Genomic DNA, 143,563 nt, shown 5'->3' with positions numbered 1-143,563 from the left:
CAGATAGCTGCCACGTCAGGGCCCGGCAGGTGGTACTATCAGGGGGCCATGCACCGAGGAGGAGACAGGGACACACACACCAAGTTTCCAAAAGTCGGGGTGACGACAGACGTGATGGGGGGACTTTCCCAGCTGAGCCCGGCTGGTGTTCACTGGGACATCACAGATCAGGGGCCTCTCTCCAGGCCGGGCGCGAGGCAGGAACTAACGAGGTGCACATGTGAGCATGGACAGGCTCTGGGCCTTCACCTGAGTCCTCCCTCGCTGCTGACGGGAGGCTGGGCCTTTAACCAAAGGGCTGTTCACAAATTCTAATGTTACAGCAAATTTCAAAATCTCAGGATACGCCGGGGCCCCACATCCCCCTGCAGGAGCCCCCACTCTCACCTGTAAGAGACCCTGTGAAAGCTTGTGCACATGGGTGAACGAGAGCCAGGGGGCTCAGAGGGAGTAACATTTCAGAGGGAAAGACTTTGGTCACAAGCGGCAGGAGCTGGAATATAAAGCATTTGAGAAGCCAAGGAGATGAGCAGAAACCAGGAAAAATAGAGAGACAGAGAGAGAGAGACAGAGAGAGAGAGAGACAGAGAGAGAGAAACTTTGCAGGGAGGCAGGTAAGGGACACTGTCCTAACCTTCTTTCCACAAACTAAAGGGTCTAATGAAACTCAACTAAATACAGGCCAGTCACAATTCCCACATCAGCACAGTCCCCAGCTTGCACACGGCGGCATGCCAGAGTTCACTAGGACTTGGTTGTCTGTGTCAGGAACTCTGAACGCATTTTTCACAGAAATAAAGTGACACCTATGGTTAGCGTATCGGGCCCTGTGTCACCATGGCCTGTGTTCTTGGCGACAAGGCCCATGCTTTACTCTTCTTGGATTCCCAAGCCCACCACAGGGAACCTGACGAAGGGCGAGACCTCACGGCTTCGTGCGGTGAGTGAAAGACTGCGGAGGCCAGGCCCGATCTCACATCTCCCTTCCTGTAAGCGCCTAGAGACCCGCGGGCTGACGGCCTCTGCCTTTACAGGTACCTGGAACTGGGGACAGAGCTGCCCCTCTTTAGCCTGGACCTGACGTCTGTACTAGAATAGCCCAAGGAACGGAAGCATCCCGGATAACCCTGCAGAACAGAACGGGAGCAAAAGGTGGGCTCTGCTCACGCACTGCAGGCAGGTCTCCGGCTGCGAGTTTCGTTCAGCCGAGCATGGATGGAATGTGCGCGAAGGCGTCCTCCACAAGGGCCACCTGGAGGCCCGGGCAGCCTCTGGATGCTGAGCCTTCCTTTATAAAGAGAAGGGCAAACTCATCCGAACACTGGACCTTTACTATTACAGCCTCTGAGCTTAACTATTGTGCCCCCTCCCATTGCCCCCGGCCGCCTTCACTTTGGATCTGTTCTCAGACTTGACAGCCTTCCGGCCACCTACCCCCGTCCCTGCTTACTTCATCTCCATGCTCAGTGATCAAAGCGCATTTTTCGTACACCAGCATTCGCCAAGGTTGCTTGCTGCTTCGTTTATTTATGGCATTTTGCCACCGGACAGCATTTCTGATGATCTGTGCTCCGTGAGGTCTGAAAATGATTCCCACCCACCTCCGTCAGAAGCACTGTCCCTTTGTGAAGTGGAGGAATGGGGGCGCAGAGTGAGTGCTGGGGGATGCCAGAGCTGAGGGCGACGAGGCTGCAGCGGGAGCAGGGCCTCCCCTCACCCTCACACAGGGCCTCTGAAGGCTTAAGAATAAAGAACAGCCCCAGCTGGTTTGGCTCGGTGGAGAGAGCATCAGCCCATGGACTGCAGGTCCCAGGTTCGATTCCAGCCAAGGGCAGGTATCTCTCTGTTGCAGGCCGGATCCCCGGCCTGAATCGGGGCACATTCAGGAGGCAACCAATTGATGCATCTCTTTCACATCAATGTTTCTCTCTGTGTGTCTCTCCCCCTCCCTTCCACTCTCTAAAAATCAATGGAAAAGTATCCTCAGGTGAGGATTAACAAAACAAAAAAAAAGATTAAAGAAGAGTCAAATAAACAAATGGTGGTTTTTACATGAAGGGTCCTTTCTGTGGGCAGAGCTTTAGAAAGTACTTATACTCTGAAGTCCAAAGACCAGAGCACAAATTCTTCTGACACGGGGTAAGGTACTTAATAACCTCCTGATAGTCCGGCTAAGGAGGAGGCCAGGGAATTCTCTGCCAGGAAGCAATCTCATTTCCAAGTATTTATCCTGGAAAAATGAAAACTTATGTTCACACAAAATCTGCACACAAATGGGGATGGCAGAAAAGGGTATGACATAGTGGCTAAGAGACGCAGCCTCCAGATCCAATGTTTGCAGCAGCTTTATTTGTAATCACCCAAAACCAGAAACAACACAAAGGCCCATGAAGGAGTGGATGGATCGATGGATTGGTACATCCATAGAATGGATTACCACTCAGCATTTAAAAGGAATGAACCACTGATGCACGCAACAGCTTCGATGGATCTCAAGGGCATTATTCAGAGTAAAAGAAGCCAGTCTCTAAAGATTGCATACTGCATGATTCTATTTATATGGCATTCTAGAAAAAACAAAACTCTAAGGAGAGAGAACAGATTCCCGGTTGCCAGGGAATGTCCGACTACAAAGGGGTACCCTGGGGAATCCTTTAGGATGCTGGAATTGCTCTGTATCCTGTGGTACAGCGGTCAGCGAATAATGTCATTTCATTCAACGTCCTTTTGTTATAAGGTTGATGAGAAGAAAAAAAAAATCAATTCCCGGCTGGGACCACTGTCTATGCGGAGTTTGCGCATTTTCTCCATGTCTGCGTGGGTTTTCTCCGGAGACTCCGGTTTCCTCCCACATCCCAAAAATGTGCAGGTTCATTCAACTGGCACGTCTGCATTGTCGCAGTCTGACAATGCAGACATGGGGTCTGACTGGGGGTGAGGGGGTGCTCCCTGCCATGGAAGGGAGTCCTGTCCAAAGTGGGCTCCTGCCTTGAACCCTGAGTGGCTGGGATCGGCTGTAACCACACACAACCCTGAACTGATGGAATAAGTGGGTTGGAAAAGAATTCTCTTGTTGTTATTAATCTCTCTTAAATGTATACATAGGCTCACATTTATTTCAATGCTTACTATTCAAAGTGTTTGGCGTCTTTATTTAGAAGTTTGGTGATGTTTCTGTGACCAGAAATAGCCCATAGGAACGTAACTCTTGTCAATATCCGTTAGCCTGTGGTAACACTGGTTCACTGTATGCAGTTCCACTTAAAGCTGCCGTTTCCAAGAACCTATCGACAACATTAAGCGAGGTCTTACTGTAGTTATGAGAACCTATCATGTGTTAAAACTCAAAGGTTTGTGCACCAAAAAGTGAATTTTACTGTATATAAATTTCTCTTTTAAAGGTTCATAAATTCTTTGACACTCCTTTCAAGAAACAAGGGTGTTGCCCTAACTGGTTTGGCTCAGTGGATAGAGCGTCGGCCTGTGGACTGAAGGGTCCCAGGTTTGATTCCGGTCAAGGGCATGTACCTTGGTTGCAGGCACATAACCAGTAGGGAGTGTGCAGGAGGCAGCTGATCAATGTTTCTCTCTCATCGATGTTTCTAACTCTCTATCCCTCTCCCTCTCTGTAAAAAAATCAATAAAATATTATTTTTTAAAAAAAGAAAAGAAAAGAAACAAGGGTGTCTAATCCCCCTGCCCTTGAATATGGGCCAGCCTTGGTGACCTGCTTCTCACGGGCAGCGAGAGTGGTGGTCAGGAAAGGGGATACAGCACCCCTTGGCCCTCTCTCTGGATCCCTGAGCTACAACATCAGGGGTCCATCTACCCGAAGCCACCTGCTAGAGACACGTTGTGGAGAGACCACAGAGGGATAAAGAGACATCCGAGGAACACCCAGCTATTTGCATCTTCCAAGCCCACACACCGGACTTGTGACTGAAGAAACCTGTGAGATGGTCGGGCCCGGCCATGGTCTGGCTGCGACTTCATAAGAAACTCTGGGCCAGCACCACCTCGAGCTGCTCCCAGATTCCTGGTCCGAGGAAACCGTGAGAAGTCATTCAAAATGTCTTATACGACGACGCTTTAGAGTGATGTGCTCCCAGCCCTGGTAACTAATATAGGTATGTTTTTGAGCAACTGCCATGTGACAGGCACTTTCTCATATGTTACCTTGTTTATTTTTCATTCATTTCATCATTTACTGAGCACTTTCTATAGGCCAAGGACTATACATGGAGTGGGGAGGAAAGTGCTACGAGGCGACAGAATCACCAGAATGTGAGGGGGAGAAATGGCCGGAGGCAGGGAGGGGTCCTTGGTTTGGGCAGCCAGCTGGATGGTGAGTTCTCACTGAGGCAGCAGGTGTCTGCAGGAAGATAAGATCCAATCTAGACACAGTATGTGTTCATCATCTGTGGACACACAAGAGAAACTGACCAGGGGGCATCCGAAAGCTCTCAAAGCCACCCAGGAAAGGAGGTCAACTGTGAGAAGAAGGCTTGGTCTCGGGACAGGGCCTGAGGAAGGGCAGGAGGGAGCAGAAAGACCGAGAAGGAATAGAAAGGGAAGGTGAATCTCTCATCATCCAACTCGGAGCAGCACGCATTCCTCAGAGGGACGGCCAAAACGGCAGGTGCTGCTAAGAGATTAAATAAGATCAAGATGGGAAAGTATCGCCCGGCCAGTGTGGCTCAGTGGTTGAGCGTCAACCTATGAACCAGGAGGTCACAGTTCGATTCCTGGTCAGAGCACATGCCCTGGCAGCAGACTCGATCCCCCCGCCCCCCCCCCCCCCCCCCGTGTGAGCGTGCAGGAGTGTGATTGTCTCTCATCAGTGATGTTTCTACCTCTCTCTCCCTCTCCCTTCCTCTCTGAAATCAATAAAAATATTTTTTTAAAGATGCTGGAACAATATCTACTGCATTAAAGACAAGAACCTTAACACGAGAGCAGCTTCGCTGTGGGAACTGGAGCCAGGATGGAACAGGAGGGAAAGAGGGAAGACAGTAGGGCTTAGACAAGGTCTAAGACACTTGAGGATGGAGGAGGATGGCCGGACCTGGGGGCCAGGGAGGAGGAGTTTTCTTGATGAAGGAGGTTTTAGCCCATCTCAATGCTAAAGGACCCATTCCAGAGGGAAATAGATGTTGGAGGTACAGTAGAAAGAGACCTGCCACGGCCAGGAGACAGGACACAGCTGCACCTGTCACACAGGTAGACAGGCAGGTGGGGGCGGGGCTGCATCTGAAGGTCCTGCTTTGGCCCTGCAGTCGCAGGGGTGGCAGGGGAGGGAGGTGTGGGGAACAGAAGCTCAGCCTGCTGACGGCCATCAGGTAGCTGGGCTGGAGGCCACAGAAGTCAACTGGCAGATCTCTGTGACATGTAACCGCGTGGGTTTTTTCAAAGATTTTTAAAACTGATTTTGAGAGAGAGAGAAGCATCGATGTGAGAGTGAAACATCGATCGGCTGCCTCCTGTACGCCCCGCTCCTGGGGATTGAGCCCATAACGCGGGGATGTGCCCTGACCGGGAAACGAACCAGCAATCTCGGGGTGCACAGGACAATGCCCAACCCACTGGGCCACACCCGCCAGGGCTGGGATCCTTTCGTATTTTTGTCCACAACCGCCCCACAAGGGAGATGCTACTGTTCAAAGGTTGCAGGAGAGGGAACGTGGAGTGCACAGGCTGGGCCCGAGCTGGAACCCACGCCACCCTGGTGGCCCTTGGTTTCCTTTATTTGGGTTACTGTGCTGGCCCTAGCAGAGGCCGGTGCCCAGCAGACACCCCATAAACACTGTGAAGGGGAGGGACGAGGGAGAGTCCCTGGGAAGGGTCACATCTTAAGCCTCTTCCCCTGAGACCTCAACTCACCAGGAGGCAGCGGTGACCGGGCATGGACAGCAGAGACCCTGCGCTCTCTCCCGGCACAGTCAGGCCCACCCGCAGCCGGTCCCTGGCGCCCCTCCTCGGCACACATTCTTCACAGGTGACTTCTCAGTGACTGCCTTGCCTGCCTCTCTTCTCCTTTTCCCCGTTTCTCTTTCCCACGCCTCTCTGGGTAAGTATTTCCTTCCCATATTCCTGTTTTTCTCTCCTCTTCCCTCCCTTTTCCCTTATGTTTGGAAATTACTTTGTGCACTGAGGACAGCCCAGTGTTCCAGCCCCCAGCCCAGTGTGTGAGTCACCACCTTCCCTTCGGACACTCTCACCTGCCCTGAGCCTTCCGAGCTGAGCCTGCCTCAGGGTCCCTGCTCACCTGCGCCGGAGGCCCTTCACCTCCTCACACCCACCCGCTCCCTCCATGCAGTTCACTGAGATTTTCCCACGTCTGCCATTTCTGTGGCCCACATCACACTTAGACAGGAGTCATACGCTGCCTCCGTGGTTACGTCACTTCTACGTTTATGACTTACTTCCCCAATGCATCCTGACATGATACTTTTCATGTCCTGGGACCAGTGGCACAGATAGAAATAAAGCTTCCCCCTTAGCCAAGCTCTGCTGCCCAGCCCCACAAAAATCCTCACCACGTGCTGACATCTGATATCCACGAACTCAGCCAAAATCTTCCCCCACTGTGTTCCCTCCACGAACTTCCCTGGGTGTCAGGGACTGTTCCTCATGCTTATCTCCGACAGACTGCCACAGGGAGACTCGCTGGAGGGGGCTGGGCCAGAGGCCGGAGGTCAGAGGTCGTGTGCCTGAGTTCTCACCGCCACCCTTTGAGGGCGGTTACTGCGCAGCAGTCATGAAACCAACCGCTTTTCGTTTTCTCCCCTTGGCTACGGGGCCCACATGCCCCATCGCACCCGCTCTCGGGGTTGTGAGAGGACCAGCCAGGGAACCTGTGTCCCAGGGCCTCGTAAACTGCACAGACATGCCGTGGCTCTGTTACTGGCGCAGTCTCTGATGAATCACTGTCCACAAAAATGCACCCTGTTCTGGGAACAGAAAACCACTCATACCCTTGACTATTGTTCTAGACAGGGGACCCAACAGCTCTCCTTCCCTGCCCCCAGATGCAGGGCGCTGGTGAACCTGAACGGAGGACCCCCAGAGAGACAACCTCTCCCAACTCTGGGGACTGGCCTCTCAGGACGGGTCCTGCCGGGCCTGCAGGAGCCAGAGGTGTGGTGATTTATGGGAACTGTGACCAGGAGCCAGCCTGAGGCTGGGATCTGACATGGTGACGCGGTGATACATCCCTCAAGTGAACGCCATCCCTGAAATAAAATCTACCTGAGCCTCTGAGGCTGGCAAAGGGCTGCATGTCCCCATGGAGACAAAAGGGCCCTGGGACTCTGCAGGCGCCACCACAGTCTCCCAGATCCACCTTCTCTTGGAATTTCCCACTCATAACAGATGCTGCTGCCACCCCAGCCTCAGGGATCCGCCTCAAACAAGCTCACAGCTGTCCTCGGCCTCCTTGTGGCTCAGCATGAGCAGGACCAGTAAACAAGGCTGAGCGGAAGGCTCAGGAACAACTGGGCAAGTGGGGACAGGTGTGCACCAGGGGATGCTTCCCCATCTCACGCTACAGACCTCAAGTCTGGCCCACGAAGGACCCCTCACTACCTCCACCCAGCAGAGCCCCAGGGCATTTGCATGTCCCTCAAGCTCAACAGGAAATGGCATTGACAGGACGGTGGGCCTTCTCCTGCCAAACAGAGGCTTCCTGTCCGAGGACCCAGCATGGACCCAGCACAGAAAAGGCAGAAAGGTTTTAACACATTGAAGAGTTGGCTCTGCCTCACTCACCTTCAGTTTGTGGGGAAAATTATAACATCCAAATACATCTACAGACTAGGGATCTGACAAAGGTTTGAGGATATCAGCTTTTGAAGGTTAGGGGTTTGCAAACATCATTTATATAAATACTAGAGGCCCAGTGCATAAAATTTGTGCACGGGTAGGGTCCCTAGGCCTGGCCGGCAATCAGGGCCAATTGGAGCCTTCCAGCTGCCGGCCGGGGCCTCCCTTCCCTGGCTGCTGGCTGCCAGCCGGGGCCTCCCTTCATTCCACACCACCCCCTGGTGGTCAGCGCACATCATAGTGAGCGACAGAACTCCTGGTCGAACTCCCGCAGGGACACTTTGCATATTAGCCTTTTATATATAGAGATCTACTACAATTAACATTCTTGACAGTAAAGCATCAAACAGACTGTCAAATTACAAGGGGAAGGTTAGGGAGAGGTGGGGGAGATAAGAGATCAACCGAAGGACTTGTATGCATGCATATAAGCATAACCAATGGATGCAAAACTCTGGGGGGTGGGGGCATATATGGGAGTGGGGTGTGGGGAGGGCAATGGTAAGATATGTACACATATAATACCTTAATAAAAAAAATTATAGAAAAACATTCTTGCAAATATTTGTAAGTCACTTATTAGGGCTTATTATATATCTGGCACTGTCCTAGGAACTCAGAACCAAAAGGTGAGTTAAAGTACACTTCCTGCTACTGGTTCACACCTGGTTGGGGAATGTGATATGGAAAGCAATAAGAACTTAGTGTCATAGGTGAGAGGTGTACAGAGGGTGTACCACGTGAATGTGGAGGAGACCAAGAAGCCCAGCAGAGGTGACCCTGAGATGCAGCCTTGGGTTTTAATACTCTTCTCAGGACACCACCTGGTGGTATTCCCAAAATTCAAATGTCACTCTCAGCTGGGACACCAGCTGCACGTGAAAGGAGGAGGTCAGACTGTGCTTCACAGCTTGGCCCTACATTGATTTAGGGACCATCTTTCCAACCATCTCCAACGCTCAAAATGGGGGAGACCACTCTCATCCAAGGTGAATTCTTTGCCCTTCTAAGCAGCAATCAAACATCTAGGAATTCATCTTAAAGAAATAATCAGATATGAACACAAAGGTTATTTTCTGCGAGTATATGTATTGAAGCATCGCCGGTATTTTTTTATTGGCAGTCACCTAAATATCGAATGGCTCATTCATGCATGCATTCAATTTTGAATTCTTTCCCTCATGGGGCATGGCACATGCACAGACTAGGTCACCATGCTGTCCTTACAGATGATACGCTCCAGGAATATTTAATGACTTGGGAATGTATTCAGATATAATGTTATATTTTAATATACATAAATATTAAAATTCTGGCAAGACGCAAAAGTGCTAAGAGTGGTTCCTCTGGGTGGTAAAGAAAGCTATTTCCATTTCTCCTGAGCGCTTTTCAGAGCTTCCAAATGCGCTCGCATCTCATTCGCAATGGGAGCAGATGCTCTGTCATATAAGGTTAGACTCCTTGCCTCCTGGCTTCCTCTCATTGGATCTAGCTTTGTTGGTGGGACCGTCTCCCAGCAACGTCATCCTGATTCCACACACACAATTTAAGTTCCCAGCTAAATGGAACTGCAAGTGGTGAAGATGCCTTAGGGTACCAGACACATACATATCAATGCACACATGTTACTCAACTTGAACAGGACAAGAACACAGCTTTTTACTTCTGACTCCACAGGCAAAATCCAGTGTGACCCAGCAATCCCCTCTAGGCACCATCTACAGGTCACAGGTCACTCCACTACCACACCCGGGGGTCAAGGTTCCTCTGGCTTACCCATCCTGTCCCATTCCTTCGGGCACAGTCAAGTAATTAGTTGTCCAGACTGACCTCCCTCCCCATCTGTGGGGATTTGAGGATCCACCTCTCCAAGCGAAAACTGGGGACAAATAAAGAATAAATTCTAACATGGAAAAGTTTAAACATGGAAAAGGCCAGACTTCAAGAGAGGAGGCCACTGCTCACTGTCATACATGAAGAAGCAACTAGAACGCCCTTGGCCAGAAGCCTTACAAAAGGGCCTTCTGTGTGGACATGGCTTGGATGAGGAGACCACTTGTCCTCCCTCCAACGCTAAAGCTTATGATCACCCACTTACTCAAATACTATTTACTGTACACACACTATGAGCCAGGCACTGTTCTAGGCTCTAAAGCTACATCAGCAAACCAAACAATCCATAAAACCAACCATCCCTGCCCTCCCTAAGCAGTTAAGGCAGTTGACCCTGAGCCTTGGAGGGCTGAGGGCGGTTTGGACAGAGGAGTCACGTGATCGGACTCTCCCTTTCCTCCTTATACTCGAGAATACAGGCTTATTCCTTCAGTCCACTGGATGGCCTCTCTGGTCCTTGCTTCCCTTTTTCTTTTTTCCTATGTCAGTGGTCGGCAAACTGTGGCTCGCGAGCCACATGCAGCTCATGAGCCGCGGTTTGCCGCTCTGTTGACTAATGAGTTTGCTGACCACGGCTAGACTAAATGTTACCGTGTAGTTGGAAGCTGTGAGGATTAGGCAATTGTGGCATATTGTGTGCAAAGAGGTAAAGGGTAGTATATGACAGTGGTTGGCAAACTCATTAGTCAACAGAACGGCAAACGGTGGCTTGCAAGCTGCATGTGGCTCGCGAGCCAGTTTGCCGACCACCGTCCTCTGTTAATGGCTACGTTCCAGGCCAAGGAGGGCAGGTCCGCCTCCCCAGACATCAAGACGTACTGTAAACTACAATCAGTGAGACAGTGGGGTGTTAGCACAAGAACGTGTTGCTCAATAACGCAGCGGAGGGCCCCAAAACACACCCCGGAGGCTGCAGACACGATGTGGGTCAGGGGGGAACTGGAGACTGTGCTCCAAGCCCTCCTTACTCCCCCGCAACTTGGATGTTCCCACCCTCTGGTCCTCAGTCGGCGCTTTCCCTCAAGCTGAATGCAGCCTGTGTGATAAAATCGGAGGACCAGACACAAGTCTCCCCATGATTGCTTACAAGGGTTGAAAGCCAGGTTTGCATACTTAACATTAAATTTTGTTTTCGTCTAATAAAACTAGAGGGCAGGGGGCACTGTTTCAACCAGTTGTCTCAACCCCAGTACCAGGACACACTCATGTCTTCATAGGTTGTAAGCGATGTTACCATCAACTCTAAATGAATGATTATAATGAGGGAAGGGTTAGAGAAGGTGAGCTCAAATCACAGATAAAACAAAACTTGTGCCCAGCCGTGGTGGCTCAGTGGTTGAGCGTCGACCTATGAACCAGGAGGTCACGGTTCTATTCCCAGTCAGGGCACATGCCGGGGCTTCGGACTCAATCACTGACCATGCAGGAGGCAACTGATCAATGATCCTCTCTCATCATTGTTTCTATCTCGCTCTCCTCCTCCCTTCTGATTTCTTTGAAATCAATAAAGGTATATTTAAACAAAACAAAACTTGTGCTACAGCAGTATAAAATGTAATTAGAATAAACTTCTTTAGTCAAATGATGGCCACACTAGGCAGCCACAGTGAACGGCTCAGTGCTGTTTGCGACGGTGGCACAGTGAATGGCAGCAGCCCTGTGTGACCCTGGTGTAGCCAGAGGACCCTCCTCCTTTTCTCCTCCAAGTGCCCGCTGCTCAGCCTCCAACCTGCCGTAAGCACATCAATGCCGAGCCTCTCGGGAGCATCTGCCCATCAACTCATTTGCTATGAACCCCAAGCCACTCTTGGGAGCTGATGAGCCAGAGATGCATCGTTTTTTCTCCTATTATTTTGAGAACTTCAAAATAATCTTTGGCTGGTCCCGTGACCTCTGATTAAGACCCTGGCCTTTCATTCGCTGCCATTACACCAGTGCAGGGAGAGTCAACGTCGCCAAATCAATAACAAAGAAGTCTTCTTCTGGGTTTTCTTCTTTCCCAGAATGCTAAAAATAGCTGATGAGGTGATCAACATACCAGTTTTACTGTGTCCCCTTTGGCAAATCTAGGAGCATTGTTCTACATCTAACGGCAAGATGTTTATTTCCCTTTTTTTTCAACATGTTCAACAACTTCGAAATTTTTTCCCCCTAACATGAAGTTCCAAACATTTCCCCTTCGGTCCGACTTTTTTTTTTTTTCCAGTCCGACATTTTAATTTTTAGTTTGCAAATCTAAGTGGGGAGGAAGAGGTATTTTTTCAGGTTGTATATAGACACAATGTAGATTCTATTTGTCACTATGTGGCTCTAAAAATAGGTATCGTGGTGTCTGTCCCTTCAGCTCTCTCCCCGGAGCCACGAACCCCAGTCTCTCCTCATGCTACCCTAATCCTACCCACTATCCACCCTCCCTCCACCAAAGCCCAGGGTAAGTGGCTGCAAATGAGGATTGTGCCTTGGCCCTTTAGGAGGGTGCCTGTGTCCCTAGCCAACTTCCATTTCTCCCTGGGGGACGAAATCCATCTGATTTCCACAGCCAGGTGTTATGTGGCGCCTCTTCCCGATCTGGTGCTCTGGGTTGGAGAGCCTGGCGTGTGGTGGCGATCTCAGGCTTCCCGGGGGGACCTCTGCAGCCGAGACATCCCTTTGGAAGCTCAGCCACTGCTCGTGGGAGCTGGGCCAGCCCTTTTCGTGTCTCACCGTTCCTACCAGGCTTGATGCGGCTTCTTCTGTAAATCCGTGGTTATAAGACTTCGGTTCAGCTAGTCTTCAGTTGGTTATTCAGGTTGATTGCTCTTCATTTTGGTTGTAATTCCGGTTTGGTTCTGGGAGGTGGTGAGTGCCACATCCACTTACTCTGCTGCCACCTTGGATCTCCTTCGTAACCAATTTACATTTTTGAATGCGTTACAACACCACTGCGTTCGGAGATGCTCTCCTGGGCCCCCTGAAGAGGGAGGCAGAGCAGCTGAGTGGGAATCAGCAAGATCCTAGTGTGGCCTTGGGAGCATGTCAGAGGCTCCAACAGCCACTGGGAAACTGAGTGCCATTATGTCAGTATCACAAATTACAGTCCTAGCAACATCTCAGGCTAGTGAAGCTCCATGTATAATACTCCTACCTTAACACTTTCTTTACCACACTAACAGTTTATGTAACTGCCGATTGCTGACTTCATCATCGGAACTGACTGAGCCTAGGAAGATACCCTGGGCATTCAAAAACTGATGTCCTGTGCTTGTTTTTCAAAGATCCTAAGGAGAACGTGACCATCAGGGTTGGGAGAAAAATATCAGTGGGGACACAACAAAAAATGTGCTGATGATTGGCCATCGCACCTGCAGGAAACACGCTCTGGACAAACAGTGACACTCAGTGAAAGGACTGTGATCCCAAAGGGAACATTGGGACACGTAATCCAGTTTTTAAGCATTTATTCAAGAAATGTTCAACATATGCAGAAGTATAGAAAATAGTATAATGACCTCCCTCCCATATACCAATAACCCAGCTTTAACTCATGCTCTATCTTATTCTATCTACACACTCACCCGCCCACTTGCCTCTTATCCAGCACTATTTTGAAAGAAATTCCAGACACCACATAATTTCATCTGCAAATATTTCAATATGTATATCTGCCAGATACAAACTTTTCTTTAAATATCCCAATACTATTATCATACTTCCATAAGTTTATTATCAAATACCTTGGTTTTATCTTATTAATTTAACTTTAATAATCTTTACTATCCAAGAGTCACTATTCAATCTTCCCCTATGATCTCAAATATCTATTTATGGTATGTTTGTTTGAATCAGTATCCAATTAGAGCCACACATTGCAATTGGTTGATAGATCTCTTAAGTTTCTGTTAAAGTTTCCTTCCATTTCTTTTTTCTTTGCAATTTATTTGTTTAAAAAAAACACCTATAATGTCCCACAATCTGGATTTTGCTGATTACATCTCTGTGGTGAGGCTTAACATTCATTGTAACTTAATTTCCCCCATTCTTTCTTTCTTGGTTCAGAACAAGGCACAGAAACAGTTCCCAATAAAATAGCTTTTAAAAAAAAGAAAAGAAAAGAAAAACAAAAAGCAGTCTGGTTGTCTCTGTAAAAGAGCAGATGCTGACAAACCCAGGATTCTGAAAGTGGAACCAGCTACACCGATCAGAAAGCCAAATTTATTTATTTCTTTATAGTTTACATTCAATATAGAAAGCCAGATTTCAATCAGGGACATTCCTGAGCCAGCCACAGCCAGCAGAGGCATCATCCGGAGATGAGGTGTGTAGGCTGCCAAGAGCAGTGACTGTCTTCCCTCTGAGGACAGAGAAGTTCCCACGTGTTCCCGGTTCATCTTCAGAGAGAAATGAACCCCGGAGGACCGAGGAGGCTGGGGGAGGGGTGTTCCTGAGTTGGCCTGGGCATGTTAATCAGTTTCAAATCTGCCACCATTAAGAACTAACATTTCAGAGTCTGGAGGGGGAGGGCGAAGGCAGTCCTGTTGTTTTCCAGGACGCAGGTTGGACTGTGAGGACAAAAGGCACAGCCTCGCAGAGCCTCAACGCTGGAAAGACTTACCAGAGCGGACCATTGAAGTCACAGCCCTGTGACAGGCAGCCTCGTGGAAGGGAAACACAGCCCCGCCCCCTCCACACCCCTCCTGCACAGAGAGCTTGGGCTCTGCTGGTTTTCTAATAATGGGACACAGTTGGCTACAGGCTTTGGAGTAAAAAAAGACTCGACCTTAAATCCCAGCTCCTTCACTTAAAAGCAGTGTGGCCTCAGAAAACCTGCCGAGCCTCCCTATGTCTCGGTTTCCTCATCGGATAACTGGGGATACCATTGTCTGTCTGCTAGAGTTGTTGTGAGAATAAATGAAGTTATGCATGCAGGCCTACAGCACAAACTCATTATATGTTAGCCCTTTCCCCCCAAAGGCTTCTACCAGTCCATTCCAACACAAATCCTTTTGGGGAGCCACGACGGCTGGACGGCTGCCGGGGTTCCTGATGCGGTCTGTGGCCGCCCGTGAAGCAAAGCCAACTGACCCATAAAGGGTTCAATCCCATGATCCTGATCGCAACAGCACAGCTCCAACCAACTAAGCTAATTACAGTCGAGTCAGAGTCATCCCAGCTTGCACAGAGATGCCCTAAGGCAGCAGTCCATACAACATTCTTAAGCACTTGTGTCCTAAGATACTATGTGACACACCACACTTGCCAACTTTACTACTGATCTCATCTTTTAAAAATCTTAATGTAATGTAGCAAACAGATGTGTCACTTAAGAGGATTAGGATGGAAATTCATTAGAGCCAGTGGATTTGTGTTCTAAAACTAACCCTGATCAATCAACTTAGTGCACGCTCCACCTCAGCACTCCCCAGGAACACGTTGGAGATCTGGACAGCCCGTCTTCACCCTCAAGGAAGTTATCTGAGAACAGGGGAGACGGTGAGAACCCCAACGTGCAAGAGCCTGACCTAAATGACCTCTAATTCACACTGCTCAGACGGCAGTGTGCACAGGAATCACCAAGGCATCTTGGGAAAACGCACGTTCTGATTCAGCAGGGGAGGAGGGAGGCCTGAGAACATTTTTTTTTTCTGTTAATATATTTTATTGATATAAATATATCAATATAATTGATATAATATATTTTATTGATATTGAGAGGAAGGGAGAGGGATAGAGAGTTAGAAACATCTATGAGAGAAAAACATCGATCAGTTGCTTCCTGCACACCCCCTACTGGGAATGTGCCTGCAACCAAGGCACATGCCCTTGGCCAGAATCGAACCTGGGACCCTTCAGTCCGCAGGCTGACGCTCTATCCACTGAGCCAAACCGGTTAGGGCCTGAGAGCATTTCTGTTAAGAGCCCAGGTGATGCCCAGACTAGGATCGCCAAGGCTCTAATCCTCACTGTGATCAGCTGTGTTCCAGTGGGACCCACCAGGCAGCAAGGTAACCAAGGAGACCAAGAAACGAACAGGGTATGTCACAGCGAATCCAATCAGAGGATGGAACTCTGGACCGTGGACAGGCTGCTTGGACGGAGAACATTCAAGATACAAATGTGGAGTCATTAAGAGCTCAGACCTGGTGTCAAATTCCAACTCTGGAACTTCCCACTCCTGTGATCAGGTGACTTGCTTCTGCTCTGGTCTCTTCAGCTGTGAGATGTAACAGTACCAGCACCTGACCCCCAGGGAAGGCCGTGGGCTTGGGGAGACAAAGCGAGTCTAGACAAAATAGTTACTATTACTCCACTTTCTAGTCCACAGCAGACACCACAACACTTCCTGAACTAAATTACTAAGTCATACTTGCCATTTTGACACGAGCTAATTATCATTTTCTTTGTAAAAATATTCTACACTTGCAGTTTCGTCTGTCAAAAAGAAACATGAATCCTTACAGCCTTAACCTTCAGCGTCAATCAATCCAAACACATTTAAGCTTTGAAGGGTCTATGATTCTATTAGTTCTACTACATAGCTTTTTCTACATTAGAAGTCCTATAATTACAATTTTTTTTCTTTTAAAACACTACACCAAAAATAAACACCAGTTTATACAGCATTTGAAAACAACAGGCCACACACCTAGTCCAGTCAAAACATATAACTACCAAAATGAACATCTCCCCGGTGAGAGTACAGCACCAGTTTTGACCTTTTCATCAAACTAATTATTTATTTAATCATCTCCCCTAGAACTACTATAAAAAGCTGGGGGTTCTTTTTTTCCAAAATAGCAGTTTGAAAAAAGAAAAGATACAGCATAATAAGTGTGATATATTGTGTTTGTCTGAGACGGTGGTTCAGTTAAGTGAACAATTCACTTCTAGTGGAGTCGGCCGACGTGAGCTAAATAAATATGTCATCAGGTTAAGAAAAGATGCCTGGACTCGAGTTTTGGCTGGGAAGGACCTGAGAGGTCACCCAGCTCAAAGGTTCCCAGCACAGGAGAATCCCAAGGGAACGTTGCAAATGAGGACCCTCTGCTGGGCCTGACAGGAGCGGGTCACACAGGTGTGTTCATTTAGTGAAAACCCCTCCAGCTGCTCATTTATGCCCAGCACACTTGCCTGTATGTTCACACGGGATGAACATACGGGATGGCTGAGAACACTGAGAGCGTCCGCATGTTCCACAGTCATGCTCCTCCCCCTCTCCACCACCCAGAATGCCCCCCAAGGATCTCCTCCTCTTGCCAGGCTGGGCTCCCTGGGAAGCCCTATCCATGTTGTCTGGAGTGGCAGCTTGTCTACTCTCTAACTAATTTACGGGAGGAAGGCTCAATAACTGTTTACTCCCACCTCTGACTGTGAACTCAGACCAGGCCAGGAATTCTGCCTCAGGGCTCTTACTCATGCTTGTAACATTCATCTACCCCAGGCCAAAAAAACACCTAGCCCAAGAAGGTGCTTTGGTGATCTCCCCAAGTTAATGGAACAAAGGCCCCAGGCACGGTGCGGGTTCTGCCCACAGCCACCCAGCTGGTCCAGGGAGCAGAACCGCACTGGGGCTGGAAGTCACACAGGCCTGAATCTCTCAGCTCCCCACTCCTAAAGGAGAAACCAGATTACTTCATACTCTCTGCCTCAGTTTCCTCATCTGTAAAATGGGGATATAAAAGCCTCCACATTCACAGGGTTGTGTGGTATGAAATGAGATCATGCACTGGTAGAGCACGCACCTACATGCCAGTGCACAAAATGTGTTAGGTCTTTTTATCACAGGGGGGGGTCATCCAATTTTAAGACTCCCTGTTGGAAATGAACCACCATTTTAAAAGATGGAAGTGCACCTAGGCATATAAATGCCCTGAATTCTGCTTGACAGAACTCTGGCTAACAGCATCAGCCACTCACTCAGCTCAAGATGCAAAAAAAAAAAACAAGTGCCAAACATCAGAATACACTGCAGCCGTCTTGGGGCAAAAGACTCTGAGACTAAAGCTGGCTGGCCCCCAAGACAGGGAGTCAAGGGTCTCTGTGGAATATCTTCTGGTTTGTTTACTCCACGAGGGTCACCTCAGAAAGTTCTGAGAGCCAGTCAATGGCTGTGCTGTGGCTTCTATGGGGTGGGGGCGAGGGGAGGGCAACGCGGGATTCCTCCTACCACAGCAGCAACTCTGAGTCAAGACTCCAGGGCTCTTCCATGCAACCATAAAAAGGTATTTCAGCTTCCCACTTGAAAGGTCAACCATGTATGTAGGGTTTGAAATCCAAGGAAACCACTTCAAGGTCATTGGGCCACAATTATGTCTCCTGCGGTTTCAACAAAAGATCACTGTAATCAGAGACCATAATGAATGGCATCTCATAATGCTGAAGAAGCCCTTCGAAAACTTTTAGCTGAATCCACTGACTGAGAAGAACCAAATAATTTACACGAGTGACTCTGATAAGCTGAATCCACAATACGTCATTCTGCCGTCCATCTCCCCATCCAACCTGCTTTTAGGGCCAGAGGGGTTCCCAGGAATGGTGACTGGACCCATCCTGCACCCATGCGGGGAGAAGGAGCTAGAACTGCCCTTTTCCTCACACCTGAGGATGGGTTACGGGTGACGTGGTAGAGGGAAGCACTGTTACGCTACCAACAGAGGGAGAAAAACGCCACTGCTACGGGTCACCGGTTTCCACGCACAACCGCCCCCCCTGCTTCCAAGGCAGGTGAACATCATACAGAAATCTAAAGAATTTTTTTAAACCAATTTTGTTCTTTTTTTTTTTTTTTTTTGTATCACGGGTATATCTCTTCCAAATATTTATCAATGTTGATCCTCAAAGAATAAATCATCTCCAAGCTTTGATATGGATTCTAAGCACACACACAAAAATAAGTACCGGGGAGGTAATTCCTCAAGCTGCAGTCACGCTGTTTAAGTGGGAGGAAGCGTTCTCCTGGCTAACTAAATGGTTAGCTTCCACTGCTCAGCTCGTGGCAACACACACTTTGCAAGACGCCTGTCCTCCTGCAAAGGGTTAAAAAGAAAACTCCATCGGGTGGACTGGGAAGCCATTCTTCCCAGGGGACACTCACTTCGGCTGCGGCTGCGAGGCTCCGGCTTTGTGCGCGCGCCGCCCCTGCGCGCCCCCGCCCCTCGCCCCGCAGCCACGGCTCCTCCAAGGTTCCCAGGGCCACCTGCGTCTCCTAAGAAAAGGGGGCTCTCCGTGCGCTACTGCAGCGCGGTCTGCATCCTACCGGGGTGTGGAGGGCGGGGAGAGGAGGGGGCGGCGGTGTCCCCGGGAAGAGTGCTTTGTCGCGAGGGTCGGGTGACCGCCTGCAGTTGCCCCAGAGGCCCTAGAGGTTTGGTCCCCGGCGTCGCTCGGGGCTCTCCTCCGAGGGACCCGAGTCCTCCAGGGCCCAGGCTCCGTCCGCGCCCGGCCAGGCGCCGCCCGGGCACGGAGGCGTTTGCTGGGGTCCGAGCCCCACCCCGCCCACCCGGCAGAGCTAACGGCGCGGCGCCCGGGAACCTTCCTCACGCCGCCTCGGGCCGGCGCGGCACCTGCTCAGCCCCGCCCGCCCCCGAGTGCTGGGCTGTCCTCCTCGCCCGCCCGCCCGCCCGGGAGATCCCGCGCCAGCCGCCCGGTGCCCGAGGCCACGCTGCCTAACGGGGATGGGGGAGGTCTGCGCTCGGGCGCTAGTCGCCCGGGACAGCGCCCCGCCCAGCCGGCCCGCGGCTCTCCCACCCCCGCTCTCCCCGGGGCAGGGGCAGCATCCAGGGGGCCCAGCCCGGCCCGCCGGCCGTACCTTGTGCGGCGCCCGCAGCAGCCGGTGGACCCCGGCCAGCTGGGTGCCGAGCGCGAGGTCCTCGCGGAACGTGAACAGCGGCGGCCGGCTGGGCTCGGGGAAGTTGGTGCTGTTGAAAGGGTCCGTGTCGTCCAAGAACTGCACCCGGCAAGCCAGCGTGGCCATGATGCATCCCTGCTCCGGAGGGCGCGGGCCCCGGGATCAGCGGGGCGCAGGCCGGGACGCGGGGTCACGGGGAGCCGGGAGGCCGCGGCCAGTGCTGGCTGGCTGGCTGGCTGGCTCGCGGGCTCCGCGTTCCCGGCTGCAGCCCGGGCTCCGGCCGCGGGGGGGCGGGACGGGGGCGGGGCCGGCGGGCCCCCTCGTGCCCCTCGTGCCCCTCCCGCTCCGGCTCCTCCCCCCTCCGTCCCCTGAACGCCAGGCTGGGTTGCCACCACCGACCCGACCCGCCCGCCGAGAGCGGGAAGGCGAGACTAGCTCGCGCGGCGCCCGCAGCCCTGCGCCAAGCCCGCTGGCGGTGGTGGCGGGTGGGGAACCCCCTCGGCTGCAAACTGGGGCAGCGGGGACGCCACTTGCTCCGTCTGCACGTGCGCCCTGTGGCCCGGGGAGTCCCGGCCGAGCTGCAACGCGAAGAGCTCCAGGAATCGGATAGGGGGCGGGGGGACGTGGCTGTCCTCTGGCTTCTCACCCATCTAGGAGAGGGCTTAACCCTTTCCAGGTCCAGGCAGCGGCGGCCGCCTCCTGCTGCCCGAATTCAGAAAACCCCAGCCGGGCACCGGGGAGTGAGGGAGCCGGCCTCGGCAGCAGGCGGACGGCGGCAGCACCGGAGCCCAGCCGGGGTTTTCCCTGGGGGGAAGGAAACTAAGAAGGAGGAGGGTGAGCCGGGAACCCGAGCAGCTCCTCTTAAGAGACACGCGCAGGGGGGCGCCAGGAGAGAGGCCTGTGGGGTGCGAGGCTCCGCTCCGGGACCCCAGCGCCAGGCCGGGCACGGGGCTGCCTGGTGGATGCGGGTGGACCTCTGCATCCCCGCGGCCTCTCGTTCGGTGAGGTCGCCGAAAGCCCTAACGGGACCGTGCGGGACCGCGGGGGGCACTTCCACGAGGTCACCGAATCGCTGCGGGTCGGCGGAGAGCTGGGGACCCGCCGAAACGGGGAGGGAAGGCGTGCAGCCGGCCCTCCTCGGCCCAGCGCGAACCGCGAGATTCCTCTCCGCCTCCCGCCGCTCTCCTCGCTGCTCGCGGGCGACCCCCTGCGTTTCCATTGAGAATTCGCGGTTCTCTCCATTCCCGGAGACCCAGGTTCGCAGTTCATCTTACCTCCTGTAGGTCACAGGATAATACCAATGGCCCTTAGCATCCGCCCCTGCACAAGGCGGCTCTATAACGTGCCTCTCTCCCTGTCTTCTGCCCCTTTAACCGCCCCTCTCTATGGACTCTCCTTGTCACACACGCACACCTGTGCCTGGTCTTAAACTAACAATGATCCATAACACTGCTGCTCATTCCAGACCTTCTAGCTCTCCTGGCTTTTGCTGCTTAACTCTTTGAACAAGTCCCCTAGACCAGGCCACACCAACTTCACCATCAGCGCCTGCCCAGAATACAAACCCCACAAATTCTACTCCTTTGATCCAGGCCTCCTACCCTCCCACTTTCATCTCCAACTACCTCCTCACTGAGCAAGCCCGCCAGTCTTTCTGGACACCCCATTTCCCATCCATGTCCCAACATGAATTCCCCATCATCTCCAGGGCATGCTTGCCACAAGTCTCTCTCAGCCTCTCTTGCTCCTGCCCCATCTGCCACCTGCAATGACTTTTCCCCCCACCCCCACCCCCCAATCAGGCTCCTCAGTGCTGCTCAGGGTGGCCTCCCCCTGCCCTCTGGCTGCCACAAAATTGTCGCTTTTCTCTACCTACAGATTATTCAGTGAAGAAAACCCTCTCTCCAGCATGAAGTCCTTGGCTTCCGGCGCCCCTCCCTCTGTGTTCCGTCTCCCCATCTCAGGAGATGACCAAAGTCCTGTTTTTCCTTTTGCTCTCCCTCCACCTGGACCCTCCCTTCCCGGCTGCAGTGGGGCCAGACTCTGTCGTGGACCCTCCTCCCCAGGCCTTGCACTTAGAAGAGCCCCACACTGGTTTCATGCTCTGCTGTTACTGTTTTAAATTCTTAATCATTTCACAAGAGGCCCCAGATTTTCATTGTGCCCTGGGTTCCAACACAAGTTCTATAGCTGGTCCAGGTGAGAGTAAGTACTCACATGTTTCTCATCTTGAAAGCAACATCTTTATGAAGCCTGCCCCTCACTGGCTTGTCTCTTCTTCACTTCCTGACCAGTCTCTAAAAATAGAGCTGTATTCATTTCTCCGCATCCTCACCACCTTTCTGCTCCACACCCCACGGGTATCTGGTGGGCAATCCGCCCTGCTGTTCTGAGATCATCAATGCCACCTGGGAAACTCCTCATCCCTGCTGCCCACTTTCTTGGCAGCATCTGTCTCCACGGACCACTCCTTTCCCGAACTCTTCCCCTCAGCTTCGTAGCTCAACCACCCTGGTTCGCCTTCTCCCTCTTTGACATCTTCTCAGGCCCCTCGGGGCTCTGTTCTCTGGAGAATGGAGCATCGCAGCTACAGTGACTTGTTAATTTATTATCTGTGTTTCCGCTAAATTGAAAGCTCCTCTAGGGCAGGAACCATGCTGTATTTACCCTATTACTCCCCTCTCCCCCACCCCCACCACCCCAGCACCTGGCAGAGTGCCTAGCAAAGGCACACAAAAAATGTCTGATGGATGAGTGAACCTCAGAGTCACCCATGAATCCTCTATCTTGTGTTTGGTGACTATGACCTGTCACTGAATCAGCCTCTGAAATGTTTCAACTCTTCCCTCCTGTCTAGCCCTCACTTCCTAGGCTGGTCTCCTAACGAGTCTCCCTTCCCCAGTCCGGAATCCTGCATTTGATCTTCCACTGGCTTCTCCAGTGCCAGTGGTCATTCTAAGTTGTGCATTTGACGTGTCACGCCTTAGGGTAAAATCCTGACACGCTAACCCCCTTCGCATGACCAAGACCCTCTCTGGCCTGCCCCAGTCTGCCAGTCGGGGCTCATCTCTGGCCATTCGCCACTTCACATCCTGTTTCAGGCCACCTGAACTTGTTACCCTTTCCTAAACGGGCTGATGACTTTCATGGTGAACTCAAACTGGACTGTCCTTTCCCATCTAATTAACCAGCTGAACCCACTTCTCCTTCAACACTCACATCTAGTGAGCCATCCCCAACTGAACCCCAAACAAGATCGGCTCTCTTTCCTCCCTGTCTCAATTATTTTCTACATGTCCTTATTCATGTAGCACTTTTTTTATTATTATTTATTTTTTACAGAGAGGAAGAAAGAGGGATAGAGAGCCAGAAACATCGATCAGCTGCCTCTTGCACACCCCCTACTGGGGATGTGCCCGCAACCAAGGTACATGCCCTTGACCGGAATCGAACCTGGGACCTTGCAGTACGCAGGCCGACGCTCTATCCACTGAGCCAAACCGGTTTCGGCCACGTAGCACTTTTCATGTTGCATTGTAAGTACCTGCTTACCCACATGCCCACCCCGCTGAACTAGAAGACTTCTGGGACTGGGATTTTCCTTACTCGGTTTTAGTCTTAAAACTTCACATGGTGACTGGCATTTAAATTAAAATTAATCCTTTACATGTGGGTTTTTTTTTCCCCTACCCTCACCCGAGAATATTTTCCCATTGATTTTTAGAGAGAGTGGAAGTGAGAGGGAAAGACAGAAACATCGATGTGAGAGAGGCACATGGATTGGTTGCCTCCTGCACGCACCCTGACCAGGGCCCGGGCCAGGGAGGAGCCTGCAACCAAGGCACACGCCTTTGGCACACGCCCTTGACCGGGAATCAAACCCAACCCCTTTGGTCCACAGGCCGACGCTCTAGCCACTGAGCCAAACCGGCTAGGGCACCTTTAAGTGTTTTAATCATATATGTTATTCTTGATTTTTTTATGGATTTTTGCTCTGACAACTCCCTTGAAACTGTTCTTAGCAATAATGTGTCCTCTAATAGCCAAAGTTTATTTTTCTCAACCTATTTTTTGAAATCATTATTTTTTAGTAGTGTAATGCTTTCTCTTGGTTTAAAAAGTCAAGAGTAATAAAAAGTTGTAACAAAAATATTAGCTCCCTATTTTACAACCCACTCCCATCCCACCGCACTTCTTAGAGGCACTCACTTCTAAATAAAGCAAGTACACTGCTGTACTTTGATCTAGGAGCTTAATACTCTGACTTTCTATCATGCTACATGTGGATTTTACCTTCATTACAGACCACTTCCCTCTCTCGATCTTCCCAATATAGTTTTATCCCAATTTTAGTTACATTCTTGCCCAGCGATTTTTAAAATGATGGTTGTGTTACTTTTGTTCACTTTTGTGCCAAGTGTGCACATGATTACATGACCGTTTGTGTACAACTTTTTGTTTTTCTGAAGTTAATATTTGCCTCCATTTTTTTCTGTTGCTTATTTTTTTCTTGAAGAGCTGGTTGTATCTTCTCACATCCCTGAAAATGCCTCTTTCAATACCGTCAACTACTTTCTCCGTGCTCTTTCCCCAAAGACGCCCCTCTCAGAGGCCTCCTCCGGGAGTCCCGCCTCCCTGCTCCGGTTGGGAGTGTGGCTCTCTCAGCTGCATCCTCCTGGAAATTTCCTTGGCTTCTCTCGTGTGGGAGCCCCTGGTTTCTAGATCACTTGGCTTCATCTTTGTTTGTTTGTTTATACTCTCAATTTTTGTAAATACATGGCCTAGTCACTTCCTGAAAGGAGATACGTTTCTGAGAACTTCAATGCCTGAGAGGCTGTTTATTTTCTATCCTCACACTCACTTTGGTGTAGCGGTGTTATTGGTAAAGATGGCCACAGTAACGCTCCCGACCCCTCTTATTCCCACCACTTCGTAATTCGGCTTTGCCACTTGTCCCATCCAAAGGCAGCCTGTGCCCCGACTCCTGGCCAGCTTGGTGACTTGCTTTGACAAGTAGAATATGTTGGAAGTGGCAGGTGTGGCTCCTGAAACTGGAAGCCTTACAACATCTGCTCTCCCCCCTCAGCATGTGGGCCGGAGGCTGCCACGTGAAGAAGCCAAGTCTCGCCTAGAAAAGGGGTGCGGAAATGATTACTGAACACCAGGGGTGTAGTCCCCTGTGTTCTGTAGCAATGGAACAACGGGGGAAACAATTGCCTACGGTAATTTGGAAGGTAGAAAATGTATGTGATGAACTTGTGGTCTTGACGAAGGAGACCTCTAAACAGTATGTAGAAAATATCTGTTAGGTGTTTCTAGAAGCATATAGTAAGGCATCCTGTTGGCAATTAGATAAATATAGACGGCTTAAACCTTGCTGGGTTGTAAAATAAAAGGATCTCTCATCCCCAGACTGTCCAGCTAGCAAATGACCTTGGTAAAGATCAATTTTTAAACGTGGCTGTAAGACCCTTTGTTAAGGTCTCAGGGGGGGCCTAGCAGATCCTCGCATTTAGGCTAAGAGGCTTCTTAGAATCTTAAGTGTGTTGTTCCACAGCAGTCTGGCAGGCCCAAATGAAAAAGAATTATGGATGTAGTATTTGGAACGTGGAATAAACCCCAACAAGATTCATAGAAAAGCCACAAAGGGTTTAATTTGGTTGTGCTGATGAAATAACAGCAAGCTTGGAGCAAAGGGGCAGAGATTATTCAAAACACAAAGAGAACTCTGGACTCCAACTTGCAGTGGGTAAGAAGCAGGACTCAGAAAGCCATTCAGCTGTAAGACATAGTAGCTTAAAACAACAACTATTTTATCTGCTCTCAATTCTGGAGGTCAGCAATTCAGACAGGGCTCAGCTGGGGTCACGCATGCAATTGCAGGCATCTGGAAGCTTGACTGCTGCTGGTTGGACTAAAATAGCCTCGCTCAGCCCGCCTGGCTCAGTGGTTGAGCGTTGACCTGTGAACCAGGATATCACGGTTCGATTCCCGGTTGGGGCATATGCCCAGGTTGCAGGCTTAATCCCCAGTGTGGGACGTGCAGGAGGCAGCCGATCGATGATTCTCTCTCATCATTCATGTTTCTATCTCTCTCTCTCTCCCTCTCCCTTCCTCTCTGAAATCAATAAAAAAATATATAAAGATTTAAAAAGTAGCCTCTGTCCATGTGTAATTATGGATGCCAGCGGGTCTAGGGAGTTTCCGGTGGGATGGCTCATCTCTCCTCCTTGTGGCTTTTCAATCCAGGAAGGAAGACCTGGCTTCTTCCCATCGGCAGTCTTAGGGTAGCACTCTGAGAGTCGAGAGCAAAAGCTTCAGGGTCCCTTGAGCCCTGGGCTCCGTTTATGCTGTCACTTTGCCACTTTTGTTTTAGTCAAAGTAAGTCAAGGCCAAACTAGAATCAAGGAGCAGGGAAATAAGTTCCACTTCCCGATGGAAGGGGAAGCAAAGTCACATTGCAAAGAGGCATGAGTACCCAGAGGTGAGGAACTGATGCCGTCATCTTTGCATTCGTGTAACACACATTATAGATCCTTCTAGGTGGGACGTTATTTTCACTCAGAATTTTGAGGCATTGCTTCACTGTTGGCACAGAGAAGGCCTGTGGTATGGTGACTGTTTACGTTGTGTAACTTTTCTTTTCCCTCTCTCTGCAGGATTTGGAACCTTCTGGTTACTTGCAATACACTGACATTTCCTGCTGACGTGCCCTGGTGTGAGTTCTTTTTCCTTCATCATGTTGATATTCCATTGGTGTTTTTGACCCAGCGATCCCGTTCTTTGATTTGTGGGGATGTCCTGGGATCATATCTTGGATCATTTCCTCTCCACATTTTTCTCTACTTGCTGGAACTCCTGTTATTTGGATGTTGGACCACTACACAGATCCTCCAACTTTCTTAACTTTTTCACTCTGCTAAGTTCTTATGTTGTTGTTATACTTACTGAGAAATTTCTTCAACTACATGTTCCACCTCTTTTACTGAATTTTTAATTTCAGCATTCATGTTTTTCATTTTCAATAGCTTTTTCTTGGTCTCTGATTTATTAAAAGGCATCTTATTCTTGCTTCCAGCATTTTCCTGATATTAATTACATTTTCCTTTACGTTTTCATTTTATTGCACTGTTTCTGTAGTCTTTGAGATGGTTTTCTTTCCCTCTTTCTTTCAGTTTTGTTCTTTTATAGGAGAGGTTATCCTCAAATTTTCTGTGGCTCTTGGCCGTTCATTTACATTAAAAACTGATAGAAAGCTCTAGGGTGTAACCGGCACATTGCCTGGTGGGCTTTACTGTAGATGAAGCCAGCAGGCAAATGGCTTTTTCCTTGAGCATCTCTAGGTCTTCTCTCCGTGGTAGTTCCCTTTACCCAGAAAAGTTCTTACCAATGTTGTTCCTGGTCAGAGCAAGAGGGCCCTGCCTTCCGCTTCCTGCTATCAGGGCCTCGCTCTGCCCACCCTTCTAAAGGGCAAGGAGCCCGTAGGACCAAGAGTTCATGCCCACCTGGGACCCACCCTGCTCTCCCTTTAGAGTGTTCTCCAAGCCCCTGGGACCACAGAACCCCCTGCCCAAATGACCTCTCTTTCCAAGGCCTATGTGTGCCTTCCCTGGATGATCCTCCTAAGAGCGGACCCTGATGCACCCCAGGCCTGAGAAGAGGCTAAAGAGTGGCTGTTTTCAGGGGCGTATAGATGGGGTGGAAACAATTCGTTTCCAGCCATAGTGGGAGATAAAAGAGCAGGACAGGTCTTCGCGTGGCTGTTTATTTTAGAAAGTGAACAAAATGTGGCTTATTCTGAAAACTGCAAAAAAAGCAGGAATAAGAAAGGAGAGCAACAAGAAAACCTGGCAAAAGTGGATTCGTTGCAAAAAGAACAAAGCTTAGGGTCAGGGCCTCTCACTTGCATAAGCTTCACAGCCACAGAACCTGGATCTGCAGCTGAGACCAGGAACTATAGTTTAAGACTTTATATAGAGGAAGAGAGATAATGAGACAGAGATACATACCTGTCAAAACAGCTGATTCAAAGCAGCATAGGTTTCTTGAAAATCCTAAGAAAAAATAGGGGCCCCAAAAAGAATGGTTGATGCAATGTAAATTGAAAATTAATCTGACCAAGAAGTGACTCAGGAAGTAACTTTTAAAGGACACCAGCATCAGTAATGACAATTGCTCAGAGTTGGTCTGTTAGGGAAGCCAGGCAAGAGATGGGCCCTAATGCCTGCCACCGGTTCGATTTGCTGACCAATCTGAACTAGTTTTCAGCCTCTTGAAGTAACAAAAGCTGCACTTACCTAAGGCTGCCACCAGGTGGCAGACGTGGCTTACTCAAGCATGATTTTGCCAAACTGCTAAAACTCAAAATGTCTTTTAATTCTCAAGTAATTTTATGAGGTAAGTGCCGTGGTTTTCAGCACTTTTCAAATGAGGCTAAGAGATGCTCAATAACTTGCTCATATAGGATGATGTTCACTTGGGGATTTGCAAGATGAGATACATAAAAGCTAATTTTGCCAGCACAGGACAAGGGAATTGGGAAAAGGCACACCAGAAAGTGTCTGTCAGCTTTTCTTGTTTCCAGTTGTTCCCAGAACGCTCCCCAAACTACAAACGCAGACATCGGAGGAGAGCCATGTCTTAGACACACTGTGTTTCACACCTGCTTGTTGGTCTCTTTTCCCTCTTGTGTCATCCCTACGGTGACATCTTTCCTTTCCGTAGCCCTGCATCCTGTTTGGCACATCTTGAAAAGAAAGCAAACGCATGGACATCATTCAACAGGAGGAAGGACTCGCCGCCTGCCTTCCCCATCCCACAAGGCTAAGGAGGGGGTGAGGTTGCGTCTTCCTGGGGAAAAGTCAGCACCACCTCCCTCCTCAAAGGCGTCTTGGCATTTACCCTAAGACAAACCTCTCCCCGGCTTCAATGACCATGGAGGGTGATGTTGCCTGTACCCGGGACTGGTAAACACACACACACACACACACACACACGCACGCACGCACGCACGCGCGCACACGCACGCACACACACAATCTGACTCTCAGTGGCACTGAGATTCGGTGTTAGACGTAGTTCCAAGGGACATTGCCCTTGATTTTCATATTTTTAGAAGCACATCGGGCCGAACTTCAGGAAGTGGGAACCAAGGAAGGGACATAGGATTATAAATTCACTAGAGTCTGCATAGGAAGCCACCCCACAGAATGCAGAAAATACATTTCTAGCTGAAATCTCGATGAGAAGCATTGTTCTTCAGTCCGCTTACTGGTGAGGACAGGCCCATATACAGGAGGCAGTAGCCCTGGGTCTTGAAAGAGGTTGAGTTTTTAATAAAGTTTGAAATCATGAAATCCCCACCTAACCTCAAGTGCCTCCTCTCACTGACCTCAAAACCCCTGAGTCAGAGGCCTTACACGGAGTCCTGCAGGCCAACGACAGTGCGAGCACAAGGCTGCAGCCCAGCACCCAGAGAACAGAGCCACACCCCATCTTCCAAAGCTCCAAATGCCGGGAACAGCATCGCTCCTACAAATAAGATAACGAACAAAAAAACTCCTAATTCCCGGGGCTCTGATTAGATCAGACACAGCAGCCTGAGCAAGACTGACGGCAGAGAAATGCGGGGACACTGGCCTTAGGAAGAGGCTGTGGGCGTTGGGGGCAGGTGGAAAGGGCTGAAGTCCTGGCCAATGACATGGGGTTCTCTCAGGGACTCCCTGCCTCCAGCAGGACTCCAGCAGAGTGGATGTGGGTGTATACAGTCTCACTCGATGTTGCTCCAGACGACAGGGAAGACCCATGGCCCGAAGTCACCGGGAGGCAGATACAAGCTCAATATAGGGAGGACGTTGTGAGCAGCTCAATGGGACAGGTAACCTCATTACCTGTTCAGCTGGAGAGCGCAAGAGCGCTGGTCACAGTGGTACAGACAGACTCCCTCAACCTCCAGAGTTCCTCTTGACTGGGGTCTGAAGACTCTGGGGTCAATGGACCAACACTGTCCAGTGGCTTGTGGAGGGGAACACAATTGCTCAAATAACACCGCCCTCAATGAGTGTGACTTCAGACTCGAGGAGTCCTTGGTGCATCAACTCACAGTGGGAGAGGAACGGTGAACAGGGATAGGAAGCAAGAGGCAGGGGTCAATGGCCTGTACCTTTGCTCAACACATGGATATCCAGGCCGAACCTCTGCTAAGAAACAGGGCCACAAGTCACACTCGGGAGCCCTGAGCATAGACCCACGTCCTCTGTGCACATGGAAGGGCGGGGGGCATATTCTCACTCCCTCAAAATTAGACTACCTTCCTCCACACAAGGGGGCTGAAGAGCACCTAAAGATTCTTTTTAAAGACAAAGTAACAGTGTGGGGAAATGGCAAAACGGAAGAGGTTAAATATTCCCAGTGAGCATCTCATGAACGAAGCTCAGCTCATTAAAACGCATACTTCCACTACATGGGTGTGGGTGCAGCATTTCTGCCAAATTTGCCCTGTGGAAAGCACAGAGGCCTCGAAACTGCCCTCCTGAGCGGGGCCAGTGCACAGGGGGAGAGTGAAGAGTGAGAGGAAGGGGGAAGCCAGAGAGAGTGCTATCCACCTCATTGAAAAGACCAGGTTCTACTGAGCCACGTGATGATCTTAGTAAAAGTAGAGATCATTGTAAAAGAGAAATTTTAATTTAAGCTGGGGAAAAAAAAGAATCTTAGAAGACAACATTCTGATGTTTCTCAGAAGCAGGTAAATCATGGCATTCTACGTTTTCTTTCAACACAGGGAGCACCTGAGATCCTACGGACAGGAAACATGGAGAAGAAAAATCCAAAGACAAGTGCATCAGGTACACTCCGAAGTTTACCTGTGGACAAAGCAGCAGCAACAAGATTATTTTAGCAGCTGAAAACATTTGGTAAATAATGTGCAACTGAAATTAAGTCACATAATTAAAGACATGTCCTGGGAAACAAGGGGAATCCTCATTGCAGACACCAAAGACCCTCTTTCTAAAGTGTCCTTTCCCAAGTCACCCCATATTCTTTATGGCTGGGCCCATTCTTTTTCCTCCTTCCTGTCTACCCTGCGTTTCCCATGAGAACATGTGATGCCAGTTAAATTCTCCGACTTCTCCAGAATAAAGATGGAAGGTCCGAAATGCAGTCTGATCGAGGTTGGCCATCAACGCCGGCGAGCCAGTAAGAGCCCTTTGGCGTAGGCGGCGTGCTCCCAGGCCTGTTCATTCCTGTGATAACATCAGTTGGCCACCTGCTCCCCAGGTTCCAGGCCCCAGACTAGGGGCTGGGGCAAATGAATTTCTTAAGGTTCGTGCACATGTGGGCGAAGAGTACACAGGAACTCTCTGCGTTATCTTTGTAATTTTTCTGTAAATCTAAAAATATTCCAAATTTTAAAAAAATAAAAGATTTGTGCACATGAGAATTCTAAGATGCCCTGATGTGTCATAGAGTTTGTGCCCACCCATCTCCTGGCAACACGGGGCAGGCTCAAGGCCCCTATGCCCCTCGTTGAGACAGCAGCCTCTGATGAGCAGACAGACGTGTTGGTATAACGCTCACGTGCAACATCTCTGAAGACCATTTCTACCCCGTATCTGTAGGGAGATCCTGTCAATCAAATACGGTGAAACAAAACCCTGGTCTTGGAGAAACACAGGAAGCAGTGCAGAACATTTTACCCTGATTTAACCTGCCAATGTGTTACTGGAGGGGGATTAAACATTTGCATTATTTCAGTTAATTTTCAAGAATTGCTCTGCACAGCCTCACTGCTGACTTGACTTCCTGGAATTCTTTGCAAACAAAAGGTTCTAATAGACAGTGGAAATAAATAAGTTTAGCTTTTATCATCTGGACCCCACATCAACAGCACTCAGTCATTTTAACCCTCAAGAAGATGACTTACGAGCTTAGTACAGTGAAATGTATTGACTGTTTCTACGCAGCTACTCTGTACACCATAAGGCACTTTACTCTGCATAAGAACTCTACAGTGAAGAAAAGAATAATTCAAAAATAGAATTACTCCACTTATTCACTTTTACTTACACTCCATATCTCTTCAACATGATTTGAGGGTATTAAAAATACACATAATAAGAGCCCCATAAAAGGGAAGATACAGACAGAAAGGAAAGATAAGATGGTGCCACAGATGAAGTCAGAACCTTAATGGTAGCCCAACAGCCTTTGAATGTTTCCTGCTTCTAAGAATTACTCAGCGCTACGAGGGATATAGTTCTGGAGTAGATAAACACGCCAGGATCTTAAAATGGGGTGCCATACTTTGCAATCATTCTTACCTTTCTCTCTCGACTCTCTGAAAGCTTTTGGAAAACATCTTGGTTTCGTTGCCCAGTTTGCTGGTCAATGCAAATCATCTGGCATCTGTGACAAGGCCCCAAAACCTGGGAGGCGAGGACAGAAAAGACAGCATTGCCATGAAAGTGACCAGACCCCCCAACTCTGCAGGGATGACTCTGGATCCAGAGGATTTGGGTTGTAAAAGGCCATCCCCGGGCCAATGTCAGACTTACAGAGAGATGCTTGGTATTCTACTCTTAACTGTAAGGAGCCAGAAAGTGGCACCCCTTCGCAATGCCACTGGGGAGTCAATCCGTAGTTGTTTCTCAGCTGAAAGGTTGCTGCTTTGGGGCTTTGCAGAGAAACAAGAGTGGTTGCGAATCTAGGTGGTTATCGGGGAAAGCTGGAGACACCTCAGGCAGAAGTGAACTAACTGATGGGAGGACTAACCGGGGGAAATTAACAGCCACAGACACGGCCCTGAGTCTCTGTGAGGAAGTCATCAGAAAGAACCTGAGTGTGTCCATGTCCTCAGACCCAGCAATTTCACTACCAGAAATTCAACACAAGAAAGGAATCAGAAGTACAAGCACAGATTCATGTACAAGGATATTTCTCACATTGTTTATACTAGGGGAAATATGGCAGTAGAGAAGAATGGTTACGCCAACCACACTACAAATATGACATATATCATGCAGGGTTTTTTGGTGTATGTGTGTGTTTTAAATATGTTGTTATTGATTTTTTTAAGAGAGAGAGGAAGGCAGAGGGAGAGTTAGAAACATAGATCAGCTGCCTCCTGCACGCCCCCTACTGGGAATTGAGCCCGCAACCCAGGCCTGACCAGGAATCAAATCAGTGACCTCTTGGTGCATGGGACAGTGCTCAATCCAAATTACATGTGTATTCTTGTATCTGTGTGTACTTTATATATGTACATATGTACACATACACACACTACATAAAACACAGTACACAGCTTCTTAACAGGGGTCATACTTCAATTCTGGATGGTCCACCATGAGCACGAATTGCTTTTATAGAAAGAAAAATTCCCCATAAATGTTAACGTTAAAAAAAGAAAGAATGCAGGTTAGCAGTGACAAGATGCTCTTTCACTGCACACAGGAAAGGTACAAAGGTGCCTGGCTGGTATGATTCAGTTGGTTGAACATCGTCCCATGAACCAGGAGGTTGCTGGTTTGATTCCCAGTCAGGGCACATGCCTGGGATGCAGGCTTGATCCCCAGTAGGGGGGCGAGCAGAAGGCAGCCGATTGCTATTTCTCTCTCATTGATGTTCCTCTCTCTCTCTCCCTCTCACTTCCTCTCTCTGAAATCAATGAAAAAGAAAAGGAAAGGTATGTGGGCACTTGATTATCTCATAACCACTTTCTCCTCTGCTCGCACGTGGGCAAGCACAAAGTGAGTACTGAAATAGAAACACTCAGCTAAATCTGGGTGTGCTTTGGCCTCTCTCTATCACTCCTATTCTGGCTGTTGGGCATTAAGCCAGAGGAAACACCACCTCACTGTGGTACCAAAGTCAAGATCCAGGCCTCACAAGCAGCAGGCGCGCCATGAAGGAGTTCTGCCCGGTATTTACCTTGGGGCGCTCGGCAGACCGTGACCTCGCCAGGCCTCATTTCCCACCCAGCTCCTTAGCTGGACTGGATAAGGAGTCCAAATACTATTTCCAAGAAGCCGAGCACAGGCCTGGCACTCCGTCGTCCTCAGACGTGGAAACTGTCATGACGATAGCATGAGAAGCCCCGAGATACTTTATACAACTGGCTGCTAACACTGCTATTATTAACGGGGTCTCAGGCCCCACTGAAGAACTGGCACATGCAGGGCAGATGACCCATCCCTCTGCCCCTAGCTATTCCTTACCTTTCCTGTCCATTCAGTACCTCGACAATTATTGAGCACTGACTCAGGCCAGGGCTGTTCTAGGCCCTAGAGATATGGTAGGGAACAAAACAGACTTGGTCCCAGCCTTGTATGCTCTGAAGGAATGAGCGGGCGCTGTGCAGAGCTTGCCACGTGGTGGGTCAGGAACATCCTTTCCAGGAGGGGGCATCTGAGCTGAGACCCTGCAGTAGCTGCTGAAAGAACGTGCGAGGCAGAGGGACAGCATGGGCGAAGGCCCTGAAGCAGGAAGCTTGCTTGTTAGGGAATGGAGAGAAGGTGGGTATGACAGGCAGTGGGGCGGGCTGATGAGCTTGGAGAGGCTGGCGAGTTAGGAGAGAATGGCTCAGGTCTGGGGGATTGTAGGAAGCGGTTATAGGGTTAAGCCTCGGACTGACCTGCTGGCAAAGTCACAAACAAGTCCCAAGCTTGGAAGGGCACAGTCCTCTAAGCATAATTAAGCTTGATCCTGTAACTGATCCCTAGATCTTTCCTGGGTAGCTAGTGGGCTGTGGGGGGGGGGGGGGGGGGGGCAGGAAGTGCTGCCAAAACAAGTGAAACTTACAAGAACATTGTCAATTGCCTTGTTTGTCCCTGATTATAAATAAAGCCTCAGCTTTGCAGTCTGGATCAGTTCTGTGGCCTCAGCCAGGCACAGAAAGATCCACCCAGGCTCCCAGCTCCATGAATCTATTTCTGTGTCTTGTTTTCTTAATTTCTAATATTTCTCAATCCCTGGCCGCCTCCATTTAGAACTGGTTTGTTCATCTCTCTTGCCGTGCGGGACACGGAAAAGGGAGATCCCCGCCGCATCAGGCCCCCGCAGGGGATGGTGGGGGCGGGGGGTGCCTTATGCTCCCGAAGCCTAGGGAGAGGGGGCATCCGGTAGCTTTGCCTCTGACTGCAAGGTCCTCCCAGCAAGGCAAGAAGCTGGAGCGCGGAGAGAAGGCGCAGCAGCCATTGCGCTGATGGACCACTAGCCATCTGAGGTCCTCCTCCACAAGCTTCAGACGGCCAAAAGCCCACTAAGTTCAGCAGGACGAACTTCTCAGAGACACAGTATTCCAAGAAAACAGAATTTAAGCCTAGACATAATGACGGGGCGGGCGGGGGGGGGAGAGAGGGGCGGGGAGGCCTGCACTGAGCTCTCCATCACCTGCATGGGGCACATTCTCTCTCACGCTGGTGGGGAGAAAGGGTGGGTTGTTCCAAGGGGCAGTGCAGAACACAGATGTCACACACCCTCCTGCTGAGGGCTTCCCACCTGCCACCATCCTGGCCTCGGATTCGGTCTCCCTTAGCAGCCCTTAAGGAGGGATGACAGAACTTCCCAGAACTCACCTGGAAATGCAAGGAACCAATTGAAATCTCCTCCCATTTCTCCTCTTCAAAAGCACTTGCTCCACTGGTAATAATATTGGCCCGGAAACGTGAGATGAGATCTCTCATTGGGAATAATTCCTCCCTTCCGTTCTCATCACTGTGGAAGACAGACCAAAAAGGGAGAGAGGTGGGGGTGTGGATATTGACGCCGTTGTAGCAATTCAATGATTCTACCACTCAAAACCTGACTTCATCGAATGTGCTCTGGCCTGAGGCCTGGATGGCCAGAACACGCTTTTACAGGCCAAGCGGCACCGACGTGTTAGATCTCAGTGGTCTCCGTTGGGATATGGTCCCACGTCGGGGAGAGGCCCACAAGATGTGGTGCAAAGGGTGAGTAGGTCTTTGTGTCAGACGTGGAGGATTTTGGAAACCAGGTGAACAGAGGTTGAGTAAACGAACTGAGAAAATACCAGTTCTGCAAGGTGAGTCAGGATACGGCATTGAAAGAGTGTCAAGCTTACTTACCAAGACATCACACTCTCTGGCAATATCAAAACATCGTAAAGCAACGTGGTTGGTATTTATTTCCTAACTTCCATTCTGTTTGCAATTAACTAGCATAGGCTATTTTCCTAATTCTTGTGTAAAGGCTTTGTGTACTGCCAGGAGGCCCTGTAAAATGGCTCTCTGCACCTCCCTGCACCCCTCCCCCAAGGGAGAAAGCACTAAAACAGCATCTGAAAGCTTGACAAACAAGCACACTGCTTTATGCCATCACGCTGAGTTTAAGAACAGGGAACTGACTATGCTGGAAGCCCGGACACTGGTGACCTTCAGTGGGGTTGGCCAAGAGGGGTAGAGGCAGCTCTCTGAGGTACTAGAAATGTTCTCCACTTGACCTCGGGTACTTATATGGCATGTCCCACCAGTAAAGTTCACTGAGCTGTGGACTTAGGATTTCGCACTTTGTTGTACTTCACCAAAAATATTTTTTAAAATTAAGTTGGGAGAAATCCTTGGGTATGACGGGAGTTTTCCCTGGAGACAGGACAGAAAGGCTCTGGGGGAGGGAGGGGTCCACGGCTGTGTCCCAGGCCCCTTCCAACAGTGAGTGGCGGGCGGAATGTTGGGAGCAGTGGGCAAGTCTAGCTTTGCTTCTAACCAAACAACTCCCATGACCTATGAGGACCACAGTTTTCTCATCCAAAATGAGAGGGTTAGCACTTGCCAATCCTAAAATCCTTTTATTGTGGATTTGCCCTCCTGGTTATAAACCTTCCTTCTGTGCTTTATAAAAGGGAAAGTGTTATGTCCAAAAGCTGCCCTGTCAACATGTACATGGCAGCGGCCAGAGATACACCAACCAGGGTCCCAGGGAGCGTCCCAGGTATTAGCCCTGGGACTGTTCCTCTTACCTTTGCTCACCTGTCTCACCCATCCCCGTGCACTAAACCAACTGGTTGGAAGCGTGGGTCCCTCCTGGTAGGAACCAGGGTTGCAGCAAGCCTGTCTCCCCTCCTATCTTTCTATACCAAGAACCCCAGGAAATCGCAGACCTGCTTCCTCCAGCGCTCTGGGTACCTGGAAAGGAGGGTCACTTAGTGCAGCTAAAACTCGGTGAACACCGAGTACCAGCCGTGTCACACTTCTACTCCCATGAGGGTGACGTAGGCCATGGCAAGGGAACAGTGTTGTATGATTTTGCCAATGACTATCCTTCAAACAGTCTAGCTTTGCCGCAGTTATTACGCTGGACTTGTGTATTTCTGCAAGTGTGCACACAGATGCACGGGGGCATGTGGCACGTGAGAGGCACAGGAGCCCTGGCTCAGGTGCTGACAGGCGTGTGCACACCTCTCTCTGTCCGGTGGACTAGGAATGAGCAGTCCAGCTCTCTCATAACAGTGATTTCCCCCCTAATTGTCTGATGACCTAGAGGAAATTAGAGCAACTTCCTCTAAACAACGAGGGAGGTTGGACCAACCAAGACCCCTTGTAGAGCTGCTGACCTCTCACTACTGCCAGGGCCCTTGGGAGAGCACTGGGCGGGAGTGGACAGGCAGGGGTGCCGGTTCTGTCTGGTGGTATCAACAAGTCACATCTACAATCACAACTGTAAACGCTTTCTAGCCACTCTTCTTTTCCCTCACGAGGACTGCGGAAGTAGAGCAAGGATCCTCAGGGACAGAAGACAGTGGGAGGGTGGGCAATGAAATTAGATCAAGTTGGTAGAAATTCCATTATAGCAAATGATAAGAAATGGAGTGACTAAAAAATGAGAATTGGGGTTCTCTACTAAGCATCTTGAGGGCATCAAGAAGGACATTGGAAGACCAAAGAGAACCCTCAGAAAGATTCATGGGGACTTCCCTAAAGGGCCTTGTGATTTCTCTGGTCTCATGAAGAGTCTGGACTCCAGGACTCCGGGAACTCTCTCCCCAGGTAGGTGCCAGGCTACTTGCAGGGCAAGTGGTTACACCTCTATGTTATTCCCGAGGTAAACAGCAAATAGTAAAAGGATCTTTCTTACCTGGCGTGTAATTGCTGCTGAAGTTCCAAAACACTGGATGTGTTTATCAGTAGATACTGGGCCTCGTTCACCAGAGAAAGAGTGGCTTGAGCACCAGCAGACTGCCCTGGAGGGAGGGAGTGAGTATTTAAAAGAAGAGATCTGGAAACAACCTAAGAGTTCACAGGTGGACGACTGGGTAAAGAAGATGTGGTACATGTATATACAATGGAATATGATTCAGCCATAAATAGAAGGAAATCTTGCCGCTTATGATGCGTGGGTGGACCTAGAGGGCATTATATTAAGTGAACTAAGTGAGACTGAGAAAGACAAATACCATAAGATCTCACTTATATGTGGAATCTAAAGAACAAAAGCTTGCCCTGACTGGTTTGGCTCAGTGGATAGAGCGTCAACCTACGGACTGAAACAATCTCCCAGATACAGAAAACAAATTGGTGGTTGCCCGAGGCAAAGAGTGGAGGTAAGCAAAATTTCTGAGGGGGGTAGGGGGGTCAAAAGAGACAAACATTCAGTGATAAAATAAATAAATCCTGGGATGTAATGTACAGCATGGTGACTAGAGTTAATAATACTGTATCGCATAGTTGAAATTGCTAGAAGAATAAATCTTTAAAATTCTCATTACAAGAAAAAACATTTTGTAACTGGGTGTGGTGATGGATGTTAACTAGGCTTATTGTGGTGATAACTTCACGATATATACAAATATTGAATCCAGATAAGTAGTGGAGTACACCTGAAACTACTATGTTATATGGCAATTAACCTCAATTAAAAATTTTTAATGAAATTAAATTTTAAATTTTTTAAAGTAAAATAAAAGAAGAGCTGCTTTCTTGGACTGCAAATGAATTGTGCTCCATTGACCGTCATGTTTTAAAAATAGAGACTATATCTACAAGTGAAAAAGTGGTGCCCTTGAAATAGTGCAAACTGTCTTAAATTGGCTCAAACCTCTCAAAAACAAAAAGAAAATGAGCTCATAGAATACTCCACTACTTCTCTGAAAAGTAATAATAATAAAATGCTGCAGTGAAACTTCCAGCACAGACTTGGAGGCGACATTCAGAGGAGGAGGGATGGGCAGCAGGTGGGGCAGGGCCTCAATGAGTCCACAGGCCCAAGAAGCTCTTCTGAATTAGGGAAAAGCTGGTTTTTGCCCTTGGGAAAGTGGGAAATAATTGACTTCAGAAATAAATAATACAAGTTTAAAACTACTGAAAGGGAAAGTAAAAGAGTGAAAGGAAGTGTGAAATGTGCCCAGCACTGCTGGCAGCCTGTGGCCCAGCTTCCACCTCCGTGCGGGGCACACCATGGCTGTCTTTATCCAAGATGTTGATGGAAAGGGTTGGCTGGGCCAAAGCCTAGTGAGCTCCCTGCAAACCGGGTCTGAGGACCCCGGAATACACAAGAAAGGATACTTCTAAGAGAATCACCTTCCAGACCCTCCACTTCCAAATGCCCTCTTTGCTACAAAGGCTCTGTCAGAGAAGGGGGCGCACCCCAGCCCCTCCACAAAAGGCCTTTCTCCCGCTTTGCAGAGGGAAGGTTGCACCTCTTGTGGGCACCCTGCCCCTGGGGGCTAACAGTCTCCATGGCGGCAAACAAAAGCCCATTCAAAACTCGCCTGTAGGTCAGATGGGTTCCCATTCTTTGCTCTCCACAAAGCTGTCACACCTGATTAAGTTGTCAAGTGACATGATTAAAGTGATCTTAATGTGAGATCCCTGTGTCTCAGAAAAAGGTTTGAGTGACAGCAGGTCAACCAAACGCCTTTCATCCCCAGCTCTTTATTCACTCAGATAAGACTTTTCAGAAGAGAACCAAGGCTGAGCACCAGCTAAGCTGGTCATAGGTGGCAGTTATTCATTAATATGGGAATTAATGGCGGGCAGCCCAGCCATCTCATGAAGAGGTTTGTTTTCAACAGTGTTTTCACTATCGTTGGAAATTTATAATATGTAGTTGTTGCTTTGATCAACTGTATACTATTAAAAATTGTGATAATTCAACCTATAAGAAATTTCCTAACACGGACTCTTATGATCACAGTAAACTCTACAAATGTTTATACGTTCCAATTTATATAGCATCTTCATTTTAGTAAATATGATAGGGTGATCAAGGAAAGATTTTCAAGCATAAAATATATAACACTGAGATACAACCCCATTAAAGAAGTAGAATGGAAATATAAGTTGAAGAAGAAAAAAGAAAGATAGAAAATTTCTGACCATTAAAAGACAGTTTGTGTGTGTGTGTATATATAATGAATATTCATGGAATCAAATCACTATGGTATTGAGAGTCCACTCACTAATGTTTAAAAGGATGATCTACGAGTTTTCATTTAAATGATCACATTTATAATTTGCTAGAAATAGCTCAGACCTCTACACCCTGGCCCAGGCAGCTGACTCCTCAGCCCCGTGAGAGCCCAGCAGGGTGGGGGGGAACAGGGAGTTCAGAAGGTGGGGCTGCTGCATTCCCCCAGGCTGACTTCAAGGAGGGGAATGCTCCACCCAAGGAAGATGACATCTGTGGTGTCGGAGCAAGTCTCAGCACAGGGATCCTGGTGGCTGTCCCTTCGGCTCTCTCCCGGAGCCACCAACACCATCTCTTCTCACAGGACTCTGCTCTGCTCTGCACTCCCTCTGCCAGAGCCCAGGGTGAGTGGCTGCGACCCAGATTTTTGAGTGCTGGCTCTTTAAGAGGGCACCTGTGTCTCTAGCAGACTTCTGTCTTTCCTTAGAGGGCAGAATCCCAGCTGCTTGTCATAGCCAGATGTCACATGGTGCCTCTTCCTGGCGCTGGTGCTCTGGGCTAGGAAGCCCAACATGTGGTTGAGACCCCAGGCTTCTCGGGGGAACCTCTGCAGCTGAGACATCCCTCCGGAATCTCAGCCACCAACCCTGGTGCTCACGGGGCCAGCCCTTTCCGTGTCTCCATCCTTCCTACCAGTCTCCTTGTGGCTTCTTCTGTAAATCCTTGGTTATAAGACTTCTGTTCAGCTAGTCTTCAGTTGCTTATCCAGGTTGATGGTTTTATAATTTAGTTGCAATTCCAGTTTGGTCCTGGGAGGAGGTGAGTGTACCTTCCACCTATTCTGCAGCCAGCTTGAATTCTCCTTTTAACTCGTTTTTAAAATTTAGATGACAATGGAAAAATGTAGGAGGAGGTCATGTAGCTTTAAAAAAATTCTTCTAAGGTGTACCAATGCAAATATGTTTGAAGACCTGAGACCTGGACCGTCAGAGATTTCGCCTCCATAAATGGCATCCTTGAGCGGAAATAGTCACAAGCTGACACTCCCTGGTCCTGTCTGTCCAGTGCAGGAGACAGCGTTCTCCCTGTGCCCACCTTTGCCTCAGCCAGGCTCCATGTCCCACTAGGACAGTCATAGCCATCTCCTGCCTACCCCCTTCCCCCCTCTCCCTCTCCAATGCCGCCTCCATACCTTGCCAGGAGTGTCTTTCTAATACACACAGCATCACGAAACTCCAGAGCTTCGAATTCTTCAGGGAGTTCCCACAACCACAAGCTAGCACTTCCTGACTCCTCAGCTGCACATCCATCCCTTCAGCCCAGCTCTGCCCCATTTATCCCTGAGCCACATCCAACCTTCCTAAACCCTTCTCTGAGCCCATGAAATTCCACGCCCTGCCATGCTGCTCCCAGGTAACCTTCCCACCTCTCTCTGCCTAGAAAACGCCTACTCTCCTGTTAAGATGCAGCTCCAAACTCACCTCTTCCCTGAAGCCCTCCGTGACTCACTGCAGGTGAGTCACAGACCTTTACTGTAGTGTCGCCGTCTGCTGGTGAGTCGGTGCCTCTAAACTGAAGGCCCACGACCATTGCTTAATAATCTCAGCCAGCCTCCTGAGGACCCAGCTAGGCCCCAAGTAAACAGAAAGCGTTATGAGTAACTGGAACGTATTAAATAAGATCATGTATAAGGGTGGCACAGGTCCTGACGAATCCCACTCCTTGTGTGTCTCATGAAAATGCCCATTTCTCTCCCGTTTAATCATGTCTCTGAGCTAACCCATGCCCAGACACCACCAGCTCACCTCCTCGAAAAATGAGCATACATCTATTCCCCTTCTCCATCACATAGCAACTCAAATTCTTGAATAGCTCATGACATGAAAAATTGTCAGAACTTGTAAAGGTCTGAGTAGATTACATCCTTTGGCTCTTCTCTCCATCATACATTTTCAGGGGTTGATAGGTTCACCTGTGCAGGTCCCAAGACCCCAGTACTGGTCCCCATATGATCAAAATGCTATTTGGGTTTACAAGCCAGTCTCTCTGAGAGCGAATCACTAGGGCAGATCATCCCTGCACAAACCAGAAATGCATCAATGACCCATGCCTTCCTTCATCTAGTATTTACTGAGCAACTACTATTTGCCAGGTGCTGTTCTAAGCATGGGGGATGCAGCACTGAACAAAGCAGACGAAAGTCCCCGCCCTCACAGAGCTTATGGTCCAGTAGAGAGAAGGCCGGACATATACAGCATCAGCCAAAGGCATGGCCTAGAGGAGGTGGACAGTGCCACAGAGAAAAATAAAACAGCGAAGGGAGCTGGGGAAGCTCAGGCGAGGGCTTAGGTCCTATGGAGAGAAGTCAGGCAAGGCTCCCCTGAGAAGACAAAATTAAACGGACGCCTGAAAATGGTCCGTTCCTCCCCTATGATGCTGTTAACACTCAAAGCACTTTCTTCTCTGCTGTCTCACTTCATCCTAATGGCAGCTTTTGGCAGGAAAACTGTCAAAAGTGTTCAAGACTAAGTAGCTGAGGTCAACAGAAGTTGAGGCACCAAGGATTTGCCAAGGTCTCACGCCATGTGGAGATGGAGCCAAGACTAGAAACCCGGGTCTTCTGAGGGCTTCTCAAGCTACCAATGTTTTCATTTAACAAAATGGAAGTGTGCTTCTAAATACGCGTGGCTGAGGCAAAGGCCTGAGAAGAGGCAAAGCGGTGGTCTGGGAGCCCACCCCGGCTTCTCAGGGTTCTCAGGAGGCAACACCTGGGTCCTGCTGACCTGGGGCCACAGGTTCCTTTCTGCCGAAGGCGGGCCACTCCACTTTCTGTGCGTGAGCAAGGTGCCCTGTGACTCCACGTCACGGGCTGACCTGGGCACATGCAAAGGTAAGCCCGAGTTCCTGTGCCCTGAGAACAATCCCGAACGCCATACCTTTGCCACGGCTCTTCTTCGCGTTTCTTTGAAAGTCCGAACTTTGTTTGATCAAATGACACGGACGGCCCAAAAATCTTGACAACCAACTTGAAATTTTTTCTCCACAATCATAAGTATTTACCCTGACCAAAAAAAAAAAAAAAAAAAGGAAAGGTGAATGTTGTATCATATTATTTAATAACAATCTAAATGGCAAAAAGTAATATAATATCCTATATAATAAAAGGCTAATATGCAAATGGACCGAATGGCAGAATGACCGGTCGTTATGATGCGCACTGACCACCAGGGGGCAGACGCTCAATGCAGGAGCTGCCCCCTGGTGATCAGTGAGCTCCCACAGGGGGAGCACTGCTCAGCCAGAAGCTGGGCTCATGGTTGGCACGTACAGTGGCGGTGGCTCCTAAACAGGCTGGGCTGAGGGGGACCCTGCCAAGTGCACGAATTTTGTGCACCGGGCCTCTAGTTTTATAATAATCATTGAGCCCCAGCCAGAAGGAAGCCTAGAGTGGCAGGCGTGCTTAGGAAGCTGCAGGGAGCTTTCCAAGGCACAGCAAGACCTGAGACCTGGGCTTGTGCAAAGCTTTAAGATCAGATAAAAGAGTTTAGAAGTTCCTCTTGAAAAACCTTCTTTAAGTTGTAGCCACTGAGAAAACAACCTTGGAATCTGGGACTTTCCAGAGCTTCTTGCTCTAAGAAGCCCTCGCACCCAGACATATGTCTTGGTGTTTTCCTATGGGCCTGCCTATAGTCTTTCCTCTCGCAGCCATCCCTCATGGGCTGACATGTTTGGTTTGTGAAAGAACACCACTGTGCCTATAAATCACCAATGTAAGTACATTTATTGATTTAAAAAAAAAAAACAACTCTGCAATCTTCTAGAATTTTTAAATAGAATTCCAAATTTTAAAGTTTTTTAATCTGTACATCATCAGAATTAATAAGGAAAAATTGCTAGTATGTTACCCTGGGATTATAAGACCGCTATTATTGAAAACCTATCTTATCTTTAATTTTTACTTGGAAAAATAGTTGCCTTTCTTTTCTAGAAAGGGAAGAGAAGAAGGAAACCTCACTTTGCAGCACATTCTCTCTGGTGCTTTGAGAGATTGCACTGATTCCATTTTCATTCTATTAAGTCCTCACAGTTCCTACCTACCTGAAAGCTTTATTACCCAGAAAAAGGGCATCCCCCTCAGATGCAGCTAAATGAAAGGCACAACCAGGGACGAGCCGGGGAAGTGACTGCAGGTGCTCCTAAATGGCTCTGTTTCTCTGAGATTTACAGCGGTGACGGGCAAAAATGCTTACCCGAGACTCGATGCCCTCAGTTGTGTGTTCCGGTGAACATTTCCTGGCACGAGCGCGGTGGAAGGATGCCCACTGTGCTCGCTCTCGGCTCCAGGATGGCCCGGTGCCCACGGCGCTGAGCCACGCCCAGCAGGATCATCACACTACACCGGCATACCTTTTCTGAGGTGCAGCCCTTCATCACCCAGTGAGACCCAGGGGCCCTACACATGTGAGCCCAATTTAGATACAGCTTTATTACTTCACATGTCATTTCGCGATTTACACAATGAGGCAGTGCAGAAGTAAATGCAGTCAATGCCATACTGTGCAGTATCACCATCACCATCGACTGAGCACAAACACCCACTAATGAGCTTATTGTGTCAACTAATAGACAATTAGCAGTTTAAAAGCCTTCTCTATATAAATCCTAGTGCACTGTTACAGTTAACTGTTTTAGTATTGGGGAGTAAATTGGTTGGGGTATCAGATGGGCTAGGTAGGTTTCCACAATCAGAAAATTTGCTCCTGCACATGTTTTGGGGCCCATATTAGACTTAGATAGTCAATATATTCAATAAATAGATTTATAAACATTCATAAAAAAAATAGAAATGCTCTTATTGCATTCCATCTCATTATCCACATTTCCTAGAATTTAGCCAATGATTTTTCATCAGTAACTCAGATGAGGCAATAATCCACAACTATATGAAATATAATTTATGGGTTATCACCTGAAAGTTATACAACCTGAGGGACATGACATCCCCTTACCCTCAGGCTCCACATCCCATCCATCAACTGGTTCAGGTGGTCTACCTCCAGGATATATATTTGACACCCACCTGGTTTCCCCTTGTCTTGTCTCAGCTGGCCTTCTCACTTGCACCCTCACCAGCTTCCAACTATTCTACACCCATAGCCAGTCTTTTCAAAATACGAATCAGGTCCCTACCCTCACCACTCTACAGCAGCCACCCCACCCCAGCCCCTCCATGCCTCCTCTGAACGGTTCCTCGCTCACCATGCCGCCCCCACAGCCTGTTTCAGGCTCTGCAGGAAGCAGCACAGACTGAGCCCTGCTCTCCCCAGTCGGCATCAGCGGGAGGGACTAAAGATAAAGGTTGGGTAACAGTCCATGCTAAGGAGAAGAATGCAGCCAGGCAAGCAGTGAGGGAGGGCTGATTCTGTGGGAGGCCAGGTGCCCCTCTGAGAAAGGTGCTTTTCAGCAGAGACCAGGTGGCAGTGAGACCGATGGAGGTGAGGGAGCGAGCCCCCTGGAGGTATAAACAGGAGAAGAGCATTCCAAGCAGAGGAAACAGGAGTGCAAAGCCCTGAGAGGGAGCCAGGGTGGTGAGTGGAGTGCGCCATGGGGAGTGGCAGCGGGTGAGATGGAGGACTCAGCAGAGGACTCGTCCCCTCCTGCCCCCTGCAGGTGGACCTGAGGTTTTCCCCTGCTGCAGTCTCACCTGTCCGCACAGACCTTGCTCTGGCAAATCTGAGCCCATTCACCGTTTTCCTCAAGAGGCACCTCTATGGGCTCCATTCCTGATGAGCAAAGGTTAGAGACAAACGTATTACCAAGCAAAAAGAACAACTATGTAAGTTGAAGTCCCTTATTATGAAATTTACAAGAATCTTAATGACCCTGGAAACTGGTTGAATCAAGTAAGTGTCTGGGTCTTGGAAATCTTCTAACACAGATTCTCTTCAGCCTGATCAGTGCCCAACGGCTGTGCACTGAGCGTATTTAGCAGGGGATCCTGCAGTGGGCAGCCACATCCACAGTCCCTGGAACACTGTAAATTCCTTTGGAAGTTTTCTCTACCTCTGGATGACTCCACATCCCAAGGTCATTGTTCGCTAAGCTACCTAAAATTCTTTAAAAATAGGCAGGCAGGCGTGAAGACTCATTCTGCAAAGATATCAGCATAGAGTGTCAGCTATCAGTAGCACCTCAGAGTCAGCATCAAATTAGATTCCTGCACCAATCATCATTACTTCAAAGAGTCTGTTATGTCAATGGGGTTGAGAAGCTATTTTTTAATTGTTATAAATACATCATACATATAAAGGAGTATATAACACCTGTATGTAACAGGTTAAAGAATAACATTAATTAACACTGATGTATACACTACTCAGAGAGTAGAAAGTGAAATAATCCACTCAAGTCTTTTTGTGTATTATTATCCTGGGTACCTGAACTTGAACAAGAAAAGTACAATAAAAGAAGTAATATATCAATTTCACTAATAAAAATAGGTATAAAGATACTAAAAAAAAACATCAGCAATCCAAATGTATCAACAAATCATTGCCAACTAGTGTTTTCTCTCCCCCAAGAATGCAAGAATACTTCAGTACTGGACAGTCTGCTAATGTAAGACATCACACTCATAGAATATAGGAGAAAAATATAACCAACAGATGCAAAAAAAGCATTCAATAAGAAATGACTATTACTCACGACAAAATTTTTGGCTAAATAAGAAAAGAACTACTTAACCTGGTAAATCAAATCAGTAAGCATCATTTTTATTTTTGAGACCTTAGAACTATTCTATTCAAATCAGTAATAAAGAAGGATATCTTCCATCACTGTCCCAACATTACACAAGAAGGCCTAACCAAGAAGTAAGATTTTTTTAAAAAAAAAAAAAGAAAGAAAGAAAAAAAAGGAGCCTGCCAGCAGTGGCTCAGTGGTTGAGCATCGACCTATGAACCAGGAGGTCATGGCTCAATTCCCGGTCAGGGCACATGCCCAGGCTGTGGGCTCCATCCCCAGTGTGGGGCATGCAGGAGGCACACAATCAATGATTCTCTCTCATCATTGATGTCTCTTCCTCCCTCTCTCTCTCTCTCTCTCTCTCTCTCTCTCTCTCTCTCCATTCCTCTCTGAAATCAATAAAAAAATTTTTAAAAGGAAAAACAGAAATAAAAATTAGAAAGAAAGGCATGAAACTATCATTTTAGAAGACAATATGCCAATTTACATAGAACATGTGACAAAATCTTCAGATCAACTAACAGAAATTCAGAAAAAATTCTGGGTAAAACATTGATATACAAAAATCAGTAGTGTTTCTATATGGCATTCATAACCAATTTAATAGAAAAAAATAATATTCAAAATACTCCAACTATTATATATACAAAAATGTGCAGAAATTTTCTGGAAAATATTATTAAATTTTTGGAGTAAGTAAAGAAGTCTTAAATGAAGATAAATACTATCTATAATAATAAAAGCATAATATGTTAATTAGACCAGACAGCTGAATGACCTTCTGGATGTCCTTCCAGACGACCTTCCGGACGAAGCCGTGGCAGTGGGGGCCGAGGCATAAGCAGTTAAGGGCGATCAGGCAGGCAGGTGAGCAGTTAGGGGTGATCAGGCAGGCAGGCAGAGGGGTTAGGGGTAATCAGGCAGGCAGGCAGAGGGGTTAGGGGTGATCAGGCAGGCAAGCAGGCAAGCGGTTAGGAGCTAGCTGTCCCGGATTACAAGAGGGATATCCGACTGATGGTTTAGGCCTAATCCCACAAGTGGTTGAAGTCAAACCTACTTTTGTCTCTACCCTCCTCCACCCTGCCCTCCCCCGCCCCCCCCCCCCCCCATATGCACTGCGTGCTTTCATTCTCTCTGCTGGCTTTTATTATAGACAAGTAGCATACAAAAAATTACAGATCAGCTCTGTCCAATGGAACTTTCTGTGATGGTGGAATATTCATTCTCTGCGGGATCAGGCCTAAACCGTCAGTCGGACATCCCCTGAGGGGTCCGGGATTGCAAGAGGGTGCAGGCTGGACTGAGGGACGCCCCCCCTCCCGTGCACAAATTTCATGCACCAGGCCTCTAGTTTATATATAAAAGACAATATTATATTACATAAATTCTCCTGAACTGAATATAAGGCATTACAATCAAAATATAATTACAAATATATAATTGCAAAATACATGTGCTATTCAACACTGTAGCCACTAGAAGCAATTTAAATTAATCAAAATTAAATAAAATTTAGAATTTAGTTCTCTGGTCTGGCTGGCCACATTTCAAGTGTTCAGTAGCCACATGTGACTGGTGGCTACCACATGGACAATATAGAGAATGAATATTCCACCATCACAGAAAGTTCCACTGGACAGAGCTGATCTGTAATTTTATGTATGCTACTAATCTATAATAAAAGCCAGCAGAGAGAATGGAAGCATGCAGTGCATATGGGGCAGGGTGGAGGAGGGTAGAGACAAAAGTAGGTTTGACTTCAACCACCTCAGGAGGCAGTGGGGCTGACCCAACAGGTCACTGAAATTCGGGTTTCTTTACTGACTTCCAAAGACTGCAAGGATGTGTAAAGAATGAAGGCCAGCAATTGAGCACTTATGAGATTGTACCTAAGTGCATGGTGCCACTGTGACATTCTTTTGAGTTAATAAAGCTGTTGTAATAACCATATCCTGCCTGTCTTTTTCCATACAAACTATTATAAGCCTACTTTTACCCACCCTGTCTTATGATGACTGAAGGGTATAAAAGGAGGGTAAGTGAAAAGCACATCACGTAATTCCAGAAGTTATGCCTCTTTAGTTTCTGATTGGACCCTCAGGTCTTCACCTTTCCCCCAGAAAAATTCCCACAACACGAGAGGAACACGCTTTCTGTTGTCTCTTCTAGGCATCATTTCATTTTCGGATGACTTCAATATTTGGTGCAGGAAAAGCCTTATCTTCCTTTCACGTGAGTATATAGGCCACTCTGACAGCTGCGTAGTGAAGAGGAACCCATTTTCGCACCTTTGGCTCTAATGACCATGATCCTCTGCTGCAGGTCAATGCGGGGCTGGACCAGGCACAGGCGCGGCTCCTGCTTCTGACTCAGGCAAATGCCGTTGTGGTTCACAACCATCCAGCTCCGGTCGTACAGCAGCCCTTGGTGTCCCACAGGCCACTGCGTCACCTAAACAAAAAGGGAAGCACATTGTAGGCCAGGGCTCCTCAACAATGACCTTCACGTTACTGCGCAGTGGCTGCACACATACGGCTAGACTTCAGGGATTCAGCACAGACTCCTGAAGGAAGAACAGGAGGAAGAGAAGAAAGTCGAACAAAGAGGACAGTGCAAAGGACCTAGACACCTCCCACTCACCCTGCACACCCGCCCTTCTCCATTTCAACCCGTTCCTTCAGTAGGTGAGGCATGTGCGCGGTACAACACCCAAGTCCCTCCTCACCACCCCCCACTCTTTGGCCTCATGTCTTTCCTTCCATTCCTCCAATGGGCCAGGCTCTTTCTCACCTCAGGGTCTCCTCACATGCTGTTCCCTCTGCCGGGAATGCTCTTCCCCCTCTCTCTGTATGCCTGATTCCCAGGTCTCAGGTTAAATGTCCCCTCTTCAAGAAGCCTTTCCTGCCGCCTCCAAATATAATCTAAGTATCCCACTGCAGTGAACTAAATGTCTGTGTCCCCCCCAGAATTCATGTTAAGAGTCTAACTCCCAATGTAAAGTTGTTGGGAGGTGGAGCCTGTGGGAGGTGACTCAGTCACAAGGGTGGAGCTCTCATGAATGGGATTAGCGCCCTTTTCAAAGAGGCCCAGAGAGCTCCCTCACCCCCGTGTTAGGACACAGCAGGAAGGCAGCTGTCTGTGAAACAGGAAGTGGGTGCTCACCGGGCACCAAATCTGCCTGTGCCTTCACGTTGGACGTCAGGCCTCCAGACTGTGAGAAACATCAATGTCTGTTGTTCATGAGCCACCTAGTTGACAGGTTTGCTATAGCCGCCTGAATGGACTAAGTCACCCACCCACTGGGATTCTCTCTGGCATCCCCACCTTCGCCGTCTTGGCCTTCATCAGCAGTGTCATTCCACTCCTTGGGTGGTGTTTGTTCTCTGTCTGTTTCCCTTCTGAGACAGTGCCCCCGCTGCCGCGCCCCCCCGCTCCCACCAGGGAAGGAACCGTTTCTATTTTGCTCATCACTGTCCACCAGGTTCTGCCCCACAGCCTGGCAGGTAGCAGGTGTTCAGGTGTTCAGATTTTGAAGGAGCAGAGGATGGAAGACCTTGAGCAATGTACAAAACCCTACTGAGACTCAGTGTCCTCATCTGTGAGATGGAACACTAATTGCTGCCCGTGCTGCTGTGCGATGTAGCTGTCCCGCGGAACAGGACCCATCTCTGAAGACAGTCCTGGTGCGCAAGGGCACATGGAGTCCCACCTGCCTCTGTTTTGAAGTGGAGGTGAACTTGCTTGTTTATGGCTCAGCCTGGAGGGCAGGCTTTGTGGGGCACCCCGAAAAGCAGGTGACAAACAGCCCTGACCCCCGTATGTCTGACCAAGAGCCAGGGAGCCTGTCACCCCAGAGGCTCAGGATGCTGGGACCTGGGCCTGGGACGTGGACGCACATAGATGACAAAGGCAGCCTCACTTTGGCCACAGCCGGGGGGTGCCAAGGCAGGCGCTCCCGTCTACCAGCTCGGGTGACCCCAGGCCTGCTGCTTGTAGACAGCATAGTTCACTTCCACGGGGAGGGCGGAGGGGGACACGTCGCATAAGGAGTCGCAGACCTGAATTCAAGTCCCTGCTCTGCCCTGTTAGCAGGTGACCTGGGTAAAGCGCTTCACCTCAGTGGCCTTCGGGCTCCATCTCTACAAAATGGGGATGGTACTACCATGCGCCTCATATTGTTGTTTTAAAAATCGAATGGAACCAGGCACATAAAATGCCTCACTAAGGAGGCAGCCCATGCATTCGCTGAAAGTTGTATCCATAATTATTAACAGTAAGCAGGCAGGCCCTAGCCCGTTTGGCTCAGTGGATAGAGCATCTGCCTGCGGAGTAAAGGGTCCCGGTTCAATTCCAGTCAAGGGCACATGCCCAGGTTGTGGGCTCGATCCCCAGTAGGGGGCGTGCAGGAGGCAGCCAATCGATGATTCTCTCATCATTGATGTCTCTCTCTCTCTCTCTCTCTCTCTCTCTCACTCTCCCTTCCTCTCTGACACCAATAAAGAAATATATTATTTAAAAAAACAAAACAGTAAGCAGGCGTTCACCACTCAGGGTCCCCTCAAGGGTCCCCGCAAGCAGGCAGAGGCATGTTCAAAAGTCAGCCCAAACCAAGAAAGGCAGACAGAATGGCTCTTAATACATCACAATACTCCAACCTTGAGTGGAATTTTCTGCATGTTTTTTCATATTCTGTACTTTTTTCTGCACTTTGCCCCAAAAAAACCCACATTATAAACAAAAAAAGAAGCACTCTCCGTTCTGCCATTGTAACTCTTACCTCAAACGCAGCACAGGATTTGATGGGGTAGAGGAAAAGGTTGGTGATGACATGTGGCCCAAGGCCCCCACCCGGGGCTGCTGCCGCTTTTTCTGGGAGGGCCTGCAGGGGCCTGGTGGCCTCCAGCGGTGGATGCAAACGCACAGCACCCACAGCAGGGGGCCAGCCATTCCCGGCCCTGCAGGCTGTGGGGGTGTCTTCCCGAGGAGAGGGATTAGGTCTGTGCCCAGTGGCAGGCATGGTGGACACGGTGATATGCCCAGTGGTGGGCTCGGTGGTGGGCACTGTGGCAGGCACAGTGCTCTGAGCCTCGGTCTCTGCTGGTGCGGTGCCAGCCTCCCCAGGGGCGGCCTGAGGAACAGGCTGGCTACTTTGCGGGCGCAGTCGGGTGGCTATGATGAACTTGAGAAAGGCTTGGGCATCCTCAAGAGTAGACATGTATCCAAATGAAATCCTCACAGACCCTGTCGGCTGCCCATCTACGAGGTCCACGTCGTCTCCACAGACGTGCCCAGCCTGGAAGAGAAGGGAACGAAGTCAGCTGCTCCTCAGATAAATTTTGTTCATCTTGTAAAATAAATGGACCCAGAAAAAGGAATCGCGCCTCTAACCTGTGCTGCGTGCCTGCGACTAGTCCCGCAGCAGGGACTCACTGTCTAGATCGCCCTTTGCTCAAGTGCAAATCGGGGTCAACACTGATCTCAGGGGCCAGTAAGAGCTTAAAGGAAACACTTCACGGAAAGCATCTGCCCAGAGCTGCGCACAGAGCCAAAGCTTCCGCAGCGCCCAGGGCTGAGGCCACTACGAACGAAGGAAGCTCGAGGGTCCCTGTGGGGCGCAGGGAAGAAAGGCGAGAGGTCCCCATGCCTCTCCAAACTCAGCTCCCCGGTGTTGGTCACTGCCTAGGACGCCCCCCTCCCCAGCCCTAATCCGGGTCAGTCCTCCAGGGAGGTGGGGCCCGGCATTCATTCCACAGGATCAAACATCACACCTGGACTTCCTTGTTTGTGTTCTGAGCTTCCCTCTCTCTCTTTTCAAATAAAACCTGGCCGTGGTTGGTCGGGATCGAATATATGCGATATTTACTGGCAACCAAACAACTCAAGTTGAAACTATTCCTAAATAAATAAGAGCTCTCTGCCACTCAAACTGTTATGAAAGGGTTCCAAACAGCTCTCCCTTGAAATGAAATCCTCAGCGCTGGAGGAGGGAGGAGGGAGGAGGGAGGAGGGAGGAGGGAGGAGGGAGGAGCGAGGAGCGAGGAGCGAGGAGCGAGGAGCGAGGAGCGAGGAGCGAGGAGCGAGGAGCGAGGAGCGAGGAGCTCTGATGGACGCGGAATGCCCCTGGGAGGGTCCCCTCCTCACCCAGCCCAGGACAGGGGACTCCAGCTGGAGATTTTTACCCTGATCGGGCCGGGCTAATTAAGGGCCCTCTGCATGTAAGAGCATATTCCCACGCATGCTTGCCCCCTGTCCAAACCCCTCTTCAGCCTCTACATTTTGCCTTCAAAGTAAAAAATGACTTTCATGGCGATACCATCCTGAAGCATTTCCCATGCTTGTTGATCCGTTTCCTTTGCACATCCACAGGGCGGGCTCAGAAAGTGAATCAGCGCCCACCCCGACACCAGGCCAGCCTCCAGGATTCTTGGGGGCGCCACCCTGGGGTTTGGGCCGCAGGGCCTGGCACCCACCTGAAGGTGCTTCTTGACCATCTCGTCGCTGATCCCCAGGTGCCGCTGGCAGGCCCCGGTGTTGCAGAAGCAGCCGGTGCGCACCTGGATGTTGAAAAGACTGGCCATCTTCTCCACCTGCGGGTTGAATGTGACACGGAACCAGGTGAGGAATGACTGGCATTACTATTTGGTCACTATTTGGACCTCCCTTTCCTAACAATAAAATGAAAATAGGAGCCTGCAAGTTTGCTATAAAGTGCCATGATCTTCACACATTTACTAAACACATTGTATAAGATGTTACTGATCATTAAGGTTTATCCAGTGGGATATAGATGTATGCCTGAGAAAGAGAAAGTATCGCCCTGGCCAGGTAGCTTGATTGGTTAGAGTGTCATCCTGATACACCAAGGTTGGGGGTTCAGTCCGCAGTGAGGACACATACAAGAATCAACCAATGAATGCATAAATAAGTGGAACAACAAATATCTCTCTCTCTCTCTCTCTCTCTCTCTCTCTCTCTCTCTCTCTCCCTTTCAAAAAAAAAAATACTTTTTAAAAAAAATTAGGCCAAAATTCCAAGTTAGGACCCACGCATTTCAAACGAGATGAATATAAGCACAGAACCCGAGTGCGGCTGCGACGTGGCTGCGACGTGGCAGCCCTTGGCACCCTCCGCCACGGGGTTGATCCCTGAGCAGGCCAAGCTGAGCTACCTCTCAGAGCAGCCCGGCCTGGGCCACAGCCGTACTGAAGACATGACTGTGTTGACCCTGTGTGTTGTCGATTTGCTTTTCATAATGCCCTAACTTGGGGCTGAATCCCAGAAGTGCTGTTCAATCCAGAAGTTCCAAGGCGTTTTCCTGTCCCCTGGCAGTGCTGGGAGGTGATTCCCATTCACTCAAGACACAGGCAGGGTTAGCATGGGGGACCTTTGTCCCAGCTCTTCTGCTGTGGGCCAAGGGCTCCATTCCTCCCAGGGCCCGGAGGCCCAGGGAGGGGCCTCAGCCCCGGTGACTCGGGTTAAACTCAGGGGCGTCACCTAACTGCGTTCAGGGAAACAAATACATCTTGTCCAGTGGGGTAAGCCCTGGAAACTTTCCTCCCTGGGAAGTCACGCGTTGGTTCGCCAGAGCAGCCACGAGGATAAGGCGCCCTCTGCAGACCACAGGTCACCTGGGCCAGCCTGGGCCCTGGCTGGGAGTGCTGGCAATGGTACCTCTCTTGTCAAGACCATGGCTGTCTCCCCTGGACTATCAGAATGAGAAGAAGCTATTCTCTGGGCTGAACCAAGAGGCCTCCGAAAACAACTCCACTCCTTTGGCCCTGAGGAACAGCTCAATGATGTGGAAATCCAATCATGACATCTCAGGAATCTGAGATGAGACCTGGAGCACCTCTGGGTCTGGCCAAACCCATTCCCAGGGTCGGAGGAAGGGATTCATTGCAATAGCGCCCTCTAGTGTAAATTCTGAGAACAGCGCTCTAGTAAGGGATTAGTAGCAATGGTGTCCCTAGGGAAGCTCCTCACTCCCCTACCCCAACTCCCACCAGGCTCAATCAGAAGTCAACTATAGCTGCCTTCTCCCCACCCACTCCTAGTTATCACTGCTGCGCAGCAAGCCACCCAAACTTGGTGGAATAAAACAACCATTTTATTGTGCTCTCAGCTACGGTGGGTCAGGAATTGAGAAAGGGCACCGAGGAGGTGACCTGACTCTGATTCTTAATTTCTCAAGTCTCGGTTGGGAGGACTCAAAAGCTGGGAGTGAGGTGGCATTGGAGGTTGGAATCGCCTGGAGACTGACTTACTCATGTGTGTATCTGACCTCCCCTGCTAAGCGGGCTCAAAATAGCACTGCCCCCATATAGTGCCTACCCTTGGCCTCTCCCCGAGCGTGGCTTCCTCACAGCAGGACAGCCTCCGGGTAGAACTTCTTACATGGTCACTCAGGGCTCCAAAAGTGAGTGACCCAGGGAACAAGGCCAACGTGGCTTCATTTTTTCTGACCTAGCTTCCAAAGGCATGCAATATCACCTGGGACATTCTATTGGTTATGAGCAAGTCGTAAACCCACCAAAATTCAAGGGGAAGAGACAGGAACCCCGCCTAGAAGAGGATGTAGTAGAAGATGCTGTTTGGGCCATACTTCCCTTCATCCAAATTTCCCATCATGGCGGAGTTTTCTCTCACTCTCAACCCTGCTGAATCCCACACAGGCCTGTCCTGGCCCAGCGAGGTGAAGGTTGCTGTGGCTGGATGAGCCCTGCATCCAGGGAGGGTGAGGAACAGGCCTGACCACCAGGTAGCACCCGAGACTCCCCACCCAGAAGCCTTGGTGCTCAATGTTTATTGAGCATTTGCTTCATCGCAGGCCTGTACTAAGGGCCTGTCTGTGTATCCCATTTAATCCTCATGACAACACTATCAGCAAGGTGCATTGTTATCCCCACTTCATATAGACATGGAGAGTTTGAATTAACTTGCTCATGCTCCCAGAGCCAGCAAGAGGCAGTCAGAATCTGAATCCTGAATGAAAATAGGAGGCCTATGCCAAAACCGGTTTGGCTCAGTGGATAGAGCATCGGCCTGCAGACTGAAAGGTCCCAGGTTCGAGTCCGGTCAAGGGCATGTACCTTGGTTGCGGGACATCCCCAGTGGGAGGTGTGCAGGAGGCAGCTGATCGATGTTTCTCTCTCATCGATGTTTCTAACTCTCTATCCCTCTCCCTTCCTCTCTGTAAAAAAATCAATAAAATATACTTTCAAGAAAAGAAAAGAAAAGAAAATAGGAGGCCTGGATGTCTAAAACAAGAACCCAAAGGCTTCTCAGAGAAGGCCACGTTTTTTTTACACATCCTGGAAAGAGACAGCCAAACCCAACCAGGACACCATCTGGTTCCCACACTCAGCCCAGGAAGAACACAGCTGGGCTTCCTGCACCAGCACAGCTGGCCTGGCCTCAGCCCCGGAATCTACTCATAGGACCAGCTTCCTCTACAAACGCACAGAGGGAGACACTTGGCTGTGGGAACGGCATTCCTGGTGAAGTCAGTGAGGTGCCTGGACAGGCAGCTCCCTCTCCCTGCCGGTCCCTCTTCTTTGAAGCATCTCTGAGCAAATGGGAATTCTTTCCCCGCTCTACCTGCCACAGCACACTTCACACCATCTTCCTCTAACCCTCAGGAAACATAAACTGATTTTAGGTTTAACCCTTTGCACTCGCTTGCTTTTTTCTCGATTCCTTTATTCTACTCGGGATTTAATTTTTTAAATACCCCAGATTTTACAAAGCGCGGCAGTAGAATAAAAAACTGGAGTTTCTTTTCATACAAACTTATTTATTTGGATTTTTTTTATATTTCAAATTATTGATACATTCAATACAATTTGACATACGAGCTGCTACCGATGCTAACCGTGTCGAGTCACACTCGACATCCAAGTGCAAAAGGTTAAGAAGAAAACTTATTTGCCCGGCCGGCGTGGCTCAGTGGTTGAATGTCGACCTATGAATCAGGAGGTCATGGTTCGATTCCCATTCAGAGCACATGCCTGGGTTGTGGGCTTGACCCCCAGTGAGGGGCATGCAGGAGACAGCTGATCAATTATTCTCTCTCATCATTGATGTTTCTATCTTTCTCTCCCTCCCCCTTCCTCTCTGAAATCAATACAAATATATTTTTTTTAAAGAAGAATAAGCCCTAACTGGTTTGGCTCAGTGGATAGAGCATCGGCCTGCAGACTCAAGGGTCCTAGGTTCAATTCCGGTCAAGGGCATGTACCTTGGTTGTGGGCACATACCAAGTAGGGAGTGTGCAGGAGGCAGCTGATCGATGTTTCTAACTCTCTATCCCTCTCCCTTCCTCTCTGTAAAAAGTCAATAAAATGTATTTTTTTAAAAAGAAAACTTATTTTACCAATGACCTAGAATAGCATATCTAAGAAGGCAAACCTTTTGTCTCCATGCATTTTTCACATACACACACACACACACACACACACACACATACACACACATACACACACACACAATTTAAATTACATGCTTCTGAGTAGTTTTGGGGCTGCTTCTTCAGGTGTATAGCTAAGGGGCTCTCGGGGGCCTGCAGTCAACCTACCCAAGAGACTCTCGATGGTTGTGTCCCCAACACCAGTGAAAACCCAGAAGAATATTTCTCAAGTTTATTCCTCAGAAAGTTTGTGGCTCTTCAGAAGAGGAAAAAATTATTCCTTGAGAAATGGATTTTGTTTTGAGAAATTCTGGGTTTGACAAAGTGTGTGGGGATAGCAGCTTTCCAGGGAAGAAGACAACCGTCCTGCAAATGTATCTGATGACCACATTGGCTCCTCACAGAGCAGCTGCAGGAACCCCGGCTCCGGGAAGGACCTGGACTCCCCACGCCCAGTCTGTAACACTCCATCTGGTGACCACCAACCGCCATGTCTGAGTCTTTGGTGTGACTTTGGACTTTTTAAAAGACTGGCCAGTGACCAGCTTACTCAACTGTGGCAAGAATGCAAGCCATTCCTGGCCTACAGACCCCTACTAGCACTATTTTCATGAGAAAATAGATACAAAGGATATACCTGCAGAAGCGCCTTTATAACCAACCCACCAAAGCCTTTGAACTCATGCTATGAGTGGCACAAGCAAGGGCTTCTGTGGTACTAAGGACATTGTTTCCACTTGTCTTTAAAAAAAAAAGAGTTCTGGGTTGCAAGCAACATACAAACAGATAGTGAGAACGGGCCTGTGATTTTGCATGACACTGTGATGTGCTCTCGAGTGTCACCGGGGCTACCAAGCTGTCTGTACATCAGTGACCTCGGACATGGTGCTTGGTCTCCACTGCTTTCCTGCCGACACGACTTTGGGCGTCCTCTTTGCTAGCACCTCTGTCCCTTTGCACTGCTGTCAGAGACTCGCCTCTCCCTTCCCACTTGCACTTGACTACTGGCTGGATAAAGAGGATGGAGGACTAACCAGACATGCTTGCAAAGAGCTTCCTCGGAAGGGGCCTGGCCTCCGCAGCCGAGCCTGGGCTTCGTCACAGCTCCTGCAAAGGCCCAGAGGCCTTGACTGCACATTTTGGGATTGGGGAGGCTGCCGAGTTTAGACAAGAGCCATCCTGCTGTGAACAGGTAGGTGCGATGGAAAGAAAAGAAAACCCACCTGGGAGTAACCGACGACGCGCCCGTTGGCGTCGAGCACGTTAAAATTGATGACTGGACCCTGCACCTCCGGGCTGCAGAACGCAGAGTCGCTGTAGATCCGCACGACCGGGGCCCCGCTGGGGTACCGGAGGGAGCGCAGGGCGGTGTAGGTGTACTGCGCCAAGGTGAAGGTGTGCTGCTGCACATTCTCCATGCCGCCTCAGAAACAGGAGAAAACGCCAGAGAGAATCATTAGCTTTATAGAAAATTCACTCTCTCATTTTTAAGAAAACAAGATCCTTATAACTGGCAAACTTGGACCTGATGTTAATGACTTTAAATACTTGTAAATGTTTGGTACTGCCCATACGATAAATGTTTAGGTCTTTGGTACTAGACAAGTTTACCATTGCTGAATTTTCCCATGGGAACACCTGCCATTCATATATATAATCTTACGCACTTACTACAATCTTTAAAAAAAACAACACAACAATTAAGTTGGAAAAATCGGGGTTTGCTCTATTGGAAAACTGGCATTGTCGATCTACTTTCAAAGGTGCCCTGGCCCTGTCAGACCCTGCCCCTTGCGTTTGGGTGCCATGTTGATATCTTTCCTGGGGAAAGCGCTCATTTTTAGTGCCTGTCCTGATTACCTCCTCTCTGTCCTGGATGATGCCCACCCACCTCCCTGCAGGCACCTCTCTCCTCCCATGAGGCCCGTCCGCCTCCCGTGTTGGGCTAAGGCTAAGGACCTGTGGGGCCCCATGGTTGTGACAAAAGAGACAGAGAAAGGGCTGCCTAACCGTGAAGCCACGCCCCTGGTTCACCCCAGGGCCCTCTCCGCGTGGTGGTACAAGCGGTGCCGCCAGCTCTAGGAGCTCAGCCTCTAGAAGGGCCACGGCAGGATGGCGGATGCCCGGCTCACCGGCCAGAGGTTCCTCCAGGCCTGTACCTTCGTGTCAAGCCCCAGGTGATGGGAAGTGGCATCTGTCTGTGTCAGCCTACAGCGAGCGCCCCAATCTGCCCACACCCCTAAGCTCATCAGAAGGGAAATGTGCAAAGGCCAGGGGCAGACACGGTGGCTGGGGGCTCGGGGTCAGGCCTTCGTTGTCCTGGGTGTAAATCCACGCCTCCCACTTGCCAGCTCCCCGGCCCTGGAGAAGGCACGTGGCCTCTCTGAGCACAGGCTCCTCTGTGGATGCAGCAGGCTAGCCATGTACCCCGGGTGGGGCTGCAGGGGGCACTCAGCAAAGTAAGAGCGGAGGAGGCCTCGGGACCTGTAACCGGTCCCAGTGCCGGAGCCGGGATGTCTCCTCTGCTTCTGTGAGGCGATTCATGTCCTGCCTCGGGCTGTCTCTTACCTGCAAAAATGCTCTGTAACTGACAAAAAGCCCCAGTCCCTTGATCTTGCCTCAGGGGTCACTTAGATGTTCTTCAGCGCCGGCTCTAAAGGTGGTCACTGTACAGCTGCCGCGTGCCAGTCACGCACCCACTCTCCTTCCTCTGAATCGCCCCGGGCTGGGCTCCCCGGGGGACACGGGCTACGGGAGCAAATTCCACGGGATAACAATGTCCCCTTACCTGTGAGGCGCTCCAGGGCATCAAATCCGTGTTTGAGCGCTATCACGTCAAGGAACGGGATGGTGCCATCCTCAAACCTGTAACCAGGGTGAGAGAAGGAGGTCAAGCAGGGGCCGCGTCTCCACATGCATGTTGTGGCATGTAATGACTCCGGCTCAGCCACATCTGTGAACACCTTCTCTCTGCCGCCTCATCAGCATCACTCTCCTCCTCGGGGCAGAGGGCTCCGCACACCAGACCCACCGCAGCTTCCTCAGGACGGGCTGGCAGCAGTGACCAAAGGCCCTAAAGACAGTCGCCATCTGAGGCATGAGCAAACAGTGAGATGCCTGGCTGCCCCAAGAAGACTTCGGATTTGACAGAACCTCAAGGGCTGTGGGCTCTTGAAAGGCTGTACTTGACCCCAAGAGGGCCCCACTGGCAGGGCACCGTCAGTGTGATCAGCGGTGCCCGGGGGAGCGAGGGGGGGGGGCATCTTTGCAAGAGCCTGAGATTCCCAAGTCTACAGAGCCACAGGCGTTTCTAAAAAACGATGAGGTTGCCCTAACTGGTTTGGCTCAGTGGATAGAGCGTCTGACTGAAAGGTCCCAGGTTCGATTCCGGTCAAGGGCATGTACCTTGGTTGCGGGCACATCCCCAGTAGCGGGTGTGCAAGAGGCAGCTGATCGATGATTCTCTCTCATTGATGTTTCTAGCTCTCTATCTCTCTCCCTTCCTCTCTGTGAAAAATCAATAAAATATATATTTAATAAATAAATAAATAAAAACGATGAGGCTCTCCACACAGCAGACGCACCTCTTCCTGATTATCCAGGGGTTCGTGCGCTGGCATTTTATAATCATTCACCAGATCTTTGTCGTGCTGGATGCTAGGCACGGTTCTAGGTGCCCAGGATGCCGCAGTGAACGTGACAGGTAAAACCCCTGCCCTCACGCGCTTCCATCCTCCTGAGGCCCAGAAACAAGGCGCAACAAGCAACACCCAGGCAGAGAAGCCAAATAAGCAACACGCCGGTGGTGACAAGTGCGATGAAGGTGCATAAAGCCGAGGGCTGGCGGCCGCGCTAGAGAGGGGGTCAGGGAGGTCCTCTCCGAGGGAGACCATTTGAGCAAAGAGGCCTGGATGTGAGGGAGCGGGGAGGCCGCTCATTTTGAAACAGCTGAGTCCACAGTGTCAGAGAGAACAGCGTCCTGGGGAGAAGGGGCAGCACACACCCTGAGCACAGGGAGCCTGGCACACACACACACACACACACACACCCCAGCAGCAAAGAGGCCCCGGGGGCCGGGCGGGAGCGGGCCAGGCGGGGGAGGAGGAGATACAGTCAGAGGACTTCCACCCCGATGAGCTAGCAGGGGCCTGAGGGCCCTGAGCAGAGAGGAGTGACAGGATGGGACCTAGACTTCCACAAGACACCTCTGGCTGCTGCAGAAGCGATGGGACAGCGGGGGACACTGGGAGGTCCGCGAGCATCGGGATGAAGGGTGGTGGCAACCAGCAGCCTGGTGCAAGCTGAAGCTTTCAGTGAGAACACTGTGTTCTGTATGTTAAGACTGCAGGGGTAAGGTTTGCTCAAAATATTGTTGCTGCAATATTAGTTTCCTTATAAAATGAATGGTAATTAAGGGACATACAGAATCAGTGGATCAATAATAAACTACTAGTTGATTAACCACTAATGAATTAGTACCTAATTAATCTTTAATAAATTTAACATTATTTGCCAATAATGACTTGTTATTAATTGACCAATAATAAATAACTACTTATTAATCCATAATTAATAGGCTCTTAGGGGGAAAGGGAGGTTGCTTGTTTTCATCAAAGACTGAGTTATCAAATAGAAAAGATGAACAACATGGTCTAGGTCAGTGGTCGGCAAACTCATTAGTCAACAAAGCCAAATATCAACAGTACAACGATTGAAATTTCTTTTGAGAGACAAATTTTTTAAACTTAAACTTCTTCTAACACCACTTCTTCAAAATAGACTCGCCCAGGCCATGGTATTTTATGGAAGAGCCACACTCAAGGGGCCAAAGAGCCGCATGTGGCTTGTGAGCCGCAGTTTGCCGACCACTGGTCTAGGTCACATGTTCAAGAAACATGTAGGTTGTGTATTAAATTTCTTGAGTTCTATCCCTAAGTTCACAAGAAAAACATTCAGCTTGCTGGGCATCTCGGTGTGGCACCTGCCAGTGTGACAACCCACCCAAACGGGAGGAAAGTGCTCTGGGCCAGCCCAGCCCCCCCACACCTGCCTGGAACGAGTTGCCCACCTCTCCCTGCCTTCACATGCCCTATTGGCTCAATAAAGTTTGGGTTGTCATGTTGTTCTGCCTTTAATTCATATGTTATGGCTGTCTTTCTTTTCTCACTTAACTATGTTACACATTAACTTATCACACTTATATTCAAAAGGTTTTACATTAGTGTTTGTTTTAGAGTCCCCCAACTACGGGACGTTCTAAATAAAAAAGACATCAAATAGCCTCACAATGTATTGATGCCAACTCCATCTTGGTGCTTCACCTATTAGTGCTAAAGAATTGTATCCTTTAGAGAGCCACTTTTTTTTATTTTTAATCCTCACCAGAAGTTACTCTGAGTGGGATAACAGAGGACATGCTTGTTGATTTAAGAGAGAGGGGAAGAGAGAGAAAAAAAAATCAATGTGAGAGAGAAACATCAATTAGTGCCTTCCCGTATGTGCCCCAACCGGGGATGGAACCCACAACCTAGGTATGTGCCCTGACCAGGAATCGAACCTGCAACCTTTCGGTGTATGGGATGACACTGAGCCACACCGGCCAAGGCTAGAGACCCACTTTATAGGAAAAACAGGAGGTGCCGAGATCAAGCCACATGCCCCTGTCCCCACGGCTGGGGTGTGTTGGAGTTGGGACTCACTCCCCAGCGAAACCAGCTCTGGGGCCTACACACATGACCAATAACTCTACTGCCAAAGCCATGCCCCTCTCTGCAGGACCCTTAAGTCTGCACCTGGGTCTGTGGAGGATCTGACCCCCTTCCCATCCAGGCCCCAGGCCTTCTCAGACCCAACCTGCCCCAACCCCGTGGCACCCCCTCCTGTTGGAACCAGCGGAACCCTGAGTTCTCAGCTACCAGTTTCGGCCTCTCACCTATTAGACCTTATGGGTCCCATCGCCATCTGGGAAATTCCTGAGCATGAGCCACGTCGCCTGCCCTGCAGCCTGGGAAAACCCCAGCAGAGGCCTGTGCCGTTGGATGCCAAGTAGCTGCCTGCCCTCCAATGTCCTTTGTACCGCACAGCGGGGCTCACAGAGGCAGCTGTTAACAGTGCCCCACAAGCCCGGTGGCCTCTCGTTCAATTGATTCCTCCTATTAACCCGGGCCAAGCTGAGCTGATTCTAGCTGCTAAAAGCCAGCTATGCTGTCACGTGTGTGCATGCTGGTTCAAAATCGTTCAAATCGCTGCTTTCATGGACACCCCTCACCAGCACTCTGTGCAAAGGCCTGGGGCCCCCTCCTTCCTCTGTGAGGACTTCTCACCTCTTCTGCGTGCAGCCCTCACCTGCAGCCCTCCTGCTCCCCCCGCCCCCAGCCCCTCGCTAAAGGGGCCCGCCAACAGGAGCAGAGTTCACTGAGCCATGGCCTCTGCCCCCCACATCTGAGCCTTGCCGCCAGCCTCCGTCCCTGCCAGGAATGGCCAACCCCTGACTCCCCTGCACAACCCTGTAGGCTGCACAGCCAGACCCCAGCCTCGCTGGACGCTGCCCCCACCACTCTCAGGAGAGGTGACCTTTCTGCCACCGACGGCCTGGGGATGTAGAAGTCCTCTCCTGCCAGGTACGCAGCGGCCGTGCCTCCTCCAAAGTAGGTTTTCCTCAGCAGGGGAGCCGCCCGGTGATGCACCAGCAGCGCCCCCAGGCCGGTGGGGAAGCCGAAGATCTTGTAGAAGGAGAGGGAGACGAAGTCCGCCCGGTGAGCCGACAGGTCCAGCGGGGAGGTGCTCGCATAGGAGGCCGCGTCCAGCAGCACGAACCACCGCCCCGGTGCGGGCGCGCTCACCGGGCACAGGCGCCCCGACGTGACCTCTCCTACCCAGGACAGCGGGTATCTGGTGCCAGAGAAGTTGCTCTGCGCCGGGTAACAGAAGAGATGCGGAAGCTGGCAGTCGGGGTCTCTGGCGGCAGCACCCCGTTTCTCGGCCGACTGCATGTCCTCCGGCCTCACGGGGATGGAAGTGGCATTCCTGGCTGTGGCGACCGTCCGCATGCCCACCACGGAGGTGTGGCTGTCGGTGAGGTAACAGAACAGGCTCCCGCTGCTCTCGGGGCCCCGGGACGCCCACGGGAAGGCTTCCGCCACCAGCTTAAGGGCAGCCGTGCTCCCGGCGGTGAAAATCACGCTGTAGTCCTCCGGGGAGGTGCGGAAGTGCGCCAGGACCCTGGAAAACACAGCATCGCGCTCGGCGCTCAGTGTGTGCCATCAGCTGCATTTCCACTACACGTGGCATCTCTCTGCCCGAATAGCTAGAACCAAACCCAGGTAGGCTCTGCCATCCCCGTGAAGTCAGAGCAGGTGTGGGGAGAGTTGACCAATGGATTCAAACTGGCAAAATCCCCTTGCTTCCCAAGTTCCAGCCCCCACCCAGCTGCCTTGCCTTAGTTGAAAACACCCTCCCCTCTTGGTCTATTCTGGCTCTACCATAAGTTTTAAGTCCCCAGTTTGTTTCACGTTGCTTTTAAGATCGGCAACCCAGTATCCCTTTCAAGTTGGAAATAATTTGAAACTGTATCAATTCAAGTAACTATAGGTACCACTTGGAAATTATTTACCGAACGCTAATTACTACATGTGGGAAAATATAAAGAGCTGTTTCACGTGCAAATACTAGTAAAAAGGGGGGATGAATAAAACAAGATGCCTAATGAAACATGAAAAGAAAAACCAGAGAAACTGTATTTATTCTCTCTAAAAACAAGACCTAGGACCTGGGTCACTCCTTATTACTCTGGTCCCCCAAGAACTAGGGCACCAGCCCAGAGCCACACACACAGCGGTGCGCACCTCAGCTGCCTCCCTGTGCTTCCGGTCGGACCCCTTTGGCACCTGCTCTCTCTCACCTTCCCAACCTCGGACCCTGATCTTTCTTTCTCATTGTGTGTGTGGCCGTTTAACTGAACGTGATCTTCCTGAAACCAGTTCAGAACCTGGGATGTGGGCAGGTGTAGGAAGCAGGTCCATACACCTCGGAGAGCCTGCTCCGGGGGCCGTCCCTGCCGCTCACCTGTAGCGCACCTGCTCCACGGTGTCCTGGGTGAGCTTGCTGCTGATGTTCTGGCTGTGAGGGTTACCTGAGGGGTTACAAAGACAAAGCCATCAAGTCACTCACTACTTATGGTCTCTCCTTTTCTATTCATCCAAAACCCTCTCCCTTGGTTTCTCAAAAAAGTTAAGCATAAAACTATTATATGATTCCACTCCAATATACTCAATAGAAATGGAAACATGTCCACACAAAAATTCATGCACAAGAATGTTCATAGCAGCTCCATTTGTAAAGCTAAATTCTTGGAACATAAACGTCGATCAACTGGTGAACAGATAGATAAAATGTAACATATCCGTACAATGAAAAATTATTTGGTGCCCTAACCAGTTTGGCTCAGTGGATAGAGGGTCGGCCTGTGGACTGAAGGGTTCCAGGTTCAATTCCGGTCAAGGGCATGTACCTTGGTTGCAGGCACATCCCTAGTAGGGGGTGTGCAGAAAGCAGCTGATCAATGTTTCTCTCTCATCGATGTTTCTAACTCTCTATCCCTCTCCCTTCCTCTCTGTAAAAAAAATCAATAAAATATATATTTTTTAAATTTTATTTGGCAATAAAGAGGAACAAACTACTAGCTATGTCATGCATGAACCTCAAAAGCATGCTAAGTGAAAGATGCCATGGGGTGGGGTGTCGGGGCGGGCTAGAAGGGGTCAATGGGGGGGAAAGGGGCGCATATGTAATACTTTCAACAATAAAGATTTTGTTTTAAAAAAAGACGCCAGACACAGAGATCACATTTTGCATGATTCCACTTATATAAAACTAGAGGCCTGGTGCACAAAATCCGTGCATGGGTAGGGTCCCTAGCCTGGCCAGTAATCAGGGCCAATTGGGGCCTTCAGGCCGCCAGCTGCTGACTGGGGCCTTCCTTCATTCTGCGCTGCCCCCTGGTGGTCAGCACACATCATAGCGAGTGATCAAACTCCCCGTCTCCCAATCGAACTCCCGAGGGGACACTTTGCATATTAGCCTTTATATATAGAGATGTCCAGCAAAGGCGACTGTATAGAGATACAGAAAGTAGTAGATCAGTGGTGGCTTGGGGTGAGAGTGAGGGGACAGAGTGGCAGGTTGAGGGGTTGGAGAAGCAACAGAGATCAACTGTGAATGGGCATCAGAAATTTTATTGGGAGAATGAAAATATTCCAAATGATTTATAGTGAGACTAAAAATCATTGAATTGTACACTTGAAATATGTGAATTTTGTGGATATAAAATATAACTCAAGAAATCTGGCCCAGTCGGCATGGCTCAGTGGATGAGCGTAGACCTATGAACTAGGAGGTCATAGTCCAATTCTCAGTCAGGGCACAGGCCCAAGTTGTGGGCTGGATCCCCATTGTGAGGCGTGCAGGAGGCAGGCAATCAATGATTCTCTCTCATCATTGATGTTTCTATCTCTCTCTTCCTCTCCCTTCCTCTCTGAAATCAATTAAAAAAAATTTTTTAAAAAACCTGCTAAACCAACAAAGCAAGTAAAACAAACAAGACAGGATCTAGGAAGAGCCTTTGGAACTGGAAGTCAGCCAATACGAGAACCTCTTCTACAAGTTTCCCAACAGGTGGCCAGCCCAGTTCTGTTCATTAACTCCAGGGAGCCAAGCTGCCTGGAGACTCAGCTCCCCTGACTGCACCCAGCCCCAGCGCTTCCTGACAATGTGGCCTCGGAGTAATGACCTGCCTCCCCGGGCAGTTTCTTCGCTTGGACAGCAGGAGAGATAACAGAACCTGTACCTGAGCTTGCCCTGAGGATGGAGAGAGAATACAGATGAAGCATTTGGAACAGTACCTGCAGCACAATGAGTGCTCCGTACAGGTTACTGTTATCACTTATTGCTATTATCATTACCATGGTTACACCTGCTACTACGGGTTATTTCAAAGTCGCTTTCCAAAGTTATCTCCTGATCACATTATGCTGCTGATTAATGCTTTCAGTGACTGGCCATCCTTTCTAGAATAAAGTTCAAACTCTACAGAGCACCCATAAGGTACCTACCTACCTTTCCATTCATGCCTTCCTCTGAGTTCCTGGGCTGGTTCCTGAAACCACAGCAGGGTCCTGGCTCATGTTGTTCCCTTTGCCCTTCTCCTGACACTTTTCTGAGTGAATTCCTGCTCATCCTCCAGCATCGAGCCCACTCCTCAAAAACTTCCCTGACGCTCACACTGCCTGTTGTGGAGTGGATGCGAGTGAATGACCACTGGAGCCCAGACCAAATTAAAATTTAGGGAGCCTTTATTAGCCGGCCAGCCGGGCCAAGCGACTACCCGGACGACTGCTCTGCCATTCTCCACGCAGGGAGACCAGAGAGCAGCAGCGACCCTTTGTGTAGGACCACTTTTAAGCACATTAACCACATCTGGTTTTTGCAGAACAAGTAACCCAAGACAAAACAGTTTTTCCCAGGCAATGTCAGGATCATGCCAATGACAACCATGTTATTCACAGGGTCATCCTGTTCTTCAGAAAGCTGACAGTGTTCTATGAAAAAAGGCCTATGTGCTGGGAAGGGGCCATGAGACCATATCTCAAGGCCTGGCCTGGTGTCAGCACTGACATCTCTATCTGGGGCATAGTCCACGGCCTCTCTGGAAGCATGCTCAAAAATTCCCACTCTCTAACATGCCCACCTGCTGTCATTCTGCAGATCCAGACGCCATGGCCTTTGGTTCACAGCCCTTCACACAGTTGGTAATTTACATTTTCTTGGAGATCACTGACTTGAGGTCTTGCCCCGACTAGACCAGAGTCCATGAAGGCAGGGACTGGTTACTTTGTGCCCATTTGCACCATGCCCCCGACACCAGAGTGGCTGGCAAATATTTATGGAGTGAATAAATGAACACTTGCCTGCTCCCCCTGTTGTCCCACTCTGTGTATAGTGCCAGTCCCAGAGGCCCTCCCACCACCAAATACAGCACCTGTGCCTCTGTGCCTTTCCTGACGCCGACCCTTTCTTCTGGAAGTAACACACGTGCCCCTGAGCCAATTGCCCCATCCCCAGTAGGTACAGGTTCTGTTATCTCTTATCGTTGATGTTTCTATCTCTCTCTCCCTCTCCCTTCCTCCCTGAAATCAATAAAAATATATTTTAAAAAAAAAGAAGTTGTACCAATTTGCCTTCCTACCAGCCTTGTACCAGCAGGCCTATTTTCCCACACCTTTACCCATGCAGTGAGTTATCCAACTTTTGGATGCATGCATGTTGTAAGGAATGACATGTGTTTGAGAGGCATGCATGTTGTAAGGAATGACATGTGTTTGCCTGATCCCCTCATCATCGTGCTTATTCAGCTTTGGGTCCCGGCTCGGTCCCGTCTATTAACCCAACATTTATTAAGCAGAGACAGATCCACTGAAGGTAGTTGGCTAACGCCCACTGCAAAAACCAGTGATGGTGTGTTCTTCTTTACCGTAAACGTTTTCCAGGAGGTCGCGAGTGAAGCTCCTGAGCTGGCTCTGGGGGAACAGCGTGGCTCCTGCATGGTCAAGGTAGACAGTTCCTGAGAGAAAGCACAGAATAAAGCTGTGGTTATTTTTCAGAGGTTTCCCACTCCTTGCACCTAGATCTGGTTTATGTGAGCGTGAGCCGTGCCCATGGGATGCGTTTGGGCATAACCTCAGGCCACTCCTATCTCCCAGCCTCTCGATGTGCTTCTTAATCCAAGTGCAGACGTGGGCAATGGAAGAACTGCACTTTCAATAGTTAATGAGCCTGAGAGTCTTCCTGACTAACCAGCTCTCTTAGGAACCTGGGGGAGTTTCTCACACAGAGGAGGAGCCCAACAGAGGGCTCTGGTTAATGACCCTAAAGCTGGGTCACCTTCTGACTCACACCCTCTTCCGGGTTCTGTGCAGCCTCCCTGGCCTGGAGACCTGATTCTGCTTCCCGTGGTGAATGCTACATCTCTCTGAAGCTTCAGCGCTTCAGAGAATACTAGTAACTTACATGATCTTTCCGGCCTCGGTCACAAACCAGAAAGGCAAATTTAGATGAGAGTAAGAGGTTTACCATCGGAGGGTCAAGATCAAAAGTTGGATAACTCACTGCATGGGTGAAGGTGTGGGAAAACAGGCCCGCTGGTACATGGCTGGTAGGAAGGCAAATTGGTACAACTTCTTTTCTTTTTTTAATATATTTTTATTGATTTCAGGGAGGAAGGGAGAGGGAGAGAGAGATAGAAACATCAACGATAAGAGATAACAGAACCTGTACCTACTGGGGATCGAGCCCACAACCCAGGCATGTGCCCTTGACCAGAATCGAACCCAGGTCCCTTCAGTCCACAGGCCAACAGCTCTATCCACTGAGCAAAACTTCTTTATGGACAGCAATTTGGCAATATTGGTAATACTTTAAAATGCAATCTCTCTTTGACCTATCAATTATTCTATCTTATAAATAACCGTGCTCTTACGAAATGGGCTGTCTATGAGGATATTCCTTTCTGATCTTTGTCAATGCAGTATTGTCTGCTATAGACAAAAATCAGAAATGACTTAAGTGTTCATCACCATGTATTTAAAATAAAGGATTATTGTATACCCATCTGGTACTTTAAAAATACTGATAGGGAACAAACTCTGAAACACATTTTCAAGAATATACAATGTAAATAGATCCATTCATTTGCTTGCCTAACTATCCTGGCTAGAACCTCTGGTGCAATGTTGAATACCAGTGGTAAGAACAGACATCCTTGTCTTGTTCCTGATCTTAGGGGGTAAAGCTTTCAGTTTTTCACCATTAAGTATGATGTTAGCTCTGCTTATTTGTTTATAGATGGCCTTCATCGGGTTGATTAAATTTCCTTTTATTCCTAGTTTATTGCATGTTGTTATCATGTAAATGTATTATCTGGTCCAGAAAATTATTGTAAAAATAATGTTCTCTTTAAGTGAAGATTCAGTTATACAAAATTACATACCAAAAGAAAGGCTTTCTTCCCCCCAGGCCCTGGGGAAGATGCTCGTGTGAAGCCCAGGACACACGTAAAACCTGAGGGGGTGCTGAGGCAGCAGCACTTTGCCCACAGACTTGTGCGGGGCCAGGAAGCCATTTGGGGGAAGGCTGCACTGGCCTTTGGTCCAGAACCTCATGTTGCAAAACTAACTAGAGATCTAAATCAGCTAGAGATCTGCTCTTAGGAGGTCACCCCGCACAGCGGTTAACAGCGCAGAATCCAAGTCAACCAACCTTCATCGAATCCTGCTAGCCATTCTGGGTCCCTGCTAGCCATTCTGGGTCCCTAATCCTTCATCTGCAAATGGGATGAAAGTTAAATGAGTTGGTGTATGACAGGGCCCAGTCCAGTGCCTGGCACACATGTCACAGGGTTCAGCTGTTCTTAGAAGAAGGCGAATTTACCCCAAACCAACTGGCATTAGGTCTTCAAGAAAGGAAATTCCAGTGTCTCTTCTGGGTCATGCTCCTTCAGCTCTCAGTTCCATCAATAGTGGCCATCAGGACCCTGAAGCTTCAAGAAGCACTTGAACCACGTCTGTATATTGAATACGCTCCCTTCACCAAGACAAAGAAGTTCCCATCCAATTGATTAGGCAAAATATTTCAGACTTGAAGGTTAAGCATTTAAATATCAAGAACTACCACTTAACCAGACAAATTCTCAAGCCTGCAGAAAATCTGTGGGGTGATGGGGAAGGAAGAGGAAGTACAAGTTATATTATTTTGGCTTGTTTTGTTTGTTTGATTTTCCTCTGTCCTATGAGGGGGTGAAGAGGAGTAGAAATGTTCCAACACTCCTAGTGGTGGGAGGGGTGAGTTTAGTCCACAAAAGCCTACTTCAATCATAATGTAGAGAAAATGCTGGGAACCTGCACTAAGTAGATGAATAGACAAATAAATAAGGATGCACACAACACTACCACAAGTGCACACAGTCCCCAACTTGTGATGATTTGACTTAACAATTTTTTTTTACTTTATGATGACATGAAAGCGATACACATTCAGCAGAAACCATACTTTGAATTTTGAATTTTGATCTTCTCCTGGTCTATGAATATGCAGTACGATCTTCTCTTGTGATACTCAACAGCGGTAGCGAGCCATGGCTCCCAGACAGCCATGCTATCGCGAGGGTGAACAACTGATGCCCAACTGTGGGTTAATGCAAGTGTTCTGAGCACGTTCAAGGTAGGCTAGGCTAAGCCATGGCGTTCAGTAGGTGTATTCAATGCATTTTCCACTTACGATATTTTCAAGTTATGATGGGTTTATCCAGAGGTAACCCCACAGTAAGGGTAGGCGCATGTGTACAGTAGACGTTAAGGGGGCTCTGAAGCCCAGCCTGAAATCCTGGCTGTCACATCCAAATTATGAATTTGAAGGGGAAGGTGCTATTCCTTAAAGGACAAGAGTGAAACAAGGAGGTGCCCAGAGAACACAGCTCTACTTTTTTTTTTTTTTTGGAGCGGTGGGGGGTTGGGTCAGAGCTGGAGGAGATTAAGGTGCTGAAATAATTACTGACTGAATGACTACAGCCTCTGGGACTTGCTTCAAAAGGAAGGGAAACCTCCCTCCCTCCCTCCCTCTCTCCCTCCCTCCCTCCGCACCTGTGGGTGTTCAGTGCACCAGTCTATTTCGGTGGGTAGGAGATTTCTATAATAAAAAGAAGATTTCTTCTTCTCAGGGACAGAAGGTGGAAGCAGAGGGACAAGGGCTGTCTGTCTCCCGCAGGTGAATGTGCCGCTCTCAACGGGGAGGGAGTGGAGCAGGCCGGCCAGAAGGCCCGCCTTCCGCCCGAGCCTCCCCCTTAACTACAGACTGGGACACGCAAAAAGCAGGCCACACCCCTCAAAGGCCCCAACAGGGGGGGGGGGGGGGGAAGAGTCACTAACTGAAACCTCAGGAAATAACCCAAAGAGCTGGAATCAGCTACCCGATTAATGAAATGTAGGTGGTTGGTGCCCTGCCACAGGGAGGCGCAGCCACCAAATGTTCACCAAAACAATAAATACACCTCATCCGGGTGCCGGCACCCGACCTGCCACTGAACCTGAGGACCAGCCCTGCTCCGGGGCTCCAGGAAGCCCCTCACAAGGTCTCTAGCAAAAGGGTCAGTCCTACCCTGCAGGGCGGGGCGGGGCCGTGTGGGGCGGGGCGGGGCGGGGGCGCCCGCTTTGCAGTAACGCGCTGGGAACCGCCACAGGCCAGATCGGGGCTGATTTCACACTTAGCCAGCCTGTCCCACCTTTCAGAACTCAAGGGCACCCCGACCTCGTGCCCAATTTCCAGGCTCGCCTTGTACCCAGCGCTCAAAGTTTACACTTTGCTAATTCTTCCAGTCCCCACCCCCTGGCAAGCTGGGGGCAGAGGCATTGTTCTAAAATGAGAAAAAGGAGGTTTCGAAAATAAAAGCTGCCTGTGAGCTATCTCAGCGGACTGGAACGCAGCTTTGGGGCGGGGGACCCTGCCCAGCGGCCTCAGCCCCCGTCTTACAGGCGCGCTGACCGCCCACGCGGCGCTCCGCCGCCCGGAGGAGCATCCGACAGCCAGGGCCCCTGGACACTCCAGCGTTTGGCAGCCCCGCTTCCCGTTGGACCTTTAGAGTCGGCGGCCTCGACGGCAGAATCCTAAGCCCTGTTCGCGGAGGGTGGGGACGGTGAAACGGGTCTAGGTTGGCCCGATACCCCGGAAAGTCTACGGAGCAAGAGTAGCAAGAAGTCCCGGGGTTTGCCGGTGGGACCTCAGGGAGCCGTGTCCACGCAGCAGACGCGAGGGCAAGTCCCTCCAAATCTTTCCGTTCAAAATGCGCCCCAAACTAGGTAACGCGCTGCCACCTGGAGCAGGAAACTCCTTAGAAGCCGCGTGCCCACCACCCCCACCACCCCCCAGCCCCCGCCGCCCGCCAGCCCCGCGCAGGTGCCCCGCGCCTCACCTGCCAGGCGCCCGAACTCTCGCGCCCGCAGCTCCCGCAGGCCGCGCTGGCCGTGGCCGTAGCCGTAGGCGAGGGGCTGCGCGCTCGCCTCCCGGAATCGCTCGAAGGCCAGCAGCTCGGCCCCCGGCTGCGCCGCCCCATCGGCCATGGCCCAGGCCTGCCCGCCGCGCTGTCCGGGCGGCCGGGCCCGGGGAGAGCCGGCCCACGAGGACTCCGCCCGTCGCGCCCGGGCCGCGCCTCCACGCCTCCGCCCCGCACTGGCCCCGAGTCCCGGCGGTGGGCGGCGCGTCTGGGACGGGCCGGGCTGGCCTGGGCCGCGCTGACTCGCGAAGTTTCACTTCTTTCCTGCCTTTTCCCACCTGGGGCTGGGGGGCGGGGGGGGGGGGGGAGAATGCCCGTTTCTGTTGTCGCTTAGAACAGCGTCCCCACGGAGCTCACGGAGCTGCCCGGACACGGAGTGCTAAGTTCTCCTTATCGGTGTCCCACGGGGAGGCCGGCGAAAGAAGGAGCAGATTGCACTTTCTGCTCGGCATCCTCGTAACCCTCCCCGCGGACTCTCCCGGGTCCGAGCTCCTCACAGCGCCGGGGACCGTCGCTCTCCGCGGCGGGATCCGGTGTGCGGGGCAGGGCGTTTGCAGGGACTTCCCCGGGGGCGCTCCCCGGAGGAGCGTGTGCTCGCAGGTCCTGAGAATGCGGCTGAGCAAAGGGGGGCGGGGGGTAAGATTGGAGAGGCACGAGGTTTGTTACTCAAGTCCGAACCCGGTAGCCAGGAGGAGACCTGGGCGAGAGCGCCTGTCCCTTTCCGGCCTCGCGCCTGCATCCGGGATGCCGGGGAACTGAGCGGCTGGTCCCGGGACACTGTTGCGGCCAGTGTGGAGGGCAGGCAGAGTCCCGTTCAGGAAGTGTGGGGCCGGGCTCGGGGCGGGCGGTCAGGTGCCCGAAATAGGGCCCAGGTGTGAAGTAGTGAAAGGGGCCCGAGTCCGGGGGCCCTGGTGAGGTGCACGGTGTGGAACCACGTGGGGGTTGGGGGGAGCGGGGCAACGTGCCGGAGTCCTAAGTAAGGGATTCAGAAGTGGGCCGGGTCGGGAACCCGATGTGGGGGCCCAGGAGTGGACCACTGACTCTGAAACACCGCGGAGGGACAAGATGGGAAGGGGGCCCGTGTCCAAAACAAATGGTGTGCGCTGCAGCCAGGCCCCGGGGGCCCAGCCTCTGCCTGTACAAAAGCGCAGGGATGCCCTGGCCCGTGGGGCTCAGGCGGTTGAGCGTCGCCTCTGGCACAGAAGGGTCGCCGGTGCCATTCCCAATCAAGGCATATACTGGGTTGCGGGTTCAATCCCCGGTTGGGGTACGTGTGATGCCCATCCCACCCTTTTCTGATACCTTCTGGTGATACTTCCAGCAAGAACTTTGGGTTCTGATGCCATCTTGGCCCCTATCCACTGCACTTCCTCCTGTAAATGACTTCCGGCGACGATAATGAAAGCTGTTATGGAGCTGTCCCTGTGTACCAGGAAGGGCACTCTCACCTGTACTAATGATTCAACCATTAAATAAGCAGGTATATGAGACAGAGTAACTCGCTCAATGGCACACAGAAGAAAATGGAGACTGGGGGCGGGGAAGCTCCTCCCAGCAGCGTCACTGTGTGTGGTGGAGGAAGAAGTGGGGCAGGTTTGGGGGCAGGTTTTGAAAGGCTTTAAGCCAGGCTAAGGGACTGAAATTTTATTCTGAAGATTTTTAAGATGATTTGTCAGATCTGTTTAATGGCGATGACCAGGGTGGATGGGGTGGGGAGAAGTGGGCGCAGGGAAACCAGCTACAACTTCTGGCAACTGTCCAGCCTTGAATCACTGAAGACGACACAGGCTTTGTCAGGGGCATTCACTCGGCATTCCCTGGGTAGCTGCTCCCTGCTAGGAACACCGCAGGTGCTAGGAAGACAGAGTCCACAACGCAGCCTCTGGGCCTGAAAAGGACATGAAGGAGATGGGTCCGCAGTCAGATCACCCCTCCACGCTGCAGAGTGCTGGAGAAGGGCCTTCAGCAAAGGTGGGGCTGAGGTGGTGAAAGCCTCCCCACCTGGGACTCCAGAGGGTCCTGGAAGAGGAGGTGGGGGACGGAGGGCAGCACTCATGTGCAAAGGTCTGGAGGTAGAAAAGGCTCCGAAAATTCCAGAAGCAGGAAGTTCAATGCAGCTGAAGCGCAGACTGTGGTTGTGTGGGAATGAGGCGTGAGGACAAGGAGTGAGTCAGATTGAGTGCAGGAAGACACCAGGAGTCCTTCAGGTCAGCGGCTGCGACAGTCTTGTCTGACCCCCTGGCAGCATGCGCAGGAGCGTGGGTGTGGGAGGATGCAGGCGGCACTGTCCTGCAGACTGGGCAGAAGTCTTGGTGAGGAAGTCTTGGTCCTCAGGTTCAGTGGCAATGAGGGCCTGATCAGAGGCCCAGAGGGTGCAGAAGTGATGGAATTCAGAGACAAAAGGGGATGGAGGGAAGACTGGCTCAGGGTGACTGGGTGGATGCAGGGAGCGGGGGCTCAGGCATATAGACAATGTGAACCTCAGTCTAGGATGTCTAAGTGGAGATTCAGGCCCAGAGCTCAGGAAGGGCAGTGTCCAGGGTTGGAGACACAACTTATGGGAGAGGTCATCCCAGGAATCGGGGAGTGTTCAGGGAGAGGGCAGAGCCCTGGGGAGTTTTAAGGGGTCCTGGCCTCCAGCCACTGGTTGGTGAGAAGGTACGGGGTGGGAGGAGCCACAGGAAAGTGCCTTGGCAGCAACTAAGGCTGAAGTTAGGTGGTCTGAAGGGTTATTTCGGTGGGGAAGGCAGTCCATTATAATTGCCAAGTCTCGTGAGGTGAGGAATGGTAGTTTTCCCACTGGCTTACACCCCCAGGCCTCGTGACCATGGAGGTAGCTGGGGGCCGCAATTATGATGGATCAAGTTTCCTGCCAAGTAATTGGGATGGGGGTGGGGTGAGGGGTCAGAGGAGGCTGAATTTGGCTTGGATAATGAAATTAATCTAGTACTTCCTGCTAGAGTGAAATGCATCCCTCCCTCTCAGTGAGAACCGGCTGACTGCATATTTGGGTACCTGAGGAATCAGAAGCAGGCTGCACAGCTGGGACCAGTGAGAGGAAGCAACAGAGCAGGCTTCTCCTCAAAGCCTGCAGAGTCAAAGCTCTGGTGCAACGACTGGAGAGCAGTGGAGAGAAAAATCGGAAGCCCAGGAAACTCCTCCCCAAGTGACAGGCATTTCCTGTGGATAGAAGCTAAAAGGGCAGCTTGGAACCACGACATGGTTGGGAACAAGGCTCCATTATATCTAAGCCCATCATGTTCAAAACAACAAAACCCCACCGTAGGAGGCAGACCACAGGAGAGGTGGGTGGACCCGGAGCAGGGATCTTCCTGATGCAGTTTTTCTGGGGATCAGCTCCTCCCTGTGTTCATTCAGGGGAAGGCCACCCCCCTTCCTGGTCCCTTTTGTGTTGACTCCTTCCTCCTGCTCTTTGCCCTCTAGCTCTTTATACCACCAAGATAGGGAAAGGATCTGACAATACGCTATTTACTGACTGGCGGATTACACTGGACAATGCTTCCTCCGCCAGCCAGCCATCTATGTTGTCAAACTTTCCCTTGAATTCACCAAATATTTGACAACGCACCGTGCTAGATGCTGTGGAGAACAGGAAAGCAAATCTGATGCCCAGGGGTTTAGGCTTTAGTGGGCTTGGATAGTGGGCTTTCGTGGGGTGCCTGCCGGGTTTTGCTTTGGAAAAACACCCATGTAGAGCTGCCATGTGGTCCTAATGGAACCCACCCCACCTCCAGCTCCACAACAGTAATCTCATGACTCTTGCTACATCAGATGGGCCCTCAATGTGTGGGTTTCTCCTGCCCACTATGATTAGTTCAGGATGTTCAGGTCCAAGTAAAGCAAGGGACTTTAATGTTTAAAGGTTTATCAGTAGGATCTTTGATATGAGCAAGGAAATCTGCCACTTCAGGGGCTGCTTTTCATCCATGAAGGAAGGCAGCCTTCGAAGAAAGCTGACACATGGAGAAGACAGAGCTGAGAGAGTTAGAGAAAGGGAAAGCGTGCCTTAGCCAAGCTATACCTGAACTTTGCCCTACCACTGGAATTTTTCAGTTATATGAGCCAATTATTCCCTACATCATTTTGAGAAAAACTTTCTTACCACAAAAAGCATCTAATCGACACAGCTTAAGACATAGATAAATAAAAGATAGGAATGGCAAATGTCATAAAAGAAAATGAGAATACAATACTATGGAATTCAGAGAAAAGAAAGAATACTTGAAAGGGAGATTAATAAAAGCCCTATGAAGGCAACATGGGCTGAGCTTTATTGTAATAGCAACAGTTACCAGTTATTGCTATCTTATCTATCCAGGTCCTGGGCTAGTGTTTTTCATGCACAGGCTCATTTAATCCTCAAAACAATCCTACAAGGTAGTTATTTTTTACAAAATGACACTAACATTTGTGCTTTCTTCACGAATAAAGTAACTTAATTCTCCACTGTGCACGTGACCACCTGCAATTAAGATTTCATTTCCCAGCTTCTCTTGAGATATGGCCACAAGACTGAATTTTGGCCACAGAGATTAAGCAGAGCTGTGTGGACTTCCAAGAAGTTGTTACAGTCAGGGGCAAGCCTTCTCTTACGCCTTCCTCCTTTCTGCTGGCTAGAATACAAAGATCACGGCAGGAGGCCAAGCAGCCATTCTGGATCGTGAGGAAGCCACACACTGACACTGGAGACGGCAAAGAAAAGAGCCTGAATCCCCTGGTCACTGGAAGTCTCCCTGCCCATCCTTGTCTGCCTACCTTGATTTTTTTTTAATATATTTTTATTGATTTCAGGAAAGGAGAGGGCGGGTGAGACAGAAACATCAATAATGAGAGAGAATCCTTGACTGGCTGCCTCCTGCACAACCCCTATTGGGCATGTTTCCTGACGCAGAATTTAACCATGACCTCGTGGTTCACAGGTCAACCATTGAGCCACATCAGCCAGGTTACCTTGATTCCCTTTGAGAGAGAAAACAACCATCATACACCAGAAAGAATATTTTGCATTTTACTGGGCTTACCCTCAGTTACAGCCAGTGAGAGCCAGGATTCCAACACATTTCTGATTCCTTAAACCCAGGTTCCAGCCCTCACACCGAGGTTGCCTTGAAAAAACACATAGATTTGTGCAAAAGTGGGTAGAAGGCTGTGCATTCCTCTTAGACAACCCAGGATTTTCTATGATGGGTAGGATTTCCAATTTTAAAGAGAGAGGGATTCTGCCCTTTTATTTCACTCCTAAACTTGCTGTCTCCCTCTAATTCCCACATCTTGCCTTTGGAATCAATAACCAACTCTGCTTCCCTGAGGCTACTGGGAAGTGACTTGGCCCCTTGCTGTCCAGGGTAAGCATGTACTTGGAACAGCGAGTCACCTCTCCTGCGTCTAGGAAAGATGTATAGGTTCGGAGACCGCAAATGCTTAGGCTGACGCTTGGCATCAACCTGAACTTTGTTCTGTGCACCAAGCCGTGAAATGAGATAGCAGGGCAACAGGGAAGGGCAGGCTGGAGATTCTGAAATAGTCCTCGGCTTCTCCGGAGCAAATTTCCAAGACTACCTTTTTGCTTTAACATTACAAATGACTACCACAGTTCAAAGGGTGCTCCTTCGGCAGATTACAGCCTGTGTGTGTTAAATTACAATGCAGGCTGCCCACCTGTGCAGCAAGTCCTCTGAATGCTTACTGAACTGATTACCCAGAGCGGTGGTCGCCAACCGGTGGTCCGAAAGGTTGGTGACCGCTGACACAGAGGATTGCTGAGGAAGATGCTTCAAGACAACTTGGGAAAACTGTCAAGCTCAACTAACAAAACAATAACCAGCCATGGGTTCAGTTCTCCAAGACTAGGCCTGCTCTCAGGGAAATTTCAGGGATTGAATTCTATGCTGGAAAGGGCTCTGAAGGACTAAATCTGCTCTGGAATCCAGCAGCATGGGAACTGAACAACTCCCCGAGTGCCAGTGGGGTGAGAGGCTCAGGTCCTTCAGCTGGTAAGCAGGCAAACAGCAGTTCAGGGAGTCCTGCCTTCTGAGGTTGGGAAGCTCAGATGCTCACTGCGCGCGCACACACACACACACACACACACAAGAAACAAGTAAATACAGTCCTAATTGTCTAGAACTGCAATATGGGTGCCCATTAGCCACATGTGGCCACTGAGCATTTGAAATGTGGCTAGTCAGAATTGAGATGGACCCTAAGTGTAAGATGCACTTTATATTGTACAAAATATAATCAATAATCTTTTATATTGATATGTTGAAATGATACTATTTTGGATACATTGGGTTAAATGTGTCATTAAAATAAATTTTACCTGCCCTAGCCGGTTTGGCTCAATGGACAGTGTCGGCCAGAGGCCTGAATGTTCGCAGGTTCAATTCGTCAAGGGCATGTACCTCAGGTGCAGGCTAGATCCTCGGCCCCGGTTGGGGTGTGTACAGGCAACAACCAATAGATGTATCTCTCTCACATCAATGTTTCTCTGATGTTGTTATCTCTGTGTCTCTCTCCCTCCCTTTGACTCTCTCTCAAAATCAATGGGAAAATATTTTAATACTAGAGACCCAGTGCACACATTCATGCACCAGTGGGGTCCTTCAGCCTGGCCTGTGCCTTCTCACAATCCGGGACCCCTCGGGGGATGTCGGACAGCCTGGGAGAATCGGCCGAAATCCGCAGTCTCACATCCCCCCAGGGATGTAGTAGTGCATGAAGTGGCAGGAGGTTGGGGAGGAGCCCGTGCTGCTCCACTCATCCCAGCCCTGCTGCGCCTGCCGCCACCGCCCGGTAAGCTCACTGATGCACAATGACCACCAGGGGACAGCTCCTGCATTAAATGTCTGCCCCTGGTGGTCAGTGTGCATCATAGCGATCGATCGACAGGTTGTTCAGTCACTTTGGCTTTTATCCTAGCTAATAAAAGAGTAATATGCAAATTAACCATACCTCTGCTACACCCACAAGCCACGCCCACCAGCCAATCAGGAGCAAGTATGCAAATTAACCCAACCAATATGGCTGCAACCATGGAGAGAGCAGGAGGCTTGGGTTTCCCTGGCAATGGAGGAAGCCAAGCTCCTGCACCCCTGGCCTCTGCTCAAGGTTACAAAGTTTCAATTATAGAAGATAAATAAATCACAACAAAAATGGCAGCAGCCACAGAGCTGGAGAGAGCAGGAGGCTTGAGTTGCCCCCGGCGATAGAAGAAGCCAAGCTCCCGCAGCCCTTGCCTCCGCTCAAGGCTACCAAGTTTCAATTATAGAAGATAAATAAATCCCAGATACCAGGGCCTCAGCTTGGGTCGCCGGGGGGCGTGGTCGGCCTGCAAACCACCACAGGCCCCTCGCCCAGGCCGCCCCATACCCCAAGGGAACCCCCACCCTGATCAGGGACACCCTTCAGTACAAACCAGCTGGCCCCCACTTGTGCACCAGGCCTCTATCCTATTTAATAAAAGAGTAATATGCAGATTGACCATCACTCCAACACACAAGGTGGCTGCCCCCATGTGGACACAAGATGGCCGCCACAAGATAGCCTGGGAGGGACCAGGTCTGCAAGGGAGGGCAGTTGTGGGCGATCAGGCCAGCAGGGGAGGGCAGTTGGGAGGAACCAGGTCTGCAAGGGAGGGCAGTTGGGGCCATCAGGCCAGCAGGGGAGGGCAGTTGGGAGGGACCAGGCCTGCAAAGCAGTTGGGGGCGATCAAGCCTGCAGGGGAGGGCAGTTGAGGGTGATCAAGCCTGCAGGGGAGGGCAGTTAGGGGCGACCGGCCCGGCAGAGGAGGGAAGTTGGGAGGGACCCAGGCCTGCAGGGGAGAGCAGTTGGGGGGTACCAGGCCTGCAGGGGAGGGCAGTTAGGGGCAAACAGGCTGGCAGGGGAGCAGTTAGGCATCAATCAAGCTGTCAGGGGAATGGTTAGGAGGTGATCAGGCTGGCAGGTAGAAGCGGTTAGGGGCAATCAGGAAGGCAGGCAGGTGAGCAGTTGGGAGCCAGCAGTCCTGGATTGTGAGAGGGATGTCCGACTGCCCGTTTAGGCCCGGCCTAAAAGGGCAGTCGGACATCCCTTGAGGGGTCGCAGATTGGAGAGGGTGCAGGCTGGGCTGAGGGACACCCCCACCCCATGCACGAATTTCGTGCACTGGGCCTCTAGTATATATATATATAGATTAAAATTAAAATATTTTAATATTCCCTTCAAAATATCCAATGTAATAAAACATCCTTGATTCCATGTCCCAAGAGGATCAAGGCAAACCTCCACTCTCACCTGAGTCTTCCTACTACCTCTCATACTCCCTCTTTTTTTTAAACCCTCATCTGAGGATATTTTTTCCATTGATTTTTAGACAGAGTGGAAGGAGCGAGGGAGGGACGAAGGAGGGAGGGAGGGAGGGGGAGGGAGGGAGGGAGGGAGGGGAGAGGGAGGGAGGAGGGAGAGAGAGGGAGGGAGGGAGGGAGGGAGGAAGGGAGGGAGGGAGGGAGAAACATCTACATGAAATAGACACATTGACTGGTCACCTATGCGCCCCTATCAGGGCTGAGGAACCTGCAACCAAGGTATGTTCCCTTGATCGGGAATCAAACCCGAGACCCTTCGTGCGCAGGCCAAGGCTTTAACACTGAGTCACACTGGCCAGGGATCATACCCCCTCTTAACATTCTCACCCCAACTTCCAATTCCTATACCCACCTCCCAAACCTCAGCTGGCACACCCAACATTCTGTTTCTCTCACCTTCTTCCCTCTGCTCCCACTACTCATTCTTCCTGGGGACATCCTTTACTCTCATGACTCATTTGTAACTTCACATAAAATCAAATGACTCAGAACTTGACTTTTTAGCCCCTTCATCTATCAGATTAAATGTTCAGATATTCTGCTTTAAGTCAAACCCTAAAAGAAGAACCCATCTACTTTTAAAGAATGAAAGAAATGGCTGGCTACACTTCAAACTCCCAATGGCCTGCCAAATTCCTAGAATGGTTGGTGTGTACTGGGAAAAAGGGGTCAAGACAACACTTTGTGTGGTCTATTTACAAAAACTGTTTAAAAAAAAATTGAGTAATCTGGCTTTCATCTCTTTTTTATTTTCTATGTCCTCCCTCTGAAGAAGATAATTAATGATACGTCCCAAAGAGAAGCATATGAAAAGAGAAAGGCAAGTTCAGTCATGAAGAAAGAACAGAGTTCTCATCTGAAATATATGGATGCAGGTCTGCATCCCGGATGGTATGGGCAAGGTCCTGAGGGTGTCTGTATATATAACAATTTTGAATAGAGTCTGAAGCTTTCATCAGATTTCAAAGGGTCTGTGATACAAATTAATATACTCCTATAGGACTTACAAATGAAACTCAATGAAATTATGAAGACAGATCCATTTATATGATTTAAAGATTTTAAAACACTAATGATTATATGCTTGTAGTTATTAAGTCCATTACAGTGCACCTCTGTTTACTTTGTATATCTTCACAGTATGATCTTCACCACAACTTGCAAAATGTAACCACTCAGGGTCTTCTGCTTCCTTCTGCTCAGTTTTTCCATTACAATTCTTCCAGCATAATTTTTTGATAGCAAGTGTATGGCTTTGGCTAAAACAAAGACAGAGAAAGCATTAAATGAATGTATTCTATGACTAAAAAATATTTTACTGGGTGCTTACCTACATGTAATTTAACTAGTATACTCTTACTATTAATATTAACATAAATGAAATCAAAACCTGAAAATCACAATGTACAGGTTTTAAAATACCATCACTAATTTTTTAGTAATTTTATTCTAATCTTGAAAACATCTTTTACTTAATTACTGATTAAGGATACCACCAAAAGTGCAAGAAATAGAGAATGACTTTCCATCAAATTTTGTTTTAATGATCAGTGGAATTCATGACATGGCTATTAAGATCAGCCTTTCAGATAACTTTACTGAATGTGTTTCTTTAAGAATTCCAACTTTGCAACATATTTCTAGATTGTTTTATTCTTCTGACTCCCCTATGACATGGATGGACTCTAACTCACATATTTACTGCTGGGTAAGGAAGGACAGTAAATGATTTAATAAACTACCCAGTGAAAACCTTGGTCTTTAATGTGATCTTCAAGTGCATGACCTCGAGCAAGATGCTCATATTAATGCCCATCCCCACCCCCAAGGCAGACATACAATGCTCCCAAACATAGATTATTAATAAATATCTATGAAAATATATCCTCTGTAAATTTAACCTACAAATTAGGCATCCAAACCAAGAAGGAATAAAGTGAAAGACTTATATTTTAAAGCAGTAAACGTGAAAATGACAGAGCACACAAACTAGACTTTCAAATACTGAGAGTCCCTGTCACCTGATGCACTCTCAGAGGACTACAGGTTAATCTTAAAGTCTGAGACATTTAAAATCAGCACACCAGAAGTTATGCCACCATATGACTGAGCCCTTGTGAGTGGCCCCTCTGGGAGGTCACACACATCTCCACAGTGCTGCTGTGCCTCAACGCTTCCTGAAATCCTTCTAAAGGAAATGCTTCCACAGTTCCATATTATACAGGCTATGACTTAAGTACAATCAGTGATAGCTCATCTTTGCGTGAGGATGGATTTGATTACTAAAAACAGTTAAGTCATTTGGAGATGAGCTTTAAATGTGTAATATGTAAAGATAATGTGCAAACAAGCAATTTGGTCAAGCGAATTCTTAAAAATAGAGTTAACAGCCCTGGCCAGTTTGGCTCAGTGGATAGAGTGTCGGCCTGCAGACTCAAGGGTCCCAGGTTCGATTCTGGTCAAGGGCATGTGCCTTGGTGTGGGCACATCCCCAGTAGGGAGTGTGCAGGAGGCAGCTGGTCGATGTTTCTCTCATCGATGTTTCTAACTCTCTCTCCCTCTCTGTAAAAAATCAATAAAATATTTATTTTTTTTTAAATAGAGTTAACAAACATCAATTTCAAGAGATATACCACACAACACAGGGTTACCACTCAGTGGTAAGCACTACAAATACAGATCTGTGTCCTCCTCCATGCAAACATGGCATAAAATGAGCCACTAAAGATTTCATGATTTCTATCTAGTCTGATGGAAGCAAAAAATTGGAAGAAAATACCTTTGGCTTGTTTCCACACAGGGGGCCCAGTCATTTACTTCTGGAACTTGATTAGTCTTTTTCCAGGTATATAAACAAATCCTTCCACACTCTAACCCTACTGCAACAATGTATCTGTTTTTGAGGGAGGAAAGGAAGGCAGTTATTAATTTAGCAAGAATTTCTGTGCATCTCCACCATCACTCCAAAGTAGCTCCTCAGTGATCCCAACCACCCCACATCTACAAAGGTCTCTGTTTAAAACCACCAGCCCAGAATATGGGGCCTTGTGTACTGTGCCCTCACGGGGCCTCCTATCCACCGAGGGTGCCCACAGTTTTACCTCTGTCCTCCACTGGCAAAGCCCAAGAACCAATGTTTCCCTGGCCAGCTGCAGGGGTCCCCATTCTGCTGAAGACACTTATTACCCAGAAAGTACCACAGTCCTGAATTTGGTGCAATAAGAACCTTTGAGTCACACTCCCAACTTCCCGTTCACCACTTTGAATATCAGCAAGTTCTACCAATTTAAAAATTCTTATGAGAAATATAAACATTATGAAAAAAATATCAGCTCAGAAGCTAAGAGCCCGTAAGTGTAGGAGGGCTACAAACTGAAACCAATGAAGCCCTGGCAGAGACTAACCGTTGGGACAGGCTAAGCACCGGGCAGACGCTGACAGCTGTGACAGACCCACCCACGTCCAGGACGGAGGAACAGGGGCCGACGCTGTGCTCGATGGCGTCATCGCTGGAGTCGCACTCACCCCAGACAACCACCTAACACAAACAGATCAGACTCTGTAAAGCTTTCTCTTTACAAGGTTTCCAGCAATGCATCAGAGAGTTTCAATGACATAGATATGCAAAATAGCTGCTCTGGCAGTCAAAAAAATTCAGCATTTACATGTGTGTTCCAGGACTGAGGAGCATTTTAAACACCACAGAGAAGCCACAGTGTAGCAGACACAAGTTGCTGAGACCTCAATAACCTACATGTTCCACCCAAAGATGGACTGCCCCTGCCAGGGGGTGATCTGGCATGCTCTTCACACTCGGGAGTTCTGATCCAGGGAGATTCAATTGATCCTGTCCTCCCTGAGGGGCTCAGGCACCTGCCCAAGAAGTTACCACAAAATGTATAGGGACCAATCAAGTCCTTGGCTCTTCCTCTACATCACCCACAGCTCAGGGCATCAGCCCAGCTGCGGGGTAACCTTGAGGACAACCCACATAAGACATGAGTTTTCCCTGGAAGCTTACGCCTGAAGGGGGTGTGACTGGTCAAAAAGAAGTGGAGAGGGAAGTAAAGCGGATAGTAATTGCAAAATGCAGGACGAAAGCAAGATTATGAGTAGAAGGCTCTGCCCCAACAAGTGGAAGAGCATTTCTGAGCATGTGCAGTGGATGATGCCTAGTCTGTTTCAGCCCTGGCGTATCCCTGAGAGCCACAGCTGGGCCATCTGCTACTGGGCGTGACTGTGGAGGGCAGGACAGCCCTGCTTCCTGGGCAGCTAGCAGAGCACAGGAAATAAATGCCAGGGAAGAAGTGAAGGTCTGAGGGAAAGCGTTTCAGGGTTGACATGTCAGTGTCTCACTGCCCACGCTGGGCCTGCACTTCAGTAATTTGTACCATGACTAGGACTGGCAAGGGCAGGGAAAGGAAACACTCCCTGGTCTGCAAGCACCGCAAGCAAAGGAAATCGAGAGTATGAAACAGAGGAAAGACCAGGAGCCAGGCGAACATGCCTCAGAGAACAAGGGTGAGGTTCCTGGGCAAGAACCCATTGCTAGCTAGCTTACTCTGGTTTCTGGAAATGTTGGAACACATACACACACACACACACACACACACACACACACACACCCCACTCTCACTACTGAATGAAAAGGTAATAGTCATTTGTTATAGAAAACATTTCATTCATAAAAACATGAAAAAGAAAAGTAGAAACTTTTTCCCCATATGCCCTTTGCCCTGCTCCTGCTCTCCTCCTTTCTTAGTCTTGATCCACTTCATTTATTCCTTTTCTCCCACTGGGGCCACCTGATGCAGGCCGTGTAAGAAAGGTCTTCTCATATTTGAGATTTCAGATAAATGTACTATATAGCATTTAACAAGAAAATACTTTTTCGTGCATGTATATGAAAAACACAGAGGGAATATATAAATCGGTTTTTAAAAGTTTTATCAGAAAGTCAGGATTATGTGGTTTCTATCCAAACATACCTGTAACAATATTATTTTACATTGGAAAACTATTAAGTTAAAAAAAATTACCTTTTTGTCTCGGCTTCCAGTGAAGAAAAACTTGCTATCAGGACTCCAATCACAAGACCAAATAATTCTACTGTGCACAGCAGTGACTTTGTTGGTGAAGGCAAAGAGACTGAAAATTGGGTCTGAAAGAAACACACATGCACTACTCACAAAGCAGAGAATGCTGGTATTTTGCCTGTTAAAAAGCTATGTTTAAGTGCCATGTACATCATGCAATTTAGTATTCAATTTCCAAATGCTGACTTTTGCAACAGACCACGGCTAGGCAGCTGATCCCTTGCCAGAGGCTATGGGAATACTGTTATTTTTCTAGTAGGGAATGAGTTATATTGACAAGTTGTTCTCTAGTGATTGATGACAAATGTCTTCCAGGCACTTAGCTAAAGGTCCAGTTTATGCCTATGGAAGAAGCCTGAAGCAATTCAACCTTATTCGGGAAGTAGCCAGATTTGTATATTAAGCTATGGGAAAATGATTAATGCACCCTTAAGTAATTTTTTAAAAACCCAAACTTAAAAAAATTTCCGTTGTAAGATTTAAATGTAAGCTAATGTCTAGTCCTTATATGGACTAAAACTAAAACATACAACTGCTTATGAGGAGGAAAGAAGGTATCTATTAATCCATAATCCATAAAGATACGGAAAATCAATGGATATGTTACTGCTATCACTTTAACTTTTTAAAAAGTAAAGGTTGCATGTTAGAAGTCACTAGTTATTTGCAAGAGCAATCAGTCTTTTCTCACACGTACTGCCGGTCTGTGTCACAGTCCCTGGTAGTCTCTAAAAGACAAGAAACCAAGGGGCTAGAACTGTCACAAGATCAAACTGCATGCAGATTGCGTCAATGGAAAAATTTAAAGTAGGAGTAAACAACAGATATTTACACACTCTCAAGATTTTACCCAAAGAAACTGGGGAAAGAGGAATGGCCACTGCTGAAAGCACACAAAGCTTTTTTTTTCTTTTCTTTTTTTTCAATTTATGTCAGACTCAGTAGAGAATGCAGGTAGATGTGTTAACATCTTGCCCAGGGGCCATGTTATCCACAGATGGATGCCTAAAACACCCTTCCCAATGATGCGTGACAGGAGAGGGTAAGAAAGGGTAAAGATAATGGTCCTTCTAAGTTTCATATTTAATTGTATCTTCATTATTCCTACCCCATAAATTCCTAGCTTGGACTATGCCATCCATTTGGTTTTATAGTGGCATTCTATAATCATTTGCAAAATCTAAATTTTCTGCATACAGATTTTTATTTCTTTCACTGAGATGTCTGAACACATGCCATCCTGACTACATAATCACAAGGAAGTCAACCCAAAGGCCACCTGCATTTAACTTTTACAAGGAAGGCCGAGTCGGCTTCAGTTACTACAGAATTCTGAAAGACTGCACAACAGTGAGACTCTGCCTTTCACCTGTTATTTTTTCTTTTCTTCACCCAACAGCTGCTCAAGGTGGACAAAATGGATAGAACTGTCTTCCTACTCATCTTCCCAATCAGAAACTGTTTTTACCTAACTCAGGTGAGATTGTGTCCTGCCTTCGCCACAGTGACCAGGTCCGATCTCTGGAAACAGCTAGTAAGAACTTGTCATTAGGTGAGAAGGCCATCTGTGTGACAGTCAGGCTGTGGAAAATCAGATTCTGCACCTGTTTCCAAGATGAGGTGTTCCAAAGAATGATGGCTGCATGCTCTTTCTTAGCTGCCTGTAGGATAGAGATGAAACCATAGTTTAAAGACATTCACTTCTAGTCAATATGGAGTAACAGGGATCAGATTTACTCTCTCGTATGAAAAAATCAAAAATCCAGACAAAGTATATGAAAACGATGGCACTCCAAAACCGAGCTATCTGGAAACAAGAAACACTCATCCCTGAGAGACAAAATGAATCAGATTGGTGGGGAGGGGGGCGGAGAACATCATCGAACTCTATGACAACTTCAAGCAGTTAAACACCGGTTTAACTAGAATCCCCAAAATGGGTGAGAAGGAAAAGTACTTAAAAAGGTAATGGCTGGTTTTCCATTGGAGGAACCAAGATGGCGGCATAGTTAAACAACTAATCTGCTGCCTCACACAACAATTTCAAAAATACAACTAAAAGACAAAACTTCTACCACCCAGAACCACGGGAAAGCTGGCTGAGTGGTAGATTTACAACTAAGGAGAGAAAGGAGCACAAACGCTGAAAAGCTGAGGTACGGAGGCGCGCGAAGTGGGCTGGCGGCGGGCGACTGGGTGCGCGGCTTTTCTTCAACCCAAAGGGAGACAAGCTCCCAATCACTCTGAAATCCAGTTTCTGGGGACACGCGGGGGACCCAGACTCCTACGGGGAGAAGCTGGACTCTCGGCCATCGGGTCGGAAAGTGAGAGTGACTTTTTTGCAGAGGTGCGCCCAGCAATCATTGTTTTACAGCGCTGGAGCGCGGGGCGCAGGGACTTGGAAACGTGGAAAGGCAGAGACGGCTGACGCCAGCCATCGCCGTTGGCCACGCCCTAGCCTAGTGAAGCCCTGAGACCCCGCCCAGCCCTGAGACCCCGCCCCGCTCATTCTACAAACCCGCCCAGGCTCCACACAGCGGCTTTTGCATATAAATGGCCTGTTCTGTGGCAGCTCAACCAAACTAACTGCAGCTCCAGTCAGACTGCTCCAAAACCGCCCAAGCAAAGGAGGAGAAAACTAGTTCTTGCTGTAGCTCCTGCTGGGGGACACACAGTTCACAAGGGTACACCAAGAGTGTCCACCTCAAGTAACTGGGAGGCTGACCCATTGAACCAACAGGACATCTAGTACACAAAACTACCCTACCAATTCAGGGAAGCAGAGAAAATGAGAAGGCAAGGAAACAGATCACAAACCAAAGAAATGGAGGAAAACAAGCGACTGGACATAGAGTTCAAAACCACGGTTATAAGGTTTTTCAAGAATTTCATGGAAAAGGCCGATAAATTCAATGAGACCCTCGAGGATATGAAAAAGGACCAACTAGAAATTAAACATACACTGACTGAGATAAAAAATATTATACAGAGACCCAACAGCAGACTAGAGGAACGCAAGAATCAACTCAAAGATTTGGAATACAAAGAGGCCAAGGACACTCCTCCAGAGAAGCATGAAGAGAAAAGAATTCAGAAAGTTGAAGATAGTGTAAGAAGCCTCTGGGACAACTTCAAGCGAACCAACATCAGAATTATGGGGGTACCAGAAGAAGAGAGAGAGCAAGATGCTGAAAACCTATTTGAAGAAATAATGAACGAAAACTTCCCCCACCTGATGAAAGAAATAGACTTACAAGTCCAGGAAGCGCACAGAACCCCAAACAAAAGGAATCCAAAGAGGACCACACCAAGACACATCATAATTAAAATGCCAAGGGCAAAAGACAAAGAGAGAATCTTACAAGCAGCAAGAGAAAAACAGTTAGTTACCTACAAGGGAGCTCCCATACGATTATCAGCTAATTTCTCAACAGAAACCATGCAGGCCAGACGGGAGTGGCAAGAAATATTCAAAGTGATGAATAGCAACAACCTACAACCAAGACTACTTTACCCAGCAAAGCTATCATTCAGAATTGAAGGTCAGATAAAGAGCTTCACAGATAAGAAAAAGCTAAAGGAGTTCATTACCACCAAACCAGTATTATATGAAATGCTGAAAGGTATTCTTTAAAAAGAGGAAAAAGAAGAAGAAAGATAAAAATTATGAACAACAAATACATATCTATCAACAAGTGAATCTAAAAGTCAAGTGAATTAAAAATCCGAGGAACAGAATAAACTGGTGAACTTAATAGAATCAGAGGCATAGAATGGGAGTGGATTGATAATTCTGAGGGGGAAAGGGGTGTCTGTGTGGGGAGTATGGGAAGAGACTGGACAAAAATCATATACCTATGGATAAGGACAGCAGGGGGGAGGTAAGGGCAGAGGGGGGGTGGGAACTGGGTGGTGGGGAGATATGGGGGGGAAAAGGAGAAACAATTGTAATCTGAACAATAAAGATTCATTAAAAAAAAAAAAAAAAGGTAATGGCTGAAATTTTTCCAAAATGGATGAAAACAATAAACCTACAGATCCAAGTTCAGGAAAACCCAAGCACAAGAAACATGAAGAAAACTATACCAACAATAATTAAATTGTTTAAAACGAGCAATAAATATGAAATTGCAGTTGCGGGGGAGGGGGGAGAGCCATTACTGAGGAACAAAGACAAATTATAGCGGACTTGTGAGAAACAATGCAAGTCAGAAGAAAATGGAGCATCATTTTAATATACAAAAGAAAAACCAACAATTCTTTCCCCACCATAAATAACATTCAAAAATGAAGAAATCTATTTTTTCCAAACAAAACCTGAAAAAATAAAATTCATGACTAGCAGAATTGCATTACAAAGAATGTTAAAGAATATAATTTAGGCATAAGGCAAATGATATCCGATGGCAATTTTTTTATTATTTAAATCTCTATAAAAGATAACTGGTCAAAACAAAAATAATAACAATATATTATGGGACTTCTATGAATAAGTAAAATGTACAATGACAATAACACAAAGTAGGGGGAAACAAAAGTATACTTCTGTAAAGTTCTTAAATAGTACATAAACAGTGCAACATTACTTCAAGGTAATGTGGTAAGTTAAAGATGTATACTATAAAATGTAAAACCAATAAAATAACAAAACAAAAAGTTATATCTACTAACCAAACAGAATAAAGTAAAACCATAAAAAGTAATCAATTAATCAAATATAACTAAAATGAAACAAAAAATAGATGGATCAAGTAGAAAACAAATAGTAAGATGACAGATTTAAATCCAACCATATAAATTATGACATTAAATGTAAATGGTCTAATAAAATCCCTATTAAAATGAGATTATCAAGATGAGTAAAAAAGCAAGGCCCAACTATATGCTGCCCCCCAAAAACCCACTTGAAATAAAAGAAAATAGATAGCCTAAAAGTAAAATGATAGAAAAGATATATAATTCAAGCACAATTCAAAAGAAAGCTGGCTTACAATATGAATAGCAAAGTAGATTTCAGATAATATATAACCAGAAATTAAGAAGAGCCAATTAATCAAGAAAATCTAACAACCAAAATGTTTTTACAACAGTTCAAAATACATAAAGTAAAAATTGACCAAATTGCAAGGATTAAAAGACAAGTGCACAATTATAGTCAGATATTTCAAAATGCCATTCTCGATAAAACTGAAAGGATAAAGACTTGAACAATACTACCAACTAATGTGACCTAGTTCATATTTTCAGAACACTCTACCTAAGAGAAATAGAATCCATTCTTTCCAAAATGAAAATGGAAACTTACCAAGATTAAATTTTAAGATTCAAATCATATTTGTTCTCTGACCACAATGAAATGAAATTAGAAATCATCAACAGAAAGATAACTGGAAAAAGCTCAGCATATGGAAACTCAATTCTACATTTCAAAATAAACTATAGGTCAAAGATGAAATCAAAGGAATATTATAAAGTATTTTAATTGAATGAAAATGAAAACATGACATATTAAAATTTGCGGAATGCCTCAAAAACAATGCTTAAAGGGAAATTTATAGCACTAAACATGTGTGTTCAAACACACACAAAAAACCACAACCCAATATGGAAAAAATTGGTAAGTTAGACTTCACCAAATCATACGACGTCTGCTCTGTGAAAAACACTCTTAGTAAAATGAAAAGACACTGGGAATTATCTATGATTGACAGTGCCCAAAGCTAAAGACAAATTAGCTGCTCAGTAGCAGCAAACTATCCCTGCTACTAAGCCCCATTCTTCCCACAGGCCCCTGTAACAGAAGTACTGTTAGTACCACCTTCACAGAGGGGACAAACAAGGGGGGGATAGGAGGGCACAGCAATCTCTTACAATGCCTCTCAATACCGACCAGTGGCAAGAAGACACAGCAAAGGCAGGGACAGTGGGCCATCCAGATGGACAGCTCTCATCATCATGCTTAAAACAAGTAAATACATTTTAGAAAAGTTAGAGGAATGTGTGGGTGTGAGACCCTTCAGACAATGCTCCATAAACATTATTTCACTCCACAGCACATGGACAGATTACGAACAGTGAGTTCAAGATCGGCTGGTCTCCCAGGCATATGTCTGGAGTGCACTATTCTGCAGCTGCATGCTGGGGCTAGCTGAGCAGGCCACCACCCTGCCTCACCGGGACCCGGGCGGAGGAGCTCCACTCACTTAGGTCCGTACTAAGAGTGTCCTCGAGAAACCATCAGATGGAGTGCCCTCGAGTTTCACCTTCTCATTCCCATGTCTCCGGGATTCAAATTATTTTTAATGTATCATATTTTTAGGTCTCATATTAACATACGAATTTTTGAGTAGGGGCATAAATCAGCTCAAATCAAGTATTTAGGAATAAAAATGTGCAGCTGAAACAGACTTAAAATGCAAGTACAAGCTTTTGATGAAACAGAAAGAAAAAGGGACTGAGAGAGCAAGATTCAGAAAGAGCAGACACCAGGGCCGTTCACAGTGTTCTGACTAAAATACTACCAATCTAACGACTCAAATACCTGTGACCAAGTAGAGTAAAAAAGTAAAATTCCCCTACCTTACAAGCTGAGGCAAGCAGAGTCTTTGAATTGTTACAAGCAACACAAAACAACTCGTAACCATGTCCATATCTAAAATTTAAAACGAGAAAATACATGACCCCCATATTAGTAAATATCCTCATGCTGAAAAGTTTTAAAACGTGAAAAGAATAACATCAACCTCTCTAGCTAACATACAGTTCTTTTAAGGAACATTAAATTTCTGCCCAGGCAAACATTTGGAGGAAAAACAGAGACTGGAGAAAAATGCCAACGTCCTAGAAGTAATACAACTTATTCAAACAATAAGATTAAAATACAAGGCTTGGCTAGCCAGAGTTGGCTCAATTGGTTGAGCATCATCCCATACACTGAAAGGCTGTAGGTTTGATTCCCAGTCAGGTTTGATCCCAGTAGATTTTATGGAAGGCAACCAATCGATGCTCTCTTTCATACTGATGTTTCTATCTCTCTCTAAGCATGTACACGGGTGAGGACTTAAAAAAAAAAAAGAAAAAAGAAAGCCCTTAGCTTGTTTGGCTCAGTGGATAGAGTGTCGGCCCTCGGACTGAAGGGTTCCAGGTTTGATTCCGATAAAGGGAAAGTACCTAGGTTGCAGGCTTATCTCCAGCCCTGGTTGGGGCACAGGCAGGAGGCAACCATTAGATGTGTCTCTCTCATATCGATGTTTCTCTCTCGGTGTCTCTCCCCCTCCCTTCCACTCTCTCTAAAAATCAATGGAAAAATATCCTCAGGTGAGGATTAGCAAAAATAAAAAGGAAAAATTAAAAAAAAACACCAAGTTTTCACCACCAGCCAGCCAGTACAATAAATAATAAACCATGGAAAGGTTTTGATGGGGAACCAACAAAGGAAAAAAAGACAAACAGAATAACAAATCAAAGTTTTTTTTTTAAATGGAAGATACACAAATATATGTTATTAAGACCAATAAACAAACCTAGTAAATAAAGACATAGTAATATAAAAATCTATGTGAAGTTTGATTCTCACCTATTATGAAAGCCACTAAAAAATCTTTAGAGCAGGGGGGAGGGAAATGTAGGTTAGAGGAAAGCCAAGGAGAAAAATCAAGTTGGAGGGGTGGAAATCACAAGTTATGACAGAATCAGACCAAATTGCTAACAGTTTAACTCACAGTTTTTGAACTTCAGGCCACAATGTATTCTGCAAAAGTTGATCCTCAGTGGGAGGTTCTACAATAAATTTATAGCACTGCAATCATTTTTTCTATTTCCGTGCAAATAAGAAAACAAATGCTAGAGCACTTATTTAGGTCAGCAGTGGCAAATATGAGTACTAATGATTCTATTAAATCATATTTTTGTGAGTTCTTACCAGAAAGTATGGAGGGTTGAAAGGCCATCTGATGAGTCTCAAAACCTGCCCTAGTTAACAGCTCTTCTTCATCAGAGGGCTGAGGAGCTATATCTCCTGGTTTAAAAGAAACATGTAACATCATGAAGATAGTCACCATCTTTACGTCTCCTATACATGTTCCAATATTAAGGCCACTAGTTAGAAAGTAGTGGTACTTCACAAAGTAGTGTAATTCAAAGCCATAGCCACGTGATTGCAAAGCCAAGGGCGTTTCTGTTTCTGCCTCTCGTGTTTTCCAATGTGCTCCTAGGAGCACTAGTCAGTTCCATAAGGATTCCTTTCTTTTCCTTTGGCCTAACATTTCCCAGGTTTATAAAACATGGAACATTCTTTCAGCTACCCATATTAGCATCCGTGGTTGTAGTGCTCCATGACACCATTTCAGGGTCTGCATGTGTACAGAGTACTTATCACGAAATATATAAAAAAGGAGACAGATGTGTGTATTGTGATTTTAAAAAAATACCGGCTATAATGAATATTAAGTACATGTTATACAAATGTGTAAGTAGATTTACATACCAATAATTTTTTTCAGCCTTACCTTGAAAAACAGCTTTATTTGATAATCCCAAAGCAGGGACAGTAGCGCCTTCTGGAAGATCACCATCTTGCTGGAATAAAAAGCACGATATATGTTTTAAAGTTACTATTACATCAGGCACTACAAAAATGTCATGCTCACAAATGCTGAAAAGCAGTTTAAAGTTCACCTGTGTGTGGATACCTGCCCAACTTTCATTTCCTGAACCAACAGATGCAACGCTAGGCAATCACTCTCCAACAGACAGGTTCCAGCTAACCCGCACTTCTCTACCCAATCCAGAAAGTTGGGCATCCTCTCATCGAATCCTAACAGGTCACCATATTTTCATTAAACATATTTAAATACTCAAATATTTTTTAAAAATTTTACAGAGTACCATCTGAAATGCCAATGATCTGTAAGTTATATCAATCAAATTATCTCATATGAAACTATGTGTTAACCATCAAAACCAGCACAGTGATGATATACAGTATTCATACCTTAATTTATTATTTAAATTTTTTACTGTCTTGGGCTAATTTGTTACAAAACTTCTGGTTTTAATATTTAAATATTTAATATTTAAATTACTGCACGCACAAGTTTGTCAAGCCAATAAAATGGTTTGACTTCCTTCCTACCCATTTATAGCCTTAAGCAAAATTTTTTAAAATTTAAATGAAGTGATAGATTTAGTTAAAACATTTAGAGGGATACTCACATTACAAAGTACACGATTCAATGATTGGCCTGTAATGGCACAAAAATTTTCCACAAAATTCCGAGGTGCAGAAAATACTCGAAGAACTTTTTCATCTGCTCCAGATACAAACTGAAACCGATCAATCATTGCCAAACATTTCAGGTCATATCCATGTATCTGAGGCCGTGCAATTTCATGCCAAGTCACCTGGGTATTAACATAGGATAAACAAAAATGACCATCAGTTCAAAAACAGAATTCTTTTCAACAAGCAAAATATCAAACGCAAAAATCATTGATTATGTCATGGAGATATGACCCTAGGGCAGATTCATCCATGTTGTTGTTTTCAATCCTTTTCACTGGTAAGTAGTTCCTTGTACAGATATACCACTACTTGTTGATCCATCCACCTCCTGTGAAGACATCTGGGCTGTTTCCAGTTGTTGTCTTTAACTAAAAAAGCAGGCATGAACATTCGTGTACAAGTCTTTGCGTGGCTATAGCTTCTATTTCTCTTGGGTTCTAGTAAATATTACCTATAAGTAGAATGGCTGAATGACATGGGAGATGTATATTTAAATACTAGAGGCCCAGTGCACAAATTTATGCACCAGCGTGGTCCCTCGGCCTGGCCTGTGGGATCGGGCCAAAAACGGCTCTGACATCCCCAAGGGGTCCCGGATTGCAAGAGGGCGCAGGCCAGGCTGAAGGACCCCACTGATGCACGATCAGTCCGGGGAGGGACGCGGGAGGTTGGCCAGCTGGGCAGGGACCGTGGGAGGGCTCCAGGGCATATCTGACCTGTCTCACTCCGTCCCAATCAGTCCCGATCAGCCGGACCCCAGCAGCAAGCTAACCTACTGGTTGGAGCATCTGCCCCCTGGTGGTCAGTGCACGTCATAGCGAGTGATTGAGTGGTGTTAGCATATCATTAGCATATTAAGCTTTGATTGGTTGAACGGACGACAGGACACTTAGCATATTAGGCTTTTATTATATAGGATTTCAGAAACTGCCAAAGTATTTTCCAAATCGGTTTATACATTTAACAGCAGTATATGAGAGTTCTAGTTGCCCACTTCCTCATCAACACTTGGTCAGTCTTTTAACTTGAATCATTTCAATTCGTGTACAATGGCATCTCATTGTAGCTTTCATTTGCACTTCCCTAATTACTAATGGTATTGAGACTCTTTTCCTGTCTTTATTTTTCCTTAGAGAAATATCTGTTCAAATCTTTTGTCCTTTTTTTACTAGATTATTTGTTTCCCTATTACTGTCTTCGGAAAAGTTTTTTATATATTCTAGATATAAGCCTTTCCAGGTATGTAAATACTTTCTCCCTATTTGTGACTTATCTTCTCATTTTCCTGACAGTGTCTTTCAAACAGCAAAAATTTTACATTTTTGTTCAGTCCAATTTAATGATTTGTTTTTAACGGATCATGGATAAACAAACAACTGAGACATATCAGTAACACATCACCAAGAGCAACAGAAAATCACTCCAAATCATTTGCCTTGTTTTTCATTTGACTATATTACTCCCCATCTCCTCAACTCTATTAAGGTGAATCTACCATATGCTACTATGGCAATGATGTCAGTGGCCAGTTTCATTAGCTCTCATGAACTGACCCACAACTGGGTTCCATGAGTGTTTGTCGGAAATTGAAGCTGCGTATACTGGCTTTCTCTATTGCATAGCACAGTTTGATGGCTTGCCAGTGGTCAAGTTTTCTGAGCTCAGTGCAAGATTGAAAAGTTTCCTGGACAAAAACCACCCCCAACCACTATTTATCTAACACTATGACTTTAGAAATTAGCTTTTACTGCAGACTTGCTATTGTTTCCTAATGAATTAATTACAAGGCATCACAGAACTTTTGTGTGGAACTGAAGTAAATACATTTAACAACATTTGAATTATTTGAATTGTAAAGAATGCATGTATGCATACGTTTTTAAGAAAATGTCAACTGTTTCCAGAATGCTTGTATCTTTTTACATTTCCTCTAGCAATGTATGAATGTTCCAGTTGCTTTGTATCCTTATCACCACTTGTTACTGTATTTCTTACTTCAGCCTTCCCAGAGGGTGTGTAGTGACATCTCATCTTGGTTTTAATTTGCATTTCCCTAATAGCTAATGATGTTGCTCCACTTTTCACATGCTCATGGATATTTTTTATTAACGGGGATCAATCAAACATGACAACATTTTACCTGTGATTGATCTTTTCTATTCCATGGAGCAAAAAGTCGAGTTGTCTGGTCGGTACCAACAGTGATGATAAATTCTCCTTCTGGATCCCACATTAGATCTTGGACACCATCAAAGTGTCCTGAAATGACAATCTCTGGAGTCCACTCTCTCTGTAATGAAAGTGCTCATGACACATCAAAATAACCAAAGACCACTACCACTCAAAATAAAATCTGATAATGCCTTTAGCCATCAGCTCTTCTACTGGGAAAGACTGAAATCCCCAAGCAAGGTGAAAAGCTAAGTAAACAAGATGGGATTTTAAAATAATAGAATCTGGGTGCTCTCCCTCCTGGGAGCATACCCATGCCTTTCCCTGCCCTCTCCCTCTCCATCTCCCTATCCCCAAGGAAAAAAAAAGCAGACTCTGTTTTTCAGTCAAGCATATTAGAACTTACATTCAAATATGTTCTATGTCCTTTAAAAATGTAACTTTGGGCCCTAGCCGGTTTGGCTCAGTGGATAGAGCGTCGGCCTGCAGACCAAAGGATCCCGGGTTCTATTCTTGTCAAGGGCACGTACCTCGGTTGCAGGCTCCTCCCCAGCACGGGCCCTGGTTGGAGCTTGTGCAGGAGGCAACCAATCGATGTGTTTCTCTCACATCGATGTTTCTCTCTATCTTTCCCTCTCTCTTCCACTCTCTCTAAAGATCTATGGAAAAATATCCTCGGGTGAAGATTAACAAAAATTTTTTTTAAAATGTAACTTTGGGAAATTCCCCTCCATTCATCATTTATTGAATACCTCCTAGAAGCCAAATACTACTTAACCTTTCTATGCCAAAATTAACTCTTCTGTAAAATTACCTAATTCATAGAATCGTTAAGAGGATTAAATGAGATTATATTTGTAAAGCACACACAACAATGTCAGCACAAAGGAGGTACTATGTATTTATTTGTTAAACTAAATAAACAAAGAGTACTGTGTAAAATGTGTTATTAGATTCCAATTGTATGCCTCAATGGCTTCCTTTACTAAGTAAAGGGAATTGCAGAGTAGAAGACAAACGGGTGAATCAAGCCTAGTTGGTTCACTTTCTGAGGGAGCCTACACAAGCCACCATATAAAATAATGATAACGAAATACAGAAAATGTCATAAAGCTGGTCACCCAAGGATATGTTTTTATTGATTTTAGGGAGAGAGATAAATATTGATGTGAGAAAGAAACATCAATCGGTTGCCTTCCATATGCGCCCTGACCAGGGATTCAGCCCACAACCTTTTGGAGTAGGGGACGACGCTCCAACCAACTGAGCCACCTGGCCAGGGCCACAGAGCATCTTTTTTTTTTTTTTAACATATATTTTTTATTGATTTCAGAGAGAAAGGGAGAGGAAGAGGAGATAGAAACATCAATGTTGAGAGAGAATCTTTGATCGGCTGCCTCCTGCATGGCCCCACTGGGGATCGAGCCCACAACCCGGGCATGTGACCAGGAATCAAACCGTGACCTCTGGGTTCATAGGTTGTGACTTAACCACTGAACCACACCAGCCAGGCTTGACAACTTTTGAATGTCTATTAGGGCAAAAACCAAGTGGTGGTAAAACTTATCTTAAGAGGAAAATTAAGTTTGTCTAAATACCTAAAAGGTCATTCAGAGACAAGACTGATGAATGGGGTCAGTGATTAAGTTAAACAGTACTATTTTCTGGTCAAAAATAAATAAAAAGGCTATGACAAAGAAATGCTATTAATTTCCTCTGTGGCATACAACTGATTCTAAAGTTAGCACTAATGGGAGTTTCCGGAAAGTTCTGAACAAAGGGCAGCTTTTTGGACTATCAGTACAGTCTTCCACTGCAAGTCCTAAAGGGCAGTTTGTTTTTAAAAATCACACTCTTGCCCTACCCAGTTTGCTTCAGTAGACAGACGTCAGTCCATGAACTAAAGGGTCCTGGGTACAATTCCAGTCAAGGGCACGCACCTCAGTTGCAGGCTCAATCCCCAGCCCTGGTCTGGGCATATGTAGGAGGCAACCAATTGATGTGTCTCTCTCACATCGATGTTTCTCTCTTTCTGTCTATTCCCCTCCCTTCCATTCTCTCTAAAAATCAATGGAAAATATCTTTGGGTGAGAATTAACAACAACAACAACAAAAAATCACTCTTGATCATAACAAATGTAAATCTTTGGTTTGGGATGTTGACGTGCAGAAGGTTGGGGGGGGGTGGCTGGCAGGCGGGAAGGGGGGGGCATATATGGGTATCTTCCACGCTTTCTGCTCAATTTTTCTTTGAACTTAAAACTGCTCTAAAAAATAAAGTCAATTTTTAAAAAATCACCCTTAATACTTGTAAGTAGCTATTATAAATTTGAAGCCAAGTTACAAGCACAAGTACAGTGAGATTATGTCTTCTGGTTTGAGTTTCTCCTTACTCATCTGATGCTTTTTCCTATGAAGGATCTCAAAGACCACCTGAAATACAGCTCAAAGGAGCTCTGAGTTAAGAATGAAATTAAATTTATCCCCCAAAATATTTCTTTTTAAAAGTCATCGCTGATGATTTCCTGTTTCACTTAATAGTAGAAACGAGCCCAGCCAGCATGGCTCAGTGGTTGAGCATCAACCTATGAACCAGGAGGTCAGGGTTCGATTCCAGGTCAGGGTACATGCCCAGGTTGCGGGCTCAGTCCCCAATGTGGGGCGTGCAGGAGGAAGCCAATCAATGACTCTTTCTCATCACTGATGTTTCTATCTCTCTCTCCCTCTCCATTCTTCTCTGAAATCAATAAAAAATATATATATTTTTTAGAAAAAAAAAGGTGGAAACAATCATGAAGATCAACCATAAATAGAAGACACAAGGGAAAGAGCAAGTCACCCTATGTATTGAGAAGTCAAATCCTCATAGGTAACACACCTATTACAAAGCCCACAATTAAACGTTATGCAAATCCATAAATTTGTACTTTATAAAGGAAGCTATTATCTGGTGATTCACATTTCAGTCAATGTTCTGACTTCTTTAATTTATTAAAATACATTTATATAGTATCCAATATATGCCAGGACCTGTTTTTTATGATGTACAAATATTAACTCATTTAAGCATCATAAAAACCTTAAGTGTAGATGCTATTACTATGCACATTTTACAAATGAGAAACCTGAGACAGACTAAGGTAATGTCCTCCAGGACATACAGCTGATTAGTAAGTGCTGGCGTGGAATCTGAATTCAGATGTCTAGCTCCAAGACCTGTGCCCTTAGCCACTATGCTCCTGCTACTGCATTTCCCCAAACCCAAGCAGCAGATAAGCAAATTAGAAAGTAAAAGATGGAATAATGTTCAGCATGATCAGAGGAAGAAGATTACCTCTCTTTGAGAAGAGACCAAAATTATAAGAAAAAGCTAAAAGGGCCCAATACTTGGAAGGCCATGTAGAATTACACATATCAACAGCCCCTGAGAGCATCAATATAATCCATCACAAAATACAAGTATTCAGAATGCTCTTTTGTCAGTCACTTGTTCAATCATTATCTATGGAGTACCCAGCCATTCAACAAGAAAATATCAAACTATGTTACCTTCTTTAAAATAGGAAAGTTACACATTTTAGGAAAAGCTCCCATAAAAAAATTTATATAGCTTAAAGGAAGAACTTAAAATTTATATAGCTTAAAGTTCATTTATGTAGAAATTTTATATATGTGCAAATTTCAATGCTGAAGAAATGAATACTTTTATTCTTAGAAAAGTATGAATTTCTTACCTAGTAAACTATAGTATAATGCTTACAAAAAGAAGTGATGTCATTCGAACTTAAGTGTCTCTACTGGTACTATGTAGTGCTATAAGTTAACCTGGGTTTCAAGTGCTTTTCTTACTGGGTTAGCTGCATTCTGTTTCCATAGGTGCAATGCTCCATGGAAAGCATGAGCGATGATCAGAGAGCCATCTTCATTGAACTGGCAATCGTAAAATCCCAGAGTATTTCCACCGACTTCCCCTACTCGAACCTATAGCAATAACAGAAAACAATTCATAATCAATAGAAACCATTGATTCCAGAGATTATGTTCTCACTCATTTAACATATACAAAGAGTGAACATCTGCAGCTCTAGGAATACAGACTTGGGAATTAAATATTCAGTTTATAAACTCAATTTTCTATTCCTTAAATATCCACATTTTTACCTGTTCTAGCCAAACTCCTGACTCTTCATCTGGAGCCCAGAGAATCATGGTTTTATCCATTGAGGCAGACAATAATCTCATTGGCTGCTGTAGAACACCATCTAAAAAATATAAACTTATTTCTTTAGGTTTTCACCAGGCATCATGTTTGTAGATTACTAGAAAAAACAACATGGATATTGCAAAAACATTCACTTTAGCAATGCAATAGCAAAATCTGAAAACACCACAAATGTCTACCATAAGAACAAGTAAACAAGTTGTGGTATATTTAAACAGTGTAATATTAAACTGTAATCAAAATAAACAAACTAGAGTTACATGAATCAACATGGATACAACTCCAAATGTTTAGCATGTAAGCTAAAAAGGCAAGTTGTAAGAAGATAAGGACACACTGAGATCGTGTCAGTAGCTGTGAAACTACTGTTTGTGGCGACATCAATGTGTAAAGTATAAAAACATGCCTGGGAATGCTAATACCCAGAATTCAGTACTGCAGTTGCCTCTAGGGAAGGATGGAAAGGCGAGGGCTCAGGAAATACACAGGGGTCCTCAATATCTATATCTTTTTTTAAAAACTGTAGCAAATAAGGTATAATATAATTAAAGCTGAATAGTGGTTACCTGAATAGTAATGATGGATAGTCTCTATTTTAGCTCTGGGGAAGAATGAGGCTTGTGCCTTACTCAGCTCCACCCCAGCACCAGCATGAGCATGCACACAACCATCACTCCAGAAGTGGAGGTTAAGGGCAAAAGGATGAGGGGATCTTATTTTCTCATAAATTATGCATGTCAGTATTACCATCTTTGTATTGCCAAGGGTAAAGGATCCAGTGAAGTTTGCCCGAAAGTCAATTTCTCTTCAATCCCATAAAGAATAGTCTGAAACTTTTCAGAAAAAAAGATACTGGGGTGAGGCACTTTCAGTAACTGTGGCAGGAATCACCCTTTTCCTGCTCAGGAGCACAATATGCAGTGGAATTGAGTGTCCAGCAGAACAGGGCTGCAGTATTACACTTCATCAACTTGAAAATGTCTTACATTTGAGATTTCTAATCACATTCAAACTACCCTCCATTTTATTTGGTCAGCTTAACATTCTGCATGGGAGATTTAACTGATGAGGGATATGTGTATGTTTTTTGTCCTACCTTTGTAAAATGAAGGCTGCCAATGAACTGCATTCACCCAGCTTTCGTGACCAGCCAGCACTGTCTCCAGAGTAACCGCAAATGCCATTTTAATACCTTTAACAAATGCAATGAAGAAGCGCTGTTTCCTCAAAGCTCTTCTAGATAAATTTTTCTCTACCTTTGTCTCTACCCGGTCAGAAATAAACATTAAAGAATATGCTCTATTTTTAATATTTTCTGGGATATATTGTTATACTACAACTTAAAAGCAAAAAACAGACATGCCAGCCTCCTAGCTATGTTTATCATTATTACAGTATAATAATCTAAAATGCCATTTAAAAAAAATTAAGATAGCCCTGGCCAGTTTTGCTTAGTGGTTACAGTGTTGGCCTGTAGATCAGAGTCTTGGGTTTGATTAAAATATCCTCAGGTGAGGATTAACAAAACAAACAAAAAAAGATAAATGCAGAAGTACAGGAAGGCAAGTCAGTTTGAAAGTTTGTGACCTTTCAAACAAAATAATTCATAAAAATATCACAAAAAATTTCAACTTTGGGAATAGCTACTTATAATATGCTGGTTATAGTATTTCTTTGCCCCCTCCACCCCCATAAAACTGTTACCAAAATCTCAGCCCTGGCCTGTTTGGCTCAGTGGATAGAGCCTGCGGACTGAAGGGTCCTGGGTTCGATTCCCGGTCGAGGCACATGCCTGGTTGCAGGCACAATGCCCAATAGGGGGAGTGCAGGAGGCAGCCGATCCATGATTCTCTCTCATCATTGATGTTTCTATTTCTCTCTCTCTTCCTCTCTGAAGTCAATAAAAATATTTTTAAAAAACTGTTACCAAAATCTCAACTCTTATGGGCTTTATAATTAAGAAGAGTAATAACAAAGAAGAGAATTCCTGGGGGAACAATGCTCACTGAGAACTAACTTTACAATTTAGATACACATCCAAAAATACCTTCTTCAAAAAACAAACAAAAATAACTTCTTCAAATACAATTATTTCAACAGGATCAATACCCCATGCAGGGGTACTGTTCTGATGCCAGACAGTATGAAAATCAAAATTATATATACTCCTCAAATGCAGGGATTTAGCTTATCTTGTAGAGTATCTTCCAACTAAGGTACAGCTAATTCACATGATTTCTTTTGATCTTCATATGCTAAAATTACAATTTAGTAACATTATACAAATTAATTTATTGAGAAAACAGTTTGAAATATTTTCAGCAATTTTAAAAAATCTCACTAGTATGGTTTACAACAAAAGTAAGTTTCATATATGAAAAATGACTCGTTTCATAAAAATTAAAAAAAGGAAAAATGCATAGTATCAAATTTCATGTAGGGCTCTGACATTTCTAAAAAACTAACCTTCACACAGATTTATAATAAAACACAAATGATTCAGCTAGGATACCTAAGTATTATTACATCAAATATTTTCATTATTACTCACTTTCATTTTCTACAGTGAAAGTATTTTCCTTCAGTCTTATATTATCATCATCCTGAGTTTCTAATGATGTTGATTTTAAATACATCCTCCATATTCGTATCAGGCAATCTTGTGAACAGCTTGCTAGGAAAAGATCTTTACCTAATTTTAAAAAAACACAAAATTTATTATTTTTAAAACAATATATTCTTAAATTTAGGTATAAGACTTTCTCTTCTACAACAGGCACACTTCTGGATTTCCTGAAAAAAATTAGACTTTGCTTCCTTACCCTTCATTCATTTGACCTATATTCAGTTTTACTGACATTGACAAATATAGTACAATGCTGATAAATGGTTGTAGCATGTGATATTCTTATATACTGTCTACTAAGATCTACAAAGAACTTTTCAAGAATGCCTGCATGTGGAATAGTAGGCCCGTGTCCCATTTTAAACATCAACTTGTTTCATCTTCTACCACCCCAATTAATAGTTAGCAGAAGGGATAAATATCCTCTTTTCTAATTAATAGTTAACAGAAGGGATAAGTATCCTCTTTCCTAATAGTACATACAAAGACAATTTTAAATTAAAACATAGGGGGCTGATTTCTTGGAAGTTACACACACTAGTCCTCATCTCAGTAATTTAGGAAAACTTCCTACTGACCAAAGGCTGCCCATTCCACGCCTCTTATCCAATCCTCATGTCCACAGAGAAGAAGCACTTTCTGAAACTGTAAGACAAAAAAATCATCAGGACTGGTGTAAGAATTTAATATTTTCATGTATATCGACTTCATTTGGTCCCAGCTAGTCCTGCTGCATCTCTTCTTAAAACACACACACACACACACACACACACACACAACAAAACAAAACAAAAAAACTGGGAACACTACTGATTAGACACAAGATAGAGGTCTCGTGAAAAATCTCATAATCACCTGTATCGCCTGAGCAATGCTAAGTAGATAAGATCTGTAGACCTCAAATACTCTAAATGTTTACAAAATAGAATGATATATGCTATGATGTAACATAGATAAAAGGTGGGTAGTGGGACATTCACAACCATTTTAAACTGTCTTACAGAATGCAAAGAAACTATCTCCTTTATTAAATAAAAGAGGCTCTAGTTAACAACCCCCTTTCTAGAAATTCCCTCCCCTAGTTTAACTACTCAAAGTGTACATAAGGTTCAGAAGGATCAATAAACACTACCAGGGAGTGTTTTCACTGTAAGTATGATGTACTTCACTTAAAATTTTAAAGAAAAGCCGAAACCGGTTTGGCTCAGTGGATTGAGCGTCGGTCTGCGGACTGAAGGGTCCCGGGTTCGATTCCGGTCAAGGGCATGTGCATTGGTTGCGGGCACATCCCCCGTGGGGGGGTGTGCAGGAGGCAGCTGGTCGATGTTTCTCTCTCATCGATGTTTCTAGATCTCTATCCCTTTCCCTTCCTCTCTGTAAAAAATCAATAAAATATATTTTTAAAAAAAAATTTTTAAGAAAAAACACTATCACAGTATCTTCCTTCCCTTCTTCCCCCACCTAGCGACCTGTTTCCTTCTAACAACCCTGGATCTGGTAGTCAAGGCAGCAGCAGCTTGGCGGGAAACCATCTAACAAAGAATTGTAAGAGAAATACTCCTATTGGATTATTTTGGTTTAGATGAGAACATTCCTGAAATCCTATAATCTGGAAATAGTCCACATTAAGAAATGTAATTAAGCAGAAGCTAATTTCAGTCTCTTCATAAACATCATCAATTACCTGATCATTCTGTTGAACAAATAAGTGGATTTTGCAGTCATCATCGCCACATGCTAGTATTGGTACTGGGGGAAAAAAGAGGCTTTGCTGTTAAGTATTCAATCAGACATTATGATTATCACCTATGATGGATTCTAAGCTCTAAAGAACCCTGGTTTCTATTTCTCACATCACTGAACAAATAAATTGAAAGTACTCAATAAATGTCAATAGGAATAAAGTGAACACTCTAAATGTCCTATTAAATGGTTACTTGGCAATGAATGACTACTGATCGAGAGCCCTTTTCTCCATTATATGTATTTTATGATAGAAGAAGCAGCAAAAGGGGAAGCGTGAGAGCAGTTGGGAGCATTTTCACTGTCAGACCAAAGACTAATATGAAAAGTTAGCCCAATCTATGTATATAAAAGGCTAATATGCTAAGTGTCTGACCATTCATTCGACTGTTCAACCAGTCGCTATAAGTACTGACCACCAGGGGCCAGACGCTTCGACCAGTAGGTTAGCTTGCTGCAGGGGTCCGGGCAGATCGTGACTGGGCAAGATGGGCCAGACACGCCCTGGAGCCCTCCCACGGTCCCTCCCCGGCTCCGATGGGGTCCCTCGGCCTGACCTGTACCCTCTCGCAATCCAGGACCCCTCGGGGGATGTCGGAGAGCCAGTTTCAGCCCAATCCCCGCAGGCCAGGCCGAAGGACCCCACCAGTGCACAAATCCATGCACCAGGCCTCTAGTTGAATAATAAAATGAAGAGCTACTATCAGCCTGGCATCATGGTTACTGCACAAAGATGCAGTCATGGTATGGTTGTTACCTTGAGGGCCTCACATTTTGAGAATTCAATAGTAAAACAAAATTCCTGAAGCAATTAGAGAACCAAATAAAAACACATATAATTAAATACGTGGTTAAAAAGCTATGAGAGGTGCGAGTGTAAAATTCGTTTTCTTTAATAGCACAAAAAAGTAATTCACATTACCAAGGGATAGCCTTCATGACTGTGGAGCAAAATAAAGTAGGAATTCTTTCTCTAGGGAAATACCTTGCTACCAGGTGAATTTTTCAAAGATTTTATCACTTTAAATCCACTAAAAACAAAAACAAAAAACTCCAGTCACTTGGCCTCAGTGTATGTGGGAAGACATTAAATTCGATGTTATAAAACCAGAATGTGAGAGTTCCTCCTCCAAGGGAATCCTCACACAAAATGGAAGCATCACATGAAACCATGAGTTCGCAGCTCCTACCCCAAAAGGCAAGAGGTTGGTGGCTTCCAGACCCCCCTCTCTCCACCTGGCCTGTCCTCCAGGTTACTGAGGAGACAGAGAGACAGACTCACACTGGCCATCATCTCTGCGAGGGATAATCAAAGGAAGTACAAATGGGTTTCATAGCAAAAGGGAAAATTTTCTGTTTGGAGATTTTAAGTGAGTGGTCTTAGGCAAAAATGTTATCATGCAGGATGGAAAGGGGCTGTCCTCTCATAAGAAATGCTCACATGGTCCATCTTCAGTACTTTTCCAACTTATCCCAGACCTTCACCATCTAAAGAGCTAGACAATTCTCCCAAATTAGATCTACATACATCATTAATATACTTCATAAATAGCAGTATCAATCTTGATTACATTATGAAGTCATTTAAATTTTCAACAGCTACCAAAATCCTAATAGCCTCTTTTAATCTTATGTTCTATATTCAGATCTTTTGAATATTGAAAACGAAGTATATTAGCTAGGTCTCAACCTGTTTCATGAAAAAATTTAGATACAAAATTGAGACCAAATGTTTCTTTTAGGTTCTGATCATAGGGAGATATGAAAATACTAGAGGCCCAGTGCATGATTAAATCATGCACGTGTAGGGTCCCCTAGGCCTAACCTGCCATCCAGGCCATATCCACTGCCCCACAAAGCCTAGCACGCTCCGCGGACACTGCTAGCAGCCTGCTCCCCGCTTTTGATGGCAGTGGGTCCACTGGTGCTGGAGCAGACACACAGCTCCCCGCTTTCAATTGCGGGGGAGCTGGCTGTCTGTCCGCTGGTGCACCAGGCCTTTCGAAAGCCTTGGGCGCGGCGGAGGCTTTCGAAAGGCCTGATGCCGGAGCGGACAGACAGCCAGCTCCCCCGCTTTCACTCCCCGCTTTTGATGGTCCGCAGCAGGACGTGGGCTCGCTACCCCAGAGGCCCCTTCTGTGCCGCAGCACAGCCATGGTGCAGACGCTGAGCTCGCACCGCCGCTGGCGACACAAGCTCAGCGTCCCGCCGGCCCAATCGGCCACCCCGAGTCCCGCCCCCTGCGCCTCCCGCTGGCCCAATCGTGGGCGTAGCGGAGTGATGGTAATTTACATATTACCCTTTTATTATGTAGGATATTGCTCTTAAGAAGATACTCACCATCAGTATTAGGCAAAAAAGATAAGCAGAGAGCCAGAGTGAATCCATTTCCAAAGCTCAAGGTCTGAAGGCAGGTTACTAAAAATTAATGAAAAACACCATGAACGACTGACTCTGGGCTTATCTACCTAGAGATTGAGCAGCAGCATCACACTAGCAGGGGTTGAGAGAAGCCAATCCTGAGCCCCACACACCATGTGAATTGAAATGGTCAATGTTTAACAAGGTTACAGAGAACAAAATTATTTATATGAAAAGGCTGGGAGGAAATTTACATCTATCTACCTTCTACATATATAAAACCCTAATATGCAAATAGACCAAACGGCAGAACAACCAAACAGTCGCTATAACGTGCACTGACCACCAGGGGGCATACATGGAACATGGTGGGAGTCGGCCACGGCGGGATGGTGGAGCAGGTGAGCGGGGGCTCCAGACCAAGGAGGGGCGCTGGTCACTATCATCGGGGTGAGCCTCTGGTGATTACTGAAAATTCTTTGCTCCCAAGCGCTGCGGTCCCGCCGGGCACTTGTACCTGCTGCTGGTACCCGCGCCTGCTGCCAGCGCTGGCCCCACTTGCACCCATTGCTGGCACCGAGCCGCTGCTAGCACCTGCTGCCGGCCCTGATCGCCCCTCAGGGCTTCTCCACCTTCCCCTGCTCCTGAGGGGCAATTGGGGCCGGCAGCTGCCTCTTACACCCACTCATGGAGACAGCCCTGCTCACACCCACAGCCAGTGCTGGAGCCGCCACTTGCACCCGCTGCCAGCGCCCAGCACCGGTCCTGATCGCTCGGCGCCGTCAGCGGGTGCAAGCAACAGCTACCGGCCCCGATCGCCCTTGAGGGCTTCTATACTTCCCACTGCTCCTGAGGGGTGATCGGGGCAGCAGCTGCCGCTTGCACCCGCTGACGGCACTGGCCCCAATTGCTCCGTGCCATCAGTAGGTGTAAGCAGAGCTGGTGCCATCAGTGTGTGGGAGCAGTGGCGGTGGAAGTGGGGCTGCCAGCAGGCAGGGGGCCAGGGGCCATGGCAGGAGGGGTCAGTGGGGGCATGGAGGATGGGCCAAGACCCACCCCTATGCCCACCACAGCCTTGTGGCCCACAGTTCCTTTCAAGGTGCACGAATTCGTGCACTGAGCCCCTAGTCCTATATAATAAAAGGCTAACAACCGGTCGCTATGATGCACACTGACCTCCAGGGGGCAGACACTCAATGTAGGAGCTGCCCCCTAGTGGTCAGTGCTCTCCCACAGGGGGAGCGCTGCTCAGTCAGAAGCCGGGCTCACGACTGGCCAGCACAAAGGCAGTGGTGGGAGCCTCTCCTGCCCCCATAGCAGTGCTAAGGATGTCCAACTGACAGCTTAGGCCCACTCCTCCAAGGGCGCCCAGATTGCAAGAGGGCACAGGTCAGGCTGAGGGACCCCCCCCTCCTGAGTGCACGAATTTCGTACACCGGGCCTCTAGTTAGATTATAAAGTCTTTAAACATACCTGCTGAACCCTCTTTAGACCAGACTCGAACAGTGGAATCTGAAGCTGCAGAAACCATCAGCGTACGCAATGTAGCATCCGATACCCTTCTCTGGTAGACAGCATGCACTGCATAAACAGGTCCTTCATGGCCGTAGAGAGGAACCGCTTTTAAAAGCTGAGTCAGAAAAAATGGCAAAAACATTGTGATAAAAAGGAATTACCAGTTTCACCTTTAACTGGAATCACAGGATTAATGAATGGTACTGATAAAATGTAAGACCTAGAAATAGGTCCTTTCAGTTGAAGAGAATGTTAACTTTCAAGAAGTCTATCTGACCATATTAATGATACATAAAATGTGCATAACCTTGACACAGCAATCTCACATCTAAGAATCTATCTGAGGTGCTAACAGCAATAGTTTAACAAGTAATAAAAGCTAAATTCATCACACTCGCTTTTTGTTTTGTTTTGTGTTTGTGTGTGATTTGGTAGAGGATGTGGGCATCGATCACACACTTTATAATCGTAAAAAATAAACCAAAAATTATTCATAGGGAACTGATTAATTATTCGACACATACACTGTAGCCAATAAAAAGGATAATGTAGGTAAATATATGCTTATTACTATGGAAAGATGTCCATGACATTGAGAAATTAAAGAACATAGGCCAGCTTTGTGGAATGGTCCTTTCTGAATTAAGTCTGATGTTTTGTCATCAATACTATCTAAGTGCATCACATCCATGATGTCAATCTGTCCCAATTTTAGTGACGTTAACCTTGATATCTTAGTAAAGGTAGTGTCTGCCAGATGTTTTCACTGTGAACTTAAAATTTTGGGGGTTGATATGAGATTATACTTTGGGTTTAAGTATTCTATTCTCCATCAAACTACTACCTAGTGATTTTAGCATCCCCACAAGACACTTGCCTAAAGCAAGCATAGCTGCAAAATGGAAACATGGCAAACAGAACTGGGCCCCCACTTGTTTATCAAGTCCACCTGCTTGCCATGCAAGATTCTTGCCATGCATCATTTCTGTTGTTTTAGGTGTATTTCTTAGATTTCCAAATGTGTGAGACTCCACCACTTACTTTGAAAGGTATCTTCCATAAATTATCTTCTCAAATAGCGATGTCCTCAGCTATTTCCCAATTACTTAGGCAAAACTCTGCTACTCCAGAGGTAATTAATTGTTATGTATAAGGGTCTGTACACTAACTTCCTTTCAACATTAACCTTTGGCTTCCTTGAAAAACATTTAAAATAACTCAGATACAGCCAAAACCGGTTTGGCTCAGTGGATAGAGCGTGGGCCTGCGGATTGAAAGGTCCCAGGTTCTATTCCAGTCAAGGGCATGTACATTGATTGCGGGCACATCCCCGGTAGGGGGTGTGCAGGAGGCGGCTGGTCGATGTTTCTCTCTCATCGATGTTTCTAGCTCTCTATCCCTCTCCCTTCCTCTCTGTAAAAAAATCAATAAAAAAATATTTTAAAAAAATAAAAATAAAATAAAATAACTCAGATACGGTATGTATAATTGTATATACATACTAGACATCTGAGACAATGTTCATCAGAATGTTAACTCTGTTGAGATTTTGTATATAGTTATTTTCCTTTTTTATACTTCTCTATATTGAAACTTCTTTTATGAGTCTGTATCATTATGCCTTAAAAAATTAAATCTATTGAAAACACTTCAGATCCTTAAACAGGGTTATATTTCAAACATCACAGAATTTTAAAAACTCAAGCAAAAGAAATCTCTCAAGTTCACCAGCTTTTTAAAAAACAATGCTCACTGTTCAAAGGCTGGAACCTCTCATTATACCAGCTTAGAATTACTTCCTGTTATCAGAAGTCAAAGTGTGTTTAGCACCTGTGTGCATGGAAATGCATATGGAAAAGAACATTTAAGCCCCTCAGGTTACAATGTGTGGCCCCTTCCCCTAAATCCTCTTGCTCCTTCTCCCCTCTTTACACAATTGATCCTCCCCTCCTCCCCATTCGGCTTCACATTCGCCCCCTCTGGCCCCTCCCAAGCTAAGTTTGCTGTCTGCCATCAGATACTTGCTGAGCTTGTAGTGCTTTCTACTGACAGAAGTTTGGGGGGGCACTGAGGAAAAGAATCTTGCCAAGTCTTATTTCAAATCTCAAAAATGAGTACTTAAATCTTCTCTCTGGATGCCTCTGCCAAAATCATTCCAAACAAAGGTTAAGTTTGCTACACATCCCTTTGCATTCATTCAAGTTCAGGTGGCTCCAAAATCTCTACCTCCAGACCTGGGAAGGACAAGTCTGTGTGCAAATAACATGTCTACAAATGAAATCCACATCTTCCCTCCTACTTGCCTATTTTCTTTTGTAGAAGCATTTCTCCAGGGCCCCTAAGACACAATCCCATGGTTTTTGACTACTCACTCCCCTAACCACCAGCTCCCCACTCCTTTGATAACTATGTATTCAATACCAAAATCATTTTCCTTCAAAAATACATCCCATATCCCTTCCTTCACGTTTTTCCTACTTTAATTTGTCACGTGGATGTCAGATTAATCTTTTGATATTGATACTCCTCTTCACTGAAATTATCAATGACTTCCAAATGCCTGCTAATAAAAAACAAATTTTTAAAGCAAGTGTTCAAATTCTAATAGGTTCGTCTCCTATTCTGCTTATCTAGTGTTACTGCCCACAATGTATTATCTAGAAACATTACTAAAACTGTATTCCTTAAAGTTACAAGGACTACGAAGAGATTTGAAAGGGGAAAAAAGGAAGTTCAGACTTGAAACAAGTTTGGGAAATGCAAGGCAAACAAAGGTAAGCAGGTTCATCCATGTCAGAACCTTTCAGAGCCCTCACTACCCGCATGCACTGGGATTCTCTAAGAGGTAAATGCAGTGTTTCCCAAACTGGATTGGCCATAGATTCCTTTTTTCATGGACCATCTTAAGAAATGAATAATTCTCTGAACACACTTTAGAAAAAGCACTGCCCTAGCCCTAACCAGTTTGGCTCAGTGGATAGAGCTTCAGCCCGTGGGACTGAAGGGTCCTGGGTTTGATTCTGGTCAAGGGCACATACCTTGGTTGCAGGCTCGGCCCTGGTTGAGGAGTGTATGCAGAGGCAACCAATCAACGTGTCTCTCTCACATTGACATTTCTCTCTCTGCGTCTTTCCCTCTCCCTTCCATTCTTTCTAAAAATCAATGGAAAAATATCCTTGGGTGAGGATTAACAAAAAATAAAATAAAATAAAATAAGGAAGACCTGCCCTAAAGACATCTTAGGCTTTGATTTAAAACTGGACATTCCTGCCCTAGCTGGTTTGGCTCAGTGGATAAAGCGTCAACCTGCGGACTGAAGGGTCCCGGGTTTGATTCTGGACAAGGGCACATGTCCAGGTTGTGGGCTCCATCTCCAATAGGGGGCATGCAGGAGGCAACAGATCAATGATTCTATCTCAACATTGATGTTTCTCTCTCTCTCTCTCTCTCTCTCTCTCTCTCTCTCTCTCTCTCTCTCTCGCTTTCTCTCTCCCCTTCTCCCTTCTTCTCTGAAGTCAATAAAAGTATATTAAAAACCAAAAACAAAACAACTGGACACTCCTGAGCAGAGGGTTCTCCTTTCTCACCTGAGCTTTTACTCATGCTTGTTTTCCTACCAAGAATCCTCATTCCTTCAACTCCTCCCAAGGAAATCACCTCATACTCTTAAGAACCAACTCAAAAGCCACCTCTTAAAACTTTTCTGAACTCACTCCACCATGGTTGTGGGGCAGCAAGTTAGAGCATCTACACTGGAGCCACCCTTGTACTTTATTCAAGTACATTTTGCCTTCAAACTATATACATGATTCATGAATAGGCTTTTGCCTCATCTACATCTTCTGTATGGAAGATATTCAAATACCTACCACACTAATTTTTCACTTTTAATCTTTTCTTACAACTAGAAACAACCTAAATGTCCATCAATAAGGGTCTATCTATACCGAGCATAGCATATTATATCACAGAGAATTACGGTATATACATATATATCTACAGGACACCAGCTACTCTATAAACACAGCAGTATTAATTTTTGTATCACTGAAAACAGATGAAACAGCCCATGTCATAGCCACTTACAAATTATTCCAAAATAAATAGGAAATTGACAGAAATGACTGACAGCATATGAATATGGGAGCAAATATTAGAGGAAAGGGTACAGGGCCTGTGAAGTACACAAAATACAGAACCTGGATTACCGATAAGCAAGAATGAGGCAATTTCATAAAGAAAGAACATATCAGAATGAGGAAAAAATTGAAAATAAAAGACGTAACAGTCATTTCTTTTAACTATAAACATGCCTACCCACCTGATTATTCTCTATTTCCCAGTGAATCACTTGATTATCTGATCCTCCAGAAACTAATTCAGTAGAAGGAGCTGAAAAAGATATCTCAGTAAATATTTTTGTTCATTTTTTAACAGCTTAGAAAAATTTCAAAGCTATAGAAAAATTATAAGAAAACTCATATGCCTTTTACGTAGATTCACCAACTGTTAACATTTTGCCATAGTTGCTTAATAGCTTGTTCTCTCTATATGTACAGGGTGGGGCAAAAGTAGATTTTACAGTTGTGAGTATGCAAAAGTTTTATTCTTGTATTATTATTTACTAATTACTGTATTATTTTCCATACAAACTATAAACCTACTTTTGCCCAACCCTGTGTATAAACAGACTCCTTTTTGTTTTTGACAAACTACTTAAAAATAAGTTGCAGCCCTAACCAGTTTGGCTCAGTGGATAGAACGTCAGCCTGTGGACTGAAAGGTCCCAGGTTCGATTCCAGTCAAGGGCATGTACCTTAGTTGCAGGCACATCCCCAGTAGGGAGTGTGCAGGAGGCAGCTGATCGATGTTTCTCTCTCATCGATGTTTCTAACTCTCTATCCCTCTCTCTTCCTCTCTGTAAAAAATCAATAAAATATATATTTTTTTAAAAAGAATTTTAACACTGATACAATATCATTATGTACTATACAGCCCATATTAAAATTTCCCCAAATTGTTCCAGTAATATCTTTTATAACTTTTTAAAAATTCAGAATCTAAGAACCATATATTGTGTATTTAATTGTCATCCTTTTTCAGTCTCCTTTAAGATAGAACAGTTTCTCAGTCTCTTCTTTTTTTGTGATAATGAGCATCCCAGCCAGTAGTTTTGCAGAATGTCCCTCAATCTAGGTTTTTTAAAAAGGGAGAAATAACATATAATTTTAGTTGGGATTTTCCATTTATTTGTTTCTTCTGGCCTATGTGCTGGACGTTTAGGGGAAGCAGCTGGGGGACTGTCTTAAAAACATTAGACAAGGACTCAGAAGTTCCAGCTTCCTATCCTAACCCTGCTGTCAGCCAGCTATGATCTTGGGATTTAATATCTTCAAGCATCACGGAAATTAAGCCATTTAACTATGTGATTCTGAGCATCACCATAAGATACCTGATCTGTGGGTTAGAAAGAATATGGCAGAACCCTATTCTTAGAGAAAATCAATCCTAATAGTTACAGATTAGTGATGCACAAGCAATTTATTTTATGTAACCTCATTTTTAAAGGGAAGATAAAATATACAAGCCCAAATTTTTTATAGCAAATCCCTATACTGAGATTCAAGTAGTCTTTGATGTCATTTGGTGGCAATTAATAAAATTACAATTGTGTTTTAATAGCTGCGTTAAAAGCCACTTTTTCTACTATTTAATCATTTTTACTAACCTAATGTAAGTAACCCTGCATTACCAACTTAAATAAGTAGCTTATTCAACTTTTTTTTTAATGTCACAGACAAAATCAAAGCAGGTCTCACTAATTCAGGAGATTCTGCATTGGTGCTTGGCTCAGAATGCTCTTAATATGTGTTTATGGAATAAAAATTAATTCAGAGTCCATAAGAAAACTCCAGTAGGCATATTTTAAGACATTTGAAGAAATTGCATCGTATTTTGGAAGCAACATCTAAAAGCAGTATGCTAATTAAACACTCTGGAGTCACAGAATCCTATCTAATAAAGAGGGAATATGCTAATTGACCCTCACAGCATCACAAAGATGGCAGCACCCACAGCCAATAAGGAGGGAATATGCTAATTGACTGTCACACCCTCAAAGATGACGGCGCCTATTCCCTTCAGCCCCACTGGGGCAGCAGGCACGCGGCAGGCTCCGTGCACCTGCTTCCGGAGTCCCCCAGTCCCCTCAGCCCCCCAGCCGCCCAGGGCCGGCCTGAGACGCAGGCAAGCCTCGGATGGCGGCTGCCCAGCCACCCAGGGCCGCCCGAGGCTTGTGCTGTCGGCAGTGGCAGCAGCAGAGGTGTGATGGGGCGTCGCCTTCCCCTGATCACCGGGTCGCCTCCCGCCCCTGAGGGTTCCCAGACTGTGAGAGGGGGCAGGCCGGGCTGAGGGACCCCTCCTCCAGTGCATGAATTTTCATGCACCGGGCCTCTAGTGTTAGAGATAAGAAAGACCTGGAGATAATCTATTCCAGCAAATTTCAGTTTGGTGTCAGGACTCCTTTATGCTCTTAAAAATGTTTGGGGACCCCATAAAGCCTTTGTTTATATGGACTGACTCTATGTACCAATATTAAACACATGAGTTTATTATTTTTTCCTTAAAAATAATAAACTCCAGCCCAGCCGGTGTGCTCAGTGGTTGAGCATCTATGAACCAGGAGGTCAAGGTTCGATTCTCAGTCAAGACACATGCTCGGGGTTGCAGGCCTGGTCCCCAGTGGGGGGCATGCAGGAGGCAGTTGATCAGTGATTCTCTCTCATCATTGATGTTTCTCTCTCTCCCTTCCTCTCTGAAATCAATAAAAATATTTTTTAAAATAATAATAAACTCCATTGCATGTTAACAAAAACATTTTTATGGTGAGGAAAACCCCTACATTTTCTATAACAAAAAAAAATTAATAAGAGGCACTGTTTTACATTTCTGCAAATCTCTTTAACATCTATTAGCATACAGCTGGATTTTCATATCTGTTTCTGTATTTAACCTGTTGTGGTATCACACACCACACAGCTGCTGAAAGGGCCACTGTATAACTGTTATAGAATGAGAATGAAAACTGTGAATAACCTCTTGGTATTATTCTGAAAATAATTTTGATCTCATAGGTGTCACGAACCTCAAAAGCTCCCTGATTCAGTCCGAGCCTTTACTTTTCAGGTGTTACTAAGGTACAAACTGGGGTCAAGAAAAAATGCAATGTCCTGCCTGAAAAAACAATAGCTCGTCTGTGGCGGAAACAAGCCAAATTGTTGGAATCCCAGCCTGGGCCCTAATATGGGCCCTGCTTACAGGCTTTCAAGCAGAAGCTCTGGGCAATGGCAGAAGGTCTTACCACAGTCAGGAGCTGCCTCTACCCTCATCCTAAGCACTGCTGTGTTATCCATGCTTCAGCTGCTATAAAGTAAAAGTACAGGTCAGATAATTCATTGGGCATACCGTTTTTCTTCAATTTTCCAATTGCATAATATCAGATAAGCTGATGGTAAAATAAGAGAAGTGATAAAAGAAAAATGACTAATCATACTTTATTAGAAAACAATTCAGATCAGCTTTAAGTTAGATTAATACTTACAGCCATCCTGTTTACAAATCCACTGTACGCAATTGACTCGAGCGGTGTGACCATTCAGGTTGGTAATCACAACCCTTTTCTTTAACAAAGGAAGCACCAGTTAGTAAATTAGAATCTATCCTACAGAGGAATTATTAATAAAAATCAGGTTTCAGTATTTTTCATGGAAAGTTCAGGATTACTCCAGACAAAATCACCTTCCTTTAATGTGTAAACTTGTAACTGTGTCTTAAACCATCCAGTCACTAATTCTTTTCACCACTCCACATTCTCAGTGTCCTGTGCTCTCATCATACTAAGCTCTCTGGTCTTCATCTGCCTTGGTCCTGCGCACCACTTACCTCCCCTTCCCACTCCTGTCCTCATCTGGGGAGCCTGTCTTGACACCCCAGGCTGGATAAGAAACCTCTTCCTGGTGCTCGCTCAGGTCTCAGGGCCCTACTTCTATCATGCTTGCATCAATTTGAGGGTTTTGTTGAGGGGAAAAAAATCTTCAATAGAGGAATTTGTGATTAATGGATACAAATTCATGGCTCACTTTGCATGTCATGACTAATCAGGTATTGATCCTCACCTGATAAGTGCTCAGGTATCGATACCCTTCCCCTATGACCTTTACCCCAATGGCACTTTCTTTTAAATGTCCAATTCCAGCCATGGCAGGGTAGCTCGGGTCAGGGCACATACAAGAATCAACCAATGAATGCATAAATAAGTGGAACAATGAATCAATCTCTCTCTTTCTCTCAAATCAATAAATGAAAGAATTGTTTAAAAAAATAAAATGTCCAAAGCTAAAATACAAGTGGCAGTTTATAACTGCGGGAAATATAGAAATGAGATAGCATCTGTGATAATGGATTTAATCCAATACCTAAATTGCAAATCTTTCAAAACCCAAACTAATTTTTTTTTTAGCAGTACTACAGTTTCCACAGAAGGCTTCAGAAAAGGTCGTCATCATTCGGGTGTCTACGTGGGGCTAACAGGTCACTGGTGGGACATGGTGACCCCAGGCTGACGGCGGCGCGCCCAGACACCCTGCCCGAAGCTGACCAGACCGCACGCCCCGCCCCCTTGCTCGGGCGCACGGTCTCCAGTCCGTTCGAGAGCACCCAGCCGAGTCAGCCCCCGAAGCAGGCGTCCGGCCACCGCTCTTACCCGCGGGTCATAGAGCACCACGGAGCAGGACGTGCCGAAGGCCAGGAGTCCTCCGGGCCCGGAGTTCCAGCTCAGGGCTCCCCGCACCCGGTTGGGGCAGCAAAATACGTGAGACGCCTCCAGCACGGATGCCACCATGCTGCTGGCTGGTCCGAGGCCGAGTACTGGGGGCGCACTTCCGCCCTCTGAGCGGAACTACGCGCGAGGCCGCCCCTCCCGCTGGCGTGATCCGCACCACGTTTCGGAGGCAGCCGGGGGCGGGGCGGAGACGACCACGCCCCACAGGCTCCGCCCCCGCCCTGGCTCCAGTGGCCCTCGGTACCCCGCCGCTGCCACCTCGGGTCTGCTGACCGTGGTCCTGCGCACAAACGCGGCCTCCGTCCCCAGGACAAAGCCCGGCCGGAGCAGTTCAGGACCTTCCAGAAAGACCGTGGCACTTGAGCCGGGGCGGCGTCCGGGACGTCTCGCTGCCCCTCACGCCCGGACTCACAGCAGCAGCGGAGTTGGCCCAGGAGGGAGCCTTGGCAAGCGAGTCTCGGGCCTCAGGGGCGCAGGGGCGCGGAGGGCTTCGAAGAAAGAAAGGGTCCCCAGTGGGTCTCGACGCTCACAGTCCGCTCGGCCGCGCCTTCGCGCCCTCCCGCCCCTACGTGCCCCGCGGCGCCGGCGAACAGGCGGCCACGCGGACTAGCTGGCGGGGACGGGGTTCTGAGCCGCACTGCGCATGTCCCTCAGTCGGGCCGGCAGAGGCGGTGGTTCCCGGCCGCGCGCTGCGCGCGGCGCTAATTAGTAATTGTCCTGCTCCCGGGAGGCGAGGCCGCGTGGGGCGCGGCTTCTTGGTGGCTGTGCCGCGGTGCCCCGACCGAGGGGCGTCCGGGCCGATGAGATCGCCGCTTCCCCGTGCCCTGTAGAGGTTTCGAGACAGAGAGAGAAGCACGGGCCGGTTCCGAACCCTCCGGACCGCCTGTGGGGAACTGAACCTGCACGCGGGGCCGGAACGTGGAACTGCGAGGCCGCGGAGAGGTGAGTCCCGCAAGTCCGGGCGGGTCTGCAGAAAGGGGAGCCCCCTCGTGCCGCGGAGGTCGGACTTCCCAGCGTAGGATGCCAAGATGGGCTGGGGAGTCCAACGGAGGACTTTCTGGGGAAACAGTGTTATTCATCTCCTACCCGAAGGTAGGGACGTGTATTAAAAATAAAAAACCCTTAGAAATAGTGGTCTGTCCTCTTTCCCTTTTTCTCCACTGGCCTCTCCCCCGGCCCTTTCTTGATGCTTTTTTCCAACAACACTCGCGGACTTGCAGGGAAGAAGGTCCGCCCGCGGGTCCTCGGTCGCCTTAAGCATCCTCGCGGGAGAAAGGCGCGGAGTTGCCCCCGAGCGCTTCCGTCTGTGCTTGTCCCAGCCCATCCCGCTCCTTGCCTGTCCCTCCTGCGAATGATTTCTTAATGGTTCTCGTTTGCCTATTAAAACTTCAGGTCCGAAAGATGGTTCTTTCAGGAGCCTATCCCTATGGTACTTAGGTACTTCCATCTTCACTGCTCCCGGCAGGATCAGCAGCTGTGCAACACTGCCGACATTGTTTGGAAACAAGCGCTTCCACGTAACCGTTCGTGTCGTTTCCCCAGTCACCCTGTAAGTGGGTATTGCCAGCTTTTCCTGGTGCAAGGAGAAACAGCTGAGAGTGGTAGAGCTAGGTTGCCCCAGACCCTTGCTCTCTCGCTCCAGAGTTTGGTGACGACTGGGTCCTGAGATACCAGTCTATCCACATCTATGGACTTGTACCTTCCTCGGATTAACTGAATTCTGCTTTTCAAGGCTCAACTCAATTTCTATCTCCAAACACCCTTGTCTGGATGAGTGATGATCTATGATAAAATGAAGTTTAACTTACTTAAGGAGCTATTATTATGCCGTGATTCTAAAGCATGGGGTCAATCTATATGTACTGACCTGGAACGATGTCATTTTTTAATGGGAAAAAAAGATGCCATTTGTGTGGTTTAATTACACATCTCCCGAGGCATAATTGGGTGACTTTGAAGAGTGCTATTGGGGAAAGAAGCCTTAAATTGATTTGTATATAGTTTAAGAAAAATTTTAACTTTGAATAATTCTGAGATTGCTGTATCTACTCCTTTTGATGTTAAAATAGTGTTTTATGAAATGACGGTGGTAGAGGTAAGTTTTGTTTTAAATCATTGTTCTCAACACTGTAAGGAGTTGCCAATATGGTTGTGGCCACATGGATCTCTCCAGTGTCTCAGTTACTATTGCTTTTATAGTGCTAATTACTGAGTCTTAACATTCAACGGTTCTCCAGTTATTTCTCTTGTTTTGGTAATGCATGGGTAGAGCCTAGGACACAGCACTGGTCACACTTAATGATGTTTTGTAGACCTTGATGGTTTGATTTAGACATCAGTGTTCAGCAGGAGATTTTTAAATTCAAATTACTATAGAAGTGAAGACAAAATTTGTTTTCTCTGTCTTCTCTAGGAAGGTGCAATGGCGAGGAGTTTATCCATAATCTTCATCCTGACCTTCACTCTGTCAGTCACAAATCTCCTTCATGAAGTAGAACCAGCAACTGCTGTCCCTCAGACCACTGAGAAAATTCCAAACTGGGCATCTGGCATTGATGTTGATTTGGCAGTTACCACCCAGCGACATCATCTACAGCAGCTTTTCCATCGCTATGGAGAAAATAATTCCTTGTCAGTTGAAGGGTTCAGAAAGTTACTTCAGAATATAGGCATAGATAAGATTAAAAGAGTTCATTTACACCATGACCATGAGCATCACTCTGACCATGAACATCACTCTGACCATGAGCATCACTCCGACCATGAGCATCACTCCGACCATGAGCATCACTCCGACCATGAGCATCACTCCGACCATGAGCATCACTCTCACCGTAATCATGCTGCTTCCAGTAAAAATAATCGGAAAGCTCTTTGCCCAGACCATGACTCTGATAGTTCCAGTAAAGATACTAGAAACAACCAGGGGAAAGGATCTCGCCGGTCAGAACATGCCAATAGTAGAAGGAATGTTTTAATCAAGGATGGTGTTGGTGCTAGTGAAGTGACCTCAACTGTGTATAATGCTGTCTCTGAAGGAACTCATTTTCTAGAGACAATAGAAACTCCAAAACCTGGAAAGCTCCCTAAAGATGTGAGCAGTTCCACCCCACCCAGTGTTACAGAAAAGAGCCGGATGAGCCGGCCCGCTAGGAGGAAAACAAATGAATCTGTGAGTGAGCCCAGGAAGGAGTTTATGTATTCCAGAAACACAAATGCACATACTCAGGAGGTAAGATAAAGGCTGTTCTTATTTTAATCAACACGCCTGCTTGTCTATTCTGTCATTGCCATTCTATCTCTAGTTGTCTGAGTTTAAAGTAAAAATAAAATGGTGAAGTTACTGAAAAGGAAATTTCTCAGCAAGGCACTTGGTCCAAAGTGTTCCTATCATGTTGTAATCATTTCTGATTTTAAAAAGAAAAGAAAAAAATAAACTTGGAGGATAGAAAGAATAGAGCTGCCTTCTAAAACTTTTTTTTAATATATTTTTATTGCTTTTAGAAAGGAAGAAAGAGAGAGAGAGAGAGAAACATCAATGATGAGAGAGAATCATTGATCGGCTGTCTTCTGCACACCCCACACTGGGGGTTGAGCCCTAATCTGGGCATGTTGCCTGACCAGGAATTGAGCCGTGACCTCCTGGTTCATAGGTTGACGCTCAACCACTGAGCCACGCCAGCTGGGCTAAAACTGTTTTCTATGTAGAATTTAAAATAAGTATAGAAAGCAGATATCAAAGTTATTTTTGGAGAAAGTTTTTAAAGGCAAATATTAATAGTAGAAAATGGGAGGTTGAAAATGCGGGAGTTAGAATCCATGTTTTAGGGAAAGGCGTGGTTGAAGGGGTTGAAGAATGCAAGAACCTTAATACCTCCTTGCAGATGGATTGTAATGATTTGTGGAGTCATTGGAACTGCTGCCAAGAACGACATACTGGACAAGTGAATGCCTAGGCAGTGAAGTTCTGATTTCATGTGTTTTTTCTAGATTAGACTTACAGGCTGTACTCAATTTGCCTTGACTGAAAGATGTTAAGAACAGGGAGTTAGTTGATATATGTTAATAAGCAAAACTTAAGTACTTCATTCAAGCCATCATATGACTGTTCTAATTCTGGGATACTACTACTAATGGTCATTCCCATAGCGACACTGGTAATAAAGTGTGTTCTATGTAGTATTAACCAAGAATTGGTGGAGTTTAAAATAACTTTGCAGATGATGAGAAACAGTTGCTACCACCAATTCTGGGGGAATAGAAGGAGCTTAGGTTACTCAAAAGATTCTCTTCAAACTAGTCATCTCATTAAATTGTTGAAACAGCTGCCTGCCAATACAGGTTTGCTTTATTACCAACTTTACCCTGTGTGAGAGTAATGAACATACTTTAATATTCTCTCGTAGAGCATTATTTTGCCAAGTATTAGTCAACTAAGTTTTGCAAGTATGGTCACTGTGGTAAGAATGACGTGTTTTGGGCTTGTTTAGGCCAAGTAGGGTAGCGTTGGTATTAAAATAACATATGTGCCAATCTCTAATGACCCCCATCTCGAAATTAAAGCTCATTTCCTTAATGGGTTTATACAGTGAGTTAACAGGCTTGTGAATGTTCATTTATCCTCAGGCTTATTTCACTTAAGGCTTTCTCCCTAGGCGACTAGTGGTGTAACTTTCTACCTAGAAGTAAGCAGAGAGGTGAGATAACACTATTATGACATAATATCTCCAGGTAGTTTGAGAAATTCCAAAGTACTTAAAACAAAAGTTGATTTTAATCAGTGTTAACTTAAAATTAAGAAGCAGCTTCAGTAAGGAACGGGTATTGGGTCATCAAACAACTTTTTTGGATTATCTAATGGGAATGCCTTTTGGTGCTTTTCACTGCTTTGTTTTCTTTAGTGTTTCAATGCGTCAAAGCTGCTCACATCACATGGCATGGGCACCCAGGTTCCGCTGAATGCAACGGAGTTCAACTATCTCTGCCCAGCCATCATCAATCAAATTGATGCTAGATCGTGTCTGATTCATACAACGAGTGAAAAGAAAGCTGAAATCCCTCCAAAGACCTATTCTTTACAAATAGGTAGAATTGAGTTTTTTTATGTAAAAATAATTTCCAGTAGATACATTTATGTTGTAGTGTTCTTTATATTTTCAAAAACCTATTCATTTTTTAGCATAATTTCAAATATACCATCTTTTTTAAAATTTATCTTTATTATTGAAAGTATTACAGATGTCCCCCCCCTTTTTTTTCCCATTGATCCCCTCCACCCTGCACCCGACCCTCCCAGGCCTTCACCACACTATTGTCTGTGTCCATGAGCTATGCATATAAATTCCTGGGTTATCCTCTCCCCCTTACCCCACCACCCCTGCCTTCCTTCTTAGATTCCTCAGTCTGTTCCATGCTTCTATGTCTGGATCTATTTTGTTCATCAGTTTATTTTGTTCATTAGATTCCACATGAGTGAGATCATTCTGCCTTGAATGAAAAAAGCAAGCATGTTAGCCTGACCTTTAAAAAAACTTAGATTGTAACTTGCCTTATCTTTTTTTTTTTTTAACACCTTGTCATACCACCGATTGAAGCAAAACAATACAACATGCTGCTGCTTCACCCAAAAGCGGTGTTTTTACTTTGCCCTTTCTTGACGGCTCAGTGGGTCATTAGCAAAAGTGCTTTTAAAAGGGGTTCTTGCCTTATCTTTTAAAAAAAATAGATAAATGAGTAAAACATAGGTTGTACCTTGCCTGAGATCATGAAGTGTCAAGGGTTATCTGAAATTTGGGCTTTTTATATTGTCACCCTGTTGGGGAGAAGGGTCAGAGTTAATCTCTGCTGTTTAGGATTCTAATTCTGGTTTGTTATTTATTTATTTTTTTAATATATCTTTTTATTGATTTCAGAGATGAAGGGAAAGGGAGAGAAACATCAATGATGAGGGGGAATCATTGATTGGCTGCCTCCTGCACGCCCCCTACTGGGGATTGAGCCTGCAACCAAGGTACGTGCCCTTGACTGGAATCGAACCTAGGACTCTTTGGTCCACAGGCTGACACTCTATCCACTGAGCCAACCCGGCCAGGGCTCTGGTCTGTTACTAATAAATCAAACCAGGATAAGCTGTGCTATAGTGTAGAGCAGGATTGGGGAACCTATTTTCTGCCAGGGCCATTTGGGTATTTATAAATCATTCACTGGCCATACAGAATTATCAACTTAAAAATTAGCCTGCTAGTAGTACATCTACACAATGGAATACTACGCTGCTGTAAAAAAGAAGGAACTCTTACCTTTCGTAACAGCATGGATGGACGTGGAGAGCGTTATGCTAAGCGAAATAAGCCAGTCAGAGAAAGATAAATATCACATGATCTCACTCATTTGTGGAATATAATGAACAACATAAACTGATGAACAAAAATAGATCCAGAGACAGAGAAGCATTAAACAATTAAACAGACTGTCAAACCTCAGAGGGAAGGCGAGGGGGGGTGTGCCGGGGGGGAGGAGGTAGGGCATGTGTGGGGGGTGGGAGTGGCCAGGGAGAGGTCAATGGGGGGAAAAGAAGACATATGTAATACTTTAATCAATAAAGAATAAAAAAAGCCCTAACCGGTTTGGCTCAGTGGATAGAGTGTTGGCCTGCGGACTGAAGGGTCCCAGGTTCAATTCCAGTCAAGGGCATGTACCTTGGTTGTGAGCACATCCCCAGTAGGGGGTGTGCAGGAGGCAGCTGATTGATGTTTCTCTCTCATCGATGTTTCTAACTCTCTATCCTCCCTTCCTCTCTGTAAAAAATCAATAAAATATATATTTTTTAAAAGAATTTTAAAAAATTAGCCTGCTACATTTGGTCATTTAACTCACCCCTAGCCTTGGCAGGGCTAGACCAAATAATTACACAGGCCTTATATAGCCTGCGGGCCGGATGTTCTAGAGTCGGTCCTCATCTCTGGTGGCCTTATAAAGTCTGACTGGACATTCCTTACCCCTGGCCAGACCTTATAAGGCTCGGCTGTAAGTTCCTCACCCCTGGCTAGAATTTTCAGTGCTCAAAAACACCCCTGGCCGGACCTTATAAGGCTCGGCTTAAGTTCCTCACCCCTGGCTAGAATTTCAGTGCTCAAAAACTAGAATGAAGAAATAATTGCTTTGTTTACTGAGGAAATAATTCTCAGTTTCCTTTTTTTCTTTTTCCCTTTCTTTCTCTCTCTCCTTTAACATATTCCTCTTCTCTTTCATAATTTAGGTGTTACAGGAGTCTGAAAGCTCAGTTCCCAAATGAGCTAGAATTCATCCTAGTTTATCATTTCTTTCCCGTCTTTCACTACCAGCTGAAGGGTTTTCCTTTAGGTGCTCTTTACCTAGAGAGTTCACTCAAATTGTTCATTTAAGCCCTGTTGTTGGTTATTGAGTTTGTATTTCTTTAAGATTGCCTACGTTTACAAGTTACTTTATGCTACTCCAACGTCTCTCTTTTAAAGTTTATCAATTGTATGTTTTTACCTTTGCTCTTTTGTTTGACAGCCTGGGTTGGTGGCTTTATAGCCATTTCCATCATCAGTTTCCTGTCTTTGCTGGGTGTTATCTTAGTGCCTCTCATGAATCGGGTGTTTTTTAAGTTTCTCCTGAGTTTCCTTGTGGCATTGGCTGTTGGGACATTGAGTGGTGATGCTTTTTTACACCTTCTTCCACATGTAAGTATGGTAATTTGTCCTATTAGTGTATTGTATTATTCAGCATTGAAAATATACATACATTTTTTTATTTGTACTAGAATTCTTTGTATTGATATTTATAAAGGTAAGAAATTTGGTTTAGAGGAGTTGATTTTAAAATATATTTGGTAACCAAAAGCCACATTTTGGGGCTTGATCTTTTTATTATTATTATTGATTTGAGAGAGAGAGAGAGAAACATCGATGCATCGATGTAAGGGAAACATTGATTGGCTGTCTCCTGTACAAGCCCCGACCAGGGATCAAACCCACCACCTGGATATGTGCCCTGTCTGGGAATCGAACCCACAACCTTTTGGTGTATGTGATAATGTTCCAACCAGCTGAGCCACACCAGCCAGGGCTGTGCTTGATCTTATTACATTGTGGGGGTTTTTTTTGCTTTCTTTTATAAAGACTAATTTAATTTTGGGGGATCCAGTTAATAAAAGGAGACAGATTCTACTGATGCTAGTATTATGACAGTCTGCAACAGTGTGAATTGTCTGCTTACATATTAGTGTAATTGCCACAAAAATAAAAAATGTGGCTGTCTACCCAAGAAAATTGGGGGGTTTTCTTCAGAGTTGAATTTTAATGTGTGTATTTACAGATTTGCACTTGGTGACATGAGTGAATTCTTAAGTAAAGCAAGTTTGGTAAAGTGAGTTTACTTTTCCATTAAATATTTGGGATAGGTGCGTAGGCAGAAAATATTTGGATCTCATTTTTTAAATTTCCTTAGAGATTTGCAGGTAAGTGTGAGGTGGGGGGAGATTTGCAGGTAAGTGAGAGGCGGGGGGATTATTCCTAGAGTTCTATATATCTCATCATGCTTTCTCCAGTAGTGAAAGGGAGCTGTTTTGCTGTGACAAACTCCCTGACCATCAAATGGCAGATGTTCAGGAATACCTGATGCACAGAGTGACATGTACATGGGGTGTACCCTGTAACCCCACCACCAACCCTAGTCTCTCTGTGTATGTGCCACACCCAACTTCCTAACATGAAGTAACATAGTCTCTGCTACACCCCTGTAGGCCACTGGCCAGTGCCCCTGGATCAGGTACTTGCCAGGGCTCATTACACAGATTGGGCTTCTTGTAAGCACACTGATGACAGTGGTATGAGCTTTTCAGCAAGGAGTGGAAGCAGTAAACTCTACAGACCTATTAAGTCTGGCAGTTCCCTGTTACTTAATGTCCTAAATTTCCCTCATTCCAAAGGATCCTTTTAATTGCCTAATTCTGAATTATTTCAAATTTGACCTTATCTTAGCCAGTTTTTCTGACGTGTGAAACTAATGAATTTATAAAATACATGTTGTTTTGCTTTTAGTCTCATGCAAGTCACCACCATAGTCACAGCCATGAAGAAACAGCAATGGAAATGAAGAGAGGGCCACTGTTCAGTTATCTGTCTTCTCAAAACATAGAAGAAAGTACCTATTTTGATTCCACATGGAAGGGTCTAACAGCTCTGGGAGGCTTATATCTCATGTTTCTTGTTGAACATGTACTCACATTGATCAAGCAATTTAAAGATAAGAAGAAAAAGGTAAGAAGAAGTATACTAAGTACTTAATATGCATCAAACATTTATTTAGAGTAGTATTCTAACTAGACTGTTAGCAGAGCTTGTCCTGGGTATATGATCTTTGTTTGAGAGGTGTTGAGCATTTTTGAGATACTTTTAGCTCTGAGAGACATTAATAGAGAGCAAGTTTGTATGTTTATAATGCTGTAGTTCTCTATCTTCAGAATTCCCTTCAAACTCATGAGAGAGTGAGAAAGGCAAGGATAAACATTTATATAAATGACCAAACAGGGCACAAGTGGGTCCTTGAAGATCAGAAGATTCATGATTATGGCCCTGATAGTTTCATGGGTATATACTTATCCCCAAACTCTCTGAGTTGTATACATCAAATATGTAAAGCTGTTTATATCTCAATCATACCCCAGTAAAGTAGTTTAAGAAAAACCATGGATATACCATCAATATTCATTGGTAGTTATGATTATGTGGTTAACTCCTAATTATTTACCCAGTAGCTAGATGTTCTGGGTGTTTTTTTTTTAAAGGATATGTGGCTTTCACAGATACGACCTTTGCAAATTTCCTCTAGAAAATAGTATGAAGCCAAACAGTATACTCTTTATTTCTGGTAAAAATAACTTTGAGTTGCCTGTGGTTATTTGCCTCCTCTTATCTGATGTGACCAGGCAAGTCACTCTAAAGACTAGCCTAGTGATGACTTTTTATTTTTTTCCAGTGGGGACTCTTAAAAATTACATGTAACATATCTTGGACATTTTAATTTAACTTAGAACATTGGTATACTCCTGATGTTGACCAAGATTATCTTTGAGTTAGATTCTGTGTGATGATTTTTTTTTTTCTACAGCCATAATGCTTCATCTACAATCTTCAGTTTTGGTTTGTCTAAAGTTGAGCCAGAGGTTACATACTTGTAAGAATAGATTGAGTGTAGAATCTATATTTCAGAAATTTTTAAAATTGTAGACAGTAGCCCTAACCGGTTTGGCTCAGTGGATAGAGCATCGGCCTGTGGACTGAAAGGTCCCAGGTTCGATTCCAGTCAAGGGCATGTACCTTGGTTGCGGGCACATCCCCAGTAGGAGGTGTGCAGGAGGCAGCTGATCGATGTTCTCCTTCCTCTCTGTAAAATATCAATAAAATATATTTTTTTAAAAAAAATTTTAATTGTAGACAGTAGTCACTTTACATAATTTGATAGACTTTTTTTTTTAAGCAACTTGTCTTTGACTCTTTCAAATGCATTCAACTTAAGTTTTCATAGAAGTAACTATTCCTACCATCATCACATAGTTTAAGCAATAGGTAATTAAATTGTATAGTAACAATAACAAGTATAACTCATAAGGACATTTGAAAACTAGCAGAGTTATTCTCACTGAGCATAGAGCTCACTGTGGGAAACAAGTGCATGTATGAAAGGAAAGTAGCCTTCTACTCAGTCCCGGGAATACTTGCCCTTATGGAGTTTACATTCACTAAAACCTCAAACTGCAAATCTTTTTTTTCCTTTGTTGGTGTTCTTTGGTTTTGTTTGCTTTTATACTTTTTTTTTTGGGGGGGGGGGGGAGGGGGTTGTTTTTTTCAAATTGCATATCTTGGATCTTCTCTTTGCTGGACCTAAATTTAGAGGAAAGAAGTGAAATAAGAATAGCTTATTCATTTTTTTTTTTTTATCCTCACCCAAGGATAGTGTTTCCATTGATTTTTATTTTTTTTATTATTTTTTTTTTTAGAGAGGGGAGGGGAGGGAGGTAGGAGGGGGAAGAGAAAGAGAAACATCATTGTGAGAGAGACACATCAGTTGATTGCCTCCCACACATGCCCCTACTGGGCTGGGCCGGGGATCAAGCCTGCAACCGAGGTTCGTGCCCTTGACCGTGAATCAAACCTCAACTCTGTGGTCTGCAGGCCAGTGCTCTAACCACTGAGAAAAACCGGCCAGGGCATTTTATTCATTCTTAATCCAGGAAGTTATCATCTGTGTTCCCATTGGTCTTGGACTGGTTTGAGGCAATATCCTACTTCTTTATGTTCTCTAGAATTAATCTTTCTGAAAAAGATTAATTTATTTTAGAATAAAGTATCAAAATAAAACATGCTCATTAGAAAACTTTTGGAAAATTTTTGAGAAAAATATAAAAATACTAGAGGCCCGGTGCACAAAATTCATGCACTGGGGGGGAATCCCTCAGCCCGGCCTGCACCCTCTCGCAGTCTGGGACCCCTCGGGGGATGTCCGACTGCCGGCTTAAGCCCACTCCCTGGGAGTGGAGCACTCCCCCTGTGGGAGCATACTGACCACCAGGGGGCAGCTCCTGTGTTGAACATCTGCCCCCTGGTGGTCAGTGCACATTATAATGACCGGCCGTTCGGTCGATTTGCATATTAGGGTTTTATTACATAGGATTTTCCTGTGGTGCACCCCTCTAATACAACCATTATTACATTTTTGTGTGATCTTCCCAGGCTTTTTGACACTTTTTTTTTTCTTAATTATAGTTAACATTCAGTATTATTTTATATTAGTATTATTTTATGTTAGTTTCAGGTATACAGCATAGTGGTTAGATAATTATGTAACTTACAAAGTGATCCTCGATAATTCTCATACCCACCTGGCACCATACACAGTTATTACAATATTATTAACTCCATTCCCTATGCTGTACTTTATGTCCTCATTACTGTTTTGTAACTGCCAATATGTACTTCTTACTCCATTCACCTTTTCCACCCAGTCCCCCAAACCCACCTGGAATTATTTTTACCTTAAAAAAATAAAAGGTGCCCTAACCGGTTTGGCTCAGTGGATAGAACGTCAGCCTGCGGACTGAAGGGTCCCAGGTTCGATTCTGGTCAAGGGCATGTACCTTGGTTGCGGGCACATCCCCATTAAGGGGTGTGCAGGAGGCAGCTGATCGATATTTCTCATCGATGTTTCTAGCTCTCTATCCCTCTCCCTTACTCTCTGTAAAAAATCAATAAAATATATTTTAAAAAATATAAAATAAAAGGTGCCTAAGCTGGTGGACAGAGTGTAGGCCTGCGGACTGAAGGGTCCTGGGTTCCAATCAAGGGCACGTGTGCAGCTTGTGGGCTCCGTCCCCAGTAGGGGAGTGCAAGAGGCACCCAATCAATGATTCTCTCATTATTGATGTTTCTATCTCTCTTTCCCTCTCCCTTCCTCTCTGAAATCAATAAAAATGTATTTAAAAAGTAAAAAAAATAAAAGGTCATTTTTAGTTTTTTGGGGGGATGGATTAGGGGGTTGTTGGTTGATTTTACTTTTTTTTCTGTTTCAAATTCCATAATGTATTGAACATAATTTTTTTTAATATATATATATATTTTATTGATTTCAGAGAGGAAGGGAGAGGAAGAGAGAGAAAAATCAATGATGAGAGAAAATCATCAATAGGCTGCCTCTGACACGCCCCCTGACCAGGAATTGAGCTGTGACCTCCTGGTTCATAAGTCGACACTCAGCCACACCAGCCGGGCTGAGCATTATAATTTCAATTTAGTTTTTAAATTTCACTTAACGATAACTTTTATTTAATCTGACACTTTAACATGATAGACTCTCTGTGACTTAATACAGAACAGTATTTTTCAAACTCTAGCTTGTAACCTATTAGTGAGTGTGAAATTGATCTCGTATCAATGTTTTTAAATATAACAGTAGCCTGGCTGGTGTGGCTCAGTGGTTGAGCGTCAACCTATGAGCCAGGAAGCTGTGGTTTGTTGGTCAAGGCATATCCCCAGAAGGGGGCATGCGGGAGGCAGCTGATCAATGATTCTCTCTCATCCTTAATGTTTCTGTCTCTGCCGCCTTCTCTGAAATCAATAAAAATATGCTTCAAAAAAATACTACAGTATCTCTATATATAAAGAGCCAGGGTCGTAACATCCAAAACGACTGAAAGCTTGACAGAATGCCAGGCTGCACGCGCAGCAGGCAAGCAGGCTCATCAGCCCCGCTTCTATGATCAGGCCTGGAGATAGGCCCAGAGATGCTGACTGGCATAGAAACTGACCAATCAGAACCTACTCTGGGTGAACTTCAAAGGCAGAACCTAAGGTGGGGGCTGAGGAGGGGTTTTAAGGGCAACAGTTGTTTGGTGTAAGGTGTAAGAAAGTGATTCAATTTTTCAATTACCGGTTTGGCAGTATAGTCCATATGGCTGGCTATCAGTCCAGATATAAGGATTTTGTGTTTTTGTCTGACAAGAGCATCTCCTCCTGCTAAAAGAGCCCCCCCCCCCATTTAAGCAATCCTATCCTATATAATCTATCTATACTAATAAAAGGGTAATATGCTAATTAGACCGGGTCGACTGGCCATCTCCTGGACATTTGACTTCCTTCAAGACAAAGCCATGGTGGTTGGGGCTGAGGCAGAGGCCATTAGGGGCGATCAGGCAGGCAGAGGCAGTTAGGGGTGATCAGGCCAGTAGAAGGAGCAGTTAGAGGCGAGATCAGGCCGGCAGGGAAGGGCAGTTAGGGGCGATCAGGCAGGCAGGCAGAGAGGTTAGGGGTGATCAGGCAGGCAGGGGGCAAGGTAGGGGCGATCAGGCTGGCAGGGGGGCAAGGTAGGGGCGATCAGGCAGGCAAGCAGAGGGGTTAGGGGCAGGCAGGCAGGCTAGTGGTTAGGAGCCAGTCCCAGATTGGAGAGGGTGCAGGCTGGGCTGAGGAACAACCCCCCCCCCCATGCATGAATTTCGTGCACCGGTCCTCTAGTATGATATCTATTACTATGTATATATTACTGTGGATTGTAGTCAAAGTTTGATAATCCCCGTTCTAAACTAAAATAGCTTCTACTAGAATGTAAGCTCTTAAGAGCCAGGACCTCTTTGTCTTGTTCACTGCTACATCTCCAATGCCTAGAATAGTGACTGGCACATTAAGAGATTGTTAAAAAATAGTTGTTGAATGTATAAGAAACATTGAACCCCAAGTAAACATAATTTCTAGATAAAGATGTGCCATGGGAGTTTTGCCAACATTGTCCTCTTTCTTTTTTTTAGATTCAGTATCTTTTTTCAAGGACATCCAGATCTTATTTAATCTCATTTGGTTCTTAAAAAGAAAAAAAGCTATTCATTATATGGTATTTAGAACTCTTTAGACCCATAACAGAACATTTTACCTAGGATTTACCTTAAGACACCCATCCTGCACCCCTATATATCATAGTTTTAGGTTACTTGCCATCTATGACAATCTGAAATCTCTATATTAAAATTAGGGTTACATCTCATACTTGATATACTAGTAGTTAGACAGTTAAAATAGTTCAACATCAAACTTTCTGCCAGTAAAGGTTATTGCTCATGCTGGAAATCTGAGAATCATCAATGACATCTCCCTCCTCCTCATGTTCAACCTAGTTTTATTAAATATATCTAAGATTTTTCCTTTCTCTCCATCTTCCTTGCTATTCTAGTCCATGCCATCCTTATCTCCTTCCTGGGTGACAATAGTTGCCTCCTAATGGACATGTTGACATTATTTGTCTTCTAATCCAGGCAGAGTGATTTGTTTAAATGAAAATCCAATGAGGTTGGACTCCACTACTTAAAATCCTTCCGTTAGTGATTTCTCATTGCTTGTAGGACAAAGCCACAACTCTTACAGTATAACCAGTTTGCATTGTCTGGTCTCCTCAGCTGCCCAGCCTTATCTCTAGCCACCCTGTCTCTGACCTACTAGGCCCCAACCACCTTGTACTTCTTTCTGTTAAAGATGGGACTGGCCCCTTCCTGGCCCTCCTACATGCTATTCTCCCTCCCTGGAATACTGCCTCTCTCACCTTTCCCCAGCAAATCCCTGCTCATATAAATACCACTTTCTTGAGGAAGCCTGTTCTGAGACTTGGTATTGGCTTGTTATACATTCTTAAAGTACTCTGTGTGTTTTTTCTTTGTAAATGCAATCAAAGAATTGTGTGATCATTATCTGTGTAAAGCCTCTGCCTTCCCTGTCGGTGATAAGCTCCATGAGAACAGAGACTCTTTGTTTCTTATTTTACGTTATATTGTCAGCGCTTAGCAAGGGAACATTATAGGCCCTTAATACTTAAGGAATAAAGGAATTCATTAAGATCTGTAAGTTCAGCCGAAACCGGTTTGGCTCAGTGGATAGAGCATTGGCCTGCGGACTCAAGGGTCCCGGGTTCGATTCCGGTCAAGGGCATGTACCTTGGTTGTGGGCACATCCCCAGTGGGGGGTGTGCAGGAGGCAGCTGATCGATGTTTCTCTCTCATCGATGTTTCTAACTCTCTATCCCTCTCTCTTCCTCTCTGTAAAAAATCAATAAAATATATTTAAAAAAAAAAAAAAGATCTGTAAGTTCGAGAGAGTCATTGCCCATGAGAAATGAAGCATTAAGTAAAGTTATTTAAAATACCCTGAATTGTTTATATTCACAGATATTTAAATACTTCCTCTGTTTGAGGTATTGTGTTAAGGGTAGGTATAAATATTTGTTTGTGTGCTTGCCTTTAAACATTCTTACAGCCTGTTGACATAAGAACATACAAGGCTGTGAACATTTTATGAGTTTATCAGAATTTATTTGAGCCAAACAGGACATGCCTGGGAGCAGGATCTCATCAGACTGAGAACAATGCTTCCCAGAATGAGAGTTTGCAGTTTCTTTTATGCATTTGGAATTAAGGAGGGAAGTAAGGAAGATTACTTGAAGTGACAGAGCAGGGCCAGGAAATATCTGTGATTCAATACAGGATGGTTGACAAGATTGTGAGCTCTCCTGAAGTGGTTCTGGTTCCATTCCTAAAGGGTATGAAAAAGAGGCATTTCAAAGGTGTGTTAGCAGATGTACAAAAACAATGGAGAGGTAACCTTTCACCAGGGAAGTTATAGACCATAACCTTCCCAGTTAGAAATTTATGATCAGATCAATTGCCCTGTGAGGTTACTTTCAGTCACTGCACTTGTCAGATTTATTTTAGAGCCTCTTTTTCATCCACAAACCTAAGAATGTACAGATATCTTATACACTATCAGAACTAGAATGAAATCTTAGGTATAATAGTGATTGTTGAAGTCATATTCATAGGTACTACAAATAAATGTAATTTTTGTGTGACATTTTTAATATTTTGAATACTATCTTCTATATAAGTAGTACCATTGTTTAAACCAGCCGTCGCCAACCGGTGGTCCGTGAGGTCCGAAAGGTTGGCGACCACTGGTTTAAACAGTGACCTTATGCAGTGGTCTCAGAGATAGGAACAGTATCTCAAGCATAGTGGTTAAAAACCCTGATTATAAATTCAAGGCTAACTGAGATTTGTTTAAAGAGAGAAAGCTTGTTAATGGTATTATGTTATAGGAAAAGTATTTTAGTTACAATAATATAACTAACACATAGCAATTTCACAGTGTAGTTTTAGGATGTAAAAAGTATGGGAAGTATGGATTTTCAGCATACAAAGGAGAGATGGAGAAAACCTAGCATTAGCAGATCACTAAATGCCTGAAGAAAATGCTCTCTAGCTGGTTCTAAATTGATAACCTGAGGCAGAACTCATTTTTAATGTGTATGTGAGTCACGGGGATCTAGTTAAAATCCCCATCTGATTCATTAGGTCTGAGATTGTGCATTTCTAACAAGCTCCCAGAAGATGCTGTGCTGCTTACGGGATACCACACTTAGAGCAGACAACCTTGGGGACATTCATAAAGATGAATGTGATTTTTCTACATTTCATATTACCGAGCACTGATTCTTCACTTTTTGAACAGTTATTGTGCCTAGGACACATTGCTGGGTGCTGTGCAAGTTAAATGTAGTCCCTGTCCTTTTAGGTGGCCTTTATTTAGGTGGTTTGTTACTCTGCAGGTTTTTTCTGTATCTTTTGCTTAAGTGTCTATTGCAAGTTGTACACATAAGCAACCCACCTATTTTAAAGTATTTCTTTCCCTTGCTATGTTAGAATCAGAAAAAAACTGAAAATGATGATGACGAGGAGATTAAGAAGCGGCTGTCCAAGTATGAATCTCAACTTTCAACAAATGAGGAAAAAGTAGACGCAGATGATCGTAAGTCCTTATGAATCTGAGAGTTGGAGAGAATTCATTGCTCCTCTCAGACTATATGGAAGGGATGGGACCATGTCCCCTTTTTTTTTTTTGACTCATACTTTTTTGAATTGCCGGTGAGTAGGTTGTTTGTAAGGAGGCAGAAGAAATGAAGGGAGGATCTGGGGAGTAGTTATTGAAGGTTAATGTTTAAAATCTATTCTTAATATGTGAGACCATTTAATTTTTAAAATTCATTAAAACCTATTAATGTTTTTTTCATCAATAATACTCTAATGGCCCTAGCTGGTTTTGGCTCAGTGGATAGAGTGTTGGCCTGCAGACTGAAAGACTGAAGGGTCCCAGATTTGATTCCAGTCAAGGGCACATGCCCAGAGGCAGCCAATCAATGATTCCCTCTCTCTCATCATTGATGTTTCTCTCTCTCCCTCTCCCTTCCTCTCTGAAAGCAATAAAAAATATATTTTAAAAAATAATAATACTCGAATGTTTAGACTTTCGGGTATATGGGAGAGAGTTGCTCCATTTTAAGATCTTTTTTACCTTAATTGTCAGTGGAAATGTTTGAAATGTGTCCTTTTTGTTTGTACCCAGGACCTGAAAGCTATTTACGAGCAGATGCACAGGAACCCTCCCATTTTGATTCTCAGCAGCCAGCAATCTTGGAAGAAGAAGAGGTCATGATAGCCCATGCACATCCACAGGAAGTCTATAATGAATATGTACCCAAAGGGTGCAAAAATAAATGCCACTCGCACTTCCATGATACACTGGGCCAGTCAGATGATCTCATTCACCACCATCATGACTACCATCACATTCTTCATCACCACCACCACCAAAACCACCACCCCCACAGTCACAGCCAGCGATACTCTCGGGAGGAGCTGAAAGATGCTGGCATCGCCACACTGGCATGGATGGTGATAATGGGCGATGGCCTGCACAATTTCAGCGATGGCCTAGCAATTGGTATACATCTACATATTTGCCTCTTATTGGTTGATTATCAAAATGTTTCTTCTTTGGCTACTTTGACAGTGAAATATTCAATAAAGTGAAAAGAACTGTGCTTTGCCCATTTACCTATATTGTAACTACCAAAAGTTGTTTTAATTTGCAGGGATCTTAAGATCAGGTTCCAATGTGTTTGGATCATGTGTGAGCTTTTGTCCCCTATTCATTTAAGTTCACTTATCTGCAATATAAACAGTATTTATTAAAGTAAAAGAATCAGTTCTATCGGCTTTTCTTTCATGCTATAAAGGACTCTATATCTGATAAGTTCAGTTACCAATCTCTATCCAAAGAACTATAGAGTTTTTGTTATTAAATTGTTATACCACAATAGGAGGTTATAGAATACTTAAAAATTTTAGTAGCTTAGTGCTGAAAGGAACCATGGAAGTAGCTATAAATTAGGCAGCTGAGGCCTGGCAAGGTGAACCACTTGCCCAAGGAGATAGTGCTGATTGAGATGAGCCCAGGCCTTGGCTCCCTGGGAGCCTTGTGCTCTTCCCCCTCTATGTATTGTGCACATCATAAGCAACAAAAGGGAATACTCAAATACTAAGTCATGGTTTATACATGACCAGTTGTATAATATGTTAGCTTTCAAAGGAGGAGAGCTATTTGTCTTAGACTCTTTTTATGAGACAGTGAAAGAATGAATGTAAACAAGTCTGATTACGTAGTGAATTCCTCTGAGGCCAGTGAAACAATTTGTACTCTTTACTGATGAGTTTTTTTTCTAAACCTTTTAAATCAGTTTATTTTATATTTTTAAATAAGTGTTGATTCAATAGCAATTACTTCTCAGGTTTTCATAAGATTATCTAATCACTGTTCATGTGTAGTGGAACTTTCCCTTCTTAATCATACCAGCATGAGCTCCATTGGCAATTTAACCTAATTGAATGTAATCTGAGATTACTTACAAAGATACAGAGTGCAGTTGGGAAAGTTCTGTTTATTCACAACCAGAATACGGTTTATTTCTTTTACCTCATTTTGTATGCTGGTAATATATATATATATATATATATATATATATATATATATATATATATATATATATATATTTTTTTTTTTTTTTTTTTTTTTTTTTTTTTTTTAGAAACACACCCATAAAATAATGTAGTCAGTCTTTTTCTTGTTGATTTTTACACAGGTGCTGCTTTCACTGAGGGTTTATCTAGCGGTTTAAGTACTTCTGTTGCTGTATTTTGTCACGAGTTGCCTCATGAATTAGGTAAGAGAACCATATAAATGGTATTTTCCAGGTGGCTAAATTGTCTGAGTGTCACTAGCTTTTGCTTCCTCATAACTTCTATGTCTTCTCATAAGTCTGCTAACCTAGCTAGCTTTCTTTTCTTAATGAATGTAAGTTTGTTTCCAGCCAGCATTCTGACCCTGTAAGTGCAATTACACAATTGCCTATGTGGGGTTGCCAAAGAGGTACCTGGGCCTCCTTTCGCATTCTCTTCCCCTACTATTTTCTTAGGCCAGCATACTGCTGACCTCAGTGGTCATTTCTGCGTACACAATATGAATTAGACCACGGGAATCAAATGAGTCATCTTCTCTTAACAGAATCTCTTCAGAGCTGAAGAAAAACCCCTTCCCAAAGTTATTCTGGATCCCAGTCATGTCCTTGTTTTTTCCCTATAAACACATATTTGCACACACTATCACACTATTTTCACTCCATTCCTTGGCATGTGTTCTGCCCCTCAGAAGGCCTCCCACTTGCCTGCTCAGTGCTTATAATCAACATCTAGTTTATGTTCTGTTCTGGATCCTTCATGCTCCATGAAGCCTTAACTATTCCCATCTTAATGTATCTCATTTTCTCCTTGTATAACTAGAACATTAGACTCTTTAGCTCTTAATTATAAATTGCCTTTATCATTTGCTGATCATTTCATGTGTGTTCTCCATGCTCCTCCTCTTTATGGCCAATTATAAGCTCCTTAAAGACAGTGTAAGAGCATAGTAATAGTAGGTTTGTATCACTCATTAACAAAGTGGGAGCATTCAGAAAAACTTTGGATAAAATAAAAATCTTAGTTTATAGAGCTGTTAGGGTGATTTACACTGTTGTTTTTCTCTTAAAAATTAGATAATTTCTGAAAAATTTTAGGTAATTTGTTAAATCTGTGAAGTCTTTTGGGTATGTGTTGCTGTTTTTGTTTTGTTTGTTTGTTTGTTGTTGTTTTGGTTAATCCTCACCCAAGGATATTTTTTTTAATTGATTTTTAGAGAGAGCAGAAGGGAGGAGGGAAGTGGGGGGAGAGAGAGAGAAACAAATGTGAGAGACACATCAATCGGTTGCCTCCTGCACGTGCCTGACCAGGGCCGGGGATCCAACCTGCAACCCAGATATGTGCCCTTGACTGGGATCGAACCAGAGATCCTCCAGTCCAGCGGTCACTAACTGGTGGTCCGTGAGGTCCAAAAGGTTGGCGACCGCTGGTTTAAGGAAACCTTTGGAGCAGTGGTTACCTACCGGTGGTCCATGGACCACTGGTGGCCCGTGAGGTCTGAAAAGTTGGCGACCACTGTTCCAGTCCATGGGCCAATGCTCTAACCACTGAGAACACTGGCCAGGGAAAGTCTTAGGTATGTGTTTTTAAAATGATTTTTCAATTACTTAATCCCCTTTTTTGTTTTCGTTAAAGGTGATTTTGCTGTTTTACTAAAGGCTGGCATGACTGTTAAGCAGGCTGTTCTTTATAATGCTTTGTCAGCCATGCTGGCATATCTTGGAATGGCAACAGGAATTTTCATTGGTCATTATGCTGAAAATGTTTCTATGTGGATATTTGCACTTACTGCTGGCTTATTCATGTATGTTGCTCTGGTTGATATGGTAAGTTTTTACAATGTCAAATTATAGTATTGACTAGCAATAAAATAGAGAAACTGTTTAGGGAAACCTTATTTTTAAAAAGGCTTTAAATGCTGTACAATGCAGTAGTGATAAGTCATCCTATACTCAACAAGGTAGAATGTAAAATACATTTCCTTTAGAGTTCATCTTTTTAAATTGTTGATCACAAGCACATCCTTATCCTGCTTAATGTGTCTGAGGATGCAGAGAAATATCTATCCCATTCTGATTTAAATGTTTTTATTGATTTGAGAGGAAGAGAAGAAATGAGGGGGAGAGAGAAACATTGATGAGAGAGAACCATTAATTGGCTGCCTCCTGCACGTCCTCTACTGGAGCTCAAGCCCACAACCTGGGCACTTGTCCTGACCAGGAATCAAACCCGAGCCCTCCTGGTCCATGGGACAACGCTCAACCAACCAAGCCACATGGGCCAGGGCACTAAAATTTTATTTTATATAGTGTAAGGTTTTCATATATCTGAACTCAGGTAAGCCATAGGTTATAGTCTGTTCAGAAACAGGCATGAAGCAGGAGCAAATGGGACCAATATAAATTTGACTTGCTAAGCAAATGGTAAATAATCATTGTTAATTAAACTGCTAGGAAATGCTATGTGACATTAGCGAGAATCAGTATGTATGTGGTCTTGTTTTAAGGAATTGACCCAGTATATCCAGCTACATATAGTACGAATAAACTATCCTACAAAGGCTTATAAAAACTAATCTGTAGTTTTGTAAACTTAAAGTTGCTCTTTTTTTTTCTTCTTCTCTAAGGTACCTGAGATGCTGCACAACGATGCTAGTGACCATGGATGTAGCCGCTGGGGATATTTCCTTTTACAGAATGCTGGGATGCTTTTGGGATTTGGAATAATGTTGCTTATTTCCATATTTGAACATAAAATTGTGTTTCGTATAAATTTCTAGTTAGGGTATAAATGGTAGAGTAGCTTAAAAAAATGCTGTCTTTAGTTTGAATAGGTCATAGGGAGATGAGAGTAGTTACTGTGATATGCAGCATTTAAAGTAAGTGGATTTTGTGATTTTTGTATGGAATATTGCCATTTGTTATGCTTATAAGGTCAGTTATGGTGGTAACCTAAAGGTACATTTTAATATTTAAGTTATTCTATTTTGGGAATATAATCTATATATGCAATTTACCGGTTTTACCAGTCTATTGTATAAACAAGAGATTTGGCATGACATGTTCTGTATATTTCAAGAAAATGTCTTTAATGTTTTTTTTCTAGAACTAATTTAACAGTAATTCCCATGCTGGATTTTAGACCTCCATAGAACTGCTCATGTTCAGGAGTAAGAATACTCACGAAGCCTAAGATACCAATAAAGCTTGTACTGAATTTAAGTTAAGAAATAAGGAGGGGCAAAAAATACGTGAGAATTAAGAATGCATAAATTTATTTTTAAAAAATCACACAAGTGTTTATAAAATAAAAGGAAAATTTAGATTTAAATTAAAAAGGCAATATTAGTATAGAGTACATGTGTAAACATTTTTGTCAGAGTATTAATGTTCCCATAAAAACATAGTAAGCACTTTTTACTAATTTAGTTGTACATTTAACTTAGTATAATGGAAATGTCTAAATATAATTAATGAATTCAAACGCTATACCACTTGACCAAGAAATTTGAATTTTAAAATATTTGTCTGGAGATATACCAGATGAGTGTGAGCAAGTTTCTGTATTGCCAGAAGACTTAGACATCACCAAGTTATGTATTGCCCGAAGTTACAATTGGATAGTTACCTGGTTTACCAAATGTCAGCATATTAGGACTTTGAGAAGAGGACGTTAAAACCATACTGAGTTTATTTTGACTTCTGGATTCAGGAAGTACTTTGGTATCTTTCAGTGCTTCAGTGTTGTCATTATGAGCAATTGTTATGTTTGTATACAGTAGAGTACTTTAGATATACTAGGGCTATCTGGAATTCTTTAGATGTTGCTTTTCTACAAAATAAAATCCCCATGTCATCTTGATATTAAATGTCTGATACTTCTTTTAACCATCTTGAACATTTTAAAATATACTAGAGGCCCAGTGCACAAATTCGTGCACGGGTGGGGTCCCTCTTAGGTGGCCTGCAGGGATCGGGCCAAAACCCGCAGTCCAATGTGGCCTTCAGCTCCTACCTGCCGCTCCCACTCATCCTGGTCCCGCTGTGCCTGCCGTGGTCTCATGCCCAATCAGTCCCGATCCCTGATCGGGAGAGGGTCATGCTGCCTCAGCAGCTCTCACCAGCCATGAGCCCTGCATCTGGCGCCCTCCCAAGGGGAATAGCCTGCGGGATCGGGCTGAAACTGGCTCTCTGAGGGGTCCCGGATTGCGAGAGGGCGCAGGCCAGGCTGAGGGACCCCACTGGTGCATGATTGGGCGAGGGAGGGTCCGAGCGAGGGCTCCAGGGCATGTCTTGCCCATCTAACTCAGTCCCGATCAGCCGGACCCCAGCAGCAAGCTAACCTACCGGTCAGAGCATCTGCCCCCTGGAGGTTAGTGCACATCATAGCGAATGGTTGAGCAGCCTTAGCATATCATTAGCATGTTATGCTTTGATTGGTTGTTCGGTTCTGCTGTTCGGTCTATTTTCATATTACCCTTTTATTATATAGGATGGTTCAGTAATTTTAAGTATATTTACATTTTTGTACAGTGGATCTCCAGAATCTTTTCACCTTGCAGAACTGAAACAATATACTCATTAAACAACATATGTCCTCCTCCCATGGCCCTTAGTAGCCACCATTCTACTTTCCATTTCTGTGAATTTGAGATACTAGGTTTTCTTCAAAGAACACCTCAAAAAATAATCAGTCCACTGTTCCATGCTATCCCCCTTTTTTCTTTTTTTAACAACCAGAGCCTTAAGCTAAAGAAGAGACGTTGATATCCTATATTCTAAAAAGAATCAAATAATTG

At 46.0% G+C, this 143,563-nt stretch overlaps 4 protein-coding genes across 9 annotated transcripts in view; 1 reads left to right on the top strand and 3 right to left on the bottom strand.

Annotated features, from left to right (window-relative positions):
- The window catches only part of FHOD3 (formin homology 2 domain containing 3), a 381,469-nt gene extending 361,274 nt beyond the window's left edge, over positions 1–20,195 (bottom strand). For 3 of the 5 annotated variants that reach the window (XM_079783588.1, XM_079783591.1, XM_079783589.1), the window contains exon 1: positions 19,496–20,189. In XM_079783588.1, the coding sequence (XP_079639714.1) occupies positions 19,496–19,660 (165 nt within the window). In that variant the 5' untranslated portion in view covers positions 19,661–20,189. Of the gene's footprint in view, positions 1–19,495 lie in introns of all 5 variants that reach the window. The other 2 variants (XM_079783592.1, XM_079783590.1) reach the window with 2 other exon arrangements.
- A 9,714-nt stretch (positions 20,196–29,909) lies between these two features.
- MOCOS (molybdenum cofactor sulfurase) lies at positions 29,910–73,296 on the bottom strand. The gene is made up of 15 exons (XM_079784097.1): positions 73,060–73,296; positions 68,572–68,661; positions 65,109–65,175; positions 63,618–64,265; positions 59,833–59,909; positions 58,268–58,467; positions 53,110–53,226; positions 51,417–51,932; positions 48,928–49,090; positions 45,600–45,678; positions 42,832–42,956; positions 37,625–37,730; positions 35,110–35,248; positions 31,855–31,959; positions 29,910–30,396 (listed from the first exon to the last, which is right to left on the bottom strand). Exons 1-15 carry the CDS (start codon positions 73,205–73,207, stop codon positions 30,244–30,246), a joined length of 2,733 nt encoding a protein of 910 aa, XP_079640223.1. The 5' UTR covers positions 73,208–73,296; the 3' UTR covers positions 29,910–30,243.
- An 8,882-nt stretch (positions 73,297–82,178) lies between these two features.
- ELP2 (elongator acetyltransferase complex subunit 2) lies at positions 82,179–119,571 on the bottom strand. The gene is made up of 22 exons (XM_079784092.1): positions 119,283–119,571; positions 118,122–118,200; positions 114,843–114,913; positions 110,480–110,636; positions 108,986–109,063; positions 106,587–106,651; positions 105,481–105,547; positions 104,828–104,968; positions 103,373–103,468; positions 102,216–102,316; positions 101,904–102,035; positions 98,023–98,172; positions 95,813–96,001; positions 95,107–95,176; positions 94,521–94,616; positions 94,321–94,378; positions 93,179–93,251; positions 88,068–88,260; positions 86,543–86,664; positions 84,908–85,041; positions 84,283–84,396; positions 82,179–82,762 (listed from the first exon to the last, which is right to left on the bottom strand). The coding sequence occupies exons 1-22, from the start codon at positions 119,418–119,420 to the stop codon at positions 82,606–82,608; spliced, it is 2,481 nt and encodes an 826-aa protein (XP_079640218.1). The 5' UTR covers positions 119,421–119,571; the 3' UTR covers positions 82,179–82,605.
- Positions 119,572–119,596: 25 nt separating this feature from the next.
- SLC39A6 (solute carrier family 39 member 6) lies at positions 119,597–142,633 on the top strand. Of its 2 annotated transcripts, XM_079784093.1 has the most exons (11): positions 119,597–120,302; positions 120,753–120,909; positions 121,774–122,592; positions 124,262–124,445; positions 126,897–127,066; positions 128,426–128,644; positions 136,615–136,720; positions 137,315–137,692; positions 138,891–138,971; positions 140,401–140,591; positions 141,392–142,633. In XM_079784093.1, exons 2-11 carry the CDS (start codon positions 120,787–120,789, stop codon positions 141,542–141,544), a joined length of 2,424 nt encoding a protein of 807 aa, XP_079640219.1. In that variant the 5' UTR covers positions 119,597–120,302; positions 120,753–120,786; the 3' UTR covers positions 141,545–142,633. The 2 variants fall into 2 exon arrangements, with proteins under 2 accessions (XP_079640219.1, XP_079640220.1); XM_079784094.1 differs by lacking the exon at positions 120,753–120,909 and having other exon boundaries at positions 119,598–120,302.
- Positions 142,634–143,563: the final 930 nt, after the last annotated feature.

This window comes from Cnephaeus nilssonii (assembly GCF_951640355.1).
Source record: "Cnephaeus nilssonii genome assembly, chromosome: 11".
In the NCBI taxonomy this organism is placed as follows: domain Eukaryota; kingdom Metazoa; phylum Chordata; class Mammalia; order Chiroptera; family Vespertilionidae; genus Cnephaeus; species Cnephaeus nilssonii.
This window is presented reverse-complemented; position numbering and strand designations above follow the sequence as displayed.

Bases quoted from the DNA above. Each gene is read 5' to 3' on its own strand.
- SLC39A6 (XM_079784093.1), top strand. From the start codon at position 120,787: ATGGTACTTAGGTACTTCCATCTTCACTGCTCCCGGCAGGATCAGCAG. The intron at 136,721-137,314 runs GTAAGTCCTTAT...GTTTGTACCCAG, and splicing joins AAAAGTAGACGCAGATGATC to GACCTGAAAGCTATTTACGA. The intron at 140,592-141,391 runs GTAAGTTTTTAC...TTCTTCTCTAAG, and splicing joins ATGTTGCTCTGGTTGATATG to GTACCTGAGATGCTGCACAA.
- MOCOS (XM_079784097.1), bottom strand. From the start codon at position 73,207: ATGGCCGATGGGGCGGCGCAGCCGGGGGCCGAGCTGCTGGCCTTCGAG. The intron at 65,176-68,571 runs GTAAAGAAGAAC...GTAACCCCTCAG, and splicing joins CCTCCTGGAAAACGTTTACG to GTAACCCTCACAGCCAGAAC. The intron at 59,910-63,617 runs GTCACCTCTCCT...CCCTGGTTACAG, and splicing joins AGGCCGTCGGTGGCAGAAAG to GTTTGAGGATGGCACCATCC.
- ELP2 (XM_079784092.1), bottom strand. From the start codon at position 119,420: ATGGTGGCATCCGTGCTGGAGGCGTCTCACGTATTTTGCTGCCCCAAC. The intron at 103,469-104,827 runs GTGAGTAATAAT...CATTTGTTAAAG, and splicing joins TTTCACTGTAGAAAATGAAA to GTATTAAAATGGCATTTGCG. The intron at 102,036-102,215 runs GTAAAAATGTGG...TTATTGCTATAG, and splicing joins CAGGAGTTTGGCTAGAACAG to GTTCGAGTAGGGGAAGTCGG.